The following is a 129,251-nucleotide window of genomic DNA, read 5'->3' as shown; positions in this document are numbered from 1 at the left end:
CCCGTGTGGCGGCTGTGGTATCTCAATCTTCTTTTAAACCAAACTCAACCCGACCTTACTTAACCATCCCTAACTTAACTATAATGTATTCTAAGAGCGTTAATGGGTTACTTCAGGTTAGGTTGCGTTAAGTCGATTCTTTTAGCCTGTTTCAGAAGATGGTTTGTATGGTTTTATCAAAGATTAGAATTGGAAAACAAAATTAATCAGTTTCATGAGAGAACTTGATGAATGGAACAACATTTCTTCAATATTGTTTGTCAATAAAAGGGCAAATAATGTGCTAAAATTGTTCGAATGACTGTCCATGACACCTGCGTCACACGGTATGGTACAGTCACCATTGTACTCTATAAATAAGGACACGTCTCCATTTAGTTTGTATTTAAAAATTGTATGGAGCCTCAGACGAGTGTTTACATCACACAATGGGGGAGCTGGAGGCGACGTGTAGGAGGAGAGACACTCGCTGCCACAAGGTGCGGGGAAGCGAGGGATCAAGGAGTGACAAGCAGTGTTAAGAGATAATTAACTGTGAGACTAGTGGGGAGTGAAGGGGGATAATCAATGAGATAATCGGGAAGAAACAGATAAAGACAAATATACAGACTGACAAAAAGACAAGAGAGAGAGAGAGAGAGAGAGAGAGAGAGAGAGAGAGAGAGAGAGAGAGAGAGAGAGAGAGAGATGTAAGGGGTCCTCGTTGCAAGTGTCTTCATTCTAAGGGGTTTTGCACTTAAGGGGTCAAATAATTGTGGACCTACACGTAAAAAGTCACCGTAGTTAAGTGTTTGAGCAATTGAAATTCCTGCCCGCTTCCCATTCTCTTAAAGGTCATCCTTCTCACCCGCGCTATGCATGCTCAGTACCAGTCGCCTGTATCCACAGACATCATTTTTAAGTGTTCTAAAACTATAATTATCAATTATGTTGTGTCTTTGGTGACACTGGTGGACTATTTTTGTAGCCATCAGTTCCAAACTGAAACAAGATGACTAAAAGAATGTGTAGTAGCTATGAGATGGACGTGAAATTAGAAGTTACATGTCGTAAGAAAAGTGGTGAGCGTGTTTCAGTGAACCACTTTCACTGAAATGAGTGTGCGAGTGTGTGGTTAGGTAGCCTGCGCAGCATCAACACACTGACCCCAAACGACATTAAGTACCTTAAATAAGTTATAAAGTTAAATAATTTCATAAAATTAAACTTATGTGTGTCACTTACAATGTGATGGTCCCGATTAGACCCGATCCCTATTCATTCTTATGGGAATTAATTCCCCTTTATAAGTGGTTTCATTATTAGTGGCCTTTTTCTGGTCCCTATTAACCACTTATAACAAGGACCCCTGTATAGGGGACAGGCAGATAAGAGGATGAAGAAATAAAGTAGATCTGTGTCAGGTCTTCACACACACACACACACACCGTTAATTATTATTATTATTATTATTATTATTTTTATTATTATTATTATTGTTACACACACAGAAACAGCTTAAAGTCTGCGGGCATATCAATCCTTGTTTCACTCGTAAGTCTCTCTCTCTCTCTCTCTCTCTCTCTCTCTCTCTCTCTCTCTCTCTCTCTCTCTCTCTCTCTCTCTCTCTCTCTCTCTCTCTCGACCAAAAACTTAACCCTGATCTCTGAAGAATAGATAATTAATATTTGCATTTTTTTCCGTTTTGAGTATAAAATAAATCGTTTTTGTTTTGCTAAGCTTTCCTGTGTGTGTGTGTGTGTGTGTGTGTGTGTATGTGTGTGTGTGTGTGCTAGTTAATGATAGAGGAATGGAAGGAGCTATAGGGAAATATAAAGTACCAAAAATAATGAAAATGATGAAAGATTGATATAAATGTATGTGTAATAAGAGATAATTGATGATGAGGAATATATAGTTCAATACTAAGACAGATTATAAATATACAATACATGGAGGTGTGACAATAGAGAAGACAGGAGTGATGTAAGTACGATACTGTGAATGTGTTTATCGAGTGTCTGGCGTGAGAAAGAAAGGATAAGATACGGAGAGGAACACAGGGAGATCAGGAGAGAAGAAGTAAAGAGGAAAGGGTGATAGAGTACAAAGACAAGATGAGGGGGCGGAGAGGTCTTAGAGAGAACAAGAAGCCGTTTTAGAGGTAATTTCAGGGTGCTCCTTAACTGTGCTTTTTGCTGTGATCGAGAATGATGTTATCCAGCCTGTGTTCAGCCCTCCCTCGCCCCACCACACCATACCTTTTGTTCATGTTCTCCTCAAAGCATAATTTGCTCTTATTTGTAAGCAAGACTTAACGGCAGCAGACTCTAAAACTCATCTAAATAGAAAAAATAATGTTTTACAATATCAAATAGTACCGCGAAAATCCCACGACAGCGGCATAGTGATGGGGCGGTCAGTCGACGCCGCCAGCATAACAACTGCGTCAGGTGGTCCCGGAACTAGAGCTACCACCACCAGCGGCCCGCGGCGGCCAGTTTATATACTGTACAGGGGAGAGGGGCCACACGCGTCACCTTCATGCAAGGCGATACACCACAGTACTGACGGGCTAACAGGTTTCCTTTTGTCTGCTTTAGATATGTCTACGACTACACAGCAGCTATGCTATATGTATGGTAATAACATACACCATACACACACAAACATGTATCAAGATGATACAGTATTACTGGTGTGTCATGGTCTATATTCCATCAGTTTCAAATCATGTAATTAAGTTTTATGTCAAATCAGATTTACCAGACGCTGGATTCATCTGATGTCTGACTCTGGAGGAGTATCAGGCGGAGGTCTTTCAGAACACAGGTGATGAATGTCAGTCAGGCCACCTGGTGCAGGGAAGGCCTCACGTCCCCCTCGGTGGTGGTGATGGCGAGGAACCACCCGCTCACAGGCAGCAAATCGGATTAAATCTCCGGCAGGTCATTCTTAGTCTCCCAGATGATGATACTTGACCTATTATACCGAGATAACTGCGGTAGTTATGGTGGAAGTGTTATTATCTGAGTTGTATCCTGGTGGTAACGGAGTCGGTAAGGTGGAGGGAGGAGAGGAGAGGAGAGGCGGGATGAATACAACCGTTGTCTTAGGTGAGCGAATTCAAGGTGTTGCTGCTGCTCTCTCCAGTGTCTCGCTACAACTCTTAATGAGGTTACTCAAAATACGAGCTCTGTGAGGCTGAAACACTTGTTGGTCTTTACTTCTCACGGCTCACCGTACACTCATCAATTGATATTAACTCAAAGCGAAAGAGATGTTCTGTATGAAGTTATAACACTGAAGTGATCACCGCCCCCGTCGAGGTCTTGTTGACATTTGTGAAGCTTCAGTGTACTCAGCCGTACACACGGCTGGCAACGAGACAAGTTCTGGTCGCCAGGTGTGGCAAAACTATACTGTCCTCCTGTCAACATAATGCAAGAACCAGAAAACTGACAGTCGTTACACGTCAACAATGTCTGTCCGACCTGCAGAGTCCTTGGTGATTTATACAGGATGTGAAGGAAAAGCTATTAGCCACATTCCTGTGGATATTCACCTGAGGCTCCACAAAACACTGTGATGTTTTTAGAGGCTTAGGTGCTAATTACACTCTTGTGGTGGCTGTCCTCTGGCGATTCTCAGAAAGGGTAATCTTCAAGGCTTGATCCAGGATGAAGTGTACACCGAGGAACACATCTTGCAGTCTTAAACTGGTTCGAAGAACTTTCCTCCAGGAAGGACCCTTCGATTAAAGAGTAATATTGGGAGAGAAACACTGCTAGCAAACGAGGGACGTCTTAGCCGAGCGTTTGTTTACCCTCACCACCAGTGATTGAAGGGGAGAAGATATTGTAAATGGGAAGTGTGTGTGTGTGTGTGTTTATGTCAGTTTAGGTCGAAGAGGAAAGCGTCGCATTATACCCATTTTCTTATTCGTGAGGTGTGTAGGGACTGTAGCTGACCTTCACTACACGGTAAGACTGTGCAGGTCTATTCGAGAGATGACAGGGGGTGTGTAAGGGAGGCATTTGAGTTCTGAGTGGACCTTTACCTTAAGTTAACTTCGTAATATATTTACATCCTCAAATTAGTTCTGGTGTGTGTAAACAATTCAGGTTTTCTGGTCCAGATAATACACAGATGATTCGTGTCAGATACAGACACTGATGAGTACGAATTACTGTCCTGTGAAGTCATGACAACAATGTAAAAATAATTCGCGTATCCGGTTGGCAATGAAGGCGAAAAAGCCTACGGACTTGGATCATATAAATCACCTTTGATGGCGGATACTGTGCAGTACCCTCTTGTTGAGAAAAAACTTGTTCTTATAAAAAAACTGAGCAGAATTCAATAAGTTTTTATCGCCTCTCAATTGCTTCAGACCAAAGACGACTATTGTTTTAATGCAATCATCCAGCGGTGGATCCACAGAGAAGATGTGTGAAGAAATACATGTTATTCAAAACTTTACACTGGCTCAATTTCGCTGATTTGTAACCACAGCTGCAAGCCACAAATTACCGATAATTTACTCTTTGCATTTAAGGAACACACTAACGCGGAAACCTCAGTATGGGTACATTTATGTCCGGTACACAACAGATGATATTGTCTACAGTAGGTCGCCAACACACGATGGAGCTCTCACATCTCGGGGGCCGCATCAGGGATCACAGGTAGACTTAATATTACTTTTGGGATCTGTGTGTGTGTGTGTGTGTGAGTAAAGAAGAAGCTTATATTGTGTTTGTGAACTAAATAAAAACTGTCAGGATAATTTTGAATCGATGACAAAAATATGTATTTTGTACACTCGCTACAAAAAGTATCTGCAAAATTTTTGGTCGACAATATGACACAACAGACGAAGGATTTTGACAACCCTACCGAGACAACAGGAGTCCGTGTTCATTTTGACATCCATCGGACCCCACCTTGTAACGAGTGTACATAGTTAAGTTGAAGTATAATAGTGATTTCCTTTAAGTTCCTATTACTCAACATAATCTATATTTTAGGATCCATTTTTTTTTTAAATTTGGAAACAGTATTTTCTCTAATCCCATATTCTTCGTATTTTCCATTAATCTCTTGACCAGTTTTTGCAATGCCTTTTTATCATGTGCAATAAGAGCAGCATCATGTTCATATCAAATACTTCATATTACTTTACCATTAACTTTTATTACTTCCTCGATGTTTATAACTTCTCTCATTAGATTCCTTTAATAGATATTATATTATGTTGGGGATAGCACGCAGCCTTGTCTACCTCCTCGTCTAACCCTAAACCAACTACTGTAATAACTTCATTATTTACTAAAACTTCAGCTTCCTAATGCCTGTAAATATATCTTAGAGATCTAATATTTCATCATTAATAATTATATTACCTAATATATTTATTTATTTATTAATTTATTTATTGTATGTTATCCTACGTATTTTCGAAATTCTAAAGCCCTCTCATTTCAAATTCTCTGGTCAAACATGCCTTCTCGTCTTCCCTTCACTACAGCGTAAAAAAAACTGGTTTCTGCAAGTTTCAGCTCGAGGTTCGATTATGTGCAACACTCATCATTACGGTGTGGCATTACGCTCATGACTGAATTTTTGGCGGTTTTTACTTCAGAAACGAGGCTATATACTCTCCTCTATACACTTATAATCCTTGAACTGTGTTGCTCTCACCGGGGTAACAATGAGAGTCTGCCGGATTTAGACCTGTGGAGGCCCATGGGGAGCCTCTTTGTGGAGGCCCCCCTCATTATAACTACCCAAGAGGGTGGGGTGGCGAGTGAAGCGAGCCTAAACATCTGGGAGTTCCGGGGGGCGCTGTAAGCCCCCCGGGAAAATTTTGAAATTTGAACACTTCTTTGGAGAATTTTGAAGCCATATGCAGTTATATTGAGGAAATTAGAACATTGAGAATTTTGTAATTAACTGTATATTTATTGATAGTGTACAAATTCTCAACACACACACACACACACACACACACACACAAAAGTGAGACATGACTGGAGTCATTCGTGTGGTTTCAAGTCGACCAGCCCTGATATGCGGAGGCCCCCAGATTGTGGAGGCCCCTGGGCAGCTGCCCACTTTGCCCACTCCTGAATCCTGCCCTGACGAGAGTCTGACCACAACGTTTAAAAGAGTTATGGACCCCGGGGAGAGAGAGGAGTCGGTTGCCCGTACTCCAACATGTACGATAAGTTTGTTGATCTGTGTTTGTGTAGTCTGTCTCGTACTCAGTGGAAATTAGTGAAATATATTGATATATTTATACAGTAATGCTTACAAACGTTTATTAGCTCCCTAACTGTTGAACGCTTCAGTCTATTGCCTTCAAACTCTTTCTTTGATTAGCTACCTCAGGTTCATTCCAAGACACGTATTGTTTTTAGTTGTGGTTCGTCAAAAGTTGAAGTCAAGTTCATACAGAACTGGAGTACAGGACACGACCACTGTGGTGGATAATCCTCACCTCCTGAACGATTAGTGTTGTTGTTTTAAAAATGTTATGATCTTTTCCGGGGTTGCTCCTGAAAACTCTGTTTGGCCGAGGTTAAAAGGAGAATTATGCCATAAAATCTCATATTAGATTCTGAATGTCCACACACACACACACAAACCAGTATCCATCTGCCACAGTTTGGTTTGATGTATCACAGAATAATACAAATTATCATAGGTAATTAACTGCCTCTGGGTTTTCTTGCAAAACTCATCGCTCCGTAAATTACTTCCCTAGATACTGAAAAGTCAAAGTTCACTGCTTACATAACCAAAAAAGCGGATTGACAATACTAAGAGCAATCTCTTGTACCTCGTGATAAACGACAAGGAACATTGCCACAATTAATCTCGCCAATCGTGTTTTTATCGCCAATTTGTGATAATAAATCAAGATAAAACAAGTTTTTGGTGCAAGATGGTGACCCGGAACCATCGTCCTGCAGGTCTCGCTCAACCATTCGTCTTTGGAGATTATCGTTTATGATAAGAATATGTTTTGATGTTTACGTTAGTCGTATGTTATGCTGTGAGGACTGGTGATTCAGGATGACGTAGTGTGAGGACTAGTGATTCAAGGTGACTACCTCCCTGGGTTAAGATTTTCAGTCTGTTACGTAAAATTTCCTCACAGTCTGTTAAGTGTAAGAACTCGTCAAGTGACTCGCTCTAAGGTGCGACAGACATGGCGATCTAAAATGGAGTCGAAGAGTCACTTGAAATTATGATAAAAGAAAATATTTTTATAATACTTTAAAAAGTTTAGTAGAGTCACTCTCGGCTTACTGTTTACCATTGTTTGTATATCTGCATTACGTATATAAGGAATAAGTATACAATATATTTATTCATCGTTAATATCCTTAAATCGTACTACGAAGATAATTGTTAAAATAACTTCGCGTATCTTAACCAAAGCCATCCAATGATCATGTAATACCTTTGTTTGTTAGGTTAGATTTTGCTTTTTGGAGATATATCGCCTACGTTCAAGAAAAACAAAAATTGATTTAGTGAGTGTTACCATAGTTGAACACAAAAAGGGGACTATCTTTCGAGAGGAGGGGAGGCCCAGTGGAGTATTTCTACCAGTATCAACTAACGCGCATTGTATTACTGTTATATAATGTGTTATAAAATATGTTTTATATATGCAACAGTAAAAATCACCCTCTGAGTTGCTGCCTTATTTTACAATATTATCTGTTAATTTGCTGGTGAGTTCTCTCCTCGAATTGCCTTCTTATGCTTGTCGAGTCCACGTGAGTGTGTAAATTATTTGCGCCTTTATTTGCCACAGAGGTCTACATAACAAGCACTCAACTTCCCATTTTTGTCGGCCACTTCGAAAACACTTGAAATTTGTCTTCGTTCTGCAGTGAATTTACACTTTCGTTCTGGCATTGTGTTTAGGGATAACAAAATAAAATATCGAATAAAGACTCAGATAAAACACTGAACCTAGTGTCGTGGGACTCGTGGCTGAACCAGGGGAGGAGCAAGGAAGGATTCTGGGTCAAGATTAGTTTTTTGTCGACCACGGAAACTGCTAAAAAAATAGGTTTTCTTGTGTATTTTGTGCTGTTTCAAGTGAATCTGACTTTTATTTCCGTCACAAATGAGTTATGGAGATATGACCACCCCCCCCCCCCTCAATTACCAAGAATATTGGTTGTTCAAAGGCAGCAAGACTTTGAAGTAGAGGGAAAATGCGGAGTGAAATACTAAAAAGAAAAAAATACCTTTGAAACCCTTACCTAACCCGTAAAAAATCTAAACTATAAAAAGTTTGTCTTATTCGTTTTTCAGATGTTTAGTATGTGATGGTGGTGTTGTTTTCGGTGTTCAGATGAGGAGGCCCCCATGAACAGCAATTCATAACCTTTTATATGCTATTAAAAGCTTGTTTGGTGTTATTTTTAATAGTTTACCCCACATTTCCTCTCTATTTCAAAGCCCTGCCCACTTTGAACAACCAATATTGTTGGTAATTGAGGGAGGGGGGGTTATATTTTCATAAGGTCTCATTTGCGGCGAGATTGGCTTGAAACAACACCAAATACACTCAGACAACCTATTATGTTGGTAGTGTCTGTAATCAACAAAACATTAATCTTTACAGGATTCTGGCCTATTGTGTCAGAACCCTTGGGTGGAGGCTTTGGAAAATTCGTATATGTCCAGGACGAAAACTGAACGGTGCAGGTGCAGTATTTAACTAGGCCATTTAGGACTCCAGGGCTGCGTTCAGTTGCGCGTCTCGTAGCATTTGTAGTACTTTTTTTTCGACTGAACGGTAGCGTTGTCGGCGAATCGAAATTTTTTCGCGATATGAAGACTAATTTTTTGGCCCGATGTGGAGACTGGAGGAGAAGCTTATCGTTGCAGAGGCTGTGATTTTGTATTTACAAACCATCCAAGAAGTATGTGCACACGTACAGTACAGCCGCAGTATTACAAAGACTCAAGTATACATAATTACGACAAAATAGTTGTCTAAAGGATGATTTTAGATGACATGGAAAACACCCCCAAACTTGCTAACGATTTAGACATAAAATGGTTTTTTATAGTCTTATTCATGCTGATTATAAACAGTGGTAGTATTGAATGTTCCGGGAAACGCAGTTATTGAATTTGGACACTGCCAAGACCCATAATGTGATAAGAGTAACCTAGCGTCCACCCAGGTTTGTCTATGTAGTGCACGATGACGTCACAACCATTCAATTTGCATAGATGCCCTCTTTTGAAAAGGAACACCTTACTAAGAACCTGATTTCATCGCCCTCTCATGCTATTGTAACTTTAAAATTTTCATCTGTCTAGTACAAGACGATTACACTCAGCTGAGGAAACCCAGCGTTATCCTTCATTATAATCTCTCCCAACTGATATACGGGTTCCGTTCTCACCCCTAGTATACCCCCCCCACAGAAAGACCCTAGCGATGCTTCGAATTCACACTTCAAGTTCGAGGTTCACACCTCATTGAGAGAGCAGATTGTGTTTTTTTTTTTTTTTTTTTAGCCTACCCTGGCACAGGTCACTGACCCATATCGGGGCCTGGGGGGCGAACATGTAATAATAATAACAACATTAATAATAATTAATTCATAGTAAATAAAATTGATAATAAAAAATACAAAATTAAAAATAAAATAATAACGATAATAATAACATCACTGATAATAATAATAATAATAATAATAATAATAATAATAATAATAATAATAATAATATTAAAAACAAAAATAAAAAAAGAAAGATCAATAGTGAGAAACAATATATGTATGTTGTGTTGTCAATAGTAAGAGAAACAATTGAGACCCTGCAATTGTGTGTAAATGAGGCAGAAAGTTAGATCATCAACCTGGGACTTGGTCACAATATTCGTGATGCCATATAGCAGCAGGGTCCACCATTAGACAACACATTATGCTTCCAATATCTTCCCAGGCGGTAGTACCTCCCTGTTTGATAGCTGCCTACTACCTACGCGGGAGAGGAGCCAACTGTACATACACCACACATCGAAGTAAATTGTTGTATTGGAAAGTAATATAAGGGATTTTTTATTGTATTCAGATCTTCTTTTTTCTATACATGTCTGATATTCCAGTCAATGCGATAGAACGGAAATAAAATCCTATAGACCTAGATACCCGGATATGACTCAAATGTCCCGACTTACATAAATCAACAACCGGAACAAGAGTTGGTCTTTACTATCTCAAATACTTCTTTATAACCTAATCTCAATTGATTATCTTATGTGACGATAACTAGATTTCATATCGCTAACTGTTGTTGTTATCTTTAAATTACAGAACACAAAGAGAGTTTCTACACTGGTTAATAAGAGTCAAAGTTAGGAAAGATTATTATTTCATTGTGGAGATTCAATAATCAGGTAATGTTAGGAGGGTGGATGAAAGATGGCGCATATGAGCGTACAGTGAACAGCAAAGTCTTCAGGATCCATTTACCGTTATATAGCGGCCCTTTGTTAGATTCGTTGAAAGATGCCGAGTGTTGCGGTGAGTGAATGTACGTATGTCAAAATGATCTTTTATTTCATATAATGGTTGCCCCTCGTGTAACGAGGATGGCCGGCCCAAGGGCCACTTAAGCGTGAAGTTGTTTAAGGTGTAGAAGCTGTCGCCAACACAACACCCACACTCCAAGTTAACGAGTTGCATGACCCAATGCCAAGGAATAGTCCGAGAAGACCGGACAACTCACCAACTGCACTGGCTAACCATTACCCCGGAATACGATCCGCAAATCGATTCACATCCAGGTCCCCAATTACTGCTGGGTAGACAGAGGCAAATTTGAAACTGAGATACTTTATTGACCATAAAACTATTACATCAAAGGGACAGGGTAGTGTACTACTCCCTCCCTCACCTTTGCCATCACCTTCTGGGGTTTACAAAAAGTTATAAATATTATAACAATACAAGTATTATGCTTACACCAATGCAATAGTTAATGTTGACATAAACACTGGACTACATTAAAAGAACAGATAATATAATTCTACACAAAGATAAGTGTCATATCCCTTGAGCAAAATTTTTATACATGCAAGAATTATATTAATCTTTCCATTATTACCCATCCAACAAACTTGTTTCTTTAAAGAAGTGATCTCACTGTTCCTGTATGGTTTGATTTTTTTTTTTCACATCCTAATACATAATGTTGTAGTGTAACCCTAAGATGACACAGTTGACCCGCCCCTCCAGTAATATTTGTATCCCAATAATAGTCTCATTATAACAGTATCAACAGATGGTGAGTTAGTCCCGTAAGTTACATTGGTGTTCTGTAAGACATACAAATAGTGCTGACAACTCTCGCTACATATGGCAATCACTTCTCTTCTTGCTTTTTCCCATTCCTCTATTTTTCTTTTCATTTCCCTCTTTATCATTCTAATACTTCCATTGCTAACAGTATCTATATACATCTTTTTTGCTACTTTTTTGGCCAATTTGTCAGCCATTTCATTTAAATTAATCCCCACATGTGATGGACTCCATATAAACTGTACAGTTCATTCCATTTCTTGCATTACTCTGACCAGACGTTTAAAGGTATTAACAATATGAAAGTTATATGGAGTTTTACTCTGCAAAGCTTCCAATACACTTTTACTATCAACAAAAATATATATTTCTTTACATTTCTCTATAGCAACCTGAAGTCCTTCACAAACTGCGTGTAGTTCAGCCAGCGTGGATGAGGTGTTGTTACTAATTCTTTAACAAACTGTTTCATCTGCATAACGCTCATTGAAAAAATATTCCCTTATAAAAACACCACATCCCGCTTGACCGTTACTTAATACTGAACCATCACAATATATATGTACAGTGCTTCGCCTGGAAAAACTATTTATTTTCTCTAAAAAGACATCTCATAAGTAGCTGGGATGCCAATCTTCTTCTTTCCCCCCAAGCTGTAAAATATCTACTGCAATGCATCCCTCCTCCCATGGTCTAAACCTTGAATAAGTTTATAATGGATTGCAATATTTGTCTACTCCATACTCCAACATAATATTATACAGTAGCCTTGGACACATGGCAGGATCTGTTCCTCTCCTTTTTTACACTTTTATCCTCCTCACAGCTGATCGGCTCGTTAGCAGCTTGGGCGATCGGTCACTTCTCTGTCACGCACTGTTGGCAAGTACTAGGCATGTACTGGCTCTCCGTTACGCACTGTTGGCAGGTACTGAGCATGCACCAGCTCCTGAATGTACCTGAACCTGCTCCAGTGTTGGTCAAGTCTGGTTTTGAAAGTGCTCACACCCGGCGCCGTCACAACACTTTCCGGCAGTTTGTTCCAAGAGTTCACAACTCTCACTACAAAAAAGTTTGCCCTCACAGTTTTCTGGACTTGCGGCTTCTTCAATCTTGAGCTGTGACCCCTTGTGGGGCGAGCGTCCGCCAGCTCCAAGTAAAGACACTCGACTAAGTAGTGCCCCTCGAGATGCTTATACACCTCAATTAGATCGCCCCTTGCCCGTCTGTAGTATAAGCTAGGCAAGTTCAGGCGTTCCAATCTCTCAGGGTAGTTGAGGTGCCGAAGTGCAGGCACCAGTCTGGTGACCCTCCTTTGAACATTTTCAACCAACTGACAGTCCCTAGCATATCTCGGGGACCAGGCGGGGTGACAGTACTCCAGATGGGGAAGCACTTCACTCTTGATTTACTTTCTTCTCGCAATGGCCCGAGAACTTCAGATCATTGTCAACATACACACCTAGGTCCTTCTCACATTCAGTCTCAAATAGAGCAGTTTCTTCATCCCGTTGGGACATATGGTACGCCTCCTTACCGTTGGTACGCCCCAGGTGCATCCTCTTACACTTCGTGACATTGAATCTCAGCAGCCATTTCTTCGACCATTCTTGGAGCTCACAGAGGTCCTTCTGCAGCTCTTCACAGTCCGATTGGTTCTTGATTTCCCGAAATAACTTGGCTTCATCGGCAAACATTTGTATGGAGGAGTGTACAACGTCAGGCATGTCATTTATGAAACAAACAAACAACAGCGGGCCCAATACACTGCCCAGTGGTACCCCGCTTGTGACAGGTACAGATGATGATTTCGTGCCATTAATCACCACACACTGCTTGCGGTCATGTAGAAAGTCTTCTATCCACGCTAGGACATTTCCCCGAATTCCGTACCCTTCCAGTTTGATTTTCAGCCTTTCGTGGGGTACACTGTCGAAAGCCTTGGCAAAATCTAGGTAAATATTGTCGATATTACCACCCCGTTCTAGAATATGGGTCCAAATATCCAATACCTTGAGCAATTGTGTTAAGCAGGAGCGCCCCGGCATAAAACCGTGTTGGCAATCTTTTACAAGGTTGTTTCGTAGTAGATGTTCCATTGCGGCATCTCTGATAATACTCTCAAGTACTTTGCATATTATGCTGGTCAGGCTCACCGGTCTATAGTTGTTCGTGGAGTGACTATCGCCCTTCTTGAAGATAGGACTCACACGAGCCATTTTCCATTCACTGGGGACCTTTTGTTCGTCCAGGCATTTACAAAACAGTATCTTCAGGGGCTCGGCAAGCTCGTTGCACAACTCTCTTAGCACTCTAGTATGCACTATGTCAGGGCCAGGACTCTTATGGACCTTTAGCTTTGACAGTTTATATCTAATACCCTCTTCTGTGAACCGTCTGTCCTCAAACGCAGGAAGGTTAATTGCATCCTCTCTTATGAACACCGAGGAAAAGAAGCTGTTCAATGCCTCAGCTTTATCCTGGTCAGAATCTGTGTAACTACCATCTTCAAGCCTCAGGTCTGATACTCCTACTCGCGTTTTTAATTTCGACTTGACCTCGCTTGCAACCAGCCTCTGGAACTCCTTTTCAGCCCTTCTCTGCCTTTGCTTGGTTTCTGGCTCTTGCATACATCCTCCTGTCCTGTTCATCGTTTGACCCATCCAACGTCTTGAATTTCTGGGTTTTCTCCTTAACTTTGTCGACCACCGCGTGGTTCATGTGTAGGGATCCCCTCTTATTCCTAGAGGCACTGGGTTTGGTCTTGGGTATATATTTATCGATCAAATGGGTCACCCCTCATTTCTTCCCTCACCCCGTTGTAATTCCCTTTGTAATATTTGCACCTTGGCCTGGACTTATCTTGAACTAGGTAACAGTTAAATCTGAATGACAGCACTACATGGTGACTGGTGCCAACTGGGGAAAGATGTTCCAGTTTGGCCACCATACGCTCCTCGTTTGTTATGATGAGGTCAAGTGGCTTGGGTGATTGCTCCCCTCTGTAATGTGTCGGGTCTCTCACATGTTGGAACAGAAAATTATCTCTCAGAGTTTCTACAAAAAAAAAAGTAGCAGGGTTATTCAGGTCATTTGGGGTGAACTCGTTTCTCCAGTCGATGTCGCCATAGTTAAAGTCCCCCATGATGAGGAGGTGTCTAGGGTTGAACATCGCCAGGTTGTCTAGTAAGGCTCTTAAGTTCCTTTGAGTTAGTGGGCCACAGTTCGGGGATCTGTAGATACACCCGACAATAAGTAAGTCCCCCTCCCTTTAATTTAATTTTACACCACTTGGACTCTTCAAAAACATCCTCTCCCTGTACCCTCGCCTGGCTGGCTCTAAGGTCTTGCCTAGTATAGATAACCACAGCCCTCTAGCAAGTTTCTGGAGAAAGGTTCGTAAATGAGTCGTATCTAGCAATACTGAACTCACAGTCCTCTGGGTCGATTCTCCTGTTCTTGTACAACAGTTCGTCGACTCCTACAATATCTGGTTGGTGTACCTTCAGTAGTGTTTCAAACTCCTCTCTCTTATCAAGAAACGTGTCAGTATTAGTGTACATGACATTCAAGCCAGACTTTGTTTCTCGGTAACGTCTCTGCTCTTAGTAGTAACTCCGCCCCCCCCCTCCATTCTCAGAAGCTGCAGTATTTGCTAAGTACACTGTATTTTGCAGGGTGTGGTTAGAAATGCCACTGTTTACACGGCGCTCGCCTCCTCCTGGCTGATAGGCCAGGGGAAATGCGGGTGGAGGGTGCGCTGCTGCCCCCTGGCTCTGTGTCGGCACACTTGCTTCCACTACCCCCCCCCCTCCCCTAATGGTCCTAAGAGTAGCGGCTACAGCAATTTCCTTTACTCTATGTTCCATACTTGGTAAATCTAACTCCATTCTCATTATTTCAAAATGACGTCAAGGAACTTGCCCTTAGTTTCACCCTGCTCGGGGATCGAATCCGGGTTCGATCACTTGAGAAGCGAGCATGCTGACCATTACACCACGCGTCATATACAGATACGTCTGAAATCTTCGTCGAGGTCATTGGCAAGTGAAGTATGTAGATTGTAGAGACTGGGTGTATGAGGTATCTAACTTTAATGTTTAAGTTCACAGGTGATATTAATAACCTTGGCCTCGGTGTGATCTTACTGCTGGCGCCAATAGTTCAAAAACCTTGACATGGTTGTACTTACGAGTCAAAAATATATTCACTGACTTCTATTAGAATTGAGAAAAAATACGAAAGATCTACTACCTACAAGATCATAGAGAGTGGCTGTGTGAGAGGCTTGAGGACGGAACTACAAGATATCTATATTGGGCAGCTTGAACGGAGGTTTATATAGGTGATGTGTCTTATAGACCACGAGAAACCTTGCAGTGTGGGGAGTGACGTACAGTACTTAGTGAGTGAGGAAGGTCAGCTGTTGATGTTGCAAGGTATCCAAATAGTATAATGATGCATGTAATAGTCTTGTTTGTATTTATTTTTATGTTTGTAGCTATTTTCATAAAGCAAATAGACGCGAGACCTCACACCTTGTTGGCAGGTGATCTGCTTATTAGGTAAAGGTAATGGGTTTTGTAAGTGAGTTTTCTTCTAAGAAAATGTGTTCCTGATTTATTTTATACACTGCTTCTAAATTTATCAATATGTTTATGGCGCATCCTACCGTCATTGTTTTTCGTAGTAAATATGAAAATTTAATGTTGCATTATCTTATTATTTTCATCCATGTTTATATTCTCAGTTTGCCAGTAATTTACACTGGTTTGTGAGTACACACTTTTTCATTTATCCCTTAAATTCCTCATACTTGATATAATGCACCTTAAGTCCTTACTCAGGTCATCAGGAAGGAAGAGGGTCAAGGCACATGCTGCGTGCCTTGACCCTCTCAATCTTATCCCCAGGTGGATCTTGAGGCAGTTTGTTGCGGTGAGCGCGGGAGATCCGGCTTCGTGCGCGTATAAGGCAGAGTAAATCACCGCCTCCCAGGTATCCTTCTCTCTCTCTCTTACTGAGTGTTCGTTGGCGTGTGTCGTCGATGTTGTTGTTGTTCACTGGTGTGGCAGGCAGCACTTGGGGACCTGCGTCTGCTCTAGAGAGTACTGACCAGCCTTTCTGTGGTTGGTAGGACCGCTTTATATCATGTTTTTAAAATAAACAACAAAAAATAGTCAAACCTACTCCAACTGTCCCGAACCTCATCAACTAACCTGACTGAATGTACCCTAATCTCCTTTGCTTGTTTGTGTTATCTGCTGTCATCTTAGCAAGTTAGTACATACAGTACATTTGGTAATTCAGTTAAAAGGAAGGAATGACTGAATTAGAGAGTTTATATTGCTTATGATTCCGGCTACACTGTTCATTACGGAAAAGCGCTCTCCTATCCCCCGTGCATGTACAGTACAGATACCATTGTCGCCCCAAAATTATCAGATATTTGTAAACGAGAGATGTTTCTCTTGATAAAACTCACAAAAGTTGTTAATAAAATAAAGGGGAAGAATAATAGAACGGGCAATGATTACCAACACACGTTTTTAACAAGAGCCAGAACATATTTAACAACAGATGCCATATAACTGAGGTTCAAGAACACAAAGACTAGGCGACCGTGATTTGTTGGTCGGTTGTTAGTGTGATCATTTACAGCATAACATAATTCGGATTATATATAAGGCTGCTTACATGATGAATCCATATGAACTTGAATGACGATTACGTATACTGAATATCTATCTATCTATCTATCTAACTATCTATCTAAAATTCAAAGCATCAAGAGACAGGTCAGTCAAGGTCCCACCTGTGTCAAAGGAGTATTGAGTGGACCATGTATGATCAGTACCAGCTACAATCCTAGTCAGGTACAGATATGTTGTCTATGATTTCCCGTTTAGACTTGCCGTTTTTCAAGCCGCAAAACAAGCGGTTAGTCCCGTTTAATGAGGCTAACCGCTTGCCACAAGACGGCGACAGTCGACAGTTGATGTGAAGCGCTAGTTCCTGAGACTAGTAATGTTAGTCACGTCGGTACACTCCTTATACTCAGCTGGGACAGAGCATTATAACACTGGTGACTCAGTCTGCTCTGGACAGGTACACTAAAAAGAGAAGTTTTTGCAAAACGACGTAAAAAGCTGGATTCGTTTTTTAAGAAAGTAATTCTTTGGTTCATGTTTGCAGTCTGCTAGACTGGATTCAGAATACAGGATACTTCCAAAATCTTCGTGGCCAATGACATGATGGAGCCTCTTCCTTCTCCTCTGTTCAGGGTGTTGGTGGTAGGATAGGGGAGGTAAAAGTCATATTCTTAATCCGAGTATTGCCTCCTCACGCAAAATAATTGGTATTTGAAATATGATTGGTTCTTTGAATGAGGATTTTGTTCTTCATGAACTCTTGAAAGCGTCAGGCACCGTTTAAAAAAAAGTAAATTCATGGTTTGTGTAAAACACGATGGGTCTAGCGCCAGGAGTGTTTAATGATAATCCCCTTACACACGCTCAGTTCGGCCTGTCAGTCCGTCTGCCCACACAAGGTTTAGTTCTGCCTGAAGGCCGGACTTTAGTTCTCACAGGGGCACTACAGTGCGAGGACAGCCATGGCCACTCCGGTTGCTCCAGAAGACGTTACAATAATATCGTTGAGTATTGCAGGTGTACAGTATGTATGGTGTTGGAAGCGAACAAGAGGCGCTCTCGTGAGAAATGATTTAAAGACTGGCTACTGAAGAGACAAATTTTCTCATACTAGGCTGTTGACAGAACTAAGATTGGACTAAGAACCATACATGAAGTTACTGTCAGTCGTAGAGTCCCTCAGCAAGAATGAGGATGCCTGCATGCGGAAATCAATATCATCTCATGAGAGGCTGACAGCTGCACTGTTATTCCTGGCAACTGGACGATCCTACGAGGATTTGAAGTTTTCCACCGCGATTTCTGCACAAGCATTGGGCAAGATCGTACCTGAAACCTGCTGAGCAATTGGGAAATTATTACGGAAAGAATACTTGAAGGTAAGGCAAATTATATACTCAGTCAAAATGGTTTAATATCCAACTGTAAAAAAGAAACTGAAATCTGTCAGTAAAGAAATTATTATTTAAAATAAGGAAGGTCCTTGGCATTTCCTGATCCTTCAGGAACATCAGCAAGTCGTAATACCATGGGCGTCACAAAATAACTCCCACCATGCTGGTCAGGCCACACCTGAAACAAGGCTTGCGCGCCATCCCACCCATGCTCAAACTGGCCTTCAGGCCACGCGAATTGCAGGCCACTTTTTAAGTAGTCCCTTCAAACTTTCAGTTCAGTTCGTGAGCCTGGCCTTGAGTTCCAACTTGTTCATTTATTTTTTATTATATATATATATATATATATATATATATATATATATATATATATATATATATATATATATATATATATATATATATATATATATATATATATATATATATATATATATATATATATATATATATATATATATATATATATATATATATATTTTTTGGGATTTACCCGGGCACAGGTCACTGACCCACATCGGGGCCTGGGGGGCGAAAATGTTGTAATAATAATAATAATAATAATAATAATAATAATAATAATATTAAAGACATACAAAAAAAAGGATCAATAGTGAGAAACAATACTGTACTGTATATGTATGTTGTGTTGTCAATAGTAAGAGAAACAATTGAGACCCTGCAATTGTGTGTAAATGAGGCAGAAAGTCAGATCAGCAACCTGGGACTTGGTCACAATTTTTGTGGTGCCATATGGCAGCAGGGTCTACCATTAGACAACACATACTACCCCACACATGTACACAAGCTGGACTGCGCAAACCGGTTTGTGCCAATCTGAGCATGTATGGGGGGAAGGCTTTATTATTGTTATGCCGAGGCATAATTTGGTATTGTAGTGTTCATAAACTAGGTGTTTTGATTATTTTCTATTCCAAGCAGCAGTTATTTTGTCGAGTTGAGGGAGATTTTTATGTATATATTGATGTATTTCCTATGTAAGAATTTTCTAGAATGTATTGCATAATTTTTTTTTATGATTTACGAACGCATTGTAAGCCTCGATCAGAGTAGAACGTTTTAGAATCTAGATTCTAGAGCTTCCCAGACGTTTCTTGTTCCGACTTGCAAGTCCTGGATGGTGCTACGGTGTTCTAGGATCGTCTGATGAGGTATACGAGTATAAGCAGCAGCGGGCTCTGTAAAGTGCAAGCCTAGTGACAACTAAAGATAATTGTTGTGCAAGTATTGTGGAATTGTCGTGCGCATTATACTTTTATTTTTATCCTCTTCACCACTGATCGGCTCGTTAGCCGCTTAGGCGATCGGTCACGTCTCTGTCACGCGCTGTTGGCAAGTATTGGGCATGCACCGGCTCCTGAATGTACCTGAACCTGCTCCAGTGTTGGTCAAGTCTGGTCTTGAAAGAGCTCACACTCGGTGCCGTCACAACACTTTCTGGAAGAGTGTTCCAAGAGTTCACAACTCTCATTCCGAAAAAGTTTGCCCTCACAGTTTTCTGGACTTGCCGCTTCTTCAATCTCGACTGAGTAGTGCCCCTTGAGATGTTTATACACCATAATTAGGTCTCCCCTTGCCCGTCTGTAGTATAAGCTAGGCAAGTTCAGGCGCTCCAATCTCTCAGGGTAGTTGAGGTGCCGAAGTGCAGGCACCAGTTTGGTGGCCCTCCTTTGAACATTTTCAACCAACTGACAGTCCCTAGCATATCTCAGGGACCTTCTTAAAAGACCCAATAATTTATTTGCCTGATTTACCTTCTTCTCGCAATGGCCCGAGAACTTCAGCTCATTGTCAACATACACACCTAGGTCCTTCTCACATTCAGTCTCAAATAGTGCAGTTTCTTCATCCCTTTGGGACATATGATACGCCTCCTTACCGTTGGTACGCCCCAGGTGCATACTCTTACACTTCGTGACATTGAATCTCAGCAGCCATTTCTTCGACCATTCTTGGAGCCCACAGAGATCCTTCTGCAGCTCTTCACAGTCAGCTTGGTTCTTGATTTCTCGAAATAACTTGGCGTCATCGGCAGACATTTGTATGGAGGAGTGTACAACGTCAAGCATGTCATTTATGAAACAAACAAACAACAGCGGGCCCAATACACTGCCCTGTGGTACCCCGCTTGTGACAGGTACGTCAGAAGCCTTCAAGGAAGGTTGACGGAGGTCCACCATCAAGTTCGAGGATCTCTGGAGTTCTCGGGTGAAGTGGTGAAGCGCAACTATGATGTCAAAGCAAACCAGGTCTGTTACAAGGACGGTTTAAGGTCTGGCTGTATAACCCTCTGTGGAAGAAGGGTCAGTTACCGAAGTTACAGAGTCCATGGGAAGGACCATACACTGTAGTGGAATGTCTTCCAGATGTGACCTACCGGACCAGGGGAAGAAGGAAGGCTCAGCTGAAGGTAGTCCACGTCAATCGTCTGTGGCAGTATCTTGGGCCAGAGCAGTACACTTGGGAAGACTCTGTGGAGCAGTCACCTACCACTGATGAGGACCAGACTAACGATCCTGGAAGAACTCAGGACCGTATCAATCCGGGGAACCCGACCACGGACCAGGAAGAGGAGCACTGTTCCCTCTTAGCGGAAGAGGACGTGACAGGAGAGGGGAACAATCTGAGGATGCGACTGAGGTTTCTGCGCCAAGGGAAAACTTTGAAGACATCCCAGTACCTCGGCAGTAGCAGGAGACCTACCAAATTTCAGGATTATTATGTATATAATGAATAGTTGTGTCGGGACGACATGAGTATTAGAGAGGGGGTAGCGTTATGCCGAGGCATAATTTGGTATTATAATGTTTATAAACTAGATGTTTTGATTATTTTCTATTCCAAGCAGCAGTTATTTTGATAAGTTTAGGGAGATTTTTGTGTATGCATTGATGTATTACCTATGTAAGAATTCTCTAGACTATTGCATAATTTTTTTTTATGGTTTATTCACGTATTGTAAGCCTCGATCAGAGTAGAACGTTCTAGAGCATTATAGACGTGTCTTGTTCTGACTTGCAAGTCCAGATATCTAGACGGTCCGTCCCTCGTGACGATCTTCAGGAGTGAAGTGCTTCCCCATCTGGAGTACTGTCACCCCATCTGGTCCCCGAGATATGCTAGGGACTGTCAGTTGGTTGAAAATGTTCAAAGGAGGGCCACCAGACTGGTGCCTGCACTTCGGCACCTCAGCTACCCTGAGAGATTGGAACGCCTGAACTTGCTTAGCTTATACTACAGACAGGCAAGGGGGGACCTAGTTGAGGTGTATAAGCATCTCAGGGGGCACTACTCAGTTGAGTGTCCTTACTTGGAGCTGGCGGACGCTCGCCCCACAAGGGGTCACAGCTCAAGATTGAAGAAGCCGCAAGTCCAGAAAACCGTGAGGGCAAACTTTTTCGGAGTGAGAGTTGTGAACTCTTGGAACAATCTACCAGAAAGTGTTGTGACGGCACCGAGTGTGAGCTCTTTCAAGACAAGACTTGACCAACACTGGAGCGGGTTCAGGTACATTCAGGAGCCGGTGCATGCCCAGTACTTGCCAACAGTGTGTGACAGAGACGTGACCGATCGCCCGGGCGGCTAACGAGCTGATCAGTGGTGAAGAGGATAAAAGTAAAAAATGCCATCATATACGTATATATACATATTTATACAGTATATTGTGTTGTCAATGTTTACAGGTCATGTGACTTTATTTCCGTTCACCGGTGAGCCACGCCCCCTCCCGTGTGTTAGTAAAAATCACATGAATGGTTCAAGGATATATTTAATCATTAGTAAGTAAAAACATATAATGCAATGTAGCTTAGAAAATGAAGTACGTATTCAAATTAGTGAAGTATCATAATTTGTCCAAAGAAATGTCTTGACACCAACAGAGGTTGTTTTTAAAGTTAATGTTTACATTCATGACGTAAAACTCAGGTGTGTCTAATTGCCTAACACTGCTCATCTCACCTGCTACATTATCACACATTTCAAATAAGTTAAGCATTTAAAATATGATGAAACTCCAATAGAAAAAGAAATTCTTGTGTTATATAATAGGTTTAATATAATACCACTTTTTCTAGTTATTCCCTGTGGTGGTAACACTGGTGGTGGTTATTTACCCTTGGCAGGTGATCCTCCTTCACTGGGACCCAAGCCATTTAACAATTAAAACCCAGGTAACGTTATTTTAATTCCAGTCCGCTCATAACATACTGAATTATGAACTAACTACCTAATAACACGTAATGCTAGTTCTATTACGTGGTACTTAAAGAATCAAGAGGTAGGTCTAGGAGTGAGGCGTATCTGGGAATGTATATGACAAGTGTATTGAACACAGGTTAAAACTGAAGTAAAGATCTACATGGTAAAGTCTTTTTTATATTGCCACCCTAATTAATTGGGTTTCACAAAGATTTTTATAGTGGGAAGTTATTTATTAAATTGTATTTCGTAAAATTGGAACCTCCTCATACCTAAAATTATTTATTGCCTTCAGAATTATATCCCCAACGGTATGGGTATGTTAGGTCAGGTGTTATTAGGTTCTATGCATTATTAAACACAATACACACTAATATTATATATTATACACAAAAATGGAAATGACAATGCATCGAACATAATAAAACCTGACCTAACATACACTGTAGAACCTAACCTTATATACCCAAGGTTTGTTAGGTCATGTTCAATTAGTTTCTATGCAAAATGTTTAAATGTATTTTTTTAATATAATGCTAATAACATGATATTAAACGGAAATGGAAATCTTAAACAACTTGTCATAATCGTAGAATTGCGTATAACATTGAAAGTTGTTGTTTTTTGTAATATGTAAGTCTCTTCCGCATTTCAAACATTTGCAAGTGTTCTCAATTAACTCAAGGTCACAAATGAAAGATCAAAATCACATTGAAATATTACACGACCATTAGTAGAGGCGGGAAAAATATGAAGTTATTCACAATCATATTTCTCGCCTCTGCTAACGGTCGTGTAATATTTCAATGTGATTCTGATGTTCTAAAATGTTGATTTTGCATAATGCAGTATTACAGTGATACGTAATTTGTCTCTGTATGCCTTATTGTGGGTAAAAATAAGTATAAATTAAATGCATCCTCTGAAAGCGTGAATTTGCTACCAGAGTTTAACAGTTAATTCATGTATAATACTTCTGATAAACTTTCTATGTACTCATGTTTGAAATGATGAATGTATGTATCTTTATATAATTTAGCTAAATATCTTTCTCGTCAGAAACGGTCATCCCAACGATTATGAATAAACTCATTTAGACATTTATCATTGCTTCAGGACCAAATCGGACAGGTTTGCAAGAGCTAATCAGCTGTAACTTTTGTAACAGTTGAAGTACCATACATGGCATTGTTAGGTGGATTGAGTGTATTTTATTTATTTATAACAAGAACTGGGGAAAACAAAATTACAATTCCTTCACTTGTTCTTCGATATTATTGAGGCAAGAAAAACGTGTTTTTCAATAGAAAGAAATCTATAGTTGGTGGTTAACCCACATTATGTGCCTAATTATTATATACTGTTTTAAGGTAATACATTGTAATATGTATTCCCTTGTGCCATGACTACTGTACAGTATTTGGATATTTATGCGAGTGTAATTTTTTTCATTCTGAATATAGAAGTCAGGTACAGTATTGGGAATTTAAAAATTATTATTTCACAATACATCAATTGTTGAACTGTCATTGAAGTTCAGTAGTGAATGTTCCAACATCTAAAGATCTAGACAACAATGAACCATTAAATTGGACAAAATGAATCAATCAGACTCAATCCAAACTTACCTCACTTCATTCAAAAGTATTCTAAGTTTGTTCGGTAAAGTAAGGTAGATTAGGGTATTAGGTTTTGTTGTTTGAATAAGTGGCTTGACTTTGTAGTCTGATAGTTGCCATATAAAAATCTAACCCAACTCACCGGAGCTCAAAGAACCAGAAAACCCAAATCAATCATCACTTCTCTTAATACTTGAATACTGTAAATATTTATAATGTAGTAATATTAATTAATGGTGTAGCCCAGTGTTGTGGTGTAGGTCTGTCCATCCATAAGCTCTTTTGTTATGATAAATATATTGATGAAACTTAACTTGAATATGTATCATTGTAACATAATATGCACTATACAGTAAATCAAATTCAAGTCTGTGTCAAGAGTGAAGTTCACAACCAAAGGTCAGATTTGCCAGTGTATGCATAATGTACTTTGGTAATTTTGTTTCCCTCTCATCCTATACAGTGCATTTTATATAAGAATGATAACCTAGACTAGAATAATGCAGAGGAAATCAATCCACCACTTATGGTAGTACAGGTAAACCTCGATAAATGATGGTCATGAATTAAGACCGACTCTTTATATACGATAAAAAAAAATTTGCTTTAACAATATCCATTGATATCCGTTGGTTGGATTTTTTTTTAGCTCTAGTTCAAACTATGGGGTGTATATAGCTTCTCAAATGAATTGTTGTCTTGCAAGGATTCCAGCAATGCAAATTATATTTTTCTTCGTCAAGTCAGTGACTTTTTATAAGGAAACAGTACGTAACTCTGCACCTTGCATCTCTTGCTGCGCTTGTCAGCTGAGGTATATTTACCCGCGTGTTGCCACACTGCCAACCCTCGCACTACAGTCCTGCGCTTGGTTCTTTGTCAATTATAACCCCGCCATCACGTAGCTCAACGATTTTTGGTCAGCAACGTGGTCTTATCATCTTTTTTTTTCTGACAGTGAGAGGACAGCACTAATATTTAGAATGTTAGATTGAACTGTTATGGTGACTGTGAAGTGATATTTTTTGTTGTTTTGTGACTGTAAGGTGCTTTGCCTCTGTTGCTGTAAAAATACTGCAATGTGACCAGTGTTGGCCGCTATCATTGTATTTATGGTATCATCGTTTGCTCTGTTTTTGTGACTGTGAACTGAGGAGTGTAACTTTGAAAATGTCTGGGAAGGCCAAGGCAACTGTGTCTCTGAGGTAAAGCTTGACATTGTGAAGCTGCATGAGACTCCCCCGGAAGCTGTGTGGGAGTCAGAGTGACGTCTCCACTCCACCTACAAGAGTCCCCTTAGCCTTATAGGGGACATGTGATGATGAGTAGGCTTATTCTTCATGATGTGGTGAGTGATGTTTAATTGTTTTCTATTGATTTTATAAATGTCGGATTTTTTTTTGTCAGTGATACATGTGTGTTTGGGGACTGGCTGGGAATGTATCCCATTGATATTTCACTTAGCAATGGCCTAGGGTTTTTCAGGAACCTAACTCCATCATTTATCGAGGTTTACCTGTACATTACAATATGAAATTATGGTTTAATGAGTTTAAGTGCATGGTGCTTCCTGGAAAGTTCACATTCATTAGACCAAGAGGATTTAATTTTTTTGCTGCAGCCTATGGGATCATACACTCATGATAATACAGTACTGTACTGTAATATGGTTTTTTGCTTTTCAGTAACAGGATGTGGTGCTGTAAAAGTTCATGAAGAAGGACAATTCCGGTTTAAGAATGATTTAAAAGATGAATCGTATAAATGATTCCCCAACAGGTTTGACCGAATTTGGGCCTCTAACTCCTGATGAAAAGCCTCAGGGTTATGGATTCTCCTTTTCAAAGCTCTTTCAGAGAGCTGTTCGAGGTAGGTAAAATTAATTAGAAAAGAGAAAGAAAGAGATTAAGAAAGTACTTGTCTGCTTCTTTGTTCCTTTTGTGTTTGGTAGTTCAAATAAGGTGTTTCATAACCAGTTTACATGAGAGGTTGTACCCATGACTGCTGTACTTTATTCAGAGTGAAAGTAAGAACAGGGAGTAAGTTTCATTATGTATTTAATGGATTTACTACTTCAATTATGTAATACCAGTGATGGCATTTTATTAACTTGTAATGTAAATATCATTTGATTGAAATTCAGGAAATTTAGGCCTCATTAGTTTGAGTTGAGTTATGTTTTGCATGTTACTTAAGTAGATGTGTAAGTGTGGGGTATATACAGAACTTAGTAGAACTCAAAGTGAAAACCATTTGCAAATTGGTTATTTTTAATACAGCTGTTCCCAGTACTTTACTACTGCAGTGGCAGTATCGTAACCAGTGAGTTTTGTCTGAGATGCGTAAAGTTCGACTATCTGCAGTCAACGTTACCCTTTTTCCTAGGAGGTAGGGTAACCCATCCCCCACCTGCTTGGTGTGCATACCATGAGTACACTTTGTGTCTGTTCAAGTGGAACCAATGGGGAGGTACTGTTTAACGTCCAGCAGTTGTTGTTTTTTTCTGGTCTGTCTCTTTCAAATATTTTCATCTGAGTGGTGTTGTGTTTTAGTGCTGCCTGGGACTTCCCATGCAGTTTGTTAGTGTTTCCATGTCTTTGTGTTTGTGCTGCCACGATGTCAAACAATATGGAATGTCCTGGATGTAGGACGACAGTGACCAACACGGCTCAGACTCGAAAGCAATGGTCCCCAACCTTTTGTAGGCTATGGGCCACATTTCTCGTTGTAAATAAAGTGGGGGGGGGGGCACTAAAACTTTGCATCCACATTCAGGAAAAATATTACATATACGGTACAGTTATTAGCAGTTAATTTTGCACATGTCTAACAGTTACATACTTTTCAATTTTCTCTTGGATCATTTATTCTTAAAATGAGCTCCACTGTATATACTACTCCTCGACTTATGACGCGGTTAGGGACCCAAATCCCGGTCGTAAGTGGAAAATGCAAAAAATAATTCATAAAATCTAAAATGAAATACAGTACAGTAAATGTAATCAATAATAAAGAATGGATACAGCATTACTGTGCACTTACCTTTAATGTAGTCAGCTGAATGCACACGGGGCCCCCATAATTTTCTATTTACAGGTATACATGGAGACTATATTAATTGGATGAAACAAAGGAGGAGACAAGGCTGGGTGGGTCATCAATGTCACTTTCTTCAGACAGGTTAATGTACAGGGGAAACTTGCTGGTTGAAGGTATTGGATCATCTTTAGGGAGTGAAGAGGCAGCACTGGTGGGGTGTGAGGAGACAGCAATGGGGGACTTCTTAAAATAGATGTCCAATTTAGACTGCACAGTTTGCTTTTTCTTTTCATTATAAATCTCCCTGGACCATTCTGTCAACTTTGGCAAAACGCTCAACATTTTGATCCATTCCGTCAAACATTTGCATCCCTTTATTAATTGTAGCAAATGCCTCTGCCATTTGCTTCACTGAAAATTTTTTGGGGGTGCAGGTTCTTCTTCTACTTTTTGACTCTCTTCTTCCTCTGCATTTTTATGTGCTTCCAGTTCGATAAGATTCTCGTTACTTAGCTCTTCTGCTACACTTTCAACCAACTGCTCAACATCTTCATTATCAATTTCTAACTCAAGCTGTTTACTCAACTCCGCTATCTTATTACTAATCTCAGAAATTACTTCATCCTCATTAAATCCTCGGAAACTGTTCGCATATCTTTTCAGGACTTTCTTCCATATTCCATTCATGCACTGTCCTGTAACCTCATCCCATGCTGCACTAATGTTCTTTATACATTTCAAAATGTTGTTGTTCTTCCAAAACTCTCTGAGCGTTTTCTCACCTTCAGTAGCAGCAACAGCCTGAGCGAAGGTCGTACGTAAATAATTAGCTTTAAAAGTTGCAATAACACCTTGATCCATGGGTTGGATGACAGAGGTAGTGTTAGGTGGAATGTAGACTACCTTAACATCAGGGTGCAGGTCGTCCAGGTGTGGTGGGTGTCCCGGAGCGAGCATTATCCAAAATTAACAAAATCTTGAATGCAATCCCTTGTTGCAGACAATACTTCTTGGCTCATTGAATGAAACAAGTCATGAACCAATCCTCAAACAGTACTAAGGTCATCCAGGCTTTCTTGTTACTTCGATAAAACACTGGCAGTGTGTGCTTGTTGACATATTTAAAAGCCCTTGGGTTCTCTGAATGATAGATCATTAAGGGCTTTATCTTGAAACCAGCTACATTCCCCTCCAACAGAAGTGTACTTCGGTCCTTGAATGCCTTGAATCCTGGCATTGTTTTCGCCTCTTTGTGGATGTATGTCCGTTCAGGCATGCTCTTCCGTAATATTCCAGTTTCATCCACATTGAATATTTGCTCAGACAAATAATTTCCCTCCATGATGACACGATCTAGCTCCTCCTTAAAAGCTTCGGCACCACCAACATCAGCACTAGCTGCCTATCCACTCGCCTTTACATTATGTAAACTGTAGTGGTTCTTAATTCTGTTAAACCACCTATGACTTGCTGTGAAGGTTTGGTCGCACTCATCTCCTGCCTGCTCCTTTAGGCTTTCGAAAAGGCTTCTTGCTTTAGCCTATATGGTTAGAAGGCTAAAGGGTACACGCTTTTGTATCTGGTCTTCCATCCATATCACAAGTAATTTTTCCATCTCATGAAGAGGACCTTGTCTTTTCTTCGTTATTATAGTTCCTTAATAGGTGCTGATCCTTTCACTACCTCACGAATACGTTCCTTGTCCTTCAAAATAGTAGATATGGTCGAGAGTGAGAAGCGTAGGTCGTGTGAAATGGTTGCTACAGTTTTTCCATTTTCATACTGCATTATTAACTTCATTTTCGTCTCAAAAGTAATTGACTGTCTCCTTTTCTTCTGAGCACCACCAGCACTCTCACTTCTATACTTTCCAGTTATTCTAAAGTGAATTAGATACGAAAATAATGCCAGTACACAGCGCGATCAGTTGCGGAAACAATAACAGCCAAACACCAACTAAGCGCTCTATGGCGTGGGTGCTGTAGCCACGAGGCGACCCAAGCCACGCGACGCTCTCGTACGGGACGGAAATGTTTTGGTCTAGAAAATACGCGCGTCATTTGAAAAATTTTTGGTACCGACTGTGCGGGTGGTCGTACCGACTGCGGCGGTCGTATGTGCAGGTGGTCGTCGGTCGAGTAGGTTGGGGAGTAGTTGTATTGTAGTCTCTTAATTTCATATTGCATATTTGTGCAAAATATAATTGGTTTTAATTGCTGTTTCTACATACTGTAAATCTCAACAAATGCATCAAAGTTTAACAATCACTAATCTATACAGAAATCAGATTTCAGACTACCTTTTATGTGTGATTTTCAGAAACACTGGTAGACTGGTAGTTCATTGGATATATTTTTTTCTGGTATAATTTCATGTAGATTGGCACAGTGAAAATGGTTCTTCTATTGCTCAGGGGTTCTAACTGTGCCCTCACGTTTAAAACTATCATTTGCACATTGATAGTTTCACAGGTTTATCTACAAGTTTAATGTTTATGCAAAGGGGTGCAAGCAGATAAATTTTTAACCCATGGATGATGAGAGAACATTTTACAGAGTAAGACGTATGTGGTGCCATCAGTATTATCCCCTGTGCATGCATTTTATGTACAGTGTTAGTTTTATTTGTTTTCAGCTCTTAAGTATTAGAGAAGTTTTATCATGATCATACCTATCATTCTACTTTTATCATTATATACATCATTACATGTTGTTCAGATCCCAACATACTGTAGGTCATTAATGGGGTGTGAAAACTCACCATGAGAGATACCTGTGTACTGTATGAACCTGTCTCAGCTGGATTAATAAGCAGGAAGATAGAACGAAAGAAGAAAGATTATGCAAAGAAAAGAGTAAAAATTAAAATTGTGAAATAAATTACATATTTGTAATTGTTATAAAAGAGAATTTTAAGTTGAGGGAAGTGTTGCAGGCCACCAAGAGTCTTCTTAGAGTGAGTATGGCCAAGAAAAATAGCATCATTAAGAGGACGGTCAACCCCTTTCACCTATTCCCTGGAAATACCGTACGTTCAATGGTGATTTGAGCCAACTGGCTGTTTTGGGTAGAAACTACATCTCATGTACTTTGTGATACTAAGATATTGTATGGAGAGTATGTGCCTTCTGGCCTCACTAGCCTGATTTACCAGATATCCTCTAAGTATAGTACAGTATACTTTACAGTATTTCTCACATTGTTTTATAAAAATTCTAGAGCTGTAGTTGTTTATCCTGCACTTGTAGTTTATGATTAAATCTTAGCACAGTACAATATTTAGTCAGTTTTCTGTTTGAGGACTAATAAGTGTACTCTCCTTATTTTTTACTTAGAAAAAGTACAGTATATCAGTGACATTGTAGATTATAGAAGAAAAAGCTCTGCTTCTGCCCCTTTCAACTAGCTACAGGTATAGGACTCAGCTGTCACATCCCTTTGAGTTGCTGATGTGTTATTCTAATACTTTATGTTTATAGCTTTCTTATTGCTACTACATGAGTTAGTCTTTTTATTTTGCATTTGATTATTGATACCCATGATTGTCCTCACATTACTGATCCAGTTCTGTGTTAGCTGTTAAGGGATTTTTAAATATAATGAAGAAAATAAAGGTAAGGGAATTTATTAGTTAGATTGGCATGGAAGCAAATTACTTGTTGTTTTATACGTGAAAGTGGTATTAACCAAGTTGGTCAAAAACAGTTAAGCATTTTACAATAATCTCAATTTATCCTACATTTAAGAATAATGAGTATTTTTCAATTAACCTAGTGTATGTGATTTTTACTAAATCCTTTGGGTTTTTCATAGCATTGCTTGCATGATGTTCCCATGTGTGCCTCTTTATACCAAACACAGGAGCAACTGGTACATCGAAGTCAGGCAACTCAGCAGATCAACAGAAGCAGGATCAGCATGACCGAGTTGGAAGTAGCAGAGAATCAGATCACCAAACTGTGTCACGATCAGATTCCCTCATTGACGGAGGGCCGGGTTGGCTTGAAAAGGTGATTATTTTTTTTATAAAGTATTGACAGTAAGATTTGCTTCATGAAATTGCCAACTCGTGCACTGCGATCAGTATCGTGTACAGTGAAGGTGTAGCATCTGATTCTTTTTCTGTATGCTCAGCACCAATGAAAGTACTCGTGTGTTTGACAGTCGTGCTTACTTTTAGTCACATAATACATTTGTGGTGCTTTGAAAGACTAAAGTGTCTAAATTGTAATTACACGTTTTTTGCTGCATTGTGATTTATTTAAAACCTCAAGCTCCTCATCCCACCACAGTCTCTCCCTTACACCACAGTCTCTCCCTTACACCACAGTCTCTCCCTTACACCACAGTCTCTTCCTTACACCACAGTCTCTCCCTTACACCACAGTCTCTCCCTTACACCACAGTCTCTTCCTTACACCACAGTCTCTCCCTTACACCACAGTCTCTCCCTTACACCACAGTCTCTCCCTTACACCACAGTCTCTGTCTACACCACAGTCTCTCCCTTACACCACAGTCTCTTCCCACCACAGTCTCTCCCTTACACCACAGTCTCTCCTTACCCACAGTCTCTCTCACACCACAGTCTCTCCCTTACACAGTCACACAGTCTCACCACAGTCTCTCTTACCACAGTCTCTCCCTTACACCACAGTCTCTCCCTTACACCACAGTCTCTCCCTCACACCACAGTCTCTCCCTTACACCACAGTCTCTCCCTTACACCACAGTCTCTTCCTTACACCACAGTCCCTTCCTTGAACCACATTTGTCTATGTATTCTGATTTCTTCCTTGTGTGTACAGTATCCATCATGCCTCCTCTTCCATCTTTGTGATGCTTAACGTGTCGATTATATATCGGCTCTTATAGACTATCCATTTCCAACATCCTCAATATAATCAGTACAGCCACACCACCTAACAACTTAACCTGCATCATCTTTAAAGGTTATCACTTGTGTACTGTATGTTTGTTTCCACAGCATTAACTCAGTTGTTCCCTTGTCTCCTACATTTAAATTATTATATATTCTTGCACACTTAGTTTACTCCTCTGTTTTAATTTCTTCATTAGTGTTTTTTAGCTATGCTTTTGTACAATGATAAAACAACTGCACCTGTCCATTTGTTTGGCACACCAATTACCCTTATTCCATTTTTTCTTTGTGTATTGCATAAGATAACATGTATAAGCATGTCACTCCTATCTCGTCATGTATTGTAATTGTACTAATGTTATTAATTGCTATAACATCCAGGTCATTCAGCATTGCCCTTCATATATCTCACGGTTACCCGGTCCAGACATAGAACCATATTACTTTTCACTTATATCAACTTCATTATCCCCTTCTGCCTTTCCTGTCTTTCTCTCAAACCCGAGTGCTTTTTCCTATTTTCCCTTCTCATCTATATTTTCTCTATTTTACCCTGAAGTACTTATTGTAGATTCAACTATATTGGAAACCTCAGGAGCTCCTTCTTGTGCATTTTTCTTTTAGTTTTAATAATTATGTACCATCTGTAAAAGTTAAGCATACAGTATTTTCTTCCCTTCCTCCTTCTCATCCACATTTCTCACAAAATAAGTGGTCAGTTAATCGATTTATTATGGTACAGTATTGCGGTGTTGTTAACATCCATTCTTTTATTTTTGTCTAATTCATAATTGGATACCTCTTCCACCTTGGCTTCTCTTACCATTGGTTCTGAGTATATTATACTGTACATAAGTTAGCCATGATTACACATTGTATCTTTGTCTTAACCTAATTTGAAGCCATTCACTCATAACTCATGCTTTAACATAATGACAGCCCAGAGTTGCCTCGTAACAGGTTGCCATTTACGTAACTATTTTGTCTGTTTTTTCACAAAGGTTTTCTACCAATATAAACTCAATATTAAATTTATTTTTCTAAATAAAAACCCCTTATAGTAAATGTTAGTCTACATATGGTACCCATTTCCTTCTCTTAAGCTTCTCTGTCTCTCTGCTAAGTTATAAGAAAAAGTGTATAGGAGATAGACAAATATGATAAGAGAGATTTTAGATAAGAAATGGGGCAATATCATTCTCTTTCAGTGTTAATGTACAGTATTGGTAATTAAGACAGCAAAAAATATGAAGCAATTTACTTAAGAAAATTACTAATTATTTTTTTCTTGTTTCTGATTTATTTATTGGGTGCGTTTACCTTCCTGTGTCACTCACCACTTTCTAGTTTTCTGTTGTTCATTTTATATTATGATAAAGTTATTACTGTATAATGTGCTGTATATCTATTAATAGTTGAAGAAATTAGGATTCTTTTCACACATTGTGCACATAATGTTTTTAATACAAGCATTAGGCATATGCTTATATCCAGAAAATATGAACATGAAACAGCCCTACAAGTACTGATTAGGGGTTATTTGTAGTGTTGCAAACATATGGACAGACTCTGCATGGTCATTTCATAGTGCTGGAAGGAACCAAAGGTTAATTCATGGAAATATAAAGAAATGTTGAAGGTAAGATATAAGAGAGCTATTTGATCATGACAGGAAGATGCCAAGACACTACAGTGTATGGAAGGCAGTACAGTACTGTATTGTATAGTTGGTTATAATATAATTTACCATTTTGATGGGGAAGGAAGCCAGTTGCTTGTTTGGTACCCCATTGTTCCTGAAGAAATTGTCCTTTGTGGTGCAGTGTTAGTACTAGGAGGAAAAGGGAGTAGCTGGAGAAAACCTGCGATGTTTGGTTGGGTCACATTGAACCCGGGAAGCAGTTGCGAGAGGTAAGCACACTACTGCTGTAATAGCAACACCCCCTGCCATACCACCAGTACCCGTAGATAACTTTTGTTGAGGTTTCTAGTTTACTATGCCACGTTATAAAAAAACACTCTGCTATAACACTGGTACTTAATCAGTATACAGTGACAAGTGTTATACTGTATATATAAACAGACATATCACTACAACAAGGAGACTTATGTACAGTAACATCCTGGTTCACGTTGAGGATGTGTTCCTGAAAAGTACGATAGTTATCAAAATTCCATAAATCAAAGCACTTTCCCTCTTAAGTATTAATGGAATAAAGGGGAATCATTCTTTATTGATTATATTCAGCTAATAACATCTAATACCACTTCTAAGCTAACACTTTTATGCTGCCTCTTATTTCCTATTAGCCACAGGTACACCCTTGTCTTTTAAAACGTGATTAGGAGGCATGATGTTAAAGGATGACAAAGATAACTCGCAATAAACTTCAGAAAATGCTAAATAGTCTGTGCAGTAAGGTAGCTTATGGTATAAAAAAGTAGGCAGTTCAGGAGGTGGATGAAAAAAGAATGGATGCTGTCATTAATGTAAGTGTGGGGTAGACACAAGATAGATCAGGTAAAGGTGTAAGTTAAGTGACAACAACTGTGAAGTACAGTGATATATCCGGTAGCTGGAACAATTGGTGCAGAGCGCTTCCGAGAATGAGAGATTTCCAGGTAATGAGACGACTCTCAAAGCCGGAAAAATATCCCCCATCCCTGGAATATTCCGGATAACGGAAAAATGTTCTTGGAAGTTCCGTAAAATGCTCCTCATTTTCATCTCTCAAACCTGGAAAAAACTCCCCCATCCCTGTAATTTTCCGGGTACTGGGATAATTTTCTCGGAATTTTCCAGAAAATTTATCCCTCTGAAAATCATTCCCAAAGCTGTAATTTTTTGGAAAATTCCGGCTTTGGGAACAATTTTCCGAGGAAATTTCAATTGCGGCTATCGGAGAGTTCTAGTTAAGAGGGATTCTGGCTAACGGATATATTACTGTAAATGGGTTGACCTAAACTGGGTGTATTACTGTACATTGTACATTATTGTACAATAATCTACTTTAATAGCAAATACAGTGGTCCCTAAGTTAACGAATGGTTCGATTAACGAAATTTCGGTTAACGACTTAGCTCCCATAAGGATTTTCAGTTCGATTAACGAACAAAACTTCGATTAACGAAATCCTTACGACAAACACGTTTTGTTGTGCGCATCGGCTGATCGGCTAGTCCGCCAATACAGTAATTGGTTCTATGTTTACATTCGTTTCCAGTGAAGTAAATGTCAAGAAAGTTGGTCTCTTGAATATTTCTGCATTTTTTATATTAAAATTATTGGTCATTCTGAAATTTAGTTAACATATTGATAATATAGACAGTACAGGGAATGGTTTTTGCGGGCACATCAGCTGATTGAATCACCCAACAACACTTCTCAGTTTAACTTTGTTTACAGTGGAGTGAACATCCAGTTTGTTGGTCTCTTGAATATTTTTGCATTTTTACATTAAAATTATTGGTCATTCTGAAATTTAGTTAACATATTGATAATATACAGTGCAGAAATTATTATGAAACATGATGAAGGCATTAGAACCAATGCACTCTGTAAAGAATATGGCATGTCATCACCAACTGCCTCTACAATCAGCTGTTTGATATGTAAGCAAAGCTGCCAGGTATACGACATACACACCTCAAAGTAAGTTAAAATACAGTATTCTATTGTTTTTATTTATTATTGTACAGTATACTGTACAGTACAGTACTGTATTTAGTTTATATTTAATGTTTTGTTAATTCTATTACTGGTATACAGTACTTTGTATGTACTTTTTCTGTGAGCTGGAACCAATTACCCAATATCCCATTGAAATAATTGATTCGGTTAATGAACGACTTTGTGGAACGAATTGTGTTCGTTAACCGAGAGACCACTGTATACACTGTATGTAATCAGCTGCTATCAGTCTTCCATTAACTTAGAAGTGTGAATACTATATGATGTATTGTAATTACATATACAGTACTGTATCCTAAATCATAGTGATGCCAAAGTTCAGCAAAGGGCTTATATGCATGACAAGAAATTATGTTTTTAGTGAAAACTTTGTACTGTATAATAAAAAATGTTCTTCAACTTGATAAGAATACTTAAAGTGAATAATTCCATGTGACATTTAATTAAAGTACTTACAAATACTGTAGTTACAAGCAAATTTAGGGTTGCATTTGCAGGATATTTGCACAGTTTCATAATGAAAAATTGCAGCTTAAAGATGTTTTCGTGTACTTTACTGTACAGAACTCTGGTTTCTTTATGCTTGTAGTGGCCATTGTTTCATTTGACAATGTCTCCTGTCAGTGTAACTAATACTGAATGGTATGTTTACATGAAGTAGATAATTGTTATTTGCTTGCTCATACTTAAAGACTAGATTTTTCTTTTCTGTATAAATACAGTTATTGAAAGGTTTTGTAAACTAATATACTGTACATTGTACAGTAGATGGTGTATTTTTATTAATAGACTTTAATGATACAAGAAATTCTGCTTACTTTCTTGGTAGATTAAGTTTATATATTTCTAGGTTGATGCATAACAATAATTGTTACTGGTCTTTAGAATTAAGGTGAGTGTTTGTTTTTTCCTGTCTTAGGGGATGAATGATGGCGGGAGTGTGAGCTCAGAGACATCATCAGTTACATCATCAATTTCTTCATTCATTAACAAGGCTGGACCAGCAGCATCCTCAGGCCATGACCGAACACTACCCAATGTTCTCACCAGGATAAGGAACATCATAGATAATCGGGGATCTGTGAGTATGAGACACTGCTTATGTCACAGGCTGATGTATTAACAACAATATTGAGCTGTTTTGGGGGAAGCTGTATACTGTATGATATTCTTTGTTATTGAACTATAATTGCTTTATAATTGTGTAATTATTTAACTTCAACTGAATTGAAGAGGCTCAGTAAGTCATTTGCACACATTCATGTACATGTTATACTGTACTATATTCCTATGTTTTTAAATGTGAAGTACAACATTATTTCATTACTTCTTATTCTAATATTGTCATTTGAATAGTTGTAAAACATTGATGATGATGATGATAACTATACCAAACAAGTTGAAAACCTATGTTGTTTATGTCTAAAACTTTTGATTCATATGAAACAAGAGTTGACAAATACGTATACCAGTAATCATATGAGTCTTGGAACGGTTCAAGGTATGTGCCATAGGAAAGGCTAATAACAATATCCACCAACACTAAATGATATTTTCTCCTTATATAACTTGGTTGATTGTAGCTGTAAACAATTGTCCAAGCAGGTTTTCTGAGTTAGTAATTTAATTTTTATTTTTTCTTTAATAAACAGGGAATATAAATTTGGTGGACCTAACATGATTACTTAGAAAAATTAGAAGTGGCTCTCTTCAGATGTTTGTGTCAAAAAATTTTCATCTTCATATGTGAAGCCTCATACAGGCAAACTTCGAGATACGATTGGGTTATATTCCTGAAAAATCCATTGCTAGGTGAATTATCGTAGATAGGGAGCATTATAACACGGGGTTCAGTGGGGTACGTTCCCAGCCAGTCCCCAAACACACATGTATCACCGACAAAAGAATTCCTCCAATACTACTATCGGTACAAATCAATTAAACAACACTAACCACATTGTGAAGAATGAGTCTGGTCATCATCACATGTCCCCTTCGAGGCTAAGAGGACTCTTGTTGGTGGAGTGGAGAGGCTGGGGACAGTGTGGGAGTCAGAGTCCCAGAAGGGGTTCCTACAGCTGTAGGCTTCAGCCTGGCTTTAAAGAGGGTGAAGCTCCTGGGTGGGACTGGAGAGGTGTCAGAAGTTGAGGGTTATGGCTCTGACTGTGGCAGGGGTTTGAAAAAGGAGGTGATTATTGTCAGTCCACTCAGCCATCGTAGGTGGGTGCGAATGGCCCATTGTCTTGTTACCCAGAAGTCTCTCAAACCCGGAAAACCTCTACACCAATTATTCAGGCTAATGGGAAGTTTACTGAATTAAGAATATACTACTTATACTCCCAGCCACTCCTCATGTGCTGTTCTGGTATACAGTACTGTACAGTATTCCTTTTGGAAATAAAAATCTGGAATAAAAAAAGGGGATGGTAGCTGGGTTGGGTTTTGCTCATATGCAATTGGTGGTTCTCACTTATTTCAATTTGTGGAGTTTGTCATGTACACATTAAGAGTTGATTGACTAAAAGTCTGATATTAAAATGCAGGTATTGTCAGTTTGTTTGTACAAAGAAAAAAAGAACTCTCAAAGTACTTTATCTGATTTTGTTTAAATGATCTTGTGTAATTGTATCTGACTTTTACATTGTGTGTTTGTGAATTGCACAGTTGATAACTTCATTTATTAATGATCAAATGAATAAGTAAACTACTGTGCTCTATGAGGAACTCCCTTTTCATTTAAGGAAAATAGGTTTAATTGGAGCTCAGGAAAGTACTGTGAATTTCATAATTTTCTTACTCCTGCTTGCAGACTCCACAACAATATAAAGATTCTGACTTCAAGCAGTATTGGCTACCAGACAGTGTAAGTCGGGAGTGTTACGAATGTGAGGAAAAGTTTACCACCTTCCGCCGAAGACATCACTGCAGGGTTTGTGGTCAAATCTTCTGCTCAAGGTGCTGCAATAGTATGATCCCAGGGAAGATTATTGGATACACTGGTACGTAAGCCTGATGTTTGAATATCTATGTTTATTCTTGGGTCTATCACCCTTGCTCTATAACTTGAGAGGGGTTGCATGAGTGAAAAAAATTTCTTTCCCAAGGTGAGCTGCGAGTGTGCACATACTGCTGTAAAGTGGTTTTGTCGTACCTTCAGTCAAGCAACCTAGCTGCTGATGTATTAGCTGATCTGAGGGCTCTCCAGGAGGAGTTACTTCCACCCTTATCAGCTCATGCATTTGGTGCAAACAGTCACGATGCCACATTCTACACTTCCTCTGGATCCAACACTCCTTTGGCGACACCTAGAGGAACACTTCGTCGGCGACCCTCACTTGGTTTCCAGGAAGAGAAATATGCCACCAGAACCAGGTATTTAAGATCACCCATACATCTATATAATCCTAATTTTTGTGTGCGTGCGTGCATATCATAATAATAATAATAATAATAATAATAATAATAATAAGTAAAAGTTTATTGAAAGAACATTGCAGCCAAAAGGGTGGAACTATACAGTTATATAATTGGGGAACGGGTCACTTGAATGACAAATAATATACAAGTAATATAAAGTCATTCAACAGGGAATTTCAGCAGAGTAACAATACAAAAGTACGGTTGGCAAGGAGTGAACACAATGGTTAAATGCAAGTTGTTGATAATTTTTACAATGGTTGAGATTGGATTGTTCTTATAGCGATCATTATGTGGTCATATGGGCTGGATGTGGTTGTAGTGTCGAGCAGCAATTGCGGACATGGGATCTCAGGTGGGAGCAAAAGACGATGTCAAGGATGGTGCAGCAGCTTCTCTCCAAACTTGCAGATAAGGTGATGGTGATGATCAGAGAGAGCCAAGAAGGTCATTGTGTTGACCACTTCTTGATATGTGGAGTAGGAAGGGAGAGAATAATCTGCACATTTTCTAGGTGTTTCCATTGTGTGGCATTTAGAGGAAGACCAGGCAGGAGAAGCATAGGTGGGCTTGGGAAGTATGAATGTTGAGTAAGCACTGAATAGCTTGGGGGTGGGAACTCCAAGGGACTTGAAATGATGGAGGAGGTGGAGACGAAAGATGGAAGATTTGACAATTCCAGTGGTGTGTGTTTTCCAGTTCAGTTTGTCATTTATAGTGACACCGAGGAGCCTAGTGGAGTTCACAACCTGGAGTCTGTTGGGGCCCAATGTAATGGAGGGAGGTGGGTTATGCTAAAAGGAGAGGTTAATGTGCATAACGATTTTTTTTTTATGGGATTAGCCCACCAGGGCTCAGGTCAATGACCCACATCAGGGCCTGGGTTCGAAATTATTATAATAATAATAATAATAATAATACAGTAATAATAATAATAATAATAATAATAATAATAATAATAATAATAATAATAATAAAATGGAATTGATATTAAATAAAAATATAATATAATAATAATAATAATAATAATAATAATAATAATAATAATAATAATAATAATAATAATAATAATAATAAAGGACCATAAATAAATACATAATTAAAAAATTAAAAAGATCAATAGTGAGAAACAATATATGTATGTTGTGTTGTCAAAGTAAGAGAAACAATTGAGACCCTGCAATTGTGTGTAAATGAGGCAGAAAGTCAGATCAGCAACCTGGGACTTGGTCACAATTTTCGTGATGCCATATGGCAGCAGGGTCTACCATTAGACAACACATTATGCTTCCAATATCTCCCCAGGCGGTAGTACCTCTCTGTTTGGTGGTGACATGGTTGTTGGTGGCCCAACATATGCATGACAAGAAATTATGTGTTTAGTGAAAACTTTGTACTGTACAATAAAAAACTTTCTTCAACTTGATAAGAATACTTAAAGTGAATAATTCCATGTAACATTTAATTAAAGTACTTACAAATAATGTAGTTACAAGCAAATTTAGGGTTGCATTTGCAGGATATTTGCACAGTTTCATAATGAAAAAATGCAGTTTAAAGATGTTTTCATGTACTTTACTGTACAGAACTCTGGTTACTTTATGTAAGGGAGAGGTTACATAAGGATTTTTTTTGTGTAGTTTTATGAAATATATATACAGTATATATATACAATATATATATATATATATATATATATATATATATATATATATATATATATATATATATATATATATATATATATATATATATATATATATATATATATATATATATATATATATATATATCCCCTCAGGTACTCAAGTGGAGAATACCAAGCATTTGGAAGTCAACGTGACAATGACCAGATGACAGCAGAACGACAATTGTTGTTGCAAGACTCACAGCAGCTTCACTCCCTGTGGTCTCACATGGCTGGAGGGGCTGGGGGGCTTCCTCTAGGATCCCATCGACATCGTCTGAAATCATTCCACAGCTGTTTTATAGGAAAGGATCTGGTACAGTGGCTTCTTGCAAATGACAAAGCATCCAGTAGGTAAGTTTATATGTCACTTACCTCAGTTATGTTCATAGTTCTCTTTCCTTGTGCACTGTAGACTCCTTAACATTGTTGTTTTTCATTGACACTCCTTATGTTCCTTTCATTTTCCCAATTTTTTCTTCTTCCTTCAAGACAGGAGAAGTGTGTTGTTACATCATCTTGATCAGTAGCTTATTGCTGAGGGAAATGTGTATCACGCTACAATCACTAGATTTATAATTTTGATGAACTAATAACATCTGTGCACCTTTCAGAGAACTAATTCACTATAACCTATTTTGAGGAAAGTACAGTTTATCATTTATGTTGTACAGTATTCTATGTGCAACTTTGATCCTACACTGTTACAACTTAGTACACTTTATCCTTTATTGTCTTCAGACTTCATTTGCATGATCATCTTGTAACACAGTCACTGCATAGAAAACCTTGTCACTGACTTTTTTTGTGGGGAAGTAGAGGTCATGTAAGTGTAATGGTTGGCACAGCTTCTATAATTAATACTGTACAACATGAAATAGCCACCGTATTTCCATTGCATGCTTATCTAAATCACATAGAGTAATTACTGTACTTTGGAAAAATAGGTAAATGTGCCTTTGTTTTTAGGGAGGGATTTAGGACACAGTTTAGTACTGTACAGTCACTGGATGTATTGAACATGATTATATCATGATACGTAGTACCATATCGTAGAAAGTATATCACTTTGCACTCCTTTTTTGGTAGATTTGGGTCATAAAAAATTACAATCATCAGATTTTGCAAACTTGACTATCAAGAAATAATTAATTATTTATCCTGAAAAATATATCAGTGACCTGCAGTCTCTGAAATGCTTACTGTATAGATCATGGACTAAAACCAACCACGGTATTATAGTAATTTAATTTATTATTACAACAGTTGTTATGTTTCACATGAATTATACAGCTAATGAAAAATAATCAACTCCCTTAAAGAAAGCCATTTTTGAAATAATATGTGTGCCGGTTAGTGAAAAGATTTGTATTATTTTAATGTCACAACTTAAATAAGACTAAACAAACAAGCACAATATTTTTTGTTTTTATTGTTCATTATTAATTCTTCAAGTATTACTATTGTCACCATATGCACTGTAGTATGACTTATGTTGCAAAGAAATGCTTTTGTGTCATCTTGCATTATATTATGAGTGCAATATACTTAAGCTTCCTAAAATATTGTCTCACAATTTATTTACTTTATTTCAGAGCCTCAGCAATAGCTATTGGCCAAGCTCTATTAGAAGCAGGTTATTTGGTGTGTATATCACAGCCAGAACAAGTGTTTGTTGATGACTATGTTCTATACCGTCCAATGCGTCCAAGCAGTGACAGCTCAGATAAAGGGGCTCAGGAGGGCCTAAGTCGCACTCAAGATGGAGGGCAGGAACCTCTTTGGGTGAAGCAAATTTCCAATATGGCAGAAGATACTGGTGAGTACTGTATTAGAATTATATTTATATTTAGGTACATTACTTATGACAACTTTTTGTGTATGATTTTTATTTATTTTATTTTTTTAAGAAAGAATACACCTACAGTATTAGGAATTTCTGAAAGATTTTTACTCTAATATATTTAGGCTACATTATATGGTATAGCTTATACATAAAATACACCCATAATATTTGAAGTCTTATAAATTGTGATGATCACCTGTAAGGATGACTGAAATACTATACAGAGACCTCCATTATGCCGTAAACCTTTATTATTTGTGGGGTTTAGGTTCCAAGGAATGGCGCAAATAGGCAAGACCGTGAATAGCAACTTATACTACCTTAGTGCACTACTGTATACCTATACCAAACAACTGACCAGACGTGGCAGCACTCATCCCCTCTTTTAACTTGTCTAATAATTCAACTTTCTTTGTCAGGGTCATCACTGACTTATGCCTTTTACATTTCACTCCACTAGCATCACTAGCACTGACACTAGGCAGTCTTTTGGGGGCCATTTCACACAGAAACACTAAAGTTTTGAGAGTACAGCACAACACAAGGTGCTGCATCACAGGCAATGGTTGAGCGTGAACAGAGGTGGGAAGAGACACTTCTGCCACGGGGGTGACTCGTTGTGCTGCAGGAGAGGCTCGTAAGCTAGCCACCATTGCTACTTTCTGCTTACCGCGAATCTTTGAAATTGCGAATCACAAACCCGCGATGGCAAGAGTCTACTGTACAGTACAGGTATCCCTTGTTTAACGATTGGGTTGCATTCCTGAAACACCTAATGTTAAGTAAAATTATTGCTAAACAAGGGATAATGGCAAAGCTTGAAAGGCAAACAACAGACTCAAACAGCAGGGCAGTAACTACAGGTACTGAGTACAGTACTGTACTGTACTTCCTGATAATAATTGTAATAAACGAGTTTGTTATAAATGGTTTTGAAGTTAAACGATTGAATTTTTAACACCAAACTTCTACGTAAATGATGTGGTTCAGAGTTAAACGATTTAGTGAGCAAAAGGTGAGCCTAATTCAAACAAGTTTCAAATTGCATAAGTAAAAAATGAACAAAGCTTGCAATGATAAACAATAAAATTGATACATAACTTATCATAAAATATATTGGCACAAATTTTTGCACAAAAAATAGCTCCTTCCACACTCAAACCATCCTCTGGGTGACATGATGCAGTTCAGCTGGGCAGTCACCCCGCTGACTCCAAGGCATGAGTATGTATGCCATGACGTGACATCATGGGGGAGGGAGCACGGCTGGGTGGTGAGTCGGTGATGCAGTTACAGCCCATTGCCTCTTCATGCACGTTCACTCCACACTCATACACACCTATGCTGCTCATTTTTATTTTGTATTTTGTCATATTTTTATATTACAGTTGATTACCAAATTTCTGGCAATCACTTGAGGGTAGACTCGACCATTTTAATACTATGAGTACATTTGTTTCTGATTATTTGTGAGAGGATTTTCTCGTTATTATTTATTTGTACAGTATGTGTTTTGTTTGTGTGTGTGTCTACACACACAAACACACACTTATACAATGGCTCCCTGTCCCGGCCGCGAAAATGCCGGCAACTTTAAAACTACCCACAGACATTCTTGGGTACATCCAGGGTGTCAACTGCGAATAATAGAGGACCGCGAAATAAAAATCCGCGAATTATCCGGACGTACTGCATAATGAAACTATAAAAGTTGTGGACAAATCATTTCACTACTCTGATGTGACTCAGAAATAAAGAAAATATAATATAAAACTATAAAATAAGGAAAATGAAGAGCATGGGTGTGTATTTTGAGTGGGAGGTGATCATAAGTGTGGAAGCAGTCAGAAGTTTCTCAATAGCGCATCTGGCAATGGCTGGTTAGGCCTATTTCAGTTTAATTGCCACCACATAACCACCTCTGCTGTAAGTAAATCTGTACACTTACTGTTCATCCTGGATCTTCTTGTTATGATAATGATGATGATTATTAGTACAGTGCCCATATAATGAATATTGAGGTGATGATGGGCGCTGTACACACTCTGATGATTTGTCTTCCTCGTCGCCCAACAACATTATTGGTGGTCATTGAGGCTTGATGTTGATCCAGGAGAAGGAGACGCAGGTGGAAGTACCTCCCCCAGCCATACGCTCCTACACTCGCTGCGTCATTCTTTTTTTTCTAAGCCAAGCACATAAAGTTGAATGCGCGTAAGTTAAATGCACGTAAGATGCGACATGACTGTATGCCATCTCTCAGACGACCTCATCCCTAGTTTTTCCCCTGCCTAGTGAGTCAAGCTATTGCTGAACCAAATTTTGACCAAATGTGAAGTGAGTAGGGGTGTCAAATTTGCTTTATTGCTAAACCGAATTGATGTTAAGTGAATTAATGCTGAACGAGGGATGCCTGTAATTAAAAAAAATACAGTACATGAATTTTGAGGGACTGTTAAAGATATATAAAAGGAAAAAAAAAGAATATTATTAACAGCAAAGTATCTTAAAGATACAGTTTCTACACCAGCATGTCTATCAGAGATATCCACATCTGTGATATTAGGTGAAAAGGTAGTAAATCCTTTCTGTGTAATTTGCCATTGAGTAGAATTAATATAATTACCTAACTATATTTACTCCTCTTTTTTTTCAAATAAAATAGTTTTTTTTTTTAGAAGAAATTATGTAAGAAAAAGGAGAAGATACACTTTATTGATTTTACAGAAAGTGATATGGAGGTGAATGGAAGCAGTGTGGTCTATGATGACCCTGGGCACAGTGTGGAGACTCCTAGTTCTATTACTTCATCCACTTCAAACTACTGCCTGGATTTGAACCTTCAAGATAATGTTGTGTCAATGAGGAAGCCTCACTTATCTAGGTGAGAGTCTGGCAACATTTGGTCATGGGTGTGAGTGTAGGAGAGACTAATTGCTTTTCTATACATACCGGTTCATGCTTGATTATTATAATTTATTGAAACATCAAAGCAGTTGAGTAGTACAATGTCATGAATATAATACACTGTAATACAAATTTGGCAATAAAAGATAACAGTACAGTACATGTACAGTATATATTTTACATAATGTAGTGAATGCAGAATTATTTTACAACAGATATGCATAATGACGAAGAATGATACAGTAAACTGTCTCTAGTTTCCTGAATGGTACTTGACAGAGTGGCTATGATTGTATCAAATTATACTCTAACAGTTAAAATAATGGATGTTTTTGCTCATATTTGGTATGCTGTATTTATTTGTAAATGTAATTATCTCAATTTTAATTCTTTCACCCAAATATTTTTTCTACTGTACAGTAGTGTGGTATGTACTGTACCTGTAGTTTGAAATATATAGGCAGAAGACTGATTTCTTCAAGGTGATAAAAGATTAGATTTAGATACTGTATCTGCTTGTATCTATTACAAACAGTATGAACAATTATTAGAAATAATTCATCAACTTTTTATGGCCATTTTCCCTGGGTTAACCACGATTACCAGAATTGGATGTCCTGCCTTTCTAATTATCTGATTATTAGAGACCAATTTCTTTGTAGAGATAAAATTTTATTATGTTTGAATAATCTTACTTATCATTTTAAAGTACAGAACATGACAATGGCTCATTGTACATGCAACAAGAATTGCTTTAAATGCATTTACAGCAAAGGCAGTAAATATACCAAGTAATATTTTATCAAAGATAAGTTGCTTGGAGTAGCAACAGTAGTATAATGTCATTACTTTATTACTTGCTTTGATTATACCAGAATTCTCAGCTTGTTATTGTAGTAATATATTGATCTTCTAATTATTGCCAGATACTTGACAGACTTTATCTGTTAATTTTGAGTTTAAAACTTTACTGATTATTGCACTCATCATTGCTCTTTTACTTCAAACAGCAGGTTTTTTTTTTAGCTGTGTTTCCAATATTGTTTGAATTATACTTTATTACAGTAGACGGAGCAGCATTAACAGTGACGTGGTTGATAGCAAAAGCTCAACAGTGAGTCCTTCTTTAGGAGAGACACAGTACGCTACAACAGTTTCTGCTGCACTGAGTGCCAGTGCTCAACTGTCACTCTCCAGGGAGGCACTAGGGGGAGCTACTGCTGTTATGGCTGAGGAAGTGCTACAGGTGATGCTATCATTGTTTCATTTGTTTTATAAGGTTTAGTTATTAATTTGTGCATGTTCGTATTATTATGAAGATAATTTTATCGGGAATGTTCAATATTTTCACATCTAAGTATATACCAGTACAGGTATATTTGTTTGCATTTTTCCTGAGAATATAATCCTAATATAGTGTAATGCACGCAATATCAAAGGCATTTCGTCTTATTGACTCTCCTCCTTTAGTTGATAATCTCTCTTCTCTTTCTCTTCGCCGCAATGTTGCTTCACTCTCTCTCATTTACAGGTACTTTAACGGGCAATGTTTGGTGAATTTGGCATCCTGTTTACCGCCGGCAAGGCCGTGGGCTCGTAACACTCGTCTTGCCAGCGGTGCCCACCGTTTCTGTGTGGATGTCAGTCACACTAGAATAACCCGTTATAGTACATCCTTCTTTCCTCACACAGCCAAACTGTGGAATGCTCTGCCATCTTCCGTGTTTCCATACTTATACAATCTGCCTCACTTTAAAAAGCTGGTTTTCCGGCATCTTCGTGGTGTAGATTAATACAGTATTGTATAACCTTTTTCTTTTCTATTTTTAATTTCTTTCTGTTCTTATTTTTATGCCCCTCTGCCCTATTGTGGGGAAGGTATTACATCACAAGTAATGTGGGAATTATTGAAAATATTTTGAGTAAATTGGATACATTTGAATGCTTCCCAGAGATTTTGTAGTGAGAGTGAAGCATACTTTAAAGTTTGTTAAGAAGATGAGCATTGCTTCCCAGTGAAAGTAGAACTGCATTATGGAGGTCATATGTCACCATGATAGCTAGATATTTTCTTGGAAGGGTTATTTTTTTTTTTATTATAGTAGAGGAGACAAAAAGAAGAGTAAAGTAAGTTTGGTGAAGGATAATGCAGGATGTACAGTAAGTGGGCCTTGAGTCAGCTTCTGTTTGCAGATGACATTGTTCTAGTTGGTGATTTGGAAGAAAAGTTAAAGAGTTTAGTGAATGAGTTAGGAAGTGTGTGTGTGTGTTATCTGGTGGAGCTATTCTATAATTTAAAGAAATAAGACAATATTTGAAAGGCAATTGAGAGATCCAATTTTAATTTGTCATTGTAGCTACAGGGTATTAGCAAGGGATGTAGGAAAATTTCTAAAAAATGACACTAACAAATTAACTAAGAATTGAGTGGCTAACAAAAATATATTAATACTGTATGTACTTAGAGATAGGATGAGTATAAGCTGTTAATAACCTAAATGTATGATGATTACAGGGGAAATCACTGAGATAACCGGTTATTTCCTCATCACAGACCTTCATGGTTAAAACATTGAACTGTTATTAATACGACTAATAGAATGACACTAGAAAAAATAGCAATGTACCGTAAGAATGTTTTCCTACTGTATTTATAACATTAGAGTCAAAGTATGTACAGTATGTGTGTGTGTGTGTGTGTGTGTGTGTGTGTGTGTGTGTGTGTGTGTATGGAAAGGTTGACAGGGTTGAAGTGTGAGAAGTCTAAGTCATGCTGGCTGAAACTGTACTGTGTGTTAAAGCATTTTTTCTTTGGGCTCCCCAAGATTTGAACATTTCAGATTGATAGTTCATGTACTGTACTTTATGTAATATATTGTGCATGTGTAACTTTGCTATAAAACAGTATTCTTAGAGTGGTAGGTCTATGTAACAGTCTACCAGCCCAAGTTGTGGAATCATGAACAGTACTGGGCTTCAAAATATCCTTTGACAAAATAAATCAAGAACAATGGAGAGATCCAATACAGGCCACTGGCCTCCTTTCCTCAGTAGGGCCACCTCTAGTGGGTGGCCATTAGGTAAAGAAGGTAAATGATGAATTATTATATTAGTATTTACCCTTTGTGGATCATCGTAGTGTTTACTAGAAAACATTTGACTACAGGTATTATAAATAAATATTAATTTAAAGCGATAGACATTGCTGTTATTTTCATTGGCAACAGTTTACTGAAATATTTTAATTATTTTCATTGCAGGCTCTGCGAGGTCATGGTGGAAGACAATCTCAGGCAAGATCAGGCTGGCAGCAAGAAGGAACCCCTAGTTTGGACAATGAAGATACACTTATTAAACAAAGACTTAAGTAGGTTGTCATGTCACCTGAATTTGTTTATAATAGGATGCAATATGATACAGGGTGTTTTAGTTTGTGATGCATAGAAGGGAAATTTGTAGACACGAGGTTTCTAATGTACTGATTATCTGTGGTTGGTGTAGTGATGTGTTTACTGTACCATAGAGACAATATTTACCTTGAAGACCTTTTTATATGCCTGGGAAGTATATACAGTATAGAACAGTGAACCCTCGAAGATCCGGACTAAAAGACCTGTCCGAAAAAGCCGATTATCCGTATCTTCCGGCGAATGTACTAAATGTATAAAAACTATAAATAATGATATTAAAAAAATAAATAAATACGGTACTGTATTTTACGGTATATAAGACGCACTCCCCATTTTAGCAGGGGGTATTTAGGAAAACTTTTGTGTGTATTTTCCTCCTGTATTGCCAAACCAGTAAATAAAAGCCAAATGAAAGTTTAACACAGTTGCCATTTGCATGCACTCCCTGCTTCATCACAGCAACAAAGACCAGCAGGGATGCTACCTCTGTCGATTCCCTTGCAATGCTCCCCACCCCTATACTCTGCACCCTCCTCCCTGCTCCCTCACTGAGCCAGCTAACTCGTGTGCAAAGAAATGCATATTCCCTTTATGTGTTTGCTCTTAGGACAATTATTCGTTTTACTTTTTTCACAATTTGTATTTAGGATGGTGTGTGCATGTAACTGAGTAAAAATAAATGAAGAAAGTTATGTATGTACAGTATATCTATCCAAAAATACAAGTTAAAAAACAACCATAACACCTCACAGCTTGGCCCAGTAGCCTGGTGGTTATAGTCATGAGTCTAACCTGGATGCGATGTCATGATTAATCATTATTAATCACTGTTATATCAGTAAACACTAATAATAACAGTGACATATGGCAGGGAGCGAGGAGAGTTACAGCAGCAGATGACACACTAACTCGCGGTCACTCACTCCTCTTCTCGTTCCCTTTGCCAGGCGTATGATCGAAATATGTATGGGAGAAATATATATCTTGTAGTTTAATTTGAAAATGGTAATGGACACAGTGATAAACAAATTATATAAACCATGCATTTACCTACTACTGTATAACATAATAAGAAACATTGTATCATCACTAGCGTGAATTAAATAATATTCCCACAAACAACAATTGATAGTTCTGTTTAAGTTTCCTGCCTTCTTGGGCACCTGTGTTCCACACGCTGACATCTTAATTACACGGACCAAATATGATCTTTTGAGAATGCTTCTTAGGGAGGCTTCTTAGCCCCCGGAACCCCCAAATTTTGTCCGAATCTTCCGAAATCCAGATTTGCCGTGTCCAAATCTTTGAGGGTTCGGTGTAATTATTAAATTACAGTGCTTTATATCCATTTGTCCTTTCATTCAACTATTTGTCTGCCCTACAGTTAAATTTAGGTTTTGCTCAAACTATCTTTTATTGTTGTGTTAATTTATATTCATGTAAATATAACTGCCTCCAATTTACAGTCCATTTTAATTTTTGAGAAATGTTTAGAGAAATGTCATGTCAGCTCACAAGTATTCACATAATTTTTTCTTGTTCACTTTTTTTTAAATATTCTTTTAATACTTATTGTGGGTCATGCAAAGATACCTATTGTCATTTTACATTGCACAGTATTCACATATTTATTAAAAAAAAATACCTTTGTGATCTTTGTTATACAGTACTTCATTTTGGAGATAAGAGGGCTTTTTTCTTATAATTTCAGTGCCCTGTGGGGATCCCATGAAACTGCCCTCTTGTGCCAACTCCTTGACTCAGGTGGTTTGTCATCATCTTGGGCAGAAGTGATCCTTCCCATTGTTCACACAGTCACAGACATTATCCGTCCCGACGTCAAGAATGATAGTGACGACATGGATATACGACAGTGAGTTCCTTCCCATTACTGGAAATGTGGACCTGTCGATTATTTGAAGATAGTCCTTCGTTTATTTCAGAAAAAAGAGTTAAAAATGCAGGAAATAAAAAAAGTGTTATGTTTTGTAAAGTTAAAGTAGAATGATTGACCATAAGAATAGTTATTTACTGTGTATCTGTTATCTGTACAGTACCTCTCTCCCTTATTTGCCTGACATAGTTAAAGAAGTACAGTACTTGATGTAGATGATTGTGTTTGTGGTATCTCTTAGTGTTAAATTGTGAATGGAGGGGTTAATGATGTAAATTGTTAATGCAAGCAAGTGTGTTTTAGTATATAGAACTAAATGAAACTACGTATAGCGGAGTTTGTACACAAAACATGTAATACAGTAAAAGAAAGTTTTAATTACTTTTTATATTTTGTGTTAAGATCAGAGTTGTTGTACAGCACTAAGTATTCTTTACATGTAACCATACAAGTTAGCAGCTTTTACATGTACAATGTATTTTATTTTCCAGATATATACAGTTTAAGAAAGTGCCAGGAGGCACCAGGAGTGAATGTGAAATTCTAAATGGAGCCGTTTGCACAAAGAATGTTGCTGACAAATCCATGGCTGTACGACTCACCGATCCACAGATCCTGTTAGTAGCTTCCACCATAGACTATCAACGGGGCAATGACAACAAGCTCTTAGCTCTTGATAATCTTTTACTACAGGTAATGTTTGCCCCATGAACAAGGGTTGTGGGCGTGAGCAGCAGATACTAATAGATAATTGACTTTACTTGGTTGAAATAGTACAGTAGCCATATGAGGCGTTGCCTATAAGACGGGCGACCGTGTGAATTTGTTTTCTGATTCATGTTTTAGGTCTTATTTTGTTGTGCTTGAGTAATATTTCACGAATATGCATGAGTAAAATGTATAATGTTCCATAGTGAAGCCTGAGCACTAATGGTAATAACTACCTGTCCTATTAAGAAATAATAAAATATTTTATGAGATACAGTAATTATGAAACAGTAATCATAATAATAAAACAATATATATAAGTTTATAGACAATTATCATACAAAACTGTGCATGTTATGGTATGTAGCACCCTGCTTGGCTGATGTTTCATTTGGCTTTGCATAGCATTTTTAGAAGAAGCCTTGGTATCACTGGCTAGAAGAGTGCATTCCTATATTTCTCCTCTCCACATGATAGAGCATAGGTTTGGTGACACAAAATCATAGAATTATTTTTTCACTAAAATGGCTCGGTCTCCGTTCTTAGAGGCAATGCCTCGTATTAAAAAGAACACACCATTAGCTGATGAACAGCAGTTTTGAGATTGTCATAGATATTTTGGGGAATTATTTATATAAGCTGACTATAAGATATAAATATGAAGATGTTTCTAGTGAAGAAAATTAGTGTTCAAGGGTTTAAAGGGAAAAATAATGATCAACTTTATTTTATATTACCCTGTAGTTATCTTGTCAGGTAATTGCCTTACTAAAGGTTATTCCATGGCTTTTGATGTTATGTTTTCAGGAAGCAGACTACCTCAAGAATGTCGTAGCAAAGATTGTCTCCTACAAACCAGATATTATCTTGGTTGAGAAGAGTGTTGCTTTCCTGGCCCGAGAATTCCTGCAGGTGAGATTATTCATACAGGTGTCAGGTCAGGCAAACTATATGTGCAAGTAAGATTATTGTTTTATATAAAAAAGAAAACATAACAATATTTAACTTTTTGTTTTAAAACATGAACAAAGATATAGACAGATCGATCATTTTAAATAGATTTGATGTACAGTACTTACCCCTGTACAGTACTTACCCCTGTACAGGAATACCCTGGTTATCACAAAGGATGCATTCCTAAAAGTCATTGTGAATAATATATTTGCAAATATCAGGGCAATTTTTCCTTTAAGAATCATTGTAATGGGGGGAGGGGGGATGCATTCCCAGCCGGCAAGTTTCACCACGTTTTTCGATATACACTCAATATACACAATAAGGGACCAAGGTCACTTGTATACTGTACCAGTAAATGTGATTAATAAATAAAAATAATACTAGTAAATAATAAAAAATGCTGCATTGCCTGGTGGAAATAATTTCTACATTCGGGACACGGGAGACAGGATTGACTGAGACCTCCGACATCATTCCCTTCCTCCCACTCTTGCAATGTTTGTGTAAATCCCGCGGACTCAAGAAATGTTTACTCTCTTTTTTTTTGACCTTATGATGATCATGTTCAGTATTATTTATTTTTTTGCACATTTTGTATGAGCAGTTGTGTGTGCATATAACAAAGTAAAAAAAAAAGATCTAAGAAAATTACATACATCCAACCAAAATTATGAGTTAAAAAATAGCAATGACGCAGCTTGGCCTGCAGGGGGAGAGCTAGGGGGATGTAGCTACAGGCACCGTCTAACATGGCCAAATACCAAATGCACACATACATTCACTTCACACACATACACACCCGTGCTCTTCATTTATCTTTTTTCATAGTAACATGCCACGTCCATAGATGTTATTTTTTCTAATTTGCTTTGTGAATAAGTGGGATATGCTTTGGAAATATCGAAAAAGGTTGTTAAAATATCAATTGCGAAAAAGCGGGGATACAAATAGCAAGGTATTCCTGTACAATTAAGACTGACACTTGTACAAGTACTAATAAGATATGATTACAGTATCCTTTACTGATTCATTAGTCTGTCAAACCAACTCAGATTTTAAGTTATGCTTCTGGAATTCATTTAGTTTCTACTGGTGTCACTTTATATCCTTGAACCTCATAGTATTATTTTAGTGGTTGTTTTGTTATTGTCTTTTTATAACATTAATGGTAATAAAGGTGGAAGTTCTTGTGATTCACATGCAGTCTGCAGTGATCATGATATGTAGGAGACCAGTGTCACTACAGTTTTTTATTCATATACAGTAATATAATATAATACAGTGATATCTCCATTAACCAGAACAATTGGTGCAGATGACTTCCGGGAATGAGAGATTTCCGAGTGATGAGACGACTATCTCCAAGCCGAAAAATCCCTCGTCCCCAGAATTTTTCCGGATACCAGAATTTTCTCAGAATTTTCCAGAATGATGCATTATTTCATCCGGTAAAGCCAGAAAGAAATCCCCCATTCCCAGAATTTTCCGGATACCGGAAACTTTGTCTTGGAATTTCCGGAAAATGACCCTGATTTTCATCTCTCAATCCCGGAATTTTTCGGGCCACGTGAAATTGTTCTCAGAATTTTTCAGTAAATGTGCCCTCGGAATATTGTTCCGAAAGCCTGAATTTTCAAGAAAATTGCGGCTTTGGGAACAATTTTCCTAGAAAATTTCATTTCCGGCTATCGGAGAGCTCCGTTTAAGAGGGATTCTGGCTAACGGAGATAGTGTATTACCGTACTACTCGGAGACATATTACAGTACAATTATTAGATTTTTTAGTTCCATTTAGAGAGAATAAAATCTCACAGTGAGCTAACTATGAATTTTACTTGTGATATTGAACTTGCTTTATTTAATTATTTGTATCAAACCTCACTAAGTCTTTTCCTTTTGATTTCTTGAGGATTATAATAGCATCATTTTAATATCTCTCTATACTACCTCCCACTACCCATTTCAGTGTTTATTTTCAGTCATTAAGAACATGGCAGATGGTTCACAGAAGACAATTATAGAACAGTACTTTTCATGGTGTGGAGCTGAATATCTAGAGGCCTAAATTGTGAATAAAGTGAATGTAGGATGCACTATGGGACAATTGTGTTTGGCCAAGAGAGCTATTGTATTTTTTATATTTAAGGTTAATAATTGTGCAGTAACATCATCTGGCCACACACTAGAGTCAATATAATCTTCTTTCACATCAACACACAGGGTGCCACCTCCTCCACTGACTTATTTCCATTCCTTGACTCAATCCAACTCATGCAAGGTTCTTCTGTCATTACCTTCCTGAGTAAATCATCTTCATCAACCTCCCAGTCATCATACAGGCCATGTTCCTAACCATTATCAGGTGACAGAACACTACTGTACTTAGTGATTCATTCATAGATTATATAATACAAAATATGATATTGAATAGTAATATCTCTGTTAGCCAGAATCCCACTTAACTAGAACTCTCTCATAGCCGGAAGTGAAATTTTCTTGGAAAATCGTACCCGAAGCTGGAAAATTCTGACTTGGAAAAATTTTCTGATGGCCACATTTTCTGGAAAATTCCAAGAAAATTTTCCCGGTACAGTACCTGGAAAATTCCGGGGATTGGAGATTTTTTCCGGCTTTGAGGGATGAAATAATGCATCATCCTGAAAAAGTCTGAGAAAATTCCGGTACCCGGAAACATTCTGGGGATGGGGGATTTCTTCCCGGGATCAAGAGATGATGTACTGTAATGCGCAATTTCTGGAACTTCCGAGAAAATTTTCCCATTACCTGTAACATTCCGGGGATGGGGGATTTTTTCCGGCCTTGAGAGAGTCTTATCATAACTCGGAAATCTCTGATTCCTGGAAGTGCTCTGCATCAACTGTTCCGGCTAACAGAGATATCACTTAAATTTTAGTTTAATGAATTTATGAGGTTGAAAATTCATCACAGATTCATTTAAAATGTGGCTACTTAAATCAGAGCATTTTTATTACGCTTTTGTGTCGTTTTTAGTCTTGTGTATTAATTCTTTTAATTCCATTACTCTGCAGGCTCATGGTATCACACTGGTCATGAATGTGAAGCCTTCTGTAATGGAAAGAGTTGCAAGATGTACACAAGCTGAATTGGTGTCTTCCATAGATGCACAGATAACCAGACCCATGCTGGGAATGTGTCACAACTTTTATGTGAGGTCATATGCTTTTCAAGGGAAAAACAAATTAAAAACCTTAATGTTCTTTGATGGCTGTGCAACTCACTTGGGCTGCACTGTGATCCTCCGAGGTGCCACTAATGCCGAGCTGAAGCGAGTAAAGAAAATTATGTACTTCATGATATATGCTGTATATAACTGGAAACTTGAAAGGTCATTTTTAATGGATGAGTTTATCTTAATACCTCCTCTTCCATCTGAAAGTTTTGACCTAGAGGACCAGGTATTTGAGGATGAACACAGAAGGAATGGTAAAACAGGGAAAATTGACCAGGAACAAACTACAGGAAAAGATTTGATTGAAGTTGGAGATGGAATTAAGAATGATCCTTTTACAAATAATGACTTGGTAATTTCAGCACAGATTCTGGAAAATACCAGAAATCAATCTGTCAAAGAGTGTGTGCAAAAGGATTCTGTAAACTCTTCAGGTGAAACACCCGTGCCAATGACTGGGACTGCAGACAAGGCAAAGTTATCTCAAACAATCAGTGATTTCAGTGACCCATTACACTCGTACCTTAACTCAGGTGTATCTCCTCAAGAAGGTCCCATTGAACCTACGCATCACTCCCTCTCTTTAACAGAGTTACCATTCTCCAATAGTTTCAGAAAATCCCTTGATGAAACTCTTTTCTCATGTTCTCCATATTTGAAGTACAGTGTTCCATATCTTGAATCTGAAGTTGGGAGAAACTGCATATTACGCAGATACTTCCAAAAGAACTTATATTTTTCTGTACAGTTGGAAAAAGATAATTTTATGCGACGTCCACGCTTCTCAGAGATGGAAACAAAAGAACATAAGGATGAGAATCAGAATGTTGAAATAAGGTCTCCTCATGAATTCACTAAACTTAAACTAACTAAAGAAGCCAATGACAAAGATTTCCGAGCAATTTTAGCAGATTTTAGAGCTCGAGGTGGACAGATGAAAAACACATGCAAGTGTGAGGGGTCTGTCGGAGAGTTAAAGGACCAGAGGCTCACACATATGGGCATATCCCTGGAAAGATCAGAATCTCATGGACAAGTAATTGTTGAAGGACTTTACATGGATAGTACAGGTGAGCCTTTAATACTAGACGGACAAGTGTTTGTTGTTTGTTCTATGCATACAAAATAAACTTTATGCTTTTCTTATAAACTTTTATATGATGTTGCATGTCTGTCTGCTAATAAATCAATCTGGTAATCTTATAGTAGCTGTGAAATTTTAGTATTTTAAATAATACTGTATATGAAACAAAAAAATTTCTTATAATTTTGTATGGATATTCTCTATTTATTTGTATTTTTTTATTCAACTTTGAAGGATTTTTTTCTTCTAATATATACAGGGGGCAAATTCAGGGGTCAGGTTCTCAAAATGTCCACGAATTGCCAAATCCGCAGATAACATTTAGAGGGGGGTACATTTATACTTGTGTACAAAGAAATGTATATTCCCTTTATGTGTTTGCCCTTAAGACAATTATTTCCTTTACCTGTATTGTAAATATATGTGTGTGTGTGTAGACACATACACAAAACACATACAAATAAATAATAATGGAAAAATACTCTCACAAATAATCAGAAACAAATTTATTAAAAATGTAACAGTCTACCCTCAAGTCTGTACTTTAATACTTTATTAATAAAGCACAGACTTAAGGGTAGAATGACATTTTTAATAATTTTTTCTAATTATTTGTGAGAGTAATTTTCCGGTATTACAGTATCTATTTGTGTGTGTGTGTCTACACACACACACACACATATTTACAATACAGGTAAAGGAAATCAATGTCTCTAGAACAAATCGCTCTCTGTCCAAGCAGCAAAAATGCTGGCAACTTTAAAATTACCCACAGACATTCTTGGGTACATCCAGGGTGTCATCCCTGAATAATAGAGGACCGCAAACTTTGGGGGGCTGTAAACTGTAGTAGCTTAACTTTCGGGATTTTATTGCTAGTTTCTCTTGTTTCCTATAAAAGTTACTTAGTAATTTACAGCTTGTCACAAAAAATTATACTTTTGGTGAGTTAAGAAAGTCTCAAGTAGAGTTTTAAGATCAACTTCATTTCCAGGATCTGATATGATTTTAATGTAATGTTATATTTTAATGGTCATTTATAAAATACCTTTAGGTCATTGGCACAATCATCTCTGTGGTGTTAGTCAAGTTGGTGCCTTTATTTTTCTCTTCATGGTCCTTTTCATCAACTACCGGTATATCTGCACTAAAACATTACACATGGTGTGATAAATTATCTTGATATTTACACTTTCCTTTTATTGACCACTTCCTTTCTCAACTCTTTAGTTTTTGTTTCACATGTTTGTGCCTTATGCCTTCCCTTCCTTCGTTCCTTCTACTTTCTTTGTTGTGTGCTTATGAAAGCAACCCTCACACCTGTACTGGTTTTTTGGCCTTAGCAACTCTTATCTGTCATATGTTCTTGCTTCTCAGTTCAAACCAGTGGCAGCTTATTTTGTTTGAGCATGTCTCTCAAACCACAACTAACCCTCTAGTGTCATAAATAGCTGTAAAATGTTGATGTTGAAAAAGAGGTTATAAAAAGCCACCACCGTCAACTTCTCCTTTACTAAAGCCAATGGGTTTGGAACCCAGAGAACCCTAAATTAAGATGGCTCGGGCTAACCCAAAGATCAATCAACCCTTCCATAGTAATCCTGGTCCTTGAAAAAAGGTGTGTTAAGTGTAGGGGTGCTCATAAAGTTAGTTCCTGACTACTCTGCCCTGTAGCAGTGAAGTAAACCTCTTGTTGTGGAGGTGTGTCACACTGCTTGGAATTTCTTTCCTCCTCCTACCTTTTTTTTATAGCTGGTTTCTGATGTGAGACACTCTTGTAAGCATCAGGTTGGACATGAAGGATTGATTCTGAAAGTCCATTTTATGAGGACCCTGGAAAGAGTAACTCGGGTCCCACCTGTCTTCTTGGATTGTCTTTATAGGTGAGCATGTGCTATGACCAAGTGACGAGTGGGCTGTGTACTAACTCTCTAACTTTCTGACCCATTACCTTCCAGCTTGTTCTCAGGCCCTGTTGTAAGGGCTGGGGGTGCTGCAGGAGAGTTGGTTGGTCATTGGATTTTTTTTTTTTTCTGGGGATTAGCCCACCTGGGCACAGGTCACTGAGCCACATCGGGCTAGGGGGCGAAAATTTAATAATAATAATAATAATAATAATAATAATAATAATAATAATAATAATAATAATAATAATAATAATAATAATAATAATAAAGAACCATAAAGAAATACAAAAAAAAAGAAATCATGAGTGAAAAACAATATATGTATGTTGTGTTGTCAAAGTAAGAGAAACAATTGAGACCCTGCAATTGTGTTTAAATTAGGCAGAAAGTCAAATCAGCAACCTGGGACTTGGTCACAATTTTTGTGATGCCATATGGCAGCAGGGTCTAGACCCAGCCATCATAGTTCAGTGTTTCTGAGGATTTGGCAGGCACAGAAATTGGTTGCTCTTTATGTTGTATTATAAAATATTGCATTTTGATGTATTTGAGAATTTATGTGCATATTTCTGTATATTCCTCTTTTTTTTGTTCACTGTTACTGTAGGGTTCAACAACAATAAGCAAGCAGCGAATAACCTTTGGAGTGGACAGAGCGGTTTGATGCTTACTTCTGATGGACGAGTTGATGCTCTTCACCCCTTCAACCACCAGCGATTATCACTTCTTTTCTCTAGCTACTCTCAGTCCTCTGAATCACCTCCTGCTTTCTGTGTTAATCCATGGTAAGACATTATTATTACGTATTATTAGTATTATTATTTTTATTATTGTTATTTTTATTATTATTATTATTATTATTATTATTATTATTATTATTATTATTATTATTATTATTATTATTATTATTATTATTATTATTATTATTATTATTTAATTTTTGCATCCTAATATAGAAATCTGAACTTTTATTCTTTCACTCTACACTACTGTACTTGATACGGTTACAGTAAAACTCCCATAATTCAAAATAATAGGGGATCCAGCTCTAGCTATTACAAATTATGAGATTTTACAAAATATTAGGGACACCTTCTCCCAAGGGGGAAAAACAAAGAAAAGACAATGGTACTTTTTGGTTATCTGCCCCAATCTAAATTTAAACCTTTCTAAATACAGTACCTCTGTAGCAGATTTAGGTTGGGATATTTGAATTATGGTGAAATGGCAGAATATTTCAGAAGTTATAAACAAATACTTTTTCCTTTAAGTTTTAACTTAGAGTGTTATTTGTCACACTGTATTAAGGAGTTTTCTTATGGTATGTATCAGCTTGATTAGTGGAAATTTCTACTCTTACATCTGTCATCAGCAAACATTACCCGGCTCTGCTTTGTCTAACTCCTCTTCTAACCCTAAACCAACTAATATATTGTTACTAACTACATTTTGCTGATGTTAGTGAAGATTTTGTAGGACTCTTCTATCTTCAACAGTAATATATATCTATTCCAAGACATCTGTAAGTTTATATATTGTGTATGACCCTTACTTGAGACATTCTTCAGGAAAAATTCCAAGTGTGTAGCATGATTGAGTCTTTGATATACTGTCTAGGGCATGTTAATTATCAGTCTGAAGTATTAGAAAACTTAGCTTGACCCACTTGTCATTGAAAATCAGATGTTGCATTAAAATACAGATAATATATTTAGTAAGGTAGGTAAGATAATTTTATTTATTAATTAACAGTACAGAGTAATCATTACTTTGTATTTCATATTTTGAATAGAGTTTATATTTCTTTTCTTTTTTCAGGGTTTTGACAATGGATTTCTATGGAAGAAATGATATACCTCTCGGGGCCTTCCTAGAGCGTTACTGTTTTAGCCCCACATATACTTGTCCATCTAGTCAGTGTTCCGTGGCAGTGGTGGATCATATCCGAAAGTTTGTTCATGACACTGGATGCGTTGATGTTCTTCTGAGACGTCTTGACACCGTGCTAGATGACACTAACACTGGATCAATACTAATGTGGAGTTGGTGCAAAATTTGCCGTCAGGTAAGAGAATAACGGCAAGGTTTATGACCAGTATAGTTAGCACAATGCCTCTGAGACTGGAATATCTGGAAAGTTACCGGTATATAATTTAATGGGATGCATCTTTTTTTATTATTCTAGTGGCATTCTAACCAACGGCATTAGAACGGATGAGGATGGGTCATGTCCCCATAATTTTGTTCCTTATAAAGCAGAAATATATAGTTCCATGTATTTGAATGTTAAAATTCATTTATTCAAGATAAACAGCTCTATATTAGTCACACAGTATTGTTGTCTGTTTTTCTCCCAAATTCTAAAACATTGTTTGTTTAGGAAAAGATGAGGATAGATGGATCAAGTGTTTGCATGAAAGAATGTGAAGGAGAGTTTTGGGAGAAAATAAAAATTTATCTGATCTGGAGTATCAACCTGTTATCAAAAATTTTATTACGGTACAGTATAAGCAAAGTAAATTATTTTGATTACCTGACCTAGATCTATTCAATCAAAATAAGCATGACATCATGATTGACTGTTGCCACTGAGTTCCACATGGGATATTTTTACAAAACACCACAGAATGAACAGTTGTGGATCCCAGGAGAATACACAATCCATCTTCCCCCTTTTATCTGAATGTAATGTATCCCTAAAAGCAGGGAGATGATGTGCTTCCTGGTGAGGGTTCAACAGAAGTACTGTATCTCTTTGCCTTCCAATAATTTTTCTCTGTAACCAAAAATATCCTTCCAAGATCTCTTGGTCTCCCTCTCATACACAAACTCTTGTGTTTTCAAAATTCTGTAATAATAATGCAGAAATTCCCTGAGAGTTTGAAATGTATTAGAATCTAGATATTTATATTCATTTATACTGAATCATTTAATAGATTTCTGATAATGTTTTTTTTTAATTGTGGTTATTGATGATTTTACCATTCACAACCCCAATTGCTTCATAAATTTGGTGGAAGTCTTAACTTATAATTCATCATTTGGCTCCCTTATTACAGACAGGACAGAATTAATAGCTTAAGTCCTCAGTTGGTAATTTAAACCAATTAAACTATTGTTCATATATGGTAGCTTGTATATAGCTTAGGCAGTGAAAATTAAGCTTCATTTTTTTTTTCAGGTCACACCTGTGGTGCCCATGTCCTTGGAAACTTGGTCACTGTCATTTGCCAAATACCTAGAGCTGCGTTTCTATGGGGGGAGTTTCTCACGGCGTGGGACTCCTGGGTGCTCCCATTCTCTCCACCATGACCACTTCCAGTACTTTGGATTCAAAAATCAAGTAGCAGTGTTCAAGTAAGTCAGAGCAAAATTATTAAGAATTTACTGTACAAACTCACTTTCTTTGAGCACTTATATATTGTATATCAGAATTAGAAAAGAAAATGAAAATGAAAATTATATTTTACTATACACTTTGATTTTTTCATATGGAATGACCAGTGAGCTTTCTTTATTGTAAAAGATTTTATGGAAAATTATAGATTTGTTTTATCCCGGCAGGTATATTGGCATCACACTACGGGAAATTGCCCTACCACCTTCTGAGATGAAGCTTTGTATTCCTCCCATTACTCAGTCATCTGTCGTCGAACTTATCAAAGGCGTGGCAATGCATGTAAGTATTTTGGAAAATAATCTTATATTTATGTTTCATAGGAATAATGAAAAGTTTGCCCAACTTACACATAATAATTGAGAGCTAAGTGAGTAGAAAGGAAGGATTTATATATACTTAGTTAAAAGAATTAACCCTTAGACGGTAGCAGGGTGACTGAGAAGTACCCAATAAAAAACTCATCGATACAGTATAGAGACGCCGATGACCAATGAAGACAACATACAGTATTTTGCACAAAAGATAAAATATTTGCTTTGTGTAAACCAAATTATTACAATAGATCTAAAATTTGTATGTCTAATGCAAAATCCATGATGTTTATATTCAAAATGATCATCATATTGTAAGAATTCCAGCAATGTAAATTATATTCTGGCCGGGTAATTTGTATGAATTTTATGAGCTAAAACATATATCTTCAGTTAATAAACAAAGAAATATTCTTCAAGGACACTATCTGTCAATCAAAATACTCCGCCCTAGCTGGGTCGGTCCCTCCCTCCCTCCCTCCCTACCCACCACCCCCCACCTTCCCTCCCTACCAGAGAAGCTTTGGGAGAAAATAGTATATTTACATTTTTAGTAATATATAATAACTCAGACTAAAGTTAGGATAATATAATTGACATTTCTGGATTCCTTGCAGGTCAGGGAATATTTTGAATGTAAACTTCATATATTCTGCACAAAGGATAAAATATTTGCTTTGTGTAAACCAAATTATTACATAAGATCTAAAATTTGTATGTCTAATGCAAAATCCATGATGTTTACTTTCAAAATGATCATCATATTGTAAGAATTCCAGCAATGTAAATTATATTCTGGCCAGGTAGTTTGTATGAATTTTATGAGCTAAATAAAAAAAAATAAAAAATAAATTATACTTCACCGCGTATATGAGTAGATGCACCACGGAAAGTGAAAGTCCGGTTCTGGTACCTGTACCGCGTAAATGAGAAATCGCGGAAAGTGAAACCGTGTAAAGCGGGGTAATACTGTATATAGTTCCACCACCATCTAAGGGTTATTAGTTTAAAGATTAAAAATGTAAGAGATAGATATAGGGTGATACCCTAAGAAATTGCATGGATGAAAATACTTTAGAATCTCATATGCTAATTTCACACAACTAAATACAGTACCTTAGGTAACTGAAAGATCTGGAAAATATTCATTTAGAAAAAAACAATTGTAAGGTTTGATAAATGTGTGCCACTAAGCCAGGAAAAAGTCAGGTTGAGTGTCTGTTACCTGAGTTACTTGGACCTGAGAAGTAGCTAAACCCAAACAAATTTATAACACTTGACATTGGATTTGAAGGCACACTGCTCTGGTAAGTGGGCACTCATATGTCTTAAAATGACAATTCTTATTTAGTTTAAAAAATTTTCAATGTGATTATTTTGTGATTTATAAATACACACTGCCAGAACCAAATATTTTTTGCTCACCACAGGGTTACTCCGTCTTCTCAACAATTCTTGAACGTGTGACAACACTGTCTTCGGAGTGTGGAAGTCGGTGGGAACCTCTCATTGTAGAAATCAGTGAGCATCAAAACAAACAGCGCTCCATATTTAGAGAGATGATCGAGAGTATACAGGTACCTGTTATTTACTTTATGGGAAGAACAAAGTATTAAAATAACATTATAGACAAATTTTAGTCATTTATGTACTCATGAAGATCAGATGGCATTCAGGCTGTGTGTATGTACCATTGTACTGAGTGTATACTTTAATCAACATATTGCTGTCTTTTTAATTACTATTGATAGTAGTTTTAATAAAGCCTTTGTAAGCAGAGGTTACTGTTTTCTTGGAAGATGGTAACTTACTATAGAAAAAATATAGCCCCCCTCATTCCTCTATCCACTTTCAGCTGCAGCTAACATCACCAACATTAGAAGCCAGGCGATTACATCCTCCCACTCCCAACACTACTCAAGAAGTAACTACAACAATGCTGGCAATTACAGACCAAGTTATACTGATCAAGAAGCATATTGCTCAGGTTGTCAGTGACTGGAATGTCAAGGTCAGAATTAAATAATGTATTATACTGCCTCTTTAATTCATAGTAAACAACCTTTGCATTAAAAGTATAATTATAAAGATTTTAAGCACAGGAGATGATTTGTAGTACTATAGCATTCCTTACTTCCATCCTCATGATTGTAGCATCCAGGAATAGATTGGTGTCTGTGAACTACGGGTATGTGTACAGGTGCTTGCCTGTCTGAGGGTATTTCTGTGTCCCAACAAGGAAGGAAGCAAATTAATTCAGAAGGGGTCAAGTCTGATCTTAAATGCACTTACACTTGGTGCTGTTACAACATTCTGTGGCAGGTTATTCCAAAACTTCACAACTCTTATTCCAAAGAAGAGAGCTCTGACAATTTTCTATACTGATAGCTTCAACTTGAGGATGTGGCCTCTAGTAGGACAGTCATTTGCCAACTCTAAATACTGTATGTATACCAGTACAGTATACAGTTTAATGAGTATTCCCATTTGCTGTGTTTATAAGTTTTTTTTTGGGGGGCAAAGCTGCTGCTTTTTCATCTGGAAATCTCCAAGTTTGGTACTAAACGTGGTTGTTGAATTTTTTTGGTTTTAAACAAACTCATTTAGAAGCATTATGAAAATATACCTTAAGTCAGCAGCTAATGAGCTTTATGTTAATGCTTTGATAGGTACAAGATCTTGTACAGCTTCGTAAGAGAGAAGAGAAATTAGAGAAAGCAAAAGTAATGGCCACCAACAGTGGAGGTGGATTGCCCCGTCAGTCTACCAGTAATTCTATATCAACATCATCGGCAGCATCAGCACATGCAACTACTTCTACTGGGGGTAAATAAATATATATTCACGAAGGTTTTAGAGTTGTGATTTTTATCTCATAATTTTACTGTATATGTTAAGCTTCTACTGGTAGTTGTATCTCTTAAAGTAGTCCTTCTACAGTATCAACTTTTCAGCAAGGAAATTTATGATCTTTATCTTTGAAACTGATTCCCCAATACAGTACTCTTAACCTCTTCAAGACAGTGATTGCAACTTGTGGTCATTACCTACTGGATGGAGGAATATAAAAAAAAAAAAAATCATTAAAGCATTTGAATCTTACCATAAACTCCTGATTTACACCAACAAAGTTGGTAGACAAATAGCTTGTGAAAGTTACCCCACCACTACAACCATATTCTTTATTCTTGCCACCCAAATTCCCCTTAAGATTTTCTAGATTGATTAGTCAAATCTTGAGGAATGTCACCATCTTCATTTATATCACGGTCAAAATGCATGTCTCGGGATCAAATATACAGTACAGTAATGGCATAAATTTTCTCCTGCATGGGGTGCTGCAAACACCTGGATGCGGTATGTCTTGACTTGTCCATGGTCTATCCATTACTAATGTGTGACAGGCTTCCACAATATACTCAGCATATACAAGCATGGGAAAATTAAATTGGATCCATGAAAAATATATTGCAATAGTTGCAGGATATGGCCAAAACAGTATGACATTCCATCCCGCATCTGTTGCAGAATATGGCTGCCATGGGTAACTGTAGACTCATCACACTGTTCCCTAGAATTGAGGGTGTTTAAATTTTTTAGGATTTTCTCTTCCATCTGTTGTTTGAATATATACTGTATTGTACAGTGCTTAGATTTGTGGAGTTTCCAAGCCTTTAAAGAAAATTTTTCATGATGGCTGTAATTATTCTTCTTTTATTTATGTATTTATTTCACAAGGTTATGATCAACATACAGGTTGCTGGCTTAGATTTTATGTTCATTTAAGCCTAGTTACCAAATTTTAGTTAGAGCTTTGGTCGTCATCTCTAGTCACTGGGCTTATTAATCTGTATTTAACATTATTAAACGTGATTGTTGCTTTTTTCATAGACATCGTTGGTATAGGTTCAGTAAAATTGTAAGTTTCTTTTTCTCCAAATTGCTCTTATTAAAATAATGAAGCATAGATTTATCAATAGGAAGGAGTTGGAGGAGAGATACTCCTGTGAAAGAACCTCTGTTGGTGACACTGTTTACTCACTAAGATGTGCCGTTATGGAAGAACCTATACAGTATAAGCATCTAACAACAAACATGTTTTGCAGAAATGTACAGTGCACAATCACATAAGCAAGCCGGTGATACAGCTTCAGTAGCATCCTCAGCAGCTTTGACTGGTCTCTCAACAGATTCCCTCAGCTTGTCAGCCTCCTTCAGTGAACTACCAGGTCAAGAACTTCCCAAAAAGTAAGCTTGCATAATACAGTTGTCATATTTTTCCCTCACAACCAGGAAAATTCAGTTATGAGTACCAGTAAGTCAAAGAAAATTTTTTTTTACTATTCACCACCAATTTTATATGGATTGTTAAGTGATCAAAAAAATATTGTAAGCTATTATGAACTGGAGATAATTGTATGTCATTCATGTACTGGAGAATGATTATCTTACAACATGTAATTTTATGATACCCTGAGAGTTGAGCGTGCCATGTAGATACTGGTACACTAATAGACTACTTATACACTTAAATGGCTTACAGTTTACTGGACTGGGATTTATTGATTTTTTCAGGAACACTGTTAATAGTGCTTCCACTTCCGTCTTTGTGTTTTATTCCTCATTATCCTTCTCTCTACAACCAACCTGATGGCTTACACTATGACATACCGTATATGTAGGCATATAAGATGGAATTTGAACCTTAAAAAAATCAGCCCAAAATTAGGGGTCATCTTAAACGCCGGGTATAAAATCCGAACCTGTACATCCTGTGGTTTATGTCTATATTAAAATAATAACAATGTATTATAAACCTGTCTAACATACCGTAAAATAACAACATAATAAATGCAGTTATCATCACGTGCTGCCCGCCATTTGCAACTGCCGCCGAAGTAAACAAACAGCCAGTCCTACCAATCATCTTGTGAAGCAAGTTTATCAATTAAAGAAAATACCTGCATTGTATTTAATATATTATAAATAAATAAATAAACAAATAAATCGGTAAATTCATTTCAAGTACAGTAAATGGTAAAATTTTACTCGACACCGACATTAGTTCCAGTAAAATACCTGACGCCTAAGTGACATCACTAGTGTTTACACTACACCAGCTGGTAACGTTTGATACCATTACTTGAAGTGAATTGGCCTTATTTTAAATAACCAAGGATGTGTTGCTTAGCAGTGTGTTTAACAGCATCACTCCACTGGTCAGTGGGATGGTTGGTAAAGGACTTCTGGGGCAGTAAGCTCCCAGTGGTAAGTGTCAGATTTGCGGTAGTCTTATACAGCGAGTATAGCTCAAAACCTAAGTTTTAAATGGAAATTTTTGGGGTCGTCTTATACACCCCGTGGCCTTGTACGCCGACATAAAGGGAATTTTGGTTGATGTCGTTATATAAATGTAATTTTTCCAAGAAATAGAGTGTAAAGGTAAAGTTTTACCCTTGTTAACTTTCTCGTGCATGCAGTAAGTTTTTATGTTTTTGTGACCACTACAAAAGTCATAATGGGACTTGTCATCACCACTCATGTGCAGTCTGGGCATCTTCGTTTTGTGACCAATTTATCTCAATATTTTATTTTATTTTTTCCATAATTTATACATCATTGACTTTTTTATTTTATTGCTTTCAATATTTTTGCTACCTATGAGGTTTATTGTATAAAATTTTAGTACATTGTACTAATGTTAATGTTAAGATAAAGCTTGTAATGTTAAGAAGATAAAGGGTGTTCTTAAATAACCTGTAGCACTTATGACTATCATATACCGGGTAACTGATTTTTGAAGTTGTTGGGCTGGCATTTTTCCAAGAGTCAAGCTCCTAGCCACTTTCTCTATACATTTTTTATGTTTCTTATGTATATAATCATATTGTATGAATTACACATGTATTCAGATGCATACATAAATTTAATTAGATATTTATAGGTACCTTATACAGTATATAAACATACTGTACTGTACAGTGGTCCCTCGGTTAACGAGCACTATCCGTTCCAGCAGGTTGCTCGTTAACCGAAAAACTCGTTAACCGAAACCATTGTTTCAATGGGTTTTTGGGTAATTGGTTCCAGCTCACCAAAAATTGCCTAAATTCAACAAAAAAGGTAGAAAAGTACACTTACTTTGAGGTGTGTATGTAGAAGGCTCCTGGATGATGATGATGATGATGGGAATTAGAATGGGGGTGGAGGAGAAGGGGGAAGAGAAGGCATTGGGGTGGAAGAGAAGTCACCCCATGGCACCATTTCACCCATAAAATTTTAGTTCTCTTGGTGTAATTCAAGATTATTTTCTTTAAATCAACACTGCACTGCATTATATATTGTCAATATGTAAAATAAATTTCAAAATGACCAATAATTTAAATGGAAACACAGAAAAAAGCGTTTAGTTGAAGAGAGTCTCAAGCAAGATGTTACCTCCACTGAAAACAGAGACACTAACGCCTGTCTGGTGTGTTAACAGGCTGGATGGCACGCCAGAAACTAGTTTCTTTACCTTCAATTATGTTCAATAATTGTTAAAATAACTAAAAAAGTTAATATTAAACTTTTAAAATTATTGAATAGTATAAACTTCTTGATATTTACTAAAATAGTAAGGAATTTAAGCCCTAAAACCGATTACTGTATTGGCGGACTAATACTACAGCTGGTGGACCGCCAAATGCAAGCGAAAACATGTTGAAGTCGGCTCGTAAAAAACTTGTTAATCGAGGGATTGCTCGTTAACCGAAGTTAAGAATCTTATGGAAGGTAAATCGTTAACTGAAATATCGTTAACCGCGGCGCTCGTTAACCGAGGGATCACTGTATAGACCATACAAGTGATTGCAAGCACCTTCGTGCCCAGTGAAAGTTTGAACGCTCGTGCTTGGCTAGCGTACAGCGAATGAGGGTGCGCCAAGTCCGTAGACTTGCATCGTTTTCCATCGTAAATAAAATGGTTAATTAATGCCTTCCTAAAGAAACCATCGACATGGGACCAGGTTTGTTCCACTCTACGAATTTTTTGCAATTTTTCCACCAAGTTTGATGAAAAACGATTGTGCCGTTTCGGCTGCCCAGAACAGACAGACAGACACACGCCTAGTCCTATATTATATTAGGTATATGTTCTATATATGGTGGTACTGTAGTGACAAAGTGCTTGCCATTTTTGCTCTATTTCCTAATTTTGTTTCCTTGCCACCATCACTATAACTGCTTGAGAATCCTTTGTGGTAGGAAGCAGTTTTATCATCTCCCAGATATTTCCCATGATAATGAACCTTGTGAGGCATGTTTCATTATTTGTTAATGAATTTGAAATTTTCAAATATTTTCTCTGTGAATATAACAAAAATCACATTACAAACACTTAAAATCACTTGAGAAACTATTTCACTATAAAACATCATTGTGTTCCAAACGTGTACAGCGGGTGTAATGGGTAGGGTTTGAGAGGAGTTAAAGAGACAGAAATGTAACCCACCAGCTTGGCTGATGGGAGAAGACTGCTAAACAATTGACCCACGCTTATTGTCACCCACGCAGTGGTAATTTTTGGAAACTTGCTCCATGAGATCATGCAGTCATCTGTGGCGCATGAAAATTTGACACGATTATTTTCAATTTATTTTATTTTATTTTTATTTTTAAAATTTTTATGATGCGATTCGCATCATCGATGTAGTCAGTGCTACCCAATAATATGACGTGAGTCACATCATGGTGTGCGAGAGGGTTATTATTGTAGTTTTTCAGTATGTATGTCATTTGATTTTTTCTCACATTTCCTTCTTTGCTATTCTCTCTGAGGCAAGATGAATCTCTTGAGTCTTATACTATTATGGTCTAATGCTCGGACAAAAGTTTTCCCAGAACTAAATTTTCTCTGGATTGTGTAGTGGTTTACAGGGATGTTGTAAATGCATTGTTCAAGATTTTGTAGACTTGTGTAACTTCCGTCTTATGAAGGATGTTTGTGGATCTAGTTCTTAATGGGAAGGTTATCCTCCCTTCCACTGCAATAATATTTTTTCTATCATTGTTGTCCCCTACTGCAGCTAATCTCCATAAATTACATTTGCTAAGGCAATTTCTCTTACACGGTCATTGTATATGTTGAGGCAGGCATGGATTCTTAAATTATTTGGCAAACAAACTTTTAAAATTCTCCTGCAAATCTTTCACACGCATCTCATACCTGTTGGACATTTGTGTGCTGCAGTGGTTGGTGACTGAACTGTTTCAAGAAAAGTTATGGAAATGAAACCTGACTTTTAAGTTTAGGGAAAGGCAACATGATAGTGATAGGAGAAGTAAACTAATCATTGTTTAGCTTTAAATAAAAGAGCAATCATTATTTATGGCATCTCTGTTTTTAGTGCTTCAAATGATGCTGGTGAGGATGTGGTAGAAGAAGGACCTGCAGTTAGTGGTGAGTCATCACCTGTCCCTCAGTCAAATGGTAAGTTGATACATCATTGTTTTCTTTTTAAATATATTCATTCATTATGTGTTAGTATAACAATGGAGTGTCTTTATACCAGTCCAAAGAAAACTATTGTGAAAATAATACCTCGTACAATATCCTCCTTATGCACATTGTTAATTGGATACCTAATACACAAATCCAGTGAAGGAAAAAAAAATGTTCATTAGCTATGATTTTCTGGGGGGGGGAGGGCAAAATAATTTATCTGAAAGTTTGGTTAATTAAATACAGGTTGTACCTCTCTAGTCCGGCATTCTGTGGTCCGGAAACTCCCGTGGTCCGGAACGATTTTAGCTTGTCCAATAGGTAGATAGGCAGCTTTTTTTTTTTTTGCCCCTCAGGCCCCAATGTGGGTCAGTGACCTATGCCCGGGTGGGCTATCCCCATAAAAAAAAACAACAACAAAGCCGCGGGAAATTAAGGTTTGTTTACATTCGGCAGTTCGGCTGCTCTCTCTCTCTCTCTCTGCTTGTCTATACAGAGTACAACACTTAACCCTTCAATATATATGAGCAGTAAATAAGTGTTGCTTTCATATTCTTATGTAGAGTAATGACGATATGTTTTCACATGTGCACACTTACATATGCGCAGTCTCACTTTTTTTTTACCATTAATGGTTAGCTACTTATATTGTTCCATTTATTAACATTAAATAACATTACAGGTACTTCAAACAACCATATTAATTTTTTTACATTAATTTTACTACAGCTACAATCAGGGTCTTATTTTCTTCAGTTTTATATGTAGAACCAATCGGTCTTTGGTTTTGTAAGCTTTAACATAAACAATGCTGGCAGCCGTCTCGTCTCCTCTAATATTCCACGTATTATTAATAAATTGTGCTGTTAATTTTGCACACACAAACATTAATTCAATAAAAACAAATTCAGAAACATTAATTAAAATATATATGAACAGTAAATAAGTGTTGCTTTCATATTCTTATGTAAAGTAATGACGATATGTTTTCACGTGTGTGCATGCGCACTTACATACGCGATCTCTCTTTTTCTGGGTAATGGGAGGTTACTTAACTTAATTACAATCTTCCTTGTGCATAGTAAGCTATTTGGTTACCATAAGTTGCGGCGTATAAGTCGACCTCAAGATTTTTTGTTCAAAATTCAGGTTTAGGCATATACCCGCCGTATAAGTCGACCCCCCAAGGCCCAAACATAGGCTAGGCTAGATCTGAAATGTGGATATAGCCTATGGCGCAAGTGATGCACAGCGAGTGTTAGGCAGGCTGTTCCACTTGTTTACCACTCTGGTAAAGCTTCACATTTTATACTCGGTGTATGAGTCGACCTCTGGTTTTGGAGAGATTTTTTCAAGCCTAAAATGTCTACTTATACGCCACAACTTACGGCAGGTGTCGTTAAAGTCATGAATTAGATTTACATTAGATGAACTCGGCATTAATTTTTTCTCATCACTAATCTTATACTTCAGTTCATATAAAGTCTTAGTAGTAAATAATGATAGCTAATGAGGTGACTTTTTTATGACTAAGAAAGTAGATGTTTACATTCATTTTTAAGATTTAGTCCATAGTTACAGTCGAACAAGATATGTCTTGTTAGCTAATGTGCACACAGAGTTGTAAGGTGAAGAAATAAATTTACTTGAGTACAGCTCCTCCCCGACTTACGACGGGTTAGGGACCCAAATCCAGGTTGCAAGTCGAAATGGTCGTAAGTCGAAAATGCTTAAATAATACATAGAAAATCTAAAATGGGTGTCTCTTTTTCTCTCAGCACCACAAAACTCTCACTTTTAAGCTTGCCAGCCATTTTAAAGTGAATTACAAACGAAAATTTTGTCAGTACACAGCGCAATCACTGACTTTGGGACTCGAAAATACGTAATTTGCCAAATTTTTGTATGACTGAGGTGGTCGTATGTCCGGGTGGTCGTAAGTTGAGTAGGTCATAAGTCGGGGAGGAGCTGTACTGTACTGTACTCAAGTAACATTTTTGGGTACAGCATTTACTTTTTAAAAAGTAAAAAAAAAATTTAGTGCTTTTACTTAGGTATAGTTTTCTAATACTTCTACTCAAATACAATTGAAAAAACAAAAATCACTGCTCATTACATGCAGACTAATACCTGGTAATATATATTTTAACTAATTAATTATTAACCGTAGTAAAAGAGTTGTGTGGGTGGAGGGTTTGGTGTGGGTGGAGCCATGAGGGGTACGGTGTGGGTGTGGGGAGACACCATGCGGCCACATGCCTAGAGGTCTCGTGAGGTGAGGTGATGTCAGGTCAGGTCAGGTGGCAATGACAGTGGTCTTTCCCTTTGATCTTCTTGTGTCCATTAGCACCTTGACCACCCACCTCACCTCACCCAGCCTACCCTCTTATCCCCCTCCCCCCCATCAAATCCCCTCTCTTCTCCTCCACCTTTCCTTCAGAGTCTTGGTCCTCCTGTTAGACATCAGTTGCTCTTTGCATATACCTGTACCTAATATGAATTTCAAAGAGGCTGTAATTCTATAGCGCTTTACATAATTTCATCTTAGATATAAAGCCTGTATCTAAACAAAAGTGTGAGACTGAGTGCATTTAAAATTCTGATTAAATAACTAAATACAGTGATATCTCCGTTAGCCGGAATAATTGGTGCAGAATGTGTTAAAAAAAATATATACTGTACAGTATAAGAAATAATTTCATAAGGTCAAAAACATACAGGTAATAAACTTTTCTAACGTGCGCGGGAGTTAGCACACAGATCAGAGTGGGGGCAGTGGCAAGAGGCATGTCTCGGCTGTTTGCCGTCTCGAGTCCCATGTGTAGTGAAACGATTGTCAAATGGTACAGTAATGCAATATATTTTCTCTTATTTTTTTTTTATTATTTGTACAGGTATTTATTTTTCACATTTACTGGTACATACTGTATACACATGACACAGTTCATCCGGGCAGTCACCAAGCTGACTCAAGAAATGTGTGTGACTGCTGGCTGTGTACTCTGTGATGTCTCATAGGGGGGAGGGAGAGAGTGTGGCTGGCTGTAGTCACAGCTCAATGCCTCAATACGCACATTCACTTCCCACACAGCATATTGGTAGTGTAAGCTGCACCTGCCTCATAATTAAACTAAAAAAAATTGTGGTATGAAAAAAACTCTCACTTTCAACCATAATCTCTATGTGACACTACCAAGTCTACACACACACACACACACACACACACACTCCCACCTTCCCACCCTCCCACCCTCCCTCCCTCTCTCCCTCTCTCCCTCCCTGATGAATTATTTTTGTCCACAACTGTACATTTTATTTCACAAAAAAGTGCTTAGAGCATTGTCATACAAAGCTCCATTGTTCTTCACCTTTCACTCAGGCAAAACCTTAATCATGTGCTTACCTTATAAAAATGATGGTAGATAACCAAGTGAGGATGCTGCTGCTAACAGGTCAGGTGAATAATGCTCAGTAGAAAAAGTTGATCAGTAAAAGAATAAGAGAAAATAACTACAGCACAGTACAATATTGTGAAATTGTACAGAATGTTGAGATGATATAACTAGCATTGGAGAATGGTATAGTTGGAGTACTGTACAAACATTATTGATGAGAGAGGTAAACTTTACTCCTAGACCATATCAAAACTGCCACACCATTTAGTGTTCTAACAAACACACATTGTAGTCTATAGACAGTATATAGTACTGTCTGTAGGTTCATAACCGTATGTGTAGAGACAGGGCATAGCTATGTATGTGATCATCCATAGTTGTGCTTGGACCATTTCTTGCACAGAGTGGTTGGAAGTATCATAGATGATAATACAGGTAGTGAAGTTATTTTATAATAAACAACTTGAATGTTATATGCTGCTTAATTCTTAGAATGGCTGTATTGATTCTTCAGAAGTGCAGGACACCAGAAAACTTCCAGAAGAGGCAAAAGAAAGTGAGTACCTGGTACAGTAATTGCTATAGGCAGGTTTTTCCTCTCAGAGAAGGTCTTAGCAAAGAGGTTTTCAATTTTTAAATCTTAATAAGGACCGAGTATATTTAATACAAACAACTCCAAAGATTATGTACAGCTAAAAATTTTCTTTGCATATATTTTCTTCATAAATAAATTTTTCATTGTTTTTAATGTACAGTACAGTATTACAAATGAAATCCTGTTAATTATATCCTGTATAGAATTGATTATACCTAGTGAAGGATGTCACCATTTGTTGCTGAATGGCTCATACAGAATCTTCTCCTACAGGTCCTACATATCTTGCCGCATTAATTTATTCAAGCACTTGCTTCAAACCAGCACTCATTCTAGCTCCATCCTTACTCATAGTGTCTCTCTTGCACATACTGTATGCTCTCACTGTGTGTCTAGTCCATTCTCTCTTCTCTTACTCTACCTGCCTTCTTTAGTATTTGTAGTACCTGAGGTTCACACATGTTTACTCTTTTTTTTATTGTCTGTTTGTTCGGTCTATTCTAGTGTTTCTCTTAGCCGTGTATTCTCTCTCTCTTTGTGCTCATCTGCCTCATCCATTCTATTACCTACCTTACCTGCTCTCACATGTACCTCATTATGTGAAAGAGAAAAGGCTGTCATATTCAAGGAACTGTAGTGATTTTGGTGTATGGAGAAGGTTATGTCTCAGCCACCCTGCTCTGTAATGGAAAAGTACAGTTAAACCTTGATATTTTGGACTTAAGTATAGTACTTTGTTAGATAATTTTTGTATAATTCAGAAAATCTGAATATAGTATTCTGAATTTTTTGAAAATTTATTCTGATATAATGGTCACCTCATGTCACTGGAGTAGTCTGGAGATCTGTGCTAAAAAATAGATGTTATGAAGAATAATAATATTACAGGACCAGAAAATTTGCTTTAACAGGAAAGTGGTACTGTACTTCCTCTGTTTGGAATATTCAGGGAAGATCACAACTTTAGCCCAAATTTCAACAAGTAAACCTTAGTTCATAAATGTGTTACATTGATCCCACATTTTCACCTGTATTTTCATGTGTTTTTGCTGTTTAACTATTTAGTACACTAGTATATTTAAGTTTTTATCATCTTAAATGTTTATTACATTTAACTAAGAAAGGTTTAGATACAACAGAGTGCTGTTCATAAAACATTAAAACCACACATTTCATCCCTGTTAGGAATATAGGTGCTCCTCTACTAAAGAACATTTGACTCACTAACTTTCAGAGGTATGAACAAACCTGTCCATATGTCCAGTTGACATATAATTGTCTACAATATGTATAAATATAAGCTATTTATACATTAAAATACTGTTAAAGGCTGCTAAGATGTACTCTACTATAGAGTAATGTGCTGTATTTATTATTTGGGTATAGCTGTACTGTACAGCCTTTTTTTTCCTTTTTTTGCACTATGCTTGGTATCTACAAGTGTAAAGTTGCATTTAGAAACAAATGGTCTTGCGAACAAGCCTCGGGAATGAAAAAGAAAAGAACACCTGTACACAGATTTGGAAATATCAGTTTTCAGATCCATCCCCCCAATTAGTCCAAATTATAAAGGTTTTATTGTAAGTACAGTTTTAATATGTTTGATGAATAGAAATAAAATATATATACCTAATGCACTACAGTATTATGTGATCACTGTTCTTGATGTATATGACATTTATTTAGCATTTTATTTTATTTTTAATAGTATTCCATAAAGAATTACAGTTTTTACATTAATGGGTATTATCAAAATCTTTCTTGCATCTGAACCACTGAATGCTGTCAGTGTGTGTTGAAATTGATGTACTGTGTTTTAATATGTCTTACAGCTTTTAAATTTAAAATCCCAGGGTTTTTTAGGACATACATATAGACACCTTATACAGTTTGTTTCAAAGGAAGAGATTGTTAAAACTTAGACTGATATGGCATTGCCTGGTTTCATTTTTCAAGGATTATACTTTGCAATGTGCTTAATAAAGTACTCTGCTTATTTTTCCAGTATGTTATATTATTATTGCATGTGTGTGTATGTCTCTCATGGTTAATATAATTTTAGAAAGCTTATGGTACATGTTTAAGTTCTCAGTCTTTGGTATTCTTTTTAAACTGCATCATTGTTGTGTGAAGGACTGTCTTATGTGCACCAGCAAGCCATTTGTGTACCCAGCACTCTTAACACACCTAATTACAATACAGTGGCAAGTCCCTTCCTTGAAGTCTTCTTAGTTATTTTTTTGCATAATAAAGACATACAACATGATGGTGTCTGGCATGGTGGTCAATCATAGATACTGGTTGATCATTTGATTATGCTGTTCACATTATATTTTCTAATGTGTTTTGGGAGGGAGGGGAAGGGGTTGGCACACTCAATATTCTATTAATCAGTGCATGCTTATAATACTTCTATGATTTTCTTTTTCAATATTTTTGTTAGTGGAATGCTTTTTATCAATTGCCTTTTTAAAAGTTAGTTTTTACTATAAAAAATGAAATTAAAGGAAGGGTATTTCAGCCATTGGATTTTTCCTAGATATACAAAATGCACTAGGACTAGTGTATGTGATGCCTACTGCTGTGTGCCTAGCGGAGGAGATGGATCGCATCCTACGGGCTTTAGCTGCCCTTACTACCACCACCCAATCATCACCTGATCCAGGTATCACCCTATTGGCAAGCTGCTACTGCTTACAGTATTACCACTAACAACTGTATTTCACACCTCCCAATAAACTGTTAATGATATAATTATTGTAGTGTGCCTAATTAGTTTAAGCTAGACTTTATTTTATTACAAATTTTAAGCAAAATTAACAGTATAAACTTAGTTACTAATTATTCCTAAAAAGATAAGCCCTTAGTTAATGCTTTTTATGGCTGACCAGGAATTCATATGTGACTTGTGAAAATGTTGTCACTTCTCTCAATGGAGCTTGTACATTGTAGCTGCTTTCTTGTAAGTTATGTCTTTATTCCATCCCAACCATGAAGAGTCAGTGAGATATCTTTCTCTTGTAACTCGCTACCTTAAATTAATCTTCATAACTTATCATCTTACTAGCTGTTTGGACAGTGATTCAGTTCTTGTACATTTCCCTCTTTCTTATCATTTAGTATAGAGGTTTAGCACAATGAGAACAATTTCAATATTCTTATGTTTGTTTCTGTGAATGTTGGAATGAATATATGTGTGTGTGTGTGTGTGTGTGTGTTTAGGTCAGTGGGAGGGAATGGGCTACCAGTAATTGGGATGGATGGATGAAGAGTGTGGTGCTGATGGACATGAGAGGACTTTGGATATAAAAATGCAACTCTTAGTAGATACTGAAAGATGTTAATTGGTAGTGTATTTTGAAGGGTTTAATAACAGGCAGTGCTTAATATGAGAAATAATACTGATAGATTTTGCAAATGTCTATACCTATATTTTATAACATTATTTGTGTGGTAGGGGTTGAAGAATAATTGATTTAAGAGATGTTTTTATAAATTGATGGATTGTACTCATGATGTCCTGGTGCATGTGGAAATTGTTTAAATACGTACAGTAAATGAATTAATTGCATGGATGTCTATAATTAAGATTTCATTATATTTATTGAATTTAGAAAGGAAAATTCATTATAATGTTCATTCTTGTATTCACTTGGAAGTTTTAAAAAAGGTGGAGGAGATGCAATAAGCAGATAGATATCTCAAGATGATGAATACGAGTAAAAATAATAGAACGTGATTTCCCTTTTTGATCCATATGAGTACATTTCCCTGTGATGTAATAGCATTCACTTTTTGGTTGATATTAAGTACAGAATGATTTTTACACATAAACAGTTTAGATAAGACTAAACAAAGACAGGGCCCTGATATTAATGTCAGTCAGTTAGTTTATAATAAGCCATCCACACAGTAATAACCACACTGTTAATACCTAGCATCTTGTGTTTTTGCTATTCTTATTGCAGCATTTTAAGATATGCTTTTTGAAACACTGCATGTTGTATGGATTTTCTTTATAGATATTTGGTGCACAGTATATACTTTGCTTCATTTTTTTATTATAATTTAATTTCAACTTCATATTACAGCTTACTCTGTGCAGCACTTTTCTGTTTGAATCAGTGCTTGCTTGTTATTCTGATTTGTCTGTGACTCTTGTGGAACTGCAAACTTTGCCCCGTGAGAGACATTGTTTAGGGCTCCTTCGGGAGGTTAGCTTGTGACGTACCAGGCGAGATTGACAGTGGGTATTGGCCTCTTCCTATGTCTTATTGAGGAGTGAATTGAATTCTAGTCTGTACAGTATAGTACTGTAGATCTCACAAGGGATCTTTGAAATTGTAAGGTTGAGTCTTCCTTTTATTTGTGAACCCTCTCAGTCAGAATTAGAGTTTAGTGAGACAGACTCATTCAGCTGTTGTTGGTTGTCACTGACCCACATCGGGACCTTGGAAGGCGAAAATGTGATGATAATAATAATAATAAGAATAAGAATAATAATAATAATAATAATTCATAGTAAATTACACATAAACAATAATTCAATAAAAAAGACATTCAGTAATAAACAATAATGAATCTTTTGTACATAAGAGAAATGACGCTGTTTACACGATTATGCACGTCGTCTGCACGTTGGCGGGCTGTTCAAACCCGTCGAAATTCAAGTTTCCGCCGTCAAAATTTTTATTTATTTATTTTTTGTGTGTTCCAATAAAATACGTTAAGAATTAAAAACTCGCGAAATTTGAGAAGCTACTATACGACATTTAACCTTTCAATATGTCTTCAAAGAGACTATGATGCAGAGAAAGTGGTGCTAGTGCTTCCAAGCATAAGCACAAGTCACTATCTATCCAGGAAAAGGGTGAATTTCCATGGTCCGGCACCGGTCCGGTCCCGAGGTTGCCGGACTAGAGAGGTACAACCTGTATTAGCTCTCCCATTTTTTGTTGGGTGTCCTGCTGCCATACTGTATTGAAGGTAGGGATGGAGGAGTGTCACATTCCTTACGCTGTGTTCATACTGGATGGAGTAATTTATAAGTGATGAGCTGATTCCCATTATTTACCCATGCAGCTTTACAACTAAAGGATGCGTCACACTAGCGTTTCTATTGTCAACTTTTTCATTACTGTCGACTTTTTTCATGAATCGTTGGAGTTGGCTGTTTGTCAAACGGTACAGACCATCTGCACTGACAACCTGTACGACAACTTGCCTGAGTTAACTCAAGATCTGTTATTGATACTACAAGTAGCTACAAAAAATAAACAAATTTTTACTTAAAATATAACTTCTTCTTCCCAAGATTACTCATTATTATGTTTAATTTCATGATTTTAAAAAGGGTAAAAAAATGTCATTTGTTGTTTACATTTTGACCACACGGGAATAACATCATCATGACAGAGCCAACAGGTAAAATAATTTCCCAAGTCTGGACACGCCTCTCCAAGGAGTTCTTGGTGGACCAGATAAGGCAGTGCCACTGTCTCTGGGATCACCAGGACTCTTCATACACCAAAAAAGGTATAGAATTGCTGCACTTTCTTTGTCAGTTGGATCCATCTTGTTTGTTGACAGTTGTCAAATGAGGGAAACTGGTGAGTTGGTTCTAAATGCTTGTGTGACGGTGTACAAGAAAAAGTTTTACGTTTTTCTGAAAGTTGATAAAAAAATCGACGAAAGAATGCCAATGTGACGCTGCCTTAAGTACAGTACAGTATACAGCTCCTCCCCGACTTTCGACAAGGGTTAGGGACCCAAATCCAGGTCGTAAGTCGAAAATGCTTAAATAATGCACAGAAAATCTAAAATGGGTGTCTCTTTTTCTTCTCAGCACCACAAAACTCTCACTTTTAAGCTTGCCAGCCATTTTAAAGTGAATTACAAACGAAAATTTTGTCAGTACCAGTAATAGGGTCTAAGGGGGTCTCATGGCTATGGGTCAATGCAGAAGAAGAAATTAAGGATTAATTCACTGTTTAATTTGTTTCTCATTCTCTGTTAGTTTTACCAGCAACAAAACTTCACACTATATACAGTGTACGGTACAATAAAATCACCTGTTAAAATTTTGGCTGAACATAAATCAGAGCTCATAAATGAAAATGTATGAAAGAACATGAGTAAGGTATTTGTATTAGTCTAAAATTGATTTATGATTTTCTTTATGGTAAAATGGTTAGAACTTGTCTTTTTGAGGTGTTTCTAAAAATCACTAACTGCTGTTACTCATCTTTTGTAGCATTTTTAATAAAGGTTTGTAATATTGCTAATTTTCAGGTACAGGGGGTCTTCATTTATACATTGGGGATGTGGTCCAGAGAAATGTGACTCATAGTGAAACATTTTATAATGAGGAATTTTTACCTATAAGAATTAATGTAATTAGGGGTATAGGCAGTAGGCAACTAGTAGGTAGTAGGCAACTAGTAGGTAGTAGGCAACTAGTAGGTAGTAGGCAACTAGTAGGTAGTATGCAACTAGTAGGTAGTATGCAACTATTTGGTAGTAGGCAGCTATCAAACAGGGAGGTACTACCGCCTGGGAAGATATAGGAAGCATAATGTATTGTCTAATGGTAGACCCTGCTGCCATATGGCATCACGAAAATTGTGACCAAGTCCCAGGTTGTTGATCTGCCTCATTTACACACAATTGCAGGGTCTCAATTGTTTCTCTTACTTTGACAACACAACATACATACCTGTATATTGTTCCTCACTATTGATCTTTTTAATTTTTGCTTTTATTTGTGGTTCTTTATTATTATTATTATTATTATTATTATTATTATTATTATTATTATTATTATTATTATTATTATTATTATTATTATTATTATTATTATTATTATTATTATTATTATTATTATTATTATTATTATTAGGCCCTGATGTGGGTCAGTGACCTGTGCTCGGGTGGGCTAATCCCTGTAAAAAAAATAAATAAAAAATATAAATAAAATACTTGCATTCCACCATGTACACTAATGCCCCTTGAAAGCTAAGGAAGTGTTCCTAGAGAGAGAGATTTAAGCAAGTCACCTTACAAAGGGGTCATTATAACATAACATTATAGTATTTGATATGGAGATACATTCATAACAACATTATTTGTTACCTTTGAGTGATACATGATGGCTCCATTTGGCTACTTGTACAATAAGCCAACTGATTAATAAATAAACCTGGGTACATACAGGTGCATCTTAAGTGCTAATAAATACACTGCATTATTATTTATTAAGTGCTGATAGATACTCTACTATTATATTTAATAAATGCTGAAAACAGACCTTGTGGAAAGCATGACGACATGGTGAGGGATAGTGCGGGCAATCGACTATTTGCGCTAGGTAAACAAAGCCGCTGGGAATTTAATATGAAGCAATAACTCATTTAGGGTTGACTGTGGGGATTTTTGGGGAAGGGAATAGATTATTTTACGATAATGTTTTATTAACCCGGCACTAAATGAACCTGAATAATATAGGAATTATGGCGAAATTGCATATTCTCGTTATAAAGGAATCCTGGGCTGATGAGTGCAGTAGATGAGTTGTCCTCTCTGTCCAGCCAACACTCCCTCACTCCTTCCTGGCTAAGCACCCAGATGTAGTTTTGTATTTTTTTCACTCCATTTCTTTACATGCAAACCTTCCATTGTTTAAGAATTGAATACGGTTTTCTATAGTTTAATTTTTCTGGTTTTGGAACACTTGTATAATTTTTTTAATGTCCGCAGCGAGATATACAGTAGTCTAGAGAGTCATGTGTTGCCAAACTGCCTGATACTCTCAGGTACGTGTCATCTCCCACACAATATATACCCCGACTCTCATAACTTTTCTTGTATATTTTGATATTATTGTACAGTACAGGGGGGTATATAGTATTTTCTTTATTCATAAAACACACTAGCACATTGAGATGACTTTTCTGCAAATTCAGTGGTTATTTACATATAACAATGGCATAGCACGCAGTCGTGTGAGAGGTGACTGATGTATTTAAGCATGGTGGAAGCTTAACACTTGTAGGGCAGTTTTATTACTTGTTATAGTTATTTTTTACATTATAGTATTAGATGTTTTTAACACTATTTATGCTTCATACACACAGACTTAGTACAAGATAGTGGCTGTATGTGAAATGACATATCAGTACAGTACAATGTATAGTGAGGACCCCCTGTATCATGGCTGCAGAAATATATAGTTTTCTTTAAATATTAATGATCTGTAGAAACCTTGAAGGGGAATGGGGATTCTTTGTGACAACGAGGGTGGATAGTGAAAGGAAGGAAACTGAAGAAAAAAAAATATACATATATATAGAGAGTTCATCTGTAACGAGTAGATGAGTATACTGTTGAGCTCTGATGATCCAAAATATGACTAAAGCTACAGTATTTTTGTTAGTGTATTCTGGTTTCACTGCAGTTGTTAAATCACGTAATCAAGAATTGTTTTTATAATTCAATCTGTATTACGGCAGTTTTCCTTTCACTGTCATTCAGTAGAAAAACAATGTACAGTTGTACTTTTCAGATCATTGAATGTATTTTAAAATGCTGTATAGTTCTCAAATTATATTTTGCATGAAAAGTTTCAAGAATTTCTTATTGTAGTACACTGTAAGCTCATCTATTTTATTTTAAGCACATTTTCTTCATAAATTACTGTAAGAGGCTTCACATCTCTGTCATGCAGTATATTATGTTAAAACTAAATATGTCACTTATGGTCCACTAGTATTTTCATACACAATCTATACCTTACTTTTGGATAACATTTAGATGAAAGATATGTAATTTTTATATTTTTAATCTATCATTTCCACCACTTGCCAGCTTACTGACCATGTGGATGGTCGGTCTGTTCTTATGTTACACACGACCTTCATTGTTCAGTGTTAATACAGGAGAAAACCAGATTACCTGGAGAAAATCTGCAATGTTTAGTAGGGTCACATTGGATAACACATCTCACCTCCAACCTGGGACTCAAACCCACAATCCAGTGGTGAGAGGCAAGCTCACTAATACTGTACAGTACCACCATTTTATGGTATGAAGTTTGAAAAACAATTACTGTAATTTATTAATAAATACTGTACAGTATACTGTACTGTACTTTCTAATTAATGACTAGAGTGAAATGGTATACATTAGTAAGTACTGTGCACTTAATGTATACAGTAGTACAGTGATATCTCTGTTAGCCATAACAATTGGTGCAAAGCTCTTATGGGAATGAGAGATTTCTGGGTAACGAGACGACTCTCTTAAAGCCGGAAAAAATCCCTCATCCCCGGAATTTTTTACAATTTTCTGGGTGACGGAAAAATTTTCTTGGAAGTTCCAGAAATTGCCCAATACATTATCTCTCGAAAACGGAAAAAGTTCCCTCATCCCCGGAATTTTCCGGGTACCGGAAAATTGTTCTTGAAATTTCTGAAAAACGTGTTTGATTTTCAGTTTTCAAACCTGGAAAAACTCCCCTATCCTCGGAATTTTCCAGGAATCGGAAAAATTTTCACTGAATTTTCCGGAAAATGTGCCCCTCAGAAAATTGGTCCCACAGCTGGAATTTTCCGGAAAATTCCGGCTTTGGGAATGATTTTCCGAGAAAATTTAAATTCCGGGTTTGAGGGATTCCGGCTAACGGAGATATTACTGTAAACTGCCATGATGACATGCGGGGTTATATTCTGCTACCATTGATTTTGAAATACAGTACAGTATAATAATACTGTACAGTACAGGTATTATACAATATAGTACTGTACTTAAATAATTGGTAGCCGCATGTACTTGTGTCAGTACCGTAGTGATGAACAGTTTATGATTTATGACAGGAGTAATGTACAGATATTAGTCTTTATTATCACATTTCATTATAATTTATGTACACTTACATTTTGATACACTTGTTTTCTCTGATTATTAGTCGGTTAATTACTGTATATTGAATAAAACATTAGATGTACAGTATATATTAAGCACCTACCTAGCTGTATAACCTTTCATTACTTACTGTATTCACATTCTTGATATCAAAATTGTTAACTACTGTACTGTACATTTGTACAGTAGCTAAACCAATTTTGAATTTTTAGTAGTAAAAGTTTCAAGCATTGCCAACTGGTTAGTAAAGCTTAGAAGAATGTTTCTACATTCAACCTCCACCTTTAAATATGGCCAGTGACACATATGGTTGAATTAGATATCTGTATATCTTGGTTATAAATGGTATGATAATTATTTCAAACCTGGTAGTACAGTACAGGTATAGTATATTTAGCTTTCCTCCAAATCTTTCAGTTATCACTTGCATCCAACCTTTATGTTTGCAGTATTTCCCAAAAATGGCCTAAAAATCATATACTGTTTGATGATATGGTTACCTTACTCTCTGTAAAATTAGTGTCTGAAGATATTTGTGGTTGCTTCAGTTATTTTAAAGCTTGAGAAAAGTCTGAAGATAGGGAAACAAACCAAAAGTTGTAAAATTAATGCAGTATGTAGAAGGATTGGAAAGGAGTGTAAATTAGGTAATTTCTGGTAGGCCATCATATGATGTAGTATAAATATAATCAGAAAGAGAGGGCACTTGTCCATTCTCCCTCATTAGTTTGCCCAGGAATGACTTAAGGCATCTGATCTGCTAGTGTAGGTAATTATAAAATTTAGAATATAAATTGACTTTAGGTATCAAGCTAGTAATATCTCATCTGTATCACGGCATTTAGGGAGGTTCTCATTAGTTTTATGCATTTATAATCTACAGGCAACAGTGTTTTGTCACTGTCATCAGCATCCAGTGATGTACTGAATAGTTGGGAGAATGAGAGTGATGTTAGTGGTGGGCTGCAGGCTGTTCTACCTCACCAGATTGTAGACGTCTCTTCACTACTTCACCGTAGACAAGGTAACAAAATAAATGGCTTCTGTATCCTGAGATTACCTGCGTCTTAGCATCCTCAAACATATCAAACTAACCAGATAAACCATTGAGTATTTTCTGGTGGGGATATACGGTAATTCTAGATCATAAATTTCCAATTGATGTTAACTTAATGTAATTATTGATTGCAAACTGCATATTATAACTGTACTTGACCAATATATATGTAAGACTATAAAAAAATTTCTTGAGTGTAGGACAACAAATAATTCATGTTACTAATATAATATCTTAATTTTTGTTTTTTATTTTGTCAAAAAATCTGTCATATCAGTTTGCTAAATGAAATTTGGAAAATACCTATGGATTCTATTAAAGTGTTTGTTATTAATAGGGTTTAATATTCTTATATGAAAAAAATTTAGAGCAAAAAATCTCCTGCTGATGGGATATTAAACATTCTTTTTCTACAGCATCAGATTCATGTGAAGGGCTGATAGGTGGATGCTCTTCTACATCTGGCTCACCTGGCCGAGGTCACGAAAGGTCTTTATCAGATGGAGGTCAGACTGGCTTACCTAGAGAGACTGGAGACCGAATTGGAGAGAGAAGACTTGCTGCCACTGCTGTCAAGAACATTATATCAACTTTTTGGTCATCTTCTGCCAATTTACTGGTTGAGGTTTGTTTAGTTTTAGTAAAGGGAAAAGGCTTCCCAACTCTTCTACAACATTTTATATACAGGGATGTGCTGTTTGGCGATCTGGATGTGTTCCTAAAAAAAAACCAGATCGTTAAGTGATTTGATCGCTGAGGGAACAGAGACGAGAAATAATATCTTATACGTACAAGGTATAATATCCATGGAGATGGCACGTAAATGTGTAGTGGATTCACCGACTGACTGACTCGTCACCCAGTAGCACTCAGAGTGGTTGAGGTCAAGTTGTGAGAGAAGTTATTCTTCATCTTGTGATTTTGGGTAGATGTATGTAATTTTATTCATTTTCTTGTTCACTGTTGCAGAGTATACAAACAAATTAAGAACAAATAATTATCATGAAGTAAAAAAACATAAAGGGAATACAGTAAACAGTTCTTACCGGGTCTGCTTGTTAGCGGACAAGAACAGAGGGGAGGAAGAAGCAATCATTTTAGTACACAATATCAAATAGTAATGGGTAATAAACAGTCAGTACAATATTCAATGACACACCAAAGGCACAACAATAACAGTGAAGCACAGGAATGGGAACGATGTACAGCGATTGATAATATACAGGGCAGTATAGTAAAGCACACCTCACAATGTTCAAAGGCAGGGTAAACACTGTGTAGTAACGGCCTTGTTCATAGGTGGCACGCCGGTAGCATACCCCTACAATACGTGATTTCTGTATAATAAACCTAGATATGTACCTCGCTCTGGTTACCAAAAAAAATTTTATTTAATTTTTTTTTTTGCTGGAAAACTAGATGATAATGAATTCTAAAATCATTTCTAAAATTCAGGTTGGATGATTTATAGGTAATATCTAAAATAATGGCTCCTTTTCCAAGAAGTTTAGTGTCAGGCTTGAAAATACTGTACAATGGTGCCACAATCTCTGAGTGGTCCAGGAGACATACAATATCACACTAAGCATTTAGTTTGCACCACTTAGTTTTGTTATTTCCACCTTATTTTAGCATTAGACTTGTGGTTATATAATACTGGGTAGGCAGATGAATAGAAAATGGAATTTAACATAATTTTAAATTTTTTAATTACATGTGGCAATTCTAAATGGAATGTGATTAGCCCACCCAACCACAGGTCAATGACCCACATTAGGGCCTGGGGTCCAAACTATAATAATAATAATAATAATTATAATTAAAAATAATTAATAATAAAAAAATAAAAAAATAATAATAATAATAATAACAACCATAAATAAATACAAAAACAAAAATTTAAATCATGAGTGAGAAACGATATACAGTATGTATGTTGTGTTGTCAATAGTAAGAGAAACAATTGAGACCCTGCAACTGTGTGTAAATGAGGCAGAAAGTCAGATCAACAACCTGGGACTTGGTCACAACTTTCGTGATGCCATATGGCAGCAGGGTCTACCATTAGACAACACATTATGCTTCCTATATATTCCCAGGCGGTAGTACCTCCCTGTTCGGTAGATGCCTACTATCTACTACCTACTAGTTGCATACTACCTACACCCACAATGCCCACCCAATAGAAATGCCCACTTGGAGCACAGAATCTCTATCTTCATTTTTTCTGACTTCCCTCCTGTATTTTTCCCAGTGAGTTGAAGATCACATAAACAAACAATTGCAGATCGTTAAATAACCAAGGGTGTTAGAAATTTTAAATCACAAAATTGAATTATGACTAAGTGGACAATCGCTAAACAGTGCATCCCCGTAATAGAATTTCTGCACTTACGGTATAGAATGAAACTTTATACAGTATATGATATTAAAAGAGAATTTACGAGAAACACATGAATGTTATTGTGATTGTATAGTATACAAATTATATTTTTGAGAAGTTTTACAAATCCATGACTCATGGCTTCAAAATAACTGTGTCCATTATCAGTAAGGACCTTTCCTTTCATAGGAACCATTGAATTTAAGCTTTGACTGTAAGTGTAACTTTTACAAATATAATTTTTGTACAATTTTTGTGTAGTGACACTTTAAGATTTACTGTGCATAGTGTGTCATACTATGTATAGGACAGATCCTGTTAACATATAAGTCTTCTTCCAACAGTCACCATTTGGAGCTAATGAACACTACCTGTTGCTGCCAGAGGTAAAGATCCCAATAGTAGTATATGGTGAAGAACCTTCCTCTATTATTGCCCATGCTTTAGCCTCACAAGAATATTTTAAACAATTGACAACACTTAAGAAGAGGTTAAAAGAAATGCAGAAAGAAGGAATAAGTTCCCGGTAAGAATTGTAGTTTTAACAAAGCCTTCTTAATTTTTATACAAATGCATCAGTTACAGTATCTTTTTCCAAAGCATGTCCTCTCTTTGTTGTGATTACCTACTTTGTTAATGCTCACAGTTCATAAGAAAAATGAAGGGAAAACCCTAGTCATATCTGGGGTGGCTCTTCTTCTTTCTAACTGTTAGATAGGGTGGAATCAAAGGCATTTCACCTTCATAACTCTCCTTTAGTCAATATTTCTTCCCTTTCTCTTAGCTACAATGTTGCTTCATTCTCCCTATTACAGGTACTTTAATGGGCAATGTTCAGTGGCTTTGGCATCCTGTGTACTGCCAGCAACGCCATGGGCTCGTAACATTCTTCTTGCCCGCGGTGCCCACAGTTTCTCTGTGGATGTCGGTCACACTAGTATAACCCGTTATAGTACATCCTTCTTTCCTCACACAGCCAAACTGTGGAATGCTCTGCCTTCTTCTGTGTTTCCATACTTATACAACGTCTCACTTTAAAAAGCTGGTTTACTGGTATCTTCGTGGCATAGATTAAAAGTTATATCTCCATTAGCCTGAACAATTGGTGCAGAGCACTTCCAGGAATGAGAGATTTCCAGGTAACGAGACGACTCTCAAAGCCGGAAAAAATCCCTCAACCCTGGAACTTTCCGGGTAATGGAAAAAATGTTCTCTGAAGTTCCAGAAATTACCCATTGCATCTTCTCTCGAACCTGTAAAAATATCCCTCATCCCCGGAATTTTCCAGAATTTTCCAGGTAATAGAAAAATTTTCTCAGACGTTCCAGAAATTGCCCATTACATCATCTCTCGAATCCCCAAAAATATCCCCCATCCCCAGAATTTTCGAGAATTTTCCGGGTACTGGAAAAATTATCTCAGAATTTACAGAAAGTGTGCCTGATTTTCATCTCTCAAACCCGGAAGAAAACTCCCCCATCCCCGGAATTTTCTGGGTATCGGGAAAATTTTCTCCGAATTTTTCGGAAAAATTTGCCCCTCGAAAAATCGTTCCCAAAGCCGAAATTTTCTAGAAAATTCGGACTTTGGGATAAATTTTCCGAAAAAATTTAAATTCCGGCTATCGGAGAGTTCCGGGTTTGAGGGATTCCGGCTAACAGAGATATTACTGTATACAGTATATATACATACATGCATACAGTAAAACCTCGATAAATTGGTCTTCAAGTTATTGAAATTTGTTTCTTCCGGACTCTGAGGTGCTCTGGTCACCAGAAATAATAATAAAAAAAAGAGTACTGTACATTTTTTAAGAAATGGGGAAGATTAATAAAATCAAATCTGCGTATCCATGGATAATTAGATTTCCCAGTACACCATTTGTGTACATTTCTGCTGCCACACCATATTATATGGCCATATTCCCCAAAGAGTTGGGGTTTATTATAGCAAGTTCATGTTTTGTTAATTCACTAAGAAGAAATGTGGTGTAGAGAAAGCATTCTGAAAGTTATTCTGTATTATTTATTATTGTGATACAGTGGTCCCTAGGTTAACGAACGCCTCGGTTAACGAAATTTCGGTTAACGAATTACCTTCCATAAGAATATTCAATTCGGTTAACGAAAAAAATTCAGTTAACGAATTCCTTACGAATTCTTCTCAACATGTTTTTGCTTGCTCACCAGCTGGAATATTAGTCCGCCAATACAATAATCGGTTCTAGGGCTTAAATTCATTCCCATTTGAGTAAATATCAAGAAGGTTGTACTATTCAATAATTTTCCAAGTTTTATATTAAAATTTTAGTAATTTTAACAATTATTTAACATAATTGAAGTACAGGAAACTATTTTTTGGTGCGCCAAACAGCCACTCAACTCACCAAACAGGCGTCAGCTTGTATCTCTGGTCAGTAGAGGTAACATCTTGCTTGTGGCTCTCTTGAACATAAACTATTTTTACATTTTTACATTACAATTATTGGTCATTCTGAAATTTATTTAACATATTGACAATATATAGTGCAGTGCAGTGTTGATTTAAAGAAAATATATCTTGAATTACACCTAGTGAACTTAAAATTTTATGAGTGAAATGACGGCATGAAGCATGGGGTGATTTCTCTTCGACCCCCACTTCCTTCTCTTCTCCCTTCTCCTCCACCCCCACTTCTAATTCCCATCATCATCATCAACCAGGAGCCTTCTACATACATGCCTCAAAGTAAGTGTACTTTACTGCATTTATTTTTACTTTGTATGTAATTTTCAGTGAGCTGGAACCAATTACCCAAAATCCCATTGAAACAATGGTTTCGGTTAACGAAATTTTCGGTTAACGAACGACCTTCTGGAACGAATTGTGTTCGTTAACCTAGGGACCACTGTATATTTAGGGGCTTTCCAGTATTACTACTAAACCATTTTATTCTTTACTATTGCTTGTGATGATGAAGATAATTCATATTAATAATATTTATGTGGCATGTAATAATCACTAGGTCCAGCGATAAGGAATCTCTGCCTTCAGTAGATGGTGCTGACAGCTCTAGTATTGAAGATTCAGAATTCTGTATCTCAGCTGCTACTACAGACTCTGAGAAAAATAAATTAACCAAAGATTTGCATATAGAACTTCAATGGAATGATCAGCATGCAAAGTTCTATTGTAAGGTAAGAATTATTTTCAATTGGTTGGATGCTTTAATACACAGGTTCTCAATTATGGGTTTGGCATATTTGGAGGTAATGCAGTTGAGTAAATGATTACATATATAAGTAGATGATTATAGAGAATACTCGATCCAATCCAACCTGTCCGCCAATATGGTGCACATTTTATGGTTCCTAGTTTTTCCGTTTCAAGTGCCACCATCAGCCACTCAGAGTTAGTCAGGATTATGGAAGACTACAGTTAACAAGTGTACCAATAAATTTTTTGGGGGAGTAATGAGTATTTTTGTCATGTCTGTATCGGGGTAACGGTCAAATCTAACTGAGAGGAAAAACACAACACAAGTGAAAAAAATGAATAAAAAGGAGAACACTATTTGATAATATTTTGCATTAATCAATTCTTGTAAACAGAATTCCTATCATGGCTAGGTATAAGGACTTTACCCAAAAATATTTCCATATTTCCACTCTTGGGATTTGGTAATACAGTAGCTGTAATAGTTGCTTGGTTGTTTATTTTGGAACGATTGACAGTGTGATGCCCTATAGGGAAATGTTATTAATATAACTTAGAATGCGTTCCATTTTGTATTGCAGATATTCTTTGCTGAACACTTTCGGCAACTCCGTAAAATGGTTTTTCCTCGTGGGGAAGAATTTTACTTACGCTCTCTGTCTCGATGTATCCTCTGGGAAGCTCGTGGTGGTAAATCTGGGTCAGTCTTCTGTAAATCACATGGTACGTCAAACTTGTTGTTTTAAAACCTTTTTAAGCTTGTTAGGAAGTGTAGTATGATTTCCCTACTTAAAGTATGAACCTTATCACATCCTTTCTTATCACCAGAGGAAGGCAAGCTATATTCCATGGAAACATGTTAATGGTTTTAAATGAATATTGAAACTGAGCTAAATTGGTTCAGGTTTTTTATTTTAATCCTTTTATTAACTGAAACTCATTGTTTCGTGAATATAAAGTTCATTGTTTTATGAACTGCAATGAAAAAATTATAAAAATAAAAAAATCCGTAAAAATGGGGTTTCTGAAATCGAAGCACTCCTGTGTTAATAAAACTGACACTAATTTCTTGAAGGTGTAAAGGTGTATTTAGTAAAGTTTCATAGATAAAAAAGTTATGCAAACCTTTAAGCCGTATAAAAGGACAACAATTTTTTCTTTTCAGATGATCGATTTATACTGAAGGAGATGTCACGCTTTGAGATGAGCTCTTTTCTTGACTTTGGTCCAGCATATGTACAATATGTAGTGAATTGTGAAAAGGAGCAGCAGCCAACTATCCTGACAAGGATTGTTGGTAAGTTGTGGAGCATTAAAATTATAATCAGTTATGTTATAATGTTATTTACTAAATATTCTAGAACATTCTTCAGATATAAGTGAGGTTGTATATATTTGGGTGGGGGAGATAAACTAATTTCCTTGAGGAAACTAATCAAACTTAAGAAGAAGAGCTTCTTAAAAAAGAATTGTAGTGATGAGAACATCTATCCATATTGGGTTAGATACAATAAACTGGCCAGCTGTTGATAAGATACCTGTCAGGGGAACTGTTGAAAGCCTGCAACCAAACCCCATTTTTTCCATGGACCCCAAGGTATTTTTTTACTTAAATTCAATTTGCATGATAATTTCCAGGAACCTATCCTCGGTATAAATTGATGGTATAGTGTCCTGTGTGTGTAGGGCCGAGAAAGCCTATGCCTTGTCAAGGAAAGGGACCTAACTTCACATTACAGGTAGGCAGTTTAGTCTGTCTTTTGAGTTCATATTTTCCTTCAAGTTATGGGGTTAATCCTCTGGGTGATAGGAAACACCCAAAGTGATCTGGAATAAAATTACCTTGAATTCTATTATGGATGATGGTAGGGCACACTGCATTTCCACCTTAGGGATTATTGAGTTTGCTCATAATATCCTCTTGTAGGGGTAAGTGTTCTTGCTTATGGTCTGCCATACTATAATATCACAGGAGAAGCTGTCAGGGATTCCTAACCCATAGACTCTGGCAGGCATACTGTATACTGTACTGTATATGAGTCACTCTTCCTGGACTTGGTCATAAATTGGGATTTCAGGGAACAGAACATCTATTCATTTGTTTCATATTTTAAATTACAATGAAAATATAGAAACTTGTGTTTGTAAGTTTAGTCAGATAGTGTAGAGTAACATTGTACAGTACTTCAGCGGGTCTCCACAGCATTCAGTAGGTGGTTACATTTTTCTATTTTTTTATGTTGGATTAATAATTTTTATGAAAATGAAGAAGCTAAAATAAGAGCTGCATAGATTTTTAAATTTTCATTCATACTTGTATATATATATGCCTGTACAGCACTCCTCAACTTAAAACGGGATTATGGACCCAAATCCAGGTCGTAAGTCGAAAATGCAAAAATAATACATAGAAAATCTAAAATGGGTGTCTCTTTTTCTTCTCAGCACCACAAAACTCTCACTTTTAAGCTTGCCAGCCATCTTAAAGGGAATTACAAACGAAAATTTTGTCAGTACACAGTGCAGTCACTAGCGTCGGGACTCGAAAATACGTAATTTGACAAAATTTGGTACGACTGGGGCGGTCATATGTCCTGGTGGTCGTAAGTCGAGTAGTGGCTGTATACTGTAGGAATTAAAAGTGTATCAATATTATTGGAAGAAATTTGCAATCTTTTAAATAGTGAATATAATTTTTAATAGGTGTGTATCGAATTGGCTACAAGAACACGACCACCAATAAGGCCCAGCGTATGGATGTTTTGGTGATGGAAAATTTGTTTTATCAACGGAACATCACTCATAAATTTGACCTTAAAGGGTCAATCAGAAATAGACTGGTGAATACATCTGGGAAAGAGGTAAGGGTGATATTAAAGTGTTTTAGTACATTGAATATGGATCATGACACAAATGGTATCTTGCATTGTAATATATTAATCAGTGAAGAAACTTATCAAGATGTTAACATATACACATTTTATAGGAGTCAGAATTGGTACTTCTGGATGAGAATCTTCTACGTATGGCATGTTCTTCTCCTCTGTATGTAAGACCTCACAGTAAGACTGTTCTAAGCAGGGCCATTGCAGCAGATACAGCATTTCTCTCACAGCAGCTCATCATGGATTATTCACTTCTTGTTGGCATTGACAGTACTGCTAATGAGCTCATTATTGGTATAATAGGTATGTAAGGAGTGTCTACACTTATTTATGTATTTGCTGTTCAGTATTCTAATATTAGATATGATGAAACAAAATTTAAGTAGTCTTCCTTTAATCAGAAATGTTAATGAAGGTTTATAGAGTTTATGCTTCTTAAGATTAGCAAAGGGTAAGTCTCAGTCAAATATGATTACTGTAGTATTGTAAGGAAATATTACTGAAGATGTTTTAGAGTACATGGTTGGAGGTCAAGTGAAGGATTTGCTGGAAGCCTAGGTACATGAAGGAGACCTTGTTCCAGCCTTCCTCTTTTTATATGAGGAGCTGTAAGTTTCCACAATAAATTTGATTCAAGAGCAACATAAATGGTTAACTAAGGCAATATTGGTAGAGTTATGAAATTTGTATAAAATAAGATATTGGAAATGTATGTTAGATAAAGTTCTTAGGAAAATGCATGGATGCAAATATATTGAGATTCTGTGACCATGGAGCATAAGATAAACAAAGGGTTGATGAATTAAGTGTTATTGGTAAAGTGGAAGGAAGGAGAGTGATAGATCATGTAAGATGCTCAGAGTTTGTAACTGGGTTGTCATGTTCTAGGAATATGTCATTGGATTATGTCAGGTGAGTGACACGAGACGACACACTTGGAGAGGACTTGTGTGTGAAGAAGAAGCAAAATAGATTATATATCAATATGCAGGCAATCTGGAATTATTGATTCATTCTCTATTTCAATATGGCTGAAGAAGAATCTACAGTAATGATTTCAACTTTTGTATTATTTATTTTTGTAAGATACAATACTACACTCTCCTTTTTTATGGTGCATAATATCACCCCATTCAGTTTGTATTAGAATACAGGAGGTAGAAATATTAAATTAAATTTCCTTCTCATTTAGAATGAAAAGAAATTTGGTTGATACTCATGGACAGAACAAATTAATTTCACTTTGTTTCTCTGTGCAGATTATATCCGGACCTTCACCTGGGACAAAAAACTGGAGACAATAATCAAAGGCAGTGTGTTGGGTGGTGGAGCAGGCAAACTGCCTACTGTAGTGTCACCTGAAGTGTACCGCACTCGCTTTTGTCATGCCATGGATCGCTATTTCCTTCTTACTCCAGATAGGTGGACAGGCTTAGGACTAGGTATAGATCCCTAGCTACCTGGTAAGTGTTTCCATTGTAGAACATTTACAGGACATACCATTTTTAATAACTTATTATTGCCATTATATTGAAAGCTACATCTTACAAGTTATACTATCTGAATTTGATACTGTGCTTTAGGTAATAAAAATTTTGCATATCAAATTACAGCTGTATTATAATTTATTTATTTATTTTATTTATTTTTTTTTTTTCCATGTTTGTGAAATATTGAAAGGTACTTCCTCAAGTCATATCTCTTAATTTAAAGTATAGTTACAGCTGTATACAGTACCTAGATATGTAAGTATGTAAATACACTTTTCCATTGCAAAAACAAAATTGTGCCTCTGTAAACATTGATTGTAATATTTTTTCTTTGATATGGGTGCATAAACAGTTTTCATTTCTGCCTTGAAAAGTTGATTAATATTTTAATAACTTGGGAAAATTTTTAGCACATAGAGGCTACATAATTACCTGGAAATATCTTTAATGTTTTACTTAAGCATCCCAAGTTATGTCTTTTTGTAATATATATATAGTATGTATATTTTTGTCTTCAATTTGTAAAGCTAGAGTTTTTAATAACAATTCATTTTAATATATTTCACATTAATAGTGCAAATGTTTTCAAAGTAATCTGAGTGAATCATGAGTATGTGTACACAAAGGATTGTGATCTGACTATTGACAACAAAACTAGATGAACCTCTTTCCCTTAGAAGTAATGGCACGTGTGAGATGAAAACTTTAAGTGTGATTCACATTTTGCTCACTAATTCCCTTATTTATAATGTTTCTCAAATGTACAGTTTTAGTTACCAGCAGCAATGCTTTAGAGAATTTCTTACTAACCAAAAAAATTCAGTCTACAGAAAAGTTCCTGAACATAAGCCTTATTTATGCAATACATCTAATAATTTGGTTTCATTGTTACCAGGTACAGTACCTCACTAATCATTAAAATACTCACTGTAACTTCTGGCAGGATGCTGGAGAGCTGTGTGTAAGCAGTTGATATTGATATTTTTTAAAAGATGATTTAGTTATCAGGAGAATGGGCACAATAATGGACAAGTCACATCCCAGGAGGTCGTATCAGTGCATGTCTCTATTAATCTATGTTATATTTATTATTTATTTCAAATGTCAGTGATAACCAGATTGGGCTTCAGGAGTGGTGTGGTCAGTAGAGCCTCGCTTATTGGAACTGTGTAGTGGTGAGATTAGGTCAAATTAGCTGGTAATTGAAATCATTGGAGTAAAAACATGACTTTCAGCATATCCATATTGTTGGTGTGATTTTTTTTATGTGGTAATTTAGCATAATGATGTATATAACCAAGACTTATTACCTACTTGTATGTATATTGTTTGCCTTCAAATACCTCACATATTTGTTCTATAGTACTTAAAAAAAGTTACCTTAATTGGGAGATCAAAGTAACCAAACAATTGAAAGAATTGAACAATTGTTCTCCACCCATCACAGTCTTACTGTATTACACACAATCCATTTTCCCATGGCAGTTCATGGCACAATAAACACACACAGTGTGACTATAAAAACCCAAATTCATGATCATACACAAGTACTGTACAGTATGTAAAAAAATATAAAGTCCTAATAATAAATTTTGTACAAACAGTAGTACAATGTAATAAGAATGGGAGGGTTGTACAGTCAATGTTTAACTCTTACCTAATATAAGTACAGGTACTGATGACACATGGCACCCTCCTTCCCTTAATATATAAAGACCTGTGTGATTATATGCTGTCCATATAAATTGTCATAATTAAGTTTCTAGCCAGTACAGTATTTCACAGCTGAGTAGCTTACATTAAATAATGCTATCTCCTCTTTCACACTCATTCTGCACTTGAGTTATTTAAGCACTCCTATTTCTTACTAGTAGACACAATTAGGCTTTCTTTCTCCTAGCAGGAGAAACTAAAGCACTAAGTAAACATGGCAGACACTGCATGCAAAATAATAAATAACTAGCTGACTGCCACATTAAATATGATGTACAATACAGTAAGATCTCATGTTTCGCGACTAATTGGTACCGGTTTTAGCATCGCGAAAGTTAAAATCGCGAAACGAGTGACATTGAAATACATATAAATAAGCCTAATCAGTTCCGCTGTGTCACCCTTACCCCCTATAATGACCTACAACTCACCAAGCAAATGACATTCCAGGAATGTATTCATACATATTATATTGTACATATTGTTGATGATAATATTTATATACAGTCATACTGTAGAATAACTTACCTGGATGGAATCAGTGAAATGCTTGACGGGGCTGTTTGATGGGTTCTGAGGCAGGGAGGGCTGGTTACTGCTGCCTCCCTGCTCCCTCCTCTAACCTCAGCATCAAATCCCTCAAGTCTTGAGGCAGCTCTTCCACCAGCAAGTCACCCAACACCTCAATATCATCATCGGTGGTGCTGTCATCATCTCCTAAAGCGATGTTTGCCAAGGCATTAACAGGCAGGGCCTTGCACAGGTACCGAGTATCAAGGGCCTGCTGACGAGCATTAACACGGGACATGTACAAGGCCTTATATTCCTCCATACCCTTCTCAAGGGCAGGGCATATATGGTTCTGAGCATGAGGCCTGGTATCGTATTCTTCTAGCTGTTCACTGAGACGTGCGATGGTTGTGAGAAACTCGGTCAGCTGGCATGTTGAAGGTTCACCAGGCTTAACGTCATCCTCTTGTGTTGGCTGCTGTTCTTCTTGTTCTTCATCCTCCTCCAATATTTCCTGATGTTAACCAACGATTTCTTGCAAATCTTCAACCTGAACATCTGAAAATCCTGGTGCTGGGACTGAGCGCGCTGCCTCCACTGTGTCCATTAGTGTTGCCGCCACGGACTGCCTCTCCCCGCTTGCCTCGGTCTGCTCTGCCCCACTTATCTCAGAGTTAGCGAACAAAGGCTTCCATGTGTGTAGCACTGTTGTGACATTAATCTTATGCCATGCCTCAACAAATCTGTCCACTACATTTTTAATATTATATTTCTTCCAAAATTCACAAACTGATAACACTTCACGGTTGTGGGGTGGTGAGGTGCTCGGAGTCTGATCGTCTACCATCTCCTCCTGGTTAGCTGGTAGAGCCTGGTCACTGTCAGAGAGTTTTGCCTCGATTTGTTGTAACTCAACTAATGAGTCTGTCTGCTGACAAAAGTCTTTATAGAGTAACTGATAGTAGAACAGTTTAACATTACTGATGAATTCATGGTCAAGTGGCTGCAGAAGTGATGTATTAGGAGGAAGGAAGATAACTTGTACATTAAGGTGACATCCAATTAGAAACTTAGAGTGTCCAGGAGCATTAACCATCACCAGGATCACTTTGAAGTCAATGTTCTTCCTCCAGCAGTACTGTTGGGCGTCAGGAACAAAGTGCTTGCAAACCAATCAGTGCATAAAGATGTTGTAACCCAAGCTTTCTTAATAGACGTCCAATAAACATTGAGCTGCGACATATTGGCATGCCGGTAGGCTCTAGGACAGGCAGCACGGTTAACAACCAGGGGTTTCATCAAGAAATCTCCACTTGCATTAGCTGTGAATAAAACTGTAATTCTGTCTTTTGAAGTCTTTATACCCTTTGCCTGTTTTTCATCCTTGGCAATGAAAGTGGTCTTCGGCGAGCAATTCTAGAAAATGCCAGTTTCTTCACAATTGAAGATCTGGTCTCGGCAATAACCACCCTCTTTCACAAGAGCTTGAAAGACAGTTAGATATTTTTACTGCTGCTATGACATCAGCCGATGCACTCTCCCCATGGTAGTGGGTAAACTTGACTTCATAACGCTTCTTAAAGGCAGCCAACCAACCAACAGTAGCATTGAACGGTGGTGGCGTAATAAACATGTGCCTGATGCCTTATCTGTGGCCCAGACAGGTCGCCTTGCTCACGGTTTCTTCTTTCCACCCACTTGTGAAGGTAATGTTCTGTGATAACTAACAGTAGGTTTCGTTGTGAAATATCGGAAAACATCCTGTTACTAGAAAATCTTGAGAATACATTCACAGAAGCAGTTAAGGTTTCCTTGTTCTTCTTGAGGGATTGTATGGTTGATTCGGGGCAGTTGAACCTTCACATGTTTACAAGCACCACTTTTGATCATCTCAAGCATCTCTCGTTTCATTTCAAAGGTGTATTCCCTCTTCTTGACCCCCTTACGGTAGTCACGCTTGGCTTGGGGCTTTCCTTGTTGACCTTCTCTACGACCATCACTACCACCAGAACCGCTCTCGACATTTACATTACTCACTTCACTCATCGTTATTACACAAGAATCGCTAATACACAAGAATCTTTAATAGTTAAAACAAGAATGTCTCGAAACGTAAACACAATGGGTTATATAATCCAAGGTCACTGCACCGCTTGCTCTTTCAAACTAGCTGCCATTACTCTGTATACAAAAAACATTCGGCGGGTCGACGGATAACAGAAGACCGTGACATGCGTGACAATGCATGCTGTCCACTCAACAATGACTTGCGAAACTGGTAATGAAAATCTCTATTCTTGAGAGGCTGGAAATTTTAAACGTGACACGGAACATATGAATCGCGAATCTAAAACTTAATAAACTTGAGATCCTACTGTATAATTATAGTGAACAAGGAGTACAGTAATAACAGGTGGGTAGAAAAGTGGGTGGCATTATTAATTTGTACCCACTCTGGCAAGCTGAAGTGCTTAGCCAGGGGGATGCAGGAACAACCCATGAAGGCATGCCTAGATCTGAGTGACTGATTCTACCTATGTTTGTACACACACCATCCACACACCTTATCTTGACCTTTCTAGTCAGTCCCATTCTTTATATTATGACAAATATTTATATTCACATTCCATACATTTTCTTGGCGATGACAAGCTTTTCTCACACCAAACAATCTGACCAATCTTGACATGATTTGAGCCACAGTAACACACAAAGGAGAACTTCCCATAAGAAAACTATTTACTGTACAGTTACTCAAAAAACTACCTGCACATTGGGGAGATGGATGAATTTCAGAATGAACACCGAGACCCCTGTTGTCTTGGTAGGGTTGTAAAATTCCTTTGTCCGTTGTGTCATGTTTTCTCAACATTCAATTTTTTGAGTAACTGTACATATCTTTTGTTTAGCTTTCATTTCTACTCCACATACAAAATTGTTAAACATAAACTTATCTTTCTTTATTACATCAAATATTTGTTTTGTTTATGTTGGCTCCTTTTTCACAGTCAGACAATTTCTATGTGCAGAAAATGTAATATAGTTTAGGGAAGAACATTTGATATAACCTAATTAATATAAATGTAAAAAAAGAGTAGAACACTGGAGCAGGGATTCAAGTTTTAATAACTACTGTACTGGTATTAAGATGTCATGAGTGCACATTTGCCTCATTGATTATTAGGAATTGGCCTTTTAAAGATTTTAAAAACAAATTTAAAGAAAGAAAATCGACTATGAATGCAAATATTTGTGCAGTACTGTACTGTAATTTCGAGTGGAGATGTTTGACATTAGAAAAGGGAATGAAAGCTGTAGTTAAACACAAAACGGAAGCCTGATGCAGAATTTATATACAGTACTGTATCTGGGTAGCTTGTTTAGCATTGAATGGATGCTTAGTAGTCAAGAAGAATTTTTAAAGGAGGGTATAGTAGAACGTCAATTTAAAGTGAATCAATTTAAATTTATTGATTTAAAGCGACACCCACAATTAAGGACACCGTATCAATTTAGAGCAAATCTTTTCTATTTTATGTGAGTCAAATCTTGCGCGTCATATGGAAATACACGCTATTTTAAGTTTCACGCCTACCGGTAATGGTTCCCGCCAGATGCCTCTCTGGGCACTCTACAAGGCTGCCCGCCACCCTCCCACACCCTCCCGCAACCTCAGTTCTCGCACTGACGCTCTTGTGAACTGACATACTTCATCTTCAGAGGATGACTTGCCTAACTAAAGGTGGGTGAAAATCTATTTTTGTTAGCATAAAGTAATGAGCTAATAAATTATTCCAAATAAACCATTTTTTACTAAGAAAATAAAAAGTAATAACAAAAACAAAATAATAGCATCACTAATTGAATGGTAAGCTCAGCGTGAATGTACAGAAAAATATTAATTATCTCATATTTCAACAATACCTTGGTATGTTTAGTTCATATTCCAACCCCCGCCCACCCTGACCTTATCAAATTTCTGGGTATGCCACCGTGTATTTTGTAATATTTCTTATCATTTGATTTGGGTTTGCAAGCAAGAAATACAATTCTTAAGGAACTAAGATTCAGGTGTGTTTCATACTGTTGGTCTGTGTTTGTGTTGACAGTTTGATTGTGTCTCGTTCTGTATTAACATAATTAGAAGCTTGATGTAACAGCATTTATGTCTCGGTTGTGTTCAGTGGTCCAGTAAATATTTGTTTTCCAGTAAAACTTCAGTAGTAATGGACATAGAAAGTACAGTACCGGGTATGTGGTAATAAGTTAATTTTATTTACAGTATCTTATAAAATCTGCCTTTACTGCATTTATGTGTGTCTGAGTGTGGTGTTATATTGAGATTCTTAATGTTTTTCTAATTTACTCATCCATCACAAAACCAATAGTAAGACTTAGATCCAGAGTGCTGACCAGAATTAATGTGTTGACTTCTGTGATACAGACGTTAATGACTTGGCACCCCTTGCTATGTAATTCTTGTATTACAGCCCAGAAGCCTAAATAGTTATATCTTACTGTCATAAACAAGTCCCCGAAGGAAATCTTTAGAAGAAATGAAAATGAAAGTGGGTCTCATGGGCATAACTGCCTGTTAAGGACAGTGTGGGTACAGCATGTTTTATACTATGCAAGGAGGTAATGAGGCCTGCACTATACTTAACCACTTTCAATTCCTCACCTGCAAAGTTAGTTACTGATTTGTAACTGGGTAACCCAGGATTGTTCTGGGGTCAAACCTGGAATAGGAGGCAAGCAGTGTAGCCACTTAGCTGCCACACTCTTTTAAAAGTATTGTACATGTACTGTACTGTAATAGTAAACCCCTTTTTATTGCCTGGCCCAGAGTGAGGCAACTCGGTTATCCTTCCTTTCCCCATAGGATGGCATGGAAATTTCCTGGGACTGAACTGGATTATTGCCTTGAATTCAATATGTCAAATGTTGATGAAGAGTAAGATGTATACATGCCAACATAACTGCATGACTTATTACCTTAAACTTTAAATTTTGAGTGACGCTTTTATAAAAATCTACTTCAGGGAATTGGTTGTGACGGTAAGGCATAATTACCGGGGTAATTAAGGAATTTTCCACCTCCTGATGTCTTGAGGTTCACCTTGGTTTCCTACCCTGGACTCAGGGTTACAATACATGAGTCACCTAACACTGAGCTCTTGCTATAAAATAGAATTTTAGGGGTATCCTCCTTACTGTGGAGCAGTGTGTATGTAATGAGGATCTTGCAGTGGTCCTACTTAATGTTTTGCTCATTAGTGAAACACGTCCACGCTTGATACCAGAGAATAGTTTACTTAACACTTCCATACATTTCTTGTTATACACTGCCCTTGCTACATAAAAATATTTTCAGTTCTTTTGCTTTATTCACGTCCGTAACTCTTAATTACTACTGAACTCGTGGGGCCACTTCATCTGTTGTTAATAGTTTCATACCCTTTAGTATACACACACAGGCAGGTGCCTCACTTAAATGAGTGTAATATATGAATAATATTTTTTAGTAAATAAATCTAGTGCTATTGTGTAGTATCTCAGAACAAACAGACTGCATAGAGTTGTGCTATATATTAGAGACTATATATTAGAAAATGAAAAATGTTCCAGTTAACATGATACAACTATTGTACAAGTAAAGTTATTCATAAAGGAAAATCACATTAATTAAATAGAATAAAAATATGATTTCCTCTTCTTAAGTGACTGATAACCTTAAGTTGATTCATGAGAAAGTTTGATTCTTGGTTCTGATGAATGATTGGATTATGAACTTTTTTGATGTCTTCCATGAATATAGGTTGCCTTTATTTATACTGGCTTCGCAACAACCCGATTCACATGTGTACACAGTTTACCTTACACCACCCAAATTTTGTTTACACCAAGATAAGGTTTGCTCATATACAGCTGCACATCACACAAAATGCATCATGGGAACACAATTTTTTTTTTGCGCTACACACCACAAGGATGCCACCAGAACACAAGCCATTACTCACATACCATTAACAGAATTCCTTCCATAAAGGATCATTGGATAACAGCACTGTTTTTTTATTACTGGTTTGTGAACTGTTTTTGTGTGGAAGTGGAGCACTGGCTGTTGTGACTAACCTCAGTTTCAAGTTCTATACTACTATTCCATTCTGTTCTGGGTCACCCATGTATCTAAATGATCACCTACACCTTATTATTGGTTATGTTTTTGACACCCATTACCATTTCCTTACTTTAACCAGTGAATCGGAGAGTGATAGCAATATTTTGTGTACTCTATTACGTGAGGTGAACATTATATCGGTTGCTTGAAGCTACTGATGGGCTTTGTACCGGTAGTTGTCTACACTCAGTGAAAGCCGGACTCTCCTCATATACAGAGTGTTTCCAAAATATGTTTCATAATTCTGGGGGTGTTGACACTATAGTCATGAAGTCATTTATCCTTATGTATGTACAAGGATAAATGACTCCATGACCGTAGTGTCAATACCCCATAGTTTCAGAGTTATAACACATGACAATTGGGGTTGTAATGTGATAAAATCTACAGATTATAAATGAAATATCCAGTTGATTCTGGTACAATTTACAGTGTCTACGATCACATGCAATCTGATGTTGATTTTACAGTAAATGTTCAAAGTTCCGATCCTCTTCCTGAATGTTACCATTTACAGGGTATACTTTAAATAGATCTTGATATTTTATGTATTATGTCCATAGAGTTGTTGCAGTCCTCCCCAACTAAATTTTGTGGTATAACTCTGAAAATATGCGGCATTGATATTATGGTCATGGAATCATTTAGTCTTATAAATATCAAGGGAATACACCCTGTAGAAAACAATGGAATGTATTGGTGAGTTGTGTATGCTTATTTATAATGTTCAGGAATATTTATTTCAGTACAGTACAAAGTTATTGTCTACAGTAAAGGGAAAACTTTGGCTGTTAATGGAGACCGCCTTTACTATGAATATCTACCTTCATATTTTGTTTATTCCAGTAGGAACACAACACCAATATAAATGAGAGCAACCTGTTATCCAGGTTGTGTTGTTGATCATACTACAGAGTGTCTGAAAAGAATCTATAAACACTATCTTCCAAATTTTTTAGATTGCCTGAATGATTGTTTTACAACAGCAACATTGTCCTCATTGTCGAAGATGTCGCACATCAACAAGTGAGAACAATGTTGCATACATGCAATCTTCACAAAAACCTGCGAAGTAGTGGGTATACATTTTTTTCTGAGAAACCCTGTGCAGTATATGTATACCTGTATGCAGGCTGTCCCCGGGTTACGAACGTCCGCCAATGCAAACAAGGTTTATCTTTAAATTTTCAATATTTTATTTTCCTGATGACTTATTTTATACTTTCATTTACTGTATTTTGTTAAAATACTTCTTCTTTTCTTTTAAATTAAGTGATTTTAGATATATAAGGGACTTAGGCTATGATATAGTGGGAGTTTAGACATAGTTCTGTAAGCATGGTATGCACATAGCATGGTGTTCCGACTTACATACATTTTTTACTTAAAAAAGTCCCCAGGAACGGAACTCGTTTGTAACCCTGGGGCTACTTGTACAGTATGTTGTTTATTTTTTTATAATTCATCCTGTCTTTCATTCAGTTTATAGGTATATTGTTTTGTAAGACATTAAACACTGGTGTAATGTTTTATATACTACTGTGTCTTACCATGATCTCTTAGGTGTTGCATTAACCCCATCTACAGTGTTGATGATGATGATGTACACCCACCAAGAAAAATACATGGACCCTCACAGCATCAAACAATGACATAATATGACAAACTAGATGAAATATTATTAAAAGGAGTGGTTCATAGTGGTAGCCCTGCTTGCCTAATACAGTATGGCAGTAATTGAATTATCAGTTTTTTCTCTCATTATAAGTTTGTATATTCACAATATTTTTATCTTGGAAAGTAAAACATTTAAAAAACTTCTTTCATTACATTTGCTTCATTAAAAATTAATATAAAGACCCCTAGCCCCTATTGAGCTGCTAAGTCTCCTGGGCATGGAGTCCACTAACTCAGTAGTGAGGAGATTTCACAACTCTTCCCACGCCTGTAGTGCACTCATGACGACACTTTAGCGCCTTTTGGGGTGGTTCACCGGCATCTGTTGCGTCACGGCATATCATACCTTCCTGATGGGGTTAAAGTCCAGGGATTGTGGTGGATGTGGCAGTAGGGTTATTTCTGGGTGTTGGGCAAACCACTCTTTGACCACATGACAGGTGTGGATGGGGCTGTTGTCTTAAATAAGGTAAAAAGGCTCAGGCTCGGAAAACAATAACTCCGCCACTGACAGCAATAGAATGACTTCTAATATGTTGATATACTCGAGACCGGTAAATCGGCCCAGCCCAACATCGGCCAGCTCCCCCACACCTCCTACGTGCATTCACCCAAACAAAGCCGCAGTGACTCAGTCACTTCTGAATTGTATCTACAAACAATATTTAAATAAATCAATACTGTATCGATGGAACTCTTCATAAAGAAAACATGAATTAAAATATGAATTAACAGACGTAATTATGAGACAGAGAGAGAGATTTATTACACCTAGTGTTTCATATCCGCCACACTTTAGTATTTCTGTGATTGTCTGAGCTGAATGTCTTCTCATCACAAAAGACTACGTGGTCCCAGAAACTATCGTCTTTGTAACAGTATTGTAGCGAACACTCCATTCTGTTCTCCCTGTTCAGCTCAGAGAGGTGCAGCTTCTTTGCTGGTGTGTAACTATGCAGATCCATGGAGTGAAGTCTGCTTCGGATAGTCTGAGGAGGACATTGTAGCCCAAGGTCATCCTGAATGCTGACAGCTGTGGCAAGTGGATCGGTGTCAATGATCGACAGTATTGCCTGATCCAGAGATGGAGGAAAACATATTAATGTCTTAAAAGATGAAGGCCTTTTGCTCGTCATGCCAGCCTCCTCGCAACACTGATTAATACACTTCGTTACAGTTGACTTGGACATGCCAAACTACCGCACAATTCAACAGTTGCTGAGGCCATGGTTGTGTAGCGCGATGATAGACGAACGTGTTGAGTTTGACGTCTCCATGATGAGTGACAAGAACGTAGCATGGATATAGCATGTCGACTATGGAAGCTTCCCAAACCCTTGCCTGACTTTATAACTAAATCACTATAATCAACTTTTTTTATTTGGTAGACAAGGGCGAGGTTTGCTAGATTTCAAAGGTTGAGTTCGTACTGTTTTGAGGTATATCGAAACCAACTCATTCCTGCTTGCCAACCCTAACGAGAGGAGTTGTGTGTTCAAATTGAATACTGTCGTAGCCAGGGGTTGAAAGGTTCACGTACTTTTCTTGCCGGGTGTACTTAGAGCATATTATTCATCATAGACATAGCCTCCTAGCAATAAAAGTGTCCTCTTGTATAGTATGGGTGGATGATACAAGTGGATGTAGGTCTGAAGTTACTTATGTTTTGCAGTACAGTACTGCACTTTGGCTAACATCAGGCATGCTTATGACATTGTTATCATATTGAATGTGGATGGATCACACCAAGTACAGTACCTTAACTCAAAAGACTTCTTTGAAAGTATGAGTAAAGCTTGACCTTTTATTGTCTTGTATTTAGTCATTTTTGAAATATGTTAACCTCTAAAATGTGGCAATAGTTTCCCCTGATACCCACCATAATTGCAAAAAGTGAAGAAAAACTCTTATACTGTATAACTAAAAAAAAAAAAAATCAGAAAATTAAAGATATGGACACATATGTAGAGAAAAAGCCTTTTTTTTTCTAAAAAAAAAAAAAATTTGCGATAAAGTCCAGAATGCGACGTCTAGCTTTATACCTAGGTATACTGTGGGATAAGTGTTATGAACTTGACTTACTCATTTGGACAATTTGCATTAGAATATGTGAGAGGGCCCTTAGTCTTCAGTGAATTGATTGGGGGAATAGAATGTCTTGCATTCCTCTATTTCATCTTGATTTATTTATTTACTGTATTTATTTTTTATTTTCATAAAAATCATATTTATTGTTGCAGAAAATTTATTTTAAGACAAGAATATTCTATACACATCAGTACATATTACAGTGGAGCTTCACTGCTAACAATGTTTAGTGAAGTAAACGTCTTAAAGGCATTTCTTAATGTATTTTGTGAGTCTTTCTCTGGTCCCATACCTCATTTTCCCCATTGTTATTTATAGAACAAAATACTGTATCATGAAAACAACATTTTGCTGTAATTATCGGTCTCAAACTCATGAAATACCGGGCGTTTACTGTATATAAACTCTTTAAATTGTAAACATAAAATTTTTACAATTACTGGTCTGCATATATATATATATATATATATATATATATATATATATATATATATATATATATATATATATATATATATATATATATATATATATATATATATATATATATATATATACAGTATATATATCCAAAGATTCAATATCCAAATAGGTTTCATAGAAGTTAACCCATTTAGGAAACGAGGGATTCCTGGACACATATTAAGTTACTGAACACCACTTATGACACACAGACCATTGTTTAATGTTAAATATAGTTTTTACACAAATTACAGGTGGTTCATGTATACAGTTCATATTTCCTGTTTTATGAGTTCTTTGTATATCTGTTTCATAAAATTATGTATAAGCTTTAGTTTTCATAGTAGTGGGTTAAGCACTAATAATAGGAGAAGGAAGCTTGAAGTCTTATTGAAAATATGGATTTTTTTTTTTAAGAAATAGAGAGCATTGTTAGCAAGATTATGCACAAAGCACAATTAATGGATTACCGGTAAATTTTGTTTGAGTATTCTTACATTTTTTTAAAAATTAATACATAGTGAAAGACAAAAATTTTCAGTTTTCAGAAATGGAAGCCTATGATAACTATATTAGTCCAAAGAGTTACAGAGCCATTGACTCTCTTTTGTTTTGTATTTATTTAGTACAGTACTTCATAATTATTTCCGATAATAATACATCTTGTATATTTCATTGTGTTATTTTAAGGAGAGTACAGTATATCCATTCTACAAGTTTAAATATTTAAACAAACTCCATTTTAAGCACGTTATGTGATGCTGTCATGCAAATGGTGGAAGGAAGTACATATGTGTGCAACTTCACATATACTATAACAAGACGTACAGTATTTTCCCTCACCGGTGACAGTCTCACCCTATAAGTGATGATGCAAGTTCCACGGTTTCTCTCTACTGTGATAGGTAATACCAAAGTGTTTCTTTGAATTAGTCTACCTTTGTAACCATTATTGTTAATAATACAGTATCAATATATACTTGAATATGTTTTATCCTGGTCTTTGTCATCAAATGAACAAGAACAAAAATGCATTTTTATATCATAATTTTCTTTATTGGTATGAAAAAGTACATAATAGTAAGAGGTAATCCAAGGCATTAAGGGAATGGTTGGTGTAAACATGTTAACACAGAAACAGGTTACAAGGAAATGTATCTTCAAGCTTCATCTAGCTTTGGTAAATTAACACTGTTTTCAGGTATACATAAATACAGCCTTGGAATTTAGTATTACAAAAACACCAATTTGATTCAGTCTTGTGGATTACGCAGAAGTAAAGAATAAATCAGTGTTTACTTCCCGTTACACCAGATGAAGCTTTATATAACAAAGAGGAATAATATTCCATAGAACAGAAGGAATTCCTCAGAATTCCTGACAAGGAGTGGCCCATTGTTTGAACAAAGGGTCACTTAGCAAGTTCAAGATGGAAACTTTGACTGAATAAAAATCCAAGTTGTACTTCCAGTTACCTACATTATGCATATCTATTCCAAATTTAAATAGAAAATTAGTTAAAAATAAATTACTACTATTTTCAAGCTACTTTTTCTTTTACCTATAAATATGGTCAGTAGCTTGTACAGTATTATACAAATTGAAAATACTTTTGTATTAATTTAAATTGACAAAAGATGTGCATATTGTATGTTAGGTGGAGTATCTTTTCCTCAAAAGAATGACATAACCACATGGTATTTATCATTCAATCAGTACAGTATATTTTATACCAACTATAAATAATGGAAGGGAGAATCATGACTTCTTATAATACAAGATGAGTTACAGAATATGACGACTTATTTCAATACAGGATTATATTTGAAACTTTCGATGTTACATCCCGCATGAGTGTGAGCGTTGTCGTATAAGTTATTAATACCTTGCTAATTGGGCTATGTTCACGTGTGATAAAATGCAGATTAATGTGTTAGTCTAAATTCAAAGAATTTTCTTTTTCTATAATATTTTATCCACAATAAGACCAGCAAATGTTAATACAGCATATTAATTCTTTGTATTTGTTGTTCTTTGTTTACGAACTTTAATTTATGACTACAGTACTGTACTTTACGTTCATTATTTAAAAATAACCCAAACATCTATCCAACAGTGAACTTTGCCCATTTCACTACATAGGCTACAAGGTGACTCCAGGTACCATTTTTGCATCACTGAGATTTTCTTCTAGATGAAAATTCTGCAATGTGCTTAATATCCCCAGCATGACAGAGGAGGAAGCTTAATACTACATCATATTAGGTATGGTAATTTAATTAAAGAACAATATTTTCTTTAATTTCATTAAAATTTTACAATAAAAAAATTTCAAGCATCATCCTCTGCATAATTTGCATTGCTTAGGTAATCAAAAATCATTCACAACTGCAATCCTGAGCTGTGTTTGGAAAGAAGAATCATTATTTGCACAATCACAAAATGTTATTTACAAGGCTGATAACAAAATGGCTTTAGGCACGATACCTGTTGGTTTGAGCACATATTTTGTTTCTCACTGAGTTACTTGAAACCCGATACGCTATTCTGACTGAAACATTTTGATTTAGGATTTAGTCAAATAGAGAAATATTACAATTTTCTTTAAAGAATATTGAATAAAATCTAAATATTCATTATCACTGAAGGTTTTATGTAAATGGAAAGGGTACAGGATGTATTAAATAAATAACTACAATGGACAATTTGCTCATTAGCACCAAAGACATTTGGTCAGTATTCATTACATTCTGGCTGGGCATATCATAGCTCATTGGGTTTTTAAATATTTATACTTTGGCAACAGTCTGACTAGAAGGCCAAGTCTACAACTGTTCAACAAAAATCACAAAATAATAAAAAGCACACTTTCCTTGGTATACTAATCCAAGAAATTATTATAGAAGGGAGGTTAAGTACGCTTAGTAGACATAGACCATAGCCGAACCTGACCTGTGAGATAAGGTCAAATCAGTAGACATTCCATTCATAACAATAATCACAGAAATCCATTAGGTTGCAACATAACAACAAAGCACAACAGAGTCACAATTCTAGAATAAATCAACAAAATCTTTGGTTTGAATTGGACTTGTAAACATGACTTGGAGTTCCAAATCCAACAATGAGAACTTTATCCCTTCCCCACTTACCCACCTCCCATAGGATGCCCTGGCATCAACTTGTTCATGTTCTGTTAGTTCAATTTTCATTGTCAAAAAATTATCATAAAATCATTTCCTTTTCATGACCTCTAAAACACTAATCCTATACATGTAAAATGTATACTATATGATTTGCAGTTATGTTGCTTATAAATTATGAAGTAAATAGTAAAAATAATATTACTAATAGAAGCAAGCATTAACTTCAGTGAGGTCCTACCAACGTGATACCAGGGATGCTGAGCACCCATTGGGAACATCACTAACCAGTGTCTTCCAAGTTTCCTTACAACTCAGTAGAATGGCCACTTGTGAGTACTACAGTATTTATTAATTGTTTCACAACCTTTGGGAGAGTTACTTTACTATTTCACAACCAGGTCTCAAAATTCACACAATCACAAAAGAGACACTTGCAAATTTCTCATGTACATTCAGTTACCAAGAATCTCTTGACTAATCCAACCCATGGAAGTCTGTCAAGCACACTCCAATCACTCGTAAAACACACTAGAATAAGTGAGCTTAAGTCTTGCCCCCACACACCCAAACAATGGTTACTTCATTTGCAAGTTAAAATACATCCTTATTAATGAAACAAACACTGTTGTGAGGTAATTGTACTTAAAAGCTCCAAACCAATGACTCTGGGGCATGCTTAGTGGATATGCCTCTTGGGACAAGAAAATGGAATTGTAACTGGAGGGATAAAGGTGAGATTGAATACAACCACTTGGACAGGAATCAAAGGGATATATGAATTACCTTAATAAATTATGAGTCGCTGTAACTTTCCAGAACACATGCAAAATGGATTATCATGTACTACACTGTGGTAACTAAGCACAGAGTACATAAATCAACATAACAGCAGACTCGGGTTTCTCTGCACACATTAGCAGATAATGAGCTGTATGTTTTATGCAATTTTTAAAAACTGTCTATAATGTATAGACAGATTATGGCAGCAAAGCTACCAACACTGCAGAAAATACACGTCGTTGGTTACCCGTTGTGATAATTGAGGAAATGTCTTGCTAATGGACCGTGGCAGGCACAGGCAAGGGATGGTCCCTGTGTGGCTGGCATCGACGGCCAGCATTATGACGGCCATGACTCCACTTAACATGCAATTGTAGGCGGGCACGAGAAGCAAAGACCGGACGGCGAGGGCATCTATGACACTGACGACTTGTAAACCCCGGACGATTGAGCACTGCCCTACATCGTGTCCTAAGTGAGCTACGCCTGCGCAATGAATTTGAGGAAGACCCACTGTTTGATCCTGCCTGTTCCACCGTAATTACTTTCTTTGGACAACTCTGCTTCCTTGACCTTTTGTTAAATCTTTCACTGTCAGTGTCTTGTTGGTCAGAGTCTGGGGATGGAGAATCTCTTTGTGGGATAGAAGATGGTGATATAAGAGCAAGAGGAGTTATCACTGATGGCACAATAGGTCCAATATCAGTAGCTGTACGTTTACGATTGAGACCGGTGACAATAGCATCTAAGGGACTCTCAAGGGAGGCAGGGCGGACATGTACTTTCTTCCAAAGTTGTGGTCCATACACAGCAGTGAAGACATGGACACATGCAGCACATACTTCGTTGTGGTGTGTGAGCCAATGGTCCCTAGATAATTCATCGTGGGTCAGTTGGTAGCCACAGTGGGGACAGCAGGAGCCACCAGCGCCTCCATGTTCACCCCGCACATGTTCTGCAAGAGCCCCACCACTGCCTACAGTGTGGCCACAGCCATCCACAGGACATACAAGAGGTGATGAGGCTTGAGGAGATGTACAGTTTATTTCACTTCGAACTGACAAATCATGTGCAACATCTTGCACAGCTGGAATGGGAGGAACTGCAGTGGTGGAGTTGGTGAGACGAGGATGGCTAAGGTGCTGATGGGTTTCCAGAGCTGGGCGGGTATCAAAGGTGAGACCACACGATGAGCAGATGTACCGCCTTGAATATGGGTTGTTGTGACTGTGGAAGAACGTTGCACATTAATTAATATATATTCACAGTTATGTTAATTACATACTGTATACAAAAATTCATACAGTATATTATTTTCCTCATTTGAGAAATATGGCACAATAACCAAGGAAAAACATATGAACAAGCAATTAATCAATTAAAAGGATTGAAAACTATCAATACTATAGTACAGTACATTTCTTTTTCATCACGAATGAAGCTGCCACTGATACTCACTGTTCCTCACGTGTGTGTTCCAGTAGCCGCTCCTGTGTCTCAGCCAGGAAGTTGCACTTGTTGCAGATTCTTTTGTTATGGACCTTCCACACGTGAGTTGACAAACGCTCAGCTCTTGCAGCTTTGTAGTCACACATGACACAGGCAAAAGGCTTTATGTGGGTGTTCATGTGTCGCTTAAGACACCAATTATCACTGCCAGACCAGTGGCAATACGGACAAGTGTAAGCCCGTTCCCCACGCCTCCGACCACGCCCAGGTTCAGGGCTTTCCACACCCGACATCATGCTCAAACCCATGCCCATCATAGTTCCTGGAGAGGCTGGACTGCAGTCACCAGGAGTGGAAGGAGCACTTAAGGGAGCCAAGTCTGCCACAGATACTGCAGGAGTAGCAGTGGGTGGGGACGGCACTGGAGGAGTCACAACAGGTGGTGAAGAAGCAATGGGTGTCACCACACGGGTTGGTGGGATCTCCAGAGGTATTGGTGCTATTGATGCTACTGGTGCTATTGGTGAAGGGGGAGAATGACCACCACCACCACGTCCGCTTCCTGGTTGTTTGCGGATTTTAGAAATATCATACTCTGTTTCTGGATGCATCCGGACAAAGTGTTTTTTTACATGATCTGCTCTATTGAACTGTTTGAAACAAAGGTAACAATGGAAGGGTTTGTCATCCTTATGGATGTTCTCGTGTCTTGTGTAGAGGTCACGACGATCAGTGGCATAAGGACAGTGAGGGCAATAAAAACGTTTATCAGCTAAAGTACTGTTAGAATCTATCCTGTTTTCCACTTTATTCCGCAATTCTTGCATGAGACGAGTAACTTCTATCAACGTTGCATTTTCCTTCCACATGTTAGTGTCAGCAAATTGTTCATTGTGCTGTCTTGTTAGATGCATTTTGACACAACGGGACCAAGCTGATGTGTAAGGGCATCGAGGACAAGCAAACACCCTGAGATTAGCATGGGCTCCAAGCCAGTGTTCCGCCACACGTGACAAGAACCCGACACACTCACAATCGACACACATGAAGAGTTTCTGTGCTGGGTTGTATGCGGCTATTCTGGAATCTGTCCATGATAGTCGTAAGTCATTTTCAATCCAGATGTCGTCAACCACCTTTGGTTTAATGTCATCCAATGTTGCTCGGCTGAATGATGAATAGAGAGACTTTAAGCCTTGAGTTCTTAGGTCGAGGGCAGATTCGCCATCTTCAACTTTTATTTTTATATCAGACTTTTCACTTGGTTGCCAGGCAATCTTGATGTCACTATCGGGTAATGAACAAGCAGAAGTCATGGTGGTTTTGTCAACATTGGTAGTAGTCTTCCTGGTAGTGAGGGAGAGTGCATGGGGTGCTGTGAGAGCCAATGGCAAATGGGAAGCTGGACTGAGAGCCGCTAGAGAGGCTGCCACAGATGCTGGATCATAAGGAAACACTTTTGCGGCCATTTGAAATAGCTGAGTGTATGCCGTTAGGTCAAATGCATGAGAGGGAGACACTCCAGCCAAAGTTGATCCTTTAGCAGTGGCAGCAGTGATGGCACCCCCGAGAGCCAGGAGGCTTGTGCCCATGCCTGCTGTGGCCGCAGCCGTCTGGTTCATCACGTCGTTTGTCCGCATCTTTACTACTGCACCATCTGTAACAAAACAACATTGGTTACCATAATGTGCTGAAGATAAGAATAGCATTCACATAATACAGTATATCTAATTATCCCCAAGTTATTAATAAATATTAAAACATTTGGTAATTGAATTATTAAAAATAGTGAACAGAGACTGAACTCAAACTGATGAACTGTAAACTTGTCCAAAACTGAATATTTATACCGTAATGTAACTGAAGGTCACCTGTCCTTAATCATTCATTTATGCATAGCTAAGAAGAATTACTCCACACACCTCTATATTAGAAGCAGTCTGAAGAAAAAAGAATCACAAAGCCTTTATGTCTCCAAACACATCTTGTACAAATCTTGTTTATATTAACCCACAATTGTAAACATATAGCAGGAAGCTCAAGTAAGTTCGTTCTTGCTTGAGCTTTCTGCTATGTACAAATACTATATACTATTCCTAAAGGGGAAAACATACACTACAGGCAGTGTCAAGGAGAGGAGGAGTTATGGGATGTGGGACTCAAGAAGGTGCGGGGGGTTGCTGTGGGATATGGGGCTCAAGGGGTTCAGGGAGGGGGTGGCACTGGGTAAGGGTTCGACTAAGGTCCAATGTGAACACAGGACGACACTATCTCACATCCGGTGGCAGCCCGGTTGCTCCTCTGCTTGGGAAATGACACGTACACCAGCCCTCACCCCCACCCAACCACGTACACCAGCCCTCACCCCCATCCACCCTACCTACACCAGCCCTCACCCCCATCCACCCTACCTACACCAGCCCTCACCCCCATCCACCCTACCTCCCCCCACCCTACACACAGCCCTCACCCCCATCCACCCTACCCACACCAGCCCTCACCCCCACCCACCACACCAGCCCTCACCCCATCCACCCTACCTACAGCCTCACCCCATCCACCCTATCTACACCAGCCCTCACCCCCATCCACCCTACCTACACCAGCCCTCACCCCCATCCACCCTACCTACACCAGCCCTCACCCCTTCCTACACTATCACATAACATGCGTAATAATGCCCCTGACCATTCAACACTTACCGCATATTATTCAACTAATAACGCCCTCAATCTCTCCTTCATTTGATATCTCACATCATTATTTCACAGCTTGCCTTGTCTTTCGTGCATTTTCACTGTTTTGTCTGTCTGTAAGTTTGTCTGTTTGTTTGTCACTTTCACTCTCCTAGCTTGAGGTTCACCAGCTCAAGGTAGGCGAGGGGGAAGGTTCCGCTCAGCCCTGGGCAGCTCCCAACGCCGCGGTATATTGTTATTTCTGTCTTGTTATTTCAGGTATGTGGATATTTCTTTGTGGAAATTTTTTTGCGCGGCAAGCAGCTGTCCCGAGAGTATGGTTGGCAAAGCTTAGTTTTGGTCAGAAGACAAGTTTATGTGTATCTAACAACTTGGTAGTGAGCGAGGAAGAAAGTTTGTCTTGATGACGTTAAAATAATGATAATTCTTGCTGGTTCCACGCGGGAAAGTTGTTTATGTTGTGAGAGGAGCCCACGACACTGCTGGCCACCTCTACTGTCGCCAGGTTGGCAGGAGAAGGAGGAGAGATGATTGTGGCCGTCTTGGGCCACCAGTGGGCATCAGAGGTGTGTGTTCTGTGACCCGAGAGTTTGTGGCGACGCCAAGCAGGGAGCGGCTGCTTGGACCTCACGTGAGTGAGACTGACTTAACATGTGAGGCAGCACCAGTGACAAACAAACTTGTACAGAAACGATCTGGAAATGCAATTGATACAAAACCCCAACTAATTTACGTCCCTCAAGTAAACACCAAATTTTAACTTTACCTGCTTACAAACGTCAGCACACTTAACATCGTCCATTGCGGCCACAGTCACCCGCGAGATACAGATAACGTGGTTACTGAGGCGGCAATAAACACTGACAAGCTTCCAAATTAACCTGTGTTGTGCTGGTTCTGTCATGGAGGGTATGTGAACGTACTCGAGGGTGAATATGTGAACATACTCGAGGGTGTAAATTTGTGAATATGTATGTGACCGGGAAAAAACATTACATATTCCCGGCTGTCACATGAATGGTTCACAAACCTCTGGGTAAATCTACACGACAACTTCAATTAGCTTTAAGGTGTTTAATCATCAGGTGAAATAAGCCAAGGTCCCTAATCATCACGAAAACCTACAGTATTTAACTTGTGACGTTATGTGAGACGGGTGTGGGCGGGGAGGCGTTGAGGGCGAAACTTGGGGTACGCTAGGTGGAGGGAGGGTATGGCATGAGGGGTGGAGGTGGGGGAGGGAGGGGGTGACGAAACACTTGATGTGGGTGGGTGACACAATGACACTGGCAGGGGAGGGGGGCACCGTTGTGTCAGCTATCAGGCGGCAGTTATCAACTTATTTCCGCCCCTTTCCTCCCTCCAACACCCACTGCGCGTGCCTCCCACGGCTGATAACACGCCCCTCCCCTCCTCTCCCCCCCCCCTTCCCCTACCACCCAATCAACCCGACCTCTGATAACACAACAAGTGCTACGGTCCAGATGATGACCCAGTTGTACACCACGTTAGCTTACCATAATTTTATTCGGTTTGTAAAAGGAAAAAAACCCCCACTAAATTAACAACAAACCACAATGACAATCACGAAGGTTATGTGACATATCTCTCTCTCTCTCTCCCTCCCTTATCCTTCACCCTTTATTCTGCTTTCTTCTATCATTATCCTTCATCTCTATACCTTCCTATACGTCGACCCTATGATCACCCCCCCAAGATATAGTCTCACGTGAACGCTCGCTCGCTTTTAACCTGTACCCTCTCAACTAACCATCATCCCTTCCCCCTCTCAACTAACCATCATCCCTTCCCCCTCTCTACTAACCATCATCCCTTCCCCCTCTCCACCAGCCTATCATCATGACCCGTGGAGGGGAACTCATGACTTAACGCGGCGTGGGTGGCGTTGGGAGACTGGGTGGGTAGTGGGAGGTATGGATCAATGGAAGAGTGTGGGCGGCGTGGGACATTGGGTGAGTGGCGTGGGGTACTAGGTGGTTAGTAGGAGGTATGGAACACTGTGTGGGTAGTGGGTGTCATGATACACTGGGTGGGTGTAGACTGCGTGAGGGGACAAGTCAGTGTGGGCGGCGGGTGAGGGTGCCGTGAGTCGGGGACACCTAGGGACGCCACACGCACACACATCCGCTGGAAACTCCCACTGATACCACGCCCACGTCCTTAACCCCCAGGCGAGGGCAACAGAGACCGTGGAGGGTAGCGGAGGGTCCGTGTGGAGGGTCGAGGAGGGACAGTGACCAGGGAAGGGACAGTGACCAAGGGTGAGGAAATGCCTTCATGAAATTATAATATGATGATTCTTAAGGAGGAAGTGTAGTGTCTCGGGGAGGGGGTGAGGGTATACACAGGTGGAGGGGGGGGGGGAGTCCAGGTAAGGCTCAGGTGGAGCAATACGAGCGTCCAGGTGGGAAGTGGGAATGTCCAGGTGGAGACAGTGGGTCCTACTGGGAAAGAGAAGGAGAAGGGAAGTCCAAAGTAGATTAGAGAGAAGAGAAGAGAAGAGAGGGGTGGGGTGGGCGAGGTGTGGGAGTTTTGTGGGAAAGGGTGAGTTTACGTATGTAGTAGGTGGGGAGGTGGGTGTGTGGAGAAAGGGGGAGCGCGGGGATTACCTGGCGGGGCCTCTGCCTCCCCCGCAGGCGGACACGTGGACGCTGGTGCTGCCCACACCCGCCACCTACCCAACTCTCACTCAAGTTGAAAGTAATTAAAATGTCCAATTTATTTACATCTTCGAGTCCATTGTCGGGAGGCTTCTGTACCTGTCATAACTAGGTAGAACCTCTCATTGATCTGTACCACGGGATGTTTGTGTGTATCTCACCACCACACGTGTTAGTGACAGCCACATAACCACCTCGTTGCTGTTGTATACCGAGTACTGGGGGGAGGATTTTGTTTTCTGTTTTTGGGATGAAAGGGTTACTTTGTGTGGTATGTGAAGAACTATATTATACCATGTTATGGAAAGATACATTTGTAGACGAGTGTGAAAGGTGAGAGAAAGTTATCCAAGAGTGTGAAAGTTATCTAAGAGTTGTTGTAGTCATTCAGTTGAATAATTTACTGCATTAAGTTACGCTCACCTGGCTGTCTACTTGTACCATAAGTTTCCTCTCGCTAATTTTAAAGTTCCATGTGTCACCCTCCGTGTTGACCCCAGACGTGCCAGACCTTGTACTGTCACATACACCCTCTCACTTTGTCATAATTTCACCCAATCCTGTTATCAGGTGACCCCCCCTCACCTGCGTGTCATTGCTCCTCCCCATTACTCGCCTCACCAGGGGACAAACGCCACAACTCCTAGCTGTGGATGCCATCAAAATATTGCAATTCTTTAGTCCATTTGTATATGTATGCGAGAAATGACCGTGGACTTATATTAAAGGCGACGCAGCCTCGCACACCGGGCGCCCTGAGAGGCAACTTGTGGTTGGGAGCGACACAAAATAATGCTGCCTTTTACGCTATGCTAATCCGCAAACGTGATCGTTATCGGGAAAAACTTGCTGGTTTCATATTCATCAGCATCTTACAGACGCGAGATTTATAATGAACTAGAGCCACATTAAAGAAAAGTAATGAGATAGGTGACAGAATGATAAGGTGGATGTGCTGGTGACGACTCCCGACGAAGGCAATGGAATTGGATCACACTGCTCGCGTACTCGATTCAAGTTTAACATTTAAAAAATAAAAATCGAGCTATCGTGTTTGGTGGAGGGGAAGAGAGGGGGAGATGTCAGTGGTCGAATACACGCGGTAGGTGTATAAGTACTACCTGGAGGTCAATAGAAGGCGACAATAACACAAGATAAAAATATATGTGAAAGCCTTATAATACCGACAAGAATATGAGAGGATTCTTCGCTATGGTGAAGAATCCATGAACAGGAAAAAGAGTTTTTCTACGGCTGTGTCCTCACATAATAAGCAGGAATTTTACGAGTCTCTCTACAGTTTGATGTGTGATTACTGGAGCAAAAGTCGTGTGTGTCATATGTAGAATTCTTTACTTCACATGAGAGAAGCGAAGTGCTATGAGGTAAATGTTATTCAGTCGCCATAATGTTTGTCACCTAGGAAGGGGAAACGTTCTTGGAGGAAAATTCCACGTCGTGTTTTGAGGCAATTCTCGAGTTTTAAGAGTTGTGAAAACTGTGTTGAGGCGCACCATTCAGGAACTGTTACCTACAACACGACACACTCTGTTTAAGTGTTGCACCCGCTGACAGTCAGACACACTACTTGATAATGTTTTCACGTACACAGTTGTCATTATTGTAGGAGTGAGTCTCGTAGACAGCCAGACGCTCTCATTCAACAAGACCGTGACAGCAGGAGTACACAAATCAGCGAGTATGTGGTGTTGCCATCTTGCTCGCCAACATGTCCCCGCCTGGCCACCCTCCCTCCCTCCCCACCACCATAAGCAACATATTAAATATTCATAACCTCGATATTCATCATCTAATAAAATTAAGATTACAATGTACCGCTTTACGTTCGTACAAACAAACGAAATATTATTATGTTCGTTGACTGGCGCGAGACACGAGAGGCAAACCCCCTCCCTAGCTTTACGTCATACTGTATTGGAGTCCAGCTGTCTCGTCTCCACACTACTTGAAGTATCCCACACCACAACACATTACTACAACCCACCACAACACATCACCACCACACTACTAGAAGGATGAGTATGGGGTGCACAATAAACTAGCCGCTGTCACAAAATTTAAAAAATTCAACACAACACCTCAGCATACTACAACACAACAACAACATCGTTACCAAAACAACATACAGGTACAACACACTACTGTACATCCGCAACACAACATGGCTTTAACTCGCCAAGAAACCACAGATAACAACACTTAAGAGGGTGACAAGTGTGGGCTGATGCCGGGGAGTCCATCACACCCACGTGTTCTCTTGTCTACCTGTCATCACTATGGTTTATCATCTCCATGTTAGAACCTCTCCATAGCGATAATATTATTCCTTACTACTGTTCAAGGACTCTCAAAGAACTCCTACGCCCCTCACCACCCTCCTACCCCCCCCCCCACCAATGTCTTAAGTATCACTCCATCCTCACGTGCATGTCATCTCTCTCTTGACACCCGACTTTAAACCCCCTGCTGAAGGTCGTGTAATATAGGCGCTGTTTAACGCAGAATCCGGATTACAACCACCAAACACTTTCCTCTATAGTTATTTATTACTGTTTACATAGTGTTATTGAGTTCCTCGTTTCAAACACTTCATCCTGTCACACACACACACACACACACGCAACCTCCGCCTCACTTGTGATCCTCCTGTTGGTAATTTCAAGCAAATTTATTCATATCACTGACACTACAGTTCCCGCGCATAAAAATTAGCAACTGGCAACTTCCTCTTCAGTGTTCGATACTACTACTACGTACGCTCTTAACGCTGGTGATAGTAGTAGTAGTACTGGTGGTGGTGGTGGAAGTGATGATAATATTAATTGTAATTACTGTAATAGCTGCAGTATATTTTATAGCAGTAATGATACAAATAATAAGACTAATAACAGTAGTGACAACAAGAAGCGATACAGTAATGAATTAAAGTGACAAAAGTCCTAACCATCACGACATCACAACCCGAGATAGACATAACACAACCACCACTACGTAAAGAAACCTCAAACACTGTAGAGCGAGATATTTTCTGTACTGTATATGGGTGAGAGAGACGCCCATAGTCAAGTGATGGTCGGTCATGCGGGTTACTCTAATTCATATTGTAAGCTTCCTGAGCCACTGGTAACTTAGATGCAACTAAGAAACATTATTTGACTCCAGCATGAGTTTATGTGTGTGTGTGTGTGTGTGTGTGTGTGTGTGTGTGTGTTTGTGTGTGTGCGTGTGTGTGTGTGTTGCTATATTATTAATTGGTGAGTCACAGATCATAGGGAAGGTGATATACATGTTGGGTAATGGTACAGTAACTCTATATAGACAGGTGTCGCGGTACACGTGTTGGTTGGTAGTGATGTGTACTGCTCATATACACACAAACCGTATTTGAATCTTTAAAAGAGTGAACTCTAGTTCCTCTTCACAAATATACTCAGATATTCTTTAAGTAAATTGTATCTCTCTCCAAGAAGTAAACATGAGGAACTTACCATCACAACAGGTGTAACTTGTGTTGACGTCTTGTGGGTGTCCTTCGGTAATGAATAACGTCCCGAGCCGTGTCCTGAGTTTGCCGTACACTACAATAGTTCACTATTAACACACCAGGTACACAAGTATGGTCATCTGTTCTCCAGTTCAAAAACTCGTGAGCGACATCTATCACTCAATGTTGCACTCCATCGTCAAATATTTAACCTTGTAGTTGCTGATATAATCTCAAGAATCACTTGTCATCATGGTAGAGGACATGGGAGTGAGCACTGACGCATAAACAAAAATGTTTTGAGAATATACAAGCGTAAATGGGGCGCGGGAGTAGCACCCAGCGTGGTAAGCGAGGGAGCGGGGGGAGCGTCCACCCTCGGCGGGAAGGTGCTGGGAACTGGTGGTGGGCCGCACCACGACCACCACCTCGGCCCTCTGTGTGTGCCTGTCTGCCTGCCTACCCGCCCTCCACCCTCCACCGCTAGCTCCTGGGTGAAGGGGTGGTGGCCCTCTCTCTATCCCTCCTCTCACCCACTCTCCTTCCTTTCTCCCCATCTCTCTCCCTCCCACACTCACTCCCTCTCCCTCCCACACTCACTCACAACGTGGAACTCGCTTGATTTAGTTCTATCTTCCTCTGCAGTTGTTCTAATTACCGTGTTGAATCCAGGTAACTATGAGATGCATCTGACATTTTCTTATGAGCAATGTTTCGTGGTGCTGCTACTGGTGTCTTCGTATCTTTATTTGTCTTGTAGATATTGTTGCCTTGACCTATCTTAAGTGTGTCTCAGTTCTTACCTCTCTCTCTTAATTCCGTCATTCTCTTGTCCTCGTTTTCATAATTTCTTCTTCCTTTCCCCCTTCCTGTTTTTCGTCAGTCTCCCCCTCTCTCTCTTTCTCACCTTATATTTCTCTCTCTCACTCTCTCTCAGACTAAAATCATCTGGATCGAGTTTCATCTAAACATTATGGCAATACAAGTCAACATTGCAAACAGCTCCAGTAGGTAGATAACTCGACCCATGGCTGACACCCACTTGACAAGAAAGTGTTCAGGGCGCCCCTCAACCCATTTACACCTTCCCTGAGGAAACTAAATCTCTAACTTCATTTTACGCCCCAGTCATACCGCCCCTCACCCCCCATGTCTCACCCTCCTTCAAAAATAACTTTTCCTCCTCCTCCTCCTCGTCGTCATCGTTCTTCCTACTTTCTTTTCATTTTCCGTTCTTCTGTGTCCATTTCTCCCCTTTCCTGCCTCACCCTATCCATTTCCACCTTATGACGTGCCTCCACATTCTTCCCTATCCTTTCCTGCCCTTTCCTCTATCCTTCCCTCCCTACCGCATTTTTCCCTACTCCTTTTCTACCTTACCCATCCCTCAATGACCCTCCTCATCCTGCCCCCACCCCACCGCATCTTTCCTTACCCATCCTCGTCCTTCCCTCCCCACCAGTGTCCTCTCCTCCCCTTTCACCTCACACCCCCACACGCACCTGAGCTCTTCTCCTCCTACAGGCATCCCTCTCCTGTCGTGGGTGTGAGTGTGTAGGAGTACCTCACCTGGCGTCTCCCCGGCAGCCGACACCTCACCTGTGTGTTGTAGGTCACCGTAGGATTACCGCGTCTCCTGACCTGTGATATTCATTATGACATATGGTTGTGTGCTGTTGAACCCGGCGACACAGCAAAAGTGGCAGGAGTCATCGCTGGCAGAGAGAGGATCACAGCATGGACACAGAAAGAAAACTGACAGACATAGATAGTACAGCAGTCCTAACCAACTGACAGACTAAAAAAAATACACCCATTTATATATATTCACACGGGCATCAACAAATACACGGCCCACACCCACACACACAACGTCTTGGAAGTAACATCACGCACGAACACATAAGATCTTCTGAAACTGAGATCATGGCGAGTGGGAGAGGAGAGGGGGAAAGTTGGAGGGGGAGGGGGACGGGGAAGGGGAGGGGGGGAAGAGGGATGGGATAGGAAGGTAATACGGTGAATTTCTCAAGCGTCATACAGTGGGAGCACAGGGTGAAGGGGACCAAAGGATGAGTGACGAGGCCGGGCACTTTGGTAAGGGTGACCTGAAGAGGGACGAAGACGGCAGGAGTTGTGTGTAGGGGAGGTTGGAGAGGGGGGGGGGGCTGGAGGAGGAGGTGTGAGGGCTGAGAGTGTAGCCTCCCTATGTTGTAGGAGACTATAGAGGAAGGTGTATTTGTTGACATTTGAGAAGAGGCCGAGTGGGGAGAGCTGTGTGCACTAGAGGAAATTTTCTATAGCACTGGGAGGCTGTGGACGACCCACACCTGGTAGACACACACACGCACACACACACACACACACACACACAAAAGAGGCTTACTGTTACAATTAAAATCTTAATCTCATATGCAAGGCGCCTACCTCATTCTGGCATAAATTATAACGGCACATTTACAAGATGTCTTTTACAATGTATGTGCGAGTATGTATGTATGTATGTATGTATGTGTACGTGTTGTAATGTCTATGTATGTGAGTGTGTGTGTGTCGGTCATAGCAGTAGTAGTGGTGGGGGTGGCGAACGTGTAAGAGCATAACACTGACTACACTAGAGCGGTAAGAGCCACACTCACCTACACCAGCCATTCACGCCACACTCACCACCGCTCTACTCACGTCGTCAAGAAAGTCTCGGGAAAGAAACCCTCTCAGATAGTTTCCTAAGCCGCAGCGCACTTGTCTCCTCTCCTCCCCGCCCAACAAGGGTGGAGGGGGGCGAGAATGGCTGGACAAGGAGCTACCGGGGGAGTAAGGAGGAGAAGGAGGGGGTGAGGTGAAGGAGGGGGTGAGGTGAAGGAGGCGGATAAACAAGAGGGGGGAAGGTGAAGACGATGAGGATCGAGAAGAGTAATAAGAAGAATAGGAAAGGGAAGGAGGAAGAGGAAAGGGAAGGAGGAAAGGAGAGGGGATGAGGGGGAGACAGGAGGAGTTGGAAAGATATTATGACCATGAGGGAAGAGGTTAAGTTGGGGATCTAGAGAGAGAGAGAGAGAGAGAGAGAGAGAGAGAATCATAGAAAAAAGGAAAAGAAAGAAAGAAAAAGAAGAGAAAACACGAAAGATAAAACAAAAGAAAACACCACCCGAATGAAAGTGTAACAGGGAACAGATAAATAAAGAAGGAGGTAAAGCGTAGAGAAGACAAGAGCTTAAAACGAAGAGTGGTACAAAAAAACAGAAGATAAAAGATGAATAGGAAAAAAATATATAATCTGGGAATGAATCAGAGAAGAATGACGTAGGAAAAAACGAAATTACAAATAAACGAAAAATAATACATAAGACAGAGAAAAATAAAACAGATAAATAGAAGAGACATGATAAGAATGAGCTGCGAGGAGGGAAGGGGAGGAGGGGAGAAAGGAAGGAGGGGAGGAGGCCAAGGAGGGAGAGACGGGTCAAGGAGATAGAGGGATAGGGGAAGGAAAAGAAGAAAAGAAAGGAGGCCAAGGATGGAAGAGAGGGTGGGAGAAAGAGGCTAAAGAGAGGCAGGGAAGAAGACAAAAGAGGGGAGAGAAAGAGAGGGAGGGAAGGAGGGAGAGAGGGAGGGATGAGGGAGGGAGAGGAGGGATGGGAGGGAGGGAGGAAGAACAGCAAAAACCTAAGAGAAAAACTTAAGAGGAACGAAAGAAGAACTCCAGACAAGTTAGGGGAGGGAAGGGGGGGGGTGGAGAGGGGAGCTGTGGGAGGGGGAGGGGAGCTGTGGGAGGGGAGAGGGGAGGGAAGATTGTTTAAGAGGGGAGACGGGAGAGGAGGAAGAAGATAAGAGACGAAAGATGATCTAAGAAGAGGAGAAGAGTGGGAGGAGGGGAAGAGGAGAGGGGAGAGAATTGGTGGTTTAGGAGTGGCGAGGGCAAGGACAAGGAGGACGAAGAGGAAGAGGAAGAGGAAAAGGAGGAGGAGGAGGAGGAGGATGCTTAAGGAAGATGAACTGGTCCACGAAGAAAGGATAAGAAGATTAAAATATGATAATGAGATGCAAGGATGGAAAGAAGATAAAAGAGAGAGACAGACAGATAGCTGGGAGAAGTCGAGAGGGGAGAGAGCCTAGAGAGGGAGAGAGAAGGAGCCCAGAGAGGGAGAGAGAAAGCCCAGAGAGGGAGAGAGAAGGAGCCCAGAGAGGGAGAGAGAAAGAGCGCAGAGAGGGAGAGAGAATGAGCCCAGAGAGGGAGAGAGAATGAGCCCAGAGAGTGAGAGAGAAAGAGCGCAGAGAGGGAAAGAGAAGGAGCCCAGAGAGGGAGAGAGAGAATGTGTGAAAAATAGAGAAAAAACTATAAAAGAGGAAGAAAATTGATTCTATAAGGAATAAATGTATCAACTAAAGAATAAATTGAATAAAAAAAGAAAACGGATTAATAAAAGAAAATAAAAAATAGAGGAAGAAAATGAAGTAAATAAAGATAATTGATCGATTAAATAAGAATAAACCGAATTAGGGAATCAGGAAGAAAGAGATAGAAAGAAAAATAGTAGATGAAGAAGGTAAACGAGAGAGAGAGAGAGAGAGAGGGGGGAGGGGTCTTAATTACAGGAGGAGAGTGTCTGGGTGAAGAGGGCCAGGCGAGGGGCCCACCGTAATGAGGAAGACGATGGTGGGAGGACCAGTGTGTGTGTGTGTGTGGAGGAGTGGCGTCCAGGTAAAGGTGGAGTGGCGTCTAGGTCCAGGTGGAGTGGTGGTGGGAAGGATGGAGTAGTGGTGGAGGAGAGCAGGGTAGTAGTGGTGGAGGAAAGCAGGGTAGTAGTGGTGGGGGAAGGGTGGAGTAGTGGTGGAGGAAAGCAGGGTAGTAGTGGTGGAGGAAGGTGAAGGGAGGTGTTAGTGGTGGAAGGCGTTAGTGGTGGGAGGCGTTAGTGGTGGGAGGCGTTAGTGGTGGAAGGCGTTAGTGGTGGAAGGCGTTAGTGGTGGAAGGCGTTAGTGGTGGAAGGCGTTAGTGGTGGTATCAATGTAGGGAGAGGGAGTGGACAAGAGTGTGGGATGGGAAGGGTTAGGAGTGGGTGGTAATAGTAGGAGTGGTATACGGGGAGGAGGAGGCAGTCTGGTGGTAGAGTGAAGAAGAGGAGGAGGGGTGGTAGGTGGGATGTGGGTGGTGGTGGTAGGAGGGGGGGGTAGGTGGGTGGTTGTGTGCGGGTGGAGCGGTTGTGAACAAGTGGGGTCGGGAGGGCGATAATGGTAGGGGAAAGGATGGTGGGTGGGTGGCTGAAGGGTGGGTGGTGGGTGGCTGTGGAGGGTTGGTAGTGGGTGGTGAGAATCGAGATGACGGCATTTCTGAAGGTGATGCCCAAGACGCTAGTTCCTGAGATGACATAACAAGTGTCTTGGTTACGTGAACGGAACTAGGATATTGTGCAGTCGACTCTAATCAACTTGATGTAGTAAGGGTGAAAGTGGGTGGTGGTGAGTAGAGTGTTGGACTGGCGTGGGTGGTGGTGGTGGTGGGTTGGGACACCTGTTATGCCAGCCCACCTGTGCCGGGGAGGTAGGTAGGGGGGACGCGGCTCACCACCAGGTCTGCCCACGCTGGACACTTACGTTTAGGGCTTCTAACTCCAGGAGGAAGATGAGGAGGAGGTGGGGGCAGGTGTGAGTGTCAGAGGATCAGGTGTGTCAGGTGTGGGTGTGGGAGCCGTGAGAATAAGCAATAGCTCAGTAATCGATTTCCCGACCCACGCCCGCCTCGTCCCCCGATACCTGGGGGGTGGGCGTCGCCTGTCCGCCCACACACACACGAACACATGGGTGCCTACACACACGCATCCTTGTATGAGTGCACACTCGCCTGGAGACATACATACTTCCCTGTAACACACACACACACACCTGTACACAGTACTTGCAATTATACGGGAACATGAAATAATTATGTGGGCGCAAACATCTGCACTCATGCACATATACACAGATACAGGGGTATGTATACACTTACATACAGTCATCAACACATTCTTATGCGCGTATATGAAACAAACAGGGACAGACACACACACACACACACACACAATAGCAATGACTAATTGTTTTACAAAAATAAATTATTAATATTCTCTCCCACTTACAGCCAACACAACACCCGCCGTGGTGGCCACACTAGTGCCACTGACCAGCCAGATCCCGGGTACTGACCACCAAACACGGCAACGATCTCTCCTACTAAAAATAAAAGGGAAACTAAACATTACATCAGCGGGGACACACATAGTGACGCAGGTGTTGCCGTGTACCTGGTGGGGGACACATCAATTCATGCACACTAGCAGGTGTCTGTATGTCTAAAGCAACGGGTTATATATAGAGGGAAAGACGTGTGCCGGGAGGGTTAAATCTGTCCCCAGAAGTGAGGA

General features: G+C 38.3%; 2 protein-coding genes across 3 annotated transcripts; one reads left to right on the top strand and one right to left on the bottom strand.

Annotated features, from left to right (window-relative positions):
• The first annotated feature begins 22,475 nt into the window (after window positions 1–22,475).
• On the top strand, window positions 22,476–108,339 carry LOC121859837 (1-phosphatidylinositol 3-phosphate 5-kinase-like). Of its 2 annotated transcripts, XM_042356798.1 has the most exons (35): window positions 22,476–22,565; window positions 25,898–26,081; window positions 31,112–31,260; window positions 36,743–36,904; window positions 38,633–38,822; window positions 38,928–39,195; window positions 41,042–41,281; window positions 42,523–42,746; window positions 45,501–45,657; window positions 46,746–46,926; window positions 48,941–49,047; window positions 50,802–50,963; window positions 51,476–51,677; window positions 52,500–52,604; window positions 55,700–56,930; window positions 59,459–59,636; window positions 60,670–60,916; window positions 62,033–62,208; window positions 62,416–62,530; window positions 63,993–64,139; window positions 64,418–64,573; window positions 65,232–65,388; window positions 66,669–66,810; window positions 70,950–71,032; window positions 74,954–74,995; window positions 77,574–77,699; window positions 85,836–85,976; window positions 86,426–86,634; window positions 88,737–88,918; window positions 91,397–91,568; window positions 92,169–92,310; window positions 92,753–92,884; window positions 94,291–94,448; window positions 94,574–94,775; window positions 95,732–108,339. In XM_042356798.1, exons 2-35 carry the CDS (start codon window positions 25,964–25,966, stop codon window positions 95,926–95,928), a joined length of 6,600 nt encoding a protein of 2,199 aa, XP_042212732.1. In that variant the 5' UTR covers window positions 22,476–22,565; window positions 25,898–25,963; the 3' UTR covers window positions 95,929–108,339. The 2 variants fall into 2 exon arrangements, with proteins under 2 accessions (XP_042212732.1, XP_042212733.1); XM_042356799.1 differs by lacking the exon at window positions 77,574–77,699.
• Window positions 108,340–109,627: 1,288 nt separating this feature from the next.
• On the bottom strand, window positions 109,628–123,294 carry LOC121859839 (zinc finger protein 628-like). The gene is made up of 3 exons (XM_042356800.1): window positions 122,855–123,294; window positions 113,978–115,625; window positions 109,628–113,746 (listed from the first exon to the last, which is right to left on the bottom strand). Exons 2-3 carry the CDS (start codon window positions 115,606–115,608, stop codon window positions 112,795–112,797), a joined length of 2,583 nt encoding a protein of 860 aa, XP_042212734.1. The 5' UTR covers window positions 115,609–115,625; window positions 122,855–123,294; the 3' UTR covers window positions 109,628–112,794.
• Window positions 123,295–129,251: the final 5,957 nt, after the last annotated feature.

The sequence above is a fragment of the Homarus americanus genome, unplaced genomic scaffold, assembly GCF_018991925.1.
Source record: "Homarus americanus isolate GMGI-L3 unplaced genomic scaffold, GMGI_Hamer_2.0 scaffold29703, whole genome shotgun sequence".
NCBI classification, from domain to species: Eukaryota; Metazoa; Arthropoda; class Malacostraca; order Decapoda; family Nephropidae; genus Homarus; species Homarus americanus.
This window is presented reverse-complemented; position numbering and strand designations above follow the sequence as displayed.

Coding starts and splice junctions, on each gene's coding strand:
- LOC121859837 (XM_042356798.1), top strand. CDS start 25,964: ATGAATCGTATAAATGATTCCCCAACAGGTTTGACCGAATTTGGGCCT. Junction 64,140..64,417: donor AGATGATCGAGAGTATACAG/GTACCTGTTATT, acceptor ATCCACTTTCAG/CTGCAGCTAACATCACCAAC. Junction 92,311..92,752: donor AGTCTTCTGTAAATCACATG/GTACGTCAAACT, acceptor TTTTCTTTTCAG/ATGATCGATTTATACTGAAG.
- LOC121859839 (XM_042356800.1), bottom strand. CDS start 115,608: ATGCGGACAAACGACGTGATGAACCAGACGGCTGCGGCCACAGCAGGC. Junction 113,747..113,977: donor GAACACACACGTGAGGAACA/GTGAGTATCAGT, acceptor GTTCTTCCACAG/TCACAACAACCCATATTCAA.